The sequence below is a fragment of the Marmota flaviventris genome, chromosome 4 (assembly GCF_047511675.1).
Source record: "Marmota flaviventris isolate mMarFla1 chromosome 4, mMarFla1.hap1, whole genome shotgun sequence".
In the NCBI taxonomy this organism is placed as follows: domain Eukaryota; kingdom Metazoa; phylum Chordata; class Mammalia; order Rodentia; family Sciuridae; genus Marmota; species Marmota flaviventris.
This window is the reverse complement of record NC_092501.1, coordinates 78,981,878-79,108,597: the sequence shown is the minus strand read 5'-3', so window position 1 is coordinate 79,108,597 and position 126,720 is coordinate 78,981,878. Positions and strand designations below refer to the sequence as shown.

At 36.5% G+C, this 126,720-nt stretch overlaps 1 protein-coding gene and 1 pseudogene across 2 annotated transcripts; one reads left to right on the top strand and one right to left on the bottom strand.

Annotated features, from left to right (window-relative positions):
* Positions 1–44,644: 44,644 nt before the first annotated feature.
* Positions 44,645–102,941, top strand: Bms1 (BMS1 ribosome biogenesis factor). 2 transcript variants are annotated; one of them, XM_071611301.1, is made up of 23 exons: positions 44,645–44,756; positions 45,723–45,925; positions 46,832–47,022; positions 48,032–48,111; positions 50,414–50,602; positions 51,175–51,317; positions 51,419–51,540; positions 51,922–52,115; positions 52,808–52,947; positions 55,444–56,201; positions 56,418–56,519; positions 57,406–57,557; positions 61,701–61,782; positions 91,165–91,238; positions 91,810–91,986; positions 93,616–93,804; positions 93,888–94,068; positions 94,245–94,303; positions 95,030–95,152; positions 96,268–96,415; positions 96,789–96,964; positions 100,757–100,918; positions 101,379–102,941. In XM_071611301.1, exons 2-23 carry the CDS (start codon positions 45,750–45,752, stop codon positions 101,601–101,603), a joined length of 3,843 nt encoding a protein of 1,280 aa, XP_071467402.1. In that variant the 5' UTR covers positions 44,645–44,756; positions 45,723–45,749; the 3' UTR covers positions 101,604–102,941. The 2 variants fall into 2 exon arrangements, with proteins under 2 accessions (XP_071467402.1, XP_027803704.3); XM_027947903.3 differs by having other exon boundaries at positions 44,645–44,829.
* LOC114102429 (protein-L-histidine N-pros-methyltransferase pseudogene) lies at positions 74,226–75,136 on the bottom strand (annotated as a pseudogene).
* Positions 102,942–126,720: the final 23,779 nt, after the last annotated feature.

Below are 126,720 nucleotides of genomic sequence, written 5' to 3'. Positions count from 1 at the left end.
AATCAACGGAAGTAGAAGGAATAATACATATAATAAAAGACATGGGAAAAATCTATAGCTAATAATATATTAGCTAACATTATTCCCAGAAACACACACACACACACACACACAAAAAAAAAAAAACAGTTCATTGGTCAAAATATCTTTAAAAAAGAACAACATTGGAAATCTTATACTTTCTGATAATCAAAACAATGTGATATTGCCAAAAAGACAGACAGAACAATAGAATAAAATAGGGAAATAAATCCTCGCACATTTGGGTAAATGATTTTAGATGAAGGTACTGCTATAGTTTGGACATAGTTTAAGTATCTCCCCACCAGAGGCACATGTGTTAAAATATTGGTCCCACTGAGGGACCAATATTGTACTCTTGAAAGGTATTAATGTAGTTCTTATGTAACCCCAAGGTAGTTCTCCTAAGAAGTTGGTTATAAAAAGGAGCAACCTGTTTTGTATTTCCTGGTTTGAGATGTGATTACTTGGTCCTGCACACATACCACTGTTGCCACTTGACACAATGTGACAGAGTCAAGAAGGCCCTAACTTGGACTGAGCCAATGCCATTTCCATGCCTTTCAAACTCCAAAACTCTGAGCTAAATAAGCCTCTTTTCTTTAGTAGACTGTCTCAGGTATCTTATTGTAGTAAGACAGTCTACCGTGCTGACTAACACGGTGCCAAGGCCATTTAATGACCAAGGGCAGCCTTAAAGGATATTTTCATTTCTATATCAACATGCAAAAGAATGAAGCTGCTCTTCCTCCCTATCCCATTTTGAGTTACCCCCCTTATATCAGAGAAGACATTCGGCCTTTGTTTTTTAGGGATTGGCTAACTTCACTTAGCATAATCTGCTCTAATGCCATCCATTTCCCTGCAAATGCCATGATCTTGAGAAGATTACCACTAAATAGGGAAGAGAGGTGGGAGGGAGAGGAAGGGAGAAGGGGAATTGCACGGAAGAAGGAAGGAGACCCTCATCGTTATACAGATTACATGTATGATGATGTGAGGGGAAAAAAAAGAAGTGTGTCACATTAGATTGGGTAGAGAGAAGTGATGGGAGGGGTGGAGAAGGGGAGATAGAAAGGACAGCAGAATAAAATAGACACATAGTATCACTGTATGTATATACGTGACTGTATGACCAATGTGATTCTGCAACCTGTGCACTCAGAATAATGAGAAATTATACTCCATTTGATTCAAATGTATGATATGTCAAGATCATTGTACTGTCATGTGTAACTAATTAAAACAAATAATAAATAAATAAATAAAATAAACCCTAAAAAAAATAAAAGAATGAAGCTGCACATTTACCCTATACTGTATTCTCAAATTAACTTTAAAAAATGGATCAAAGACCTAAATGAAAGAGCTGAAACTTTAAACCTCCTAGAATAAAACTAAGAGAAAAGCTTTATGACATTGGATTTAGGAATGATTTCTTGGTAAGGCAACAAAAGAAAAAAAATAGACAAATTTGATTTCATAAAAATTAAAACTTTGTGCATCAAAAGACACTATCAACAAAGTAAGCAGGCAGCTCCCCAAATGGGAGAAAATACCTGAAAATCACATTTGCAAAAGAAAATACCAAATGTTACAGAGTATGTGGAGAAGTTGAAACACTTGGGCACCATTGATATGGGAACGTAAAATGCTGCTGTTACTATGTGAAATGGTGCATCTGTTATAGTGGTTACTCAAAAAAAATTAAAATAGAATTCCTATATTATCCATTAATTCAACTTCTGGGTATATACCTAAAAGAATTGAAAGCAGGGAAGCCCATGTTCATAGTAGCATTATTCACAAAAGCCAAAAGATGGAAGCAAACCAAGTGTCCATGATGGATGAATGGTTAAAGAAAATATGTTATATACTTACAATAAAATGTCATTCAACCCCAAACTATTAAACATTATGTTACTATATTAGTCAACAATTCTACTTTTAGGAATATACACAAGAGAAATGAAAGCAAATACTCAAATGCTTGTACTCAGATGCTTGTATATCCATGCTTGTACTGAGTGCATTCAAATTCATTATGTGAATGCAAATGTCTGAATGTTGCATGATTTTATTCAATGAAACTTTTCTTTGTCTGAAATAACATTTTCTGGGTCTTTCTTAAATATATATATATATATATATATATATATATATATATATATATATATATATTATATTATATGTGCTATTAGCATTCTTAACATTGTGTAGCTGACTACCCACCATTTATTTTAGAACAACATAAGATACAAATATAAACATCATGTATGTAGAACATGACAATATTTCTATCCCAGAGAATGGTTTCATCATGAACATTGACCCAATTATTCCTTATATACTTCTAATACAAGGAAAAAAAAGATTCAATGAAAAATTTTAGAGATTGAGCAGTTATTAATGAATTGGGAAGCGCACAATGGAAAGAGGTTTTGGTCTCCATTGAAGAAGTATAAGGGACTGGCTTTGTGTTGTGTGTATTCCTGAGGATTGTGGGGGGTTTCTTGTTGTTTGTTTGAGACTGGGTCTTGCTAAATTGCCAAGGCTGGCCATGAATTCAAGACTGGCCCTCCTTCCTCAGCCTACCAAGTAGCTGGCATTACAGGTGTGTGCCACTGTGTGTGGAAGGGACTGGCTCTTACAGAATGAATGCAGAAGTAAAACAAAGAAAAAAATGATTGGTTACAGTTACAAAGTTGCATTATTTCCTCCAGCTCAGTGGAAAGTTCATTGTTATATTAGGCACCATTACACCATTTAATATTAGACTGCTTCTGATTGGTTGAGCTTAAGTTTTGTTTTTCTCTAATACAAACATTTACAAGAAGCAGCCCAAGTTTCCCTTATGTTTGCAACTGAAGCAAGGTTAAGGTTATTTTCAAGGCTTAAATGGCTTTTCTCAGAGAATTTTCAGGCTTGTCTCCATTTAAAAATTTGCTTTAACAAGCAACTCCTTTTCTGGAGTAAGTCCTTGGGAAGCCCTTGAACCCATCTCTGAGTTTTATTTATTTACCCCAGTAGGCATTGCCCGCTGGGGTAGAGTACACTCACCTGTTCCTTTGTAATCCTACCCATCTGCCCTTTTAGGGATAGAACTTCCACAGACCCTCCCCTTGTGTCCCCTATATAAGAATAAAGAATTCCAGTGGCTCGATCTCTTTCCATGGACCCTTAAGTTCGGAGAGCCGTCCCAGATTATGACAAGTTACTTCCGTGTTTTCGGGCTTTCTTTGTTGTTTTCTTAAGTTATTGGAATAGTCAGAATTTGTGAATTCAGCATTAGGTCACCAGCTAGGATAGATGGGGATAGCTGATTTTTATGTTAATGTTATATCTTGTAACTTTCCTGCATTGTTTATTAGTTCTGGTTTGTTGTTGGTCTTTAGATTTTTCTACGTGTAAGACCATGTCATCTTCAAACACAGATAATTTGACATCATCAGTTCCTAATAGCTCATTTTTGTTTAGAATAGAATGATATTCCATTGTCTAGATAAACCAGATTAATTTATCTACTGAAATACTGTTTGGTCGCTTCAAAGTTCTGGGAACTGTAAATTAAGCTTCTATAAATATGTATGTACAGATTTTTGTGTGGGCATTAGTTTTCAACTCCTTTATTTAAATGGCAAGAATTGTGATTGCTGGATCAAATGGTAAAGCATGTTTTATTTTGTAAGATGGTCCAAAACTGTCTTCCTACATGGCTGTACCATTTTGAATTCCCAACACCAATGAGATTTCACTTTGCTCTACATCCTTGACAGCATTTGGTTTTGTTAGTGTTCTTGATTTGCCAGTGATCCATGAAAAGAATTGATTAGCTGGACTTCATTAAAATTAAAAATGTTTGCTTTGTGAAAGAAACTATGAAGAGAATGAAAGACAAACCACAGACTGGGAGAAATATTTACAAAAATTATCTGATAAAACACTCTTATCAAAACTATACAAAGTAAGGAAACTCAATAGTAAGAAAGAAAGCAACCTAACTTTAAAAATGGGCGAAAGAGGGCTGGAGATGTGGCTCAAGCGGTAGCGTGCTCGCCTGGCATGCGTGCGGCCCGGGTTTGATTCACAGCACCACATACAAACAAAGATGTTATGTCCGCCGAAAACTAAAAAAATAAATAAATAAATATTAAAATTTTCTCTTTCTCTCTCTCTCAAAAAAAAAAAAAAATGGGCAAAAGACCTAGATAGACAACTGACCAAAGAATGTACATAGGTGCCAAATATGAATATAAAAGATGATCCACATCAGGGCTGGGGCTATGGCTCAGTAGTAGAGCATTTGCCTAGCATATGTGAGGCACTGGGTTCAATTCTCAGCACCACATATAAATAAATGAATAAAATAAAGGTCCATCAATATCCTAAAAAAAATTTTAAAAAGATGCTCCACATCATATGTCATCAGGAAAATGCAAGTTAAAACAATGAGATACCACTATTAACCTATTAGCAGATAAATATATTGCTGTATTTTACTATAATTTAATTTATACTTTTCTAATGAATAACAATGTTGAATACCTTTCATGTGTTTGTTTCTATTTGAGAAATATCTTTTGTCAAATCCTTTCTTCTTTTTTATTATATTTGTTTATTTTGTAATGCTAAGGATAGAAACCCCAAGGACTCATTCATGCTAGGCAAACAGTCTACTGACTGAGCTACATTCCCAGTCCTTGTTTCCTCCCTTTGTTTTATGATTAAAAATTAATTAATTAATGGATTTATTTATTTTTATAATGATAGGGATCAAACACAGGGCCTTGTACATTCTAGGCAAGCATTGAATCACTGAGTTATATCCCCAATCCCCGTTTTGTTTGGATCTTGGTTTTCATTGACTTGTAGGAATTCCTTTTTTTTTCTTTTTTAGAGAGAGAGCGGGGGGGAGAGAGAGAGAGAGAGATTTTTAATATTTATTTTTTAGTTTTCGGTGGACACAACATCTCCATTTTATTTTTATGTGGTGCTGAGGATCGAACCCAGCGCCCCTTGCATGCCAGGTGAGTGCTACCGCTTGAGCCACATCCCCAGCCCAAGGAATTCTTTATATAATCTGAACTGAATTCTCTATCAAATAAATGTTATGCAAATATATTCCTCCAATTTTGTTTTTAATTTTCACTGTATCGGTTTTGTCTTTTGTTAACTTACTTTTTAAAAAGTATTTATTTTTTAGTTCTAGGTGGACACAATTCCTTTATTTTTATGTAGGGCTGAGGATCAAACCCAGTGCCTCATGCATGCTAGGCGAGCGCTGTACCTATGAGTCACAACCCTAGACCTAACTTACTTTTAATGAAGTCCAGTTATCAAACTTTTCTTTTCAGATCAGTGCCTTTGTGTTTTGTTAGGGAAGTATTTACCAATCCTCAGATCATGAGGATATTCACCTGTTTTTTTCTAGAAGCACTATTGTTTTACTTTCACATTTATGTCTGTGATTCATCTTGAGCACATTTTGATTTGATTATGATTCAAAGAGGGTATAAGGTGTCTTTCTTTCCATTAAGATAACCAATTTCTCTAGTACCATTTATTGTAAAAATCATCCTTTTCCTGTAGTATATTCTCTGCCTTGGTTCAGCCCATATCTAGAAAGGGCAAATGACCCAATAGAAGAAAAAGCCAGAGCCTTCAGTGTGCTCAGTTGAGGTTCCTCCTCTCTGGGATGGAGTTTACTTAATCCTCATTGATTTTATCCATCCACACTGTCTTTGAGTATAAAATTGTTTTAATTTATCTAGTCTCTTTTTCTAGGTTTTGAAGAGAGAGCACTTGTCTACTTCAACTTATTATCTTCTTTTGGGTAGTGGTACCCAGAATTTGAAATTGATACTCCTAAATTAAAATATAATTGTATTGAATCAATTGATAAACTGAAATACAAAATGTAAATAAGAATATTTATGTAGTATTATAAAATGACAATTATTTAGCTACTAAGGGAGAATTAAATATTATTTTGTTGCTTGTGAATAAATCACATATATTTTTGTTTATAGATTTGTAAATGTGAATAATTTATGATCTGCAATTTTAAGATATGGTGTTATTATAATTCAAAATCATTTTATGACATATAATAGTGTTTTCTGTTCAGTTATTAAGTAGTAATGCTAGTTACAAGGGATGAAAAATATTCCTAAAAGCTTCAGTTTAGAAACTGAAGTTTGCTTTTTAAGCTTAAAACCACCACTATCATGCAATGTACAGGTACAGTAACAAGATGCATTCTGTTTATTAATGCCAAAATAAAAATCACATTAAAGAATAGATATGCTAAAGTAGTTGTAAATATATGTTAAGGATACATCTTCCCTAAAATGTAATTCTTCTTATGTGAAAAATTATTCTTAAAACGTAGGAATATTCATGCATATACAGATTATAGGTAAATCCCAAGTTTTTGGTTTTTGTCATTGTGTAGGGAAGAAATACTAGAAATACCTTCAAACATATATTAAAGAAGACAATGGAAAAATGAATATCTTTATTCATTGCCTAAACGTTAGGCTTCGCTATGTTTGTTCTTCATTACTTTTTGCATAAAAATTTTATATACTTCAATATTATATCTCTAGAAATTAAATACATTTTCTGCAGAACCACAATGTGAACTATTTTTGCAGTTAGTAAACATAACAATAATTTCTTATTATCACTAATAAACTGCTCAATTTGTATCTATTTGGTTCCCAAATGTTCTCAGCTGATTTATTTAACTCAGATCCAAGCAAAAACTACCAATTCCGCTTGTTTTGTCAGTAGCGTTTTGTTTAGAAAACCTGGGCATTAGGTATCAGGAACTTTTAAAATAAACCAGAATCTGATCTTTTCCAGGGGAACAGGAGCAAAGGATTGTGGAAAATGTGGTTTTAATTTTGGTATTGGGCCGGGGTGGGGGTGGGGGCACTGAGTCCTTTCGCATGTGCGCACTCCTACCCGCACGTTTGTAAATTCCCATCTGCTTTTTGGCTTGGGAGGTAGGAAGCAGGAGAAGCTTGCCTCACTTCTGGGGAGCGGAGGGTGAGCCAGAGCGGGCTGCGTGGATGGCATCTCTGTCAAGGAAAGGCCAGGATCTGGTGGAACAAGGGGCCCTAGAGACTGCGACGTCAGAGCGGGACCTGGACTAGGCTTCAGTCCCAGAGCCTCCCTTAAGAACCCTAGGAATGACCGTGTTAACAGCGGGAAATTTCATTTACCTTTCTGTACAAAGGTACCTGACCTGACTTAGGGCGTTGTTCTGAACTGTAAATCTAGTATACATGCTCAGTAATACACAGTTCTGGGTTTCTTCCTTCAGATCTCTTTGGTACTCACCACCCTCTTTGACAGTAGGTTTAACTATCTCCGTGTCAAGAAACAGGAAAACAGATTCCAAGAGGTGAATAATCTTACCCAAATCACACAACTCCTCTGATGCGAAATGCCTCAGCACAACAGAGCAAAGGTAAAAAGCTGTCAGAAAGGGTCTTATTTGACAGCCTGAAGTAAGTTTTCACCTTGTTGATGCTCTGCTAATGTTATCACATACAGAAGGCTTCCCACGGTTGGCCAAAGGTCTGGACCATGGTTCAAAAAGATGGGTGAGTGGGGACTGAAAAGTGGGCAAAGGGGAGGCTGCAAGTAAATGGTAAGTCTTTTGGAGGGCCGGCCTGGACATGGTCTGCCTAGACACAGCTAAAGGAATTCTACCTCCAATCTAATAAACATACCCTGCTTTCAACTTGCATTCACTTTTTTTCAGATTTTGAGTAGTCCTCATACATGTCCATTACAGCATGTACTATCTAGAGTTATACTATTATTCATTCTACCCTGACCTTACAGAATCAGAGTAGGGTCATCTGTGACCACTTCATTGCAAAGTTGAGAAAACTTAATTATCAATGTATTAAGTAACCTATCCAGAATCATCTTGTTTGTTGGTGGCAGAGTCAGGGGAGTAGAAAACCCCTTTCCACATTATAACAGGTAAGTCACCTGCCAGGTTCTATTGCAGTTGAGTTAGAAACAGTTTTAAAAATCTTTCCCCAGAACACTCCCATCCTTTTCTACAGAATAATTTTTCTAAGGGTAAGCATATCAGTAGGAAAGTAAGTCAACAAATATCTTTGACTATTTTTCCTACAACATTGATAATGAAAGGTAATAATTTATGTTCTTATGAAATGTTATTTGTTGAATTAAACTGTATTGATTCTGTGTATAAAATGAAATTGACCATTAGGAAGTGAACCCAATAAAAAAAAAGTGCACAGACAAATTCTTCAAGATCCTGTTGAGGTCATATATGTGAATTCTCATTCAACCTACTTCTTGCTGTCCCTCCTTAAGGATCAAAGAAACTTTTGACCATAAGAGGTCATTTAGCCAGCTGGTGGGCAGAGATTTTTAAAACACTACATCTCAAAGGCCTCTGGTAGTAGTCCAGGTCTTTCATGATTTGCTTCTATTTTTTTTTTTCCTCTCCTAGTTTATCGAATCAATCTTTCTTATCCTTTCCCAAGCCAACAGAAAAAGAGCAGATCTCAGGCAAGTTGCTTATTAATTTTCACATTGTTTTTCATTGCATAAAAACAATAAAAGATTAAAATGAAAGAGTAAAGTGAGGGGCTGGGGTCATGGCTCAGTGGTAGAGTGCTTGCCTAGCATGTGTAAGGCACTGGGTTCAATCCTTATAAAAATAAATAAATAAAATAAAGTCATTGTGTCCATCTATAATTTAAAAAATATTAAAAAGAGTAAAGTGATAAAAAAAATCAAGGAATATAGTTAGCAGATCTAAATCAGGATAAAGTCAACATGTTGATCTGTGAATATAATCATAGTTTTATTTTAGTGTATATTTACAATACATATTATATAACTATATTTTGAATAATAATGTTCAAATTTATCTCTGATACTCTGCAAAATAGAAAATGCTGCTTTAACCATAGAATAAACAAAAATAATTCTTCTTGGGACATAAATATTTCCTGGTCTGAACTCCGAAAACTGTCTATTATTGTCTTCATGAAATTAACATAGTTGACAACCTCAGTTAATAGTCTGAATTGAATGCTGCCTATGGTTTTCACTGATTGTTCTTTAGTGGGCACAGAAGACAGAAAGCCAAACAAACTCAGCTGACTCAAGTTGCTGATTTCTTCTGTTTGCTGCATCAGATCATCTTGCTTTTTAGCATAGCTTATCAGGTATTCATTGGCTCATTTTAATGCTTTAATTTGACTGATTAAATATTCTGGATTCCCCATCTCTCTTGGTGCATGGGATCAAACCCAGGGCATCAAGCATGATAGGAAGACTCTGCCACCCAGTCATACCCCCAGCCCTTGGGTTTTAAACTATTTTTTAAATTTATATATGACAGCAGAATGCATTACAATTCTTATTACACATATAGAGCACAATTTTTCATATCTCTGGTTGTATTACAAAGTTTTTTTCACACCAATTAGTGTCTTCATATCTGTACTTTGGATAATAATGATCATCACATACCACCATCATTAATAACCCCATGCCCCCTCCCTTCCCCTCCAACCCCTCTGCCCTATCAGAGTTCCTCTATTCCTCTCATGCTCCCCCTCCTTATCCCACTATGCATCCACCTCTTTATATCAAAGAAAACATTTGGCATTTGGTTTGGGGGGATTGGCTAAATTAACTTAGCATTATCTTCTCTAACTCCATCCATTTACCTGCAAATGCCATGATTTTATTCTCTTTTATTGCTGAGTAATATTCCACATCTTTTTTTATCCATTCATCTATTGAAGGGCATCTAGGTTGGTTCCACAGTTTAGCTATTGTGAATTGTGCTGCTATAAACATTGATGTGGTTATGTCCCTGTAGTATGCTCTTTTTAAGTTCTTTGGGTATAGACCAAGGAGAGGGATAGTTGGGTCAAATGGTGGTTCCATTCCCAATTTTTCAAGAAATCTCCATACTGCTTTCCATATTGGTTGCACCAATTTGCAGTCCCACCAGAAGTGTATGAGTGTACCTTTTTCCCCACATCCTCGCCAACAACTTGTTTGTCTTCATAGTTGCTGCAGTCTGGCTGGGCACAAATCACGAGCCACTGAAGCAGGAACAAACTTTATTTTTTAAACTGCAAGAAAACACTTCACACACACTCCCTGGGAATTCTCCCAATATCCATATGAATGCAGATCTTAACATAATCATATCATCTTAATGGCTTGCTGGCTTCACCTTTCAACCAAAAATGCCATGCATCATATTACTTGGCTGTGGCTCTTAGCATCAATAGCTGCCATAGTGGTTTTAATTTGCATTTCTTTAATTGATAGTGCTGATGAACATTTTTTCATGTATTTGTTGGTTGATTGTACATCATCTTCTGAGAAGTGTCTCTTCAGGTCCTTGGCCCATTTATCGATTGGGTTATTTGTTGTTGTTGTTTTTTTTTTTTTTTTTGGTGTTTAGCTTTTTAAGTTCTTTATATAACCTAGAGATTAGTGCTCTATCTGATATGTGAGGGGTAAAGATTTGCTCCCGAGAAGTAGGCTCTCTATTCACCTCACAGATAATAAATGACTTAGCACTACATCTCAAAGCCCTAGAAAAAGAAGAACAAATCAACACCAAAAGCAGTAGAAGACAGGAAAGAATTAAAATCAGAGCTGAAATCAATGAAATTGAAATAAAAGAAACAATTCAAAAAATTGACAGCACAAAAAGTTGGTTCTTTGAAAAAATAAATAAAATTGACAGACCCTTAGTTATGCTAATGAAGAGGAGAGAGAAACCTCAAATCACTAACATACGTGATGAAAAAGGAAATATCACAACAGACACTACAGAAGTACAGAAGATAATTAGAAATTATTTTGAAAACTTGTGAAGTTTGGCTTCATGATGTCTTGCAGTCAACAGGTTGATTGGCATCTTGGCAGGTTACATCCTTCTCTGAGAGTCTGTTTCTATGTGTCTGTAGTGGGTCACCCCATCTTCAGTGCTTTGTGGAACCTGGGGCAGAGATGAATAGGTTTTCATATGTATTGGGGTGATCTTACCAGAGGGATTGCCACTGGAATTTCCCAGACACCAGATTTTCCTATTCACTGGCTACAATGCTGATTTTGGTTCACACATAGTCCACGAATGCTCTTTTATAAATTTCTTTTCTATATACATTTTCTAAATGTATATAGAAAAGAAAAAAATAGGACAACTAATATTTGCTTAGTACCAACTTCCCCATTACCAAGTCCCTCTGGCTGCATGCCTACAGTGTTATAAGGGGCAGCAGGGTCAATATTCCCATCATCAGCTATTCTGTACCTCAACTTATATTTGATTTGAATTTCACTTACAGTGTAACCACTTTTCCTTTCTTTATTGCTCTTTCATCTTCATAGACCAATTCATCTTTGTTGACCAATTCCCTTTACCCATTAACTATATTTGCAAAAATGTCTTATAGTTTTATTGCTGGGAGATAAAGAGTTACACAATTACATACTTTGCTTTCTGCATGGGAACAAAGTAACAGATGTGTAGTAAGCAGCTACTGGCAGATTTTGAAGAGATGACTTGATTGGTCATTGACCTTGATGCACAGCTATTATTAATGTAGTATAGTTGTTTGTGAACAGAAAAGCTAGAAGCAAAACTTGTTTGTGCAGTTATAAATAATATGCCCTAATAAGCTATTTGTCTAAAGGAATGATTCCAAAATTACCACATAATTTAAATGAAATCTGAGCAGTATTCTTGGTGATTGGTTTTATTTTATTGAAAATAAATTGCTTATCAGAACTATGTAAAGCACAAACCACTTTATATATATATATATATATATATATATATATATATATATATATATACACACACACACACACACACACACACACACACACATATTTATATATAACTATCTGCTGCCACAAACTTGTGGATGCTCAAAGTTTTCCTGGCAAAGCTGAGTCATCAAATACTTTGGAAGCTATTTGTCTAAAGGAATGATTCCAAAATTACCACATAATTTAAATGAAATCTGAGCAGTATTCTTGGTGATTGGTTTTATTTTATTGAAAATAAATTGCTTATCAGAACTATGTAAAGCACAAACCACTTATATATATATATATATATATATATATATATATATATATATACACACACACACACACACACACACACACACACACACATATTTATATATAACTATCTGCTGCCACAAACTTGTGGATGCTCAAAGTTTTCCTGGCAAAGCTGAGTCATCAAATACTTTGGAAGCTATTTGTCTAAAGGAATGATTCCAAAATTACCACATAATTTATTCCCTGAACAGATCAGTTTCATGCATCTTATGTTTTATGTATGAATGTATGTGTATCTGTATTATGTATAAATTAATAAGTTTATTGGGTATTTTTATTATGTTTCTCTTTCTCCCACAAAATATAAATACAAAACAGGGAATATATTAAATATCTCATTATAAACTTTTTTTCTGATAAACTCAACAATGGACATAGCAGAGAATTTTTTCCTAAGTATCTTTTCTATGCCATCCAGTTTTTAAAACTTCTGCTTGATTATATATGTGCTACTACAGAGATCAAGTTTATTTGAGGATGTGACTGTGAATTTTACCTAAGAGGATCTTCAGGAATGAGTCAAACCTCATGCCCCATAGGACAGTTTACCCAAGGTAGAATCATCATGCATTTAATGAATGTGGGTAAACCTGTGGTAAGTCAATCCTCTGGAAGAAGCACCATAGAATTCTCAAGGGCAAGAAGTACCATGATTATGATATATGTGGGAAAACCTTTTTCCTGAATTACAACCTCACAGTACATCAGAGAACACACACATGAGAGAAGCTCTATGAATGTAATGAATGTGAATAATCTTTTTACCATAAGCCAGCCTTCACTGTATAGGTGAGAGACCCTATTAGTGTGCTAAGTATGAGAAAACTTCCTACCATCTCCAACAACAAAGAACACATGTAGATGAGAAGCCTTACAAATGTAGTGAATGTGGAAAATCTTTCCCCCAAAGTCAGCCAAACACTGCATCAGAGATCTCACACAGGAGAAAAACCAATTAAATGTAATGAGTGTGAGAAATTCTTTGCATAGTGTCAAAACTCACTGTATACCAGAGAATGCACTCAGGGGAGAAGCCCTCTAAATGTAAAGAATAAGGTAAAACGTACTATGTGAAAAGACAATCCTCAGTAAACAATCCGCAGTAAAACACAGAGGAAAAATATCCAAATGCAGTGAAAGTAAGAAAGCCTTCTTTGCAAGGAGTCAGTTCTCCTTAAAAATTAGAAAACTCATACAGGAGAGAACCCTTATGCATGTGTTGAATATAGGAAAACCTTTTCTGATAAGTCCATCTTCAGTAGACATCAGAGGGTCACACAGAGGAGAACACCCTTTTGGGAAAGCTTTCTGCTAAAAGTCCCAGCTCAGTCAACATCAGAGACTGACTTCACATAGGGGAGAAATTCTATGAATGCAAAGAAAGTGGAATAATATTTTTTCCAGAAGGTGTCCCTCATTGTGCATTAGAGAACAAACACAGGAGAGAAGACTTATCAATGTAATGAAGGGGGAATTTTTTTGTATGATAGTTCAACCCTTATTAAACATAAGAGAATTTACTCAAGGGAGAAATCCATAAATGTAATGAATGTAGGAAGACCTCAATTACAAACCAAGTCTTGCCACACATAGCACACATGGAACAGAAACCTTCCTGCTGTAACTAAGAGCTTCTGATTTGGCAGAGAATATACTCAGGGAAGAAAACCTGTGGATGTAATAAATGTGGTTAGTCCCTCTATTAGAATTTAACTATGTTTACATCAAAGAACTCAAATGGGGAGAAATTTTATCATTGTGTTTATTTATTGTGTATTTTTTTCTACTGGGCACATATCTAGTCTATATTTCTCAGCCTCTATTAAATACAGACAGAGCCATTTGAATTGAGATCTAGCCAGTAGGATGTGGATGTAAGTGATGTAATTCATTTCTGGGTGTGAAACATGGTAACCCTTTGTACTCTCTGCTCTTTTCTCTGGGGTAGGAATGTGGGTGTTTTCTATTGAGAGGTCGGTGCTCACTGTATGTTGCTGAATTCACCCAAGAATAGAGACTACTATTAACACCCTAAATATCTAGAAGCCTCATCTATAAATAAAACTCATTGTAATTGGAGAAATCCAACTTAATAAATACAGAGATTACAACAAATGTGGAAAAGCCTTTACCAAAAGATGCTATCTCTTGGAACCTCAGGTAAATAAAAGCAGAATAAATCTTAGAAATGTTTTTCCAAAAGTTTTTAGCAAAATATACTTTGTTATATCTCAAAGTTAATATTGAGGGAAACTGAATTTAGAAAATACAGAAAATTTTTTTCTTTAGGAAAAAATGTTTACTTTGTGGTAACAAAATATTAACTATGAAATATTTCCTGTGTATGTAGCCACTATATAACATGTATTGTTATAAAATGTCACACATCTTCCAAATAAATCAGGTATATAGAATTAAAAATAGGTGTGAAGAGTCCTTGAGTCATGGGGGAATTTTTTTATGTGAGCATATTACATAGGTAACTTTCATGTTTAACTTTTTCATTGAATTTGAAAATCAAAGTGCTTAATTAATTATTATGATGATTTTATTGTAAAATCACTGCAGTATTTTTATATTTTAACACAATATATATTTTATGTGAAATAATATTTGACACATTTAAACAATTTACTACACACATTTTCTTCTACCATTTCTCCACATATATTAATGAGTATGGTCATTGTTACCAAGCTGCTTTTTCAATTAAGGAGCCAAACAGTGTTTTATCACCCACATGTAAACACTTGTAAAACAATTTTTATATAAAACAATTATTTGTATAAAATAGCATGGTCAAGATCCCCACTTTTACATTTAGCATGAGCCTGAATTAATTCAAGAAAGCAGCTGGGAACAGTAATACTCATTGTTTCTTTTGCCATAAAATGTACTTAGTAAGAAAACAGCCCCATCTTTCAGTATCCTGAAATGTCTAAATGAACCCAAGAAGGTTTGAATGTGCTAACTTGTACATAACCCAGAAACTATTTGTATATAGCATACTTTATATTGTCCTTGCTTTGATTTCCTAGAACTGGCAACTATGGTATAAAACAGGAATTGGGAAACATTTCCAATAGAAGACCATATAGTAAATATTTTCACCTTCCAGTAAATATTTTCACATGTTTCTGTCATCTTGTTTAAAAAAAAAAAAAAAGAACAATACTCTAAACGCAGAAAAATTGTTCTCAGCTCAAGGACTGTAGAATTGGGAAGTGAACCCAGGGCACAGCATATGATTGGCAAGCATTCAACTATTGAGCCACATACCCATCCCTCAAAGACCAACCACTGAAAACTGAAGTATTAGCTGTCTTTGGCTTGAGGACTTTAGTTTGCTGACCTTTGATATAGAAGTTAAGATCAGACGCCTGTGAACCACCCTTCTTGGGCCCAAATCTCAATGCTCTTCCATATTAACTCTGTGACCTGTGACAAATCCCTTAACATCTTCTCTTCAGTTTCCTCACAACGAAAATTATAACAAGACCCCATGATCATCTTCTAATAAGAAGTGGGCAAGTTAGTAAATGTAAAGTACTTAGACAAATGTATAGAATGTCACAAGTATTAATCCTTCTACAGGAAGCATTATTTCCTTGCAACATATTTTTAGGAGCATTTACCAGCTTTTGGTTTGCTGGTTTTAGTTTGCTCTTCTCCACTTATTCCATGCCAGCAAAACCTTGTTTTTTAATTGTCCACATTTCTTCTGTATGATTCAGTAGCAAATGACTATGGCTTGTATATGAAGTGTCCCTGAAAGATACATGTATCAAAGGCTTGTAGCACTGTTTTGACAGGGGGCTTTTAGAAAATGATTGGATCATGAGGGTTCTAATATTGTTAGTGGATTAATCCATTTTATGAATTAATAATATGGATGGATTATTGGGAGGTGGGGGAAACTGTAGGAGATGAGATCTAGTTGGAGAAAATAAGTCACTGGAGGGTGTTCCCTGGAAGGATATATTTTTGTCCCAGGCTTCTCCTTCCTTCCAGACTGCCATGAAGCCAACGGCTTCCCTCTGCCGCACATCTTCTGCCATGATATTCACCCTTGCCTCATGCCCAAAGCAATGCAGACTTCCCACCATGTTTTGAAACCCTGAACCAGTATTTCCTCCTTTAAAATGTTTTTCTTAGATATTTCACAAACAATGAAAAGCTGACTAACAATAATTGGTCTAACTTAATTTTTTAAAAATTTTCCTGGTCAGTGATTTGGACTAAGTATGTATCCCAGCTCTGACCAGTGAAAAACTGAGGAATATACAGTTATATTAGGAATATACAGTTATATTACCAGTTATATATAACTGGTAACAGACAGTTGATTTTGATGAATATTCTTATATCTGAAAGTAACATCTGATTGTATCTTTTGGTCTTGAGGTAGTATCTGAGAACAGTAGAATACAAAGCTGGAAAAAGTCAGTGATGTCTTTTATTTATTTTTTAAAGAAATTTTAATACCTTTATTTTTTATTTGTTTTTATGTAGTGCTGAGGTTCAAACCCATGGCCTTGCACATACTAGGCAAGCACTCTACTGCTGAGCCACAACCCCAGCCCTAGGGATGTCTTTTAATCAGGTGAATTAGCCAACTCTGAAGCTTCTTTCTTTTCTGGTTCTGGGGATTGAACCCTAGTGTGCTTTACCACTGATTACATCCCCAGCCCTTTTTATTTTATTTTTTTTATTTTGAAACAGGGTCTCACTAAGTTGCCCAGGCTGGCCTCAAACTTGTGATCCTCCTGCCTCAGCCTCCCAAGCCACTGGAATTACATACATGGACCAACATGTCTTGAGGGAGCTTCTCTATATGAGGTTTTTTCTTTTGTTATATCAATTGTGTTAGTAACCTTTTTATTATCATGACAAAAATACCTGAGACAGGCTTACTTATAAAGAGCTTTATTTAGCTCAGAGTTTTGGAGGCTGAAAGTCCCACAACATAGTTCAGGCTCTGTGGAGGAACCACTTGATGGATGGATGAATACATGTGGAAGGAAGCATCACATCTTGAATTAGGAGGCAGAAAGTTCGATAACCTTCCTGGGAGAGTTACTTTAAACCTTTTGAAGGCAGCTCTCCATGCCTGGCAACACCTCTAAGTCCCAAGACCTCCCACTAGACCCCACCTCTAAAAACTCTATCACCTTGGGAGCCCAATACTGCCACCCTGAGGACCAAGCTTCCAACACATGGACCCTTGAGGGACAGACCCTAACTGTAGCATTGATTGAGGTGGAATTTTCTATTTCTCAGATCTGACCATGGTTTAAGCAACTCAGCTATGCCTTCTTAAATTATTAGTTCAGAAATATTAACATTCAACCATCTCAGGAGAAATAAGTTTATATGCGAAGTTGATTCAGGATTTGCTGTATTTCAATCATGCAAATCTCCATATAGCAAACCTGATATTCTTCCATTGTATGAAACAAATGTCTATTTCATCCAGACTTTATTGTATCAGCACAAGATTATCACTTGGAAATTATGATTACTTTATATGTGTCCTACATTTAAAATGTGAAATATTAAGTTAAACTTAATTGTTCATTGATCTATTTCGTTTTTGCAATGTGATAAGGATTGAACTTTGTTTTCCCCAATGAAAAGCCAGTTCTCTCTATGCCATCTAATTAACTCATTCATTTTCCATCCATTTAAAGTACCATCTTTATCAGATGCTAAATTATCATTTGAAGTAATTATTTCAGTTTAGGACTCCATCCCTTTATTCTCTTAGTAGCCAAATGTGCCCTCATAACATAAGGGCTGGCAAATATCCCATAGATTCCACATCATTTCTAGGGAAGGACATTTAATCTAAGATGGACCAATAAGAGCCCTATTTGGGGCTTTTGTAATAGAAAATCATCATGTTCTGAGGGTTCCTGAATGTGGAACTGTCAATAATCCTGTTGAGAAAATGTGTTTGTGTAAAGAAAACAAAGATACCACATGGAAACATTTGAGAGATAGACGAGGTCTCAGTGTTGCATAAGACCAGAATATTGATACCTTTGTTAGATATCCCAAAGGACCTACACCATTGTGTTTATGTGTTTTCATTTTAGTAATCTGTCTGACTTTTGTTTCATTGAATTTTTTGTTTTTGCTCATGCCAAAGGGGATATTACCTGTTATTATGGCTTTATGCTTTTAATAGAAAGCAATCACTTTAAATTTTTTGAAATTCTTCCCTCTGTGTTTTTAAAATTTATTTATTTATTTTAATTAGGTATATATGGCAGCAGAATGCATTTTGATTCATTGTACACAGTTGCAGCACAACTTTACATTTCTATCATTGTACACAATGTAGCATCACACCATATGTGCAATCAAACGTGTACCTAGGGTAATGATGTCCATCTCATTCCACCATTTTCCTGTCCCAATGCACCCTCCCTACCCTCCCTACCCTTTTCCCATTCAAAGTTCTTCCATTTCCCCCATGACTACCCCCTCCTTATTATGGATCAGCATCCACTTATCAGAGAAAATATTCTGCCTTTCGTTTTTGGGGATTGGCTTACTTTGCTTAGCTTATATTCTCCGACTCCATTCATTTACCTGCAAATGCCATAATTTTATTCTCTTTTAAAAGTGAGTAATAGTCCATGTGTATATGTACCACAATTTCTTTACCCATTCCTCTATTGAAGGGCATCTAGTTCACTTCCACAGTTTAGCAATTGTGAATTGTGCTGCTAAAAACATTGAAGTGGCTGCATTACTAGAGATGCTGTTTTTAAGTCTTTAGGGGATACAGGCCTAGGAGTGGGATAGCTGGGTCAAATGGTGGTTCCATTCCAAATTTTCTAAAGAATTGCCATACTGCTTTCCAGATTGGTTGCACCAATTTGCAGTCCCACCAACAATGTATGAGTGTGCCTTTCCCCCCACATCCTTGCCAACATTTATTGTTGTCTGTATTCTTGATAGCTGCCATTCTGACTGGTGTGAGATGAAATCTTAGAGTAGTTTGATTTGCATTTCTCTAATTATTAGAGATGTTGAACATTTTTTCATATGTTTGTTGATTGTGTGTATATCTTCTTCTGAGAAGTGTCTGTTCAGCTCCTTAGCCCATTTATTAATTGGGTTGTTTATTTTTTTGGTGTGAAATTTTTTAGTTCTTTATTTATCCTGCAGATTAGTGCTCTATCTGATGTGTGTGTGGCAAAAATTTGCTCCCAAATGTAGGCACTCTGTCCACCTCATTGATTGTTTCTTTTGCTGATAAGAAGCTTTTTGGTTTGAGTCCATCCCATATATTAATTCTTGATTGTATTTCTTGCACTTTAGGAGTCTTGTTAAGGAAGGTGGGGCCTAATCTGACATGATGAAAGTTTGGGCCTGCTTTTTTTCTTTATTAGGTGCAGGGTCTCTGGACTAATTCCTAGGTCCTTGATCCACTTTGAGTTGAGTTTTGTGCATGGTGAGAGATAGGGGTTTATTTTAATTTTGCTACATATGGATTTCCAGTTCTCCCAGCACCATTTGTTGAAGATGCTATCTTTTCTCCAATGTATATTTTGGCACTTTTGTCTAGTATGAGATAACTGTAATTATATGGGTTTGTCTCTGTGTTTTTTATTCTGTACCATTGGTCTACCAGTCTATTTTGATGCCAATACCATGCCATTTTTGTTACTATAACTTTGTAGTATAGTTTAAGTTCTGGTTTGTGATATCTCCTGCTTCACTCTTCTTGGTAAGGATTGCTTTGGCTATTTTGGGTCTCTCATTTTTCCAAATGAATTTCATAATTTTTTAATATTTCTATAGGGAATGACATTGGTATTTTAATTGGAATTGCGTTCAATCTGTATAGCACTTTGGGTAGTATGGCAATTTTGACAATATTAATTTTTCCTATCAAAGAGCATGGAGGTCTTTCCATCTTCTATGATCTTCTTCAATTTCTTTCTTTAGTGGTGGTTTTCAGAGGTCTTAGACCTCTTTTAGAGGTCTTTCACCTCTTTTGTTAAGTTGGGTCCCAAGGTGGTTTTTTTTTTTTTTTTTTTTTTTTTTTTGAGGCTATTGTGAATGGGGTAGTTTTCCTAATTTCTCTTTTAGAAGATTAATCAATGATGTATAGAAATGCATTTAATTTATGGGTATTGATTTTATATCCTGCTACTTTGTGAATTCATGTATTAGTTCTAGAAGTTTTCTGGTGGAATTTTTTTGATCCTCTAGGAATAGAACCATGTCATTGGCAAATAGTAATAGTTTTGAGTTCTTCTTTCCTATTCATATCCCTTTAATTTCTTTCATCTGTCTAATTGCTCTGGCTAGAGTTTCAAGGATTATGTTAAATAGAAGTGGTGAAAGACAGCATCCCTGTCTTGTTCCAGTTTTTAGAAGGAATGCTTCCAATTTTTCTCCATTTAGAATGATGTTGGCCTTGGGTTTAGCATAGATAGCTTTTATAAGGTTGAGGTATACTCCTACTATCCCTTGTTTTTTTAGGGTTAGAACATGAAAGGGTGCTGTTTTTTGTCAAATACTTTCTCTGCATCAATTGATATAATTATGTGATTCTTATCTTTAAGTCTATTGATGAGATGAATTATATTTATTGGTTCCCAGATGTTGAACCAAACTTGCATCCATGGAATGAACCCCACTTGATTTTGGTACACAATTTTTTAAATATGTTTTTGTATGTGATTTGCCAGAATTTTATTGAGAATTTTTGCATCAATGTTTATCAGGAATATTGGTCTGAAATTTTCTTTCCTTGATGTATCTGTGCCTGGTTTTGATATCAGGATGATACTACTTCATAGAATGAGTTTAGAAGGAGTCCTTCCTTTTCTATTTCATGGAATATTTTGAGGAGTATATGTATTAATTCTTCTTTGTAGGTTTTGTAGAACTCAGCTGTGAATCTGTCTGGTCCCAGGCTTTTCTTGGTTGGTAGGCTTTTGATGGCGTCTTCTATTTCGTTGCTTGAAATTGATCTGTTTAAATTGTGTATGGCCTCTTGACTCAGTTTAGGTTGATCATATGCCTCTAGAAATTTGTTAGTGTCTTTAAGGTTTTCTGTTTTACTGGAGTATAAGTTTTCAAAATAGTTTCTAATTGTCTTCTGTATTTCAATAGTGTCTTTTGTAATATTTCCTTTTTTATCACAAATTTTAGTAATTTAAGTTTTCTTCCTCCTTTTTGTTAGAGTGGCTAAGGGTTTGTGAATTTTATTTATTTTTTCAAAGAAACAGCTTTTTGTTCTGTCATTTTTTGAATTGTTCCTTTAGTTTCAATTTCATTAATTTCTGCCCTGATTTTAATTATTTTCTGTCTTCTACTACTTTTGGTGTTGCTTTGTTCTTCTTTTTCTAGGGCTTTGAGCTGCAATGTCAGATCATTTTTGTTGTTGTTGTTGACTTTTTCTTCTTTTCATGAATGAACTCCATGCAATGAACTTTCCTCTTAACACTGCCTTCATAGTGTCCCAGAGATTTTGATAAATTGTATTGGAGTTCTTATTTACCTCTAAGAATTTTTTAAAAAATTCTTAGAGGTAAATAAGAAGACCCTGATGTCTTCTGTTATCCATGCATCATTCAATAGCATATTGTTTAGTCTCAAGGTGTTGGAATAGCTTCTAATTTTTATTTTATCATTGATTTCTAATTTCATTCCATTATGGTCTGATAGAATGCAGGGTAGTATCCCTGTTTTTTTTTTTTAATTTGCTAGACTTGCTTTGTAGCATAACATATGGTCTATTTTGGAGAAGGATCCATGAGCTGCTGAGAAGAAAGTGTATTCACTAGTTGATGGATGAAATATTCTATATATGTCTGTTAAGTTCAAATTATTGATTATATTATTGAGTTTTATAGTTTCTTTGTTTAGTTTTTATTTGGAAGATCTATCCAGTAGTGAGAGAGGTGTATTAAAGTCACTAAATATTATTGTGTTGTGATCTATTTGGTTCTTGTATTTGAGAAGAGTTTGTTTGACATACATAGATGCTCCATTATTTGGGGCATAGGTATTTATGATTGTTATGTCTTGTTGATGTATGAATCCCTTAAGCAGTATGAAATGTCCTTCTTTATCCCTTTTCACTAGCTTTGGTTTGAAGTCCATTTTATCTGATATGAGGATGGAAACCCCTGCTTGTTTATGTGGTTCATGTGAGTGGTATGTTTTTCTCCATCCTTTCATCTTCATCCAGTCTGTGGATCTTTTCCTGTGAGATGAGTCTCTTGAAGGCAACATATATTGGGTATTTTTTAAATTCAATCTGTCAGTTTATGTCTTTTAATTGATGAGTTTAGGCCATTCACATTCAGGGTTATTATTGAAATATGATTTGTATTCCTGGACATTTTGGTTTATCTTTGGTTTTTAATCTAACTTGGTTTCTCCTTTGATTGGCCTTTCCTTTAGTTCCACCCTTTGTGATTTTCATTGTTGTTTTTCTCCTCCTGAAATATTTTGCCTAGGATGCTCTGTAGTGTAAGCTTTCTCACTGTAAATTCTTTTAACTTTCTCACTGTAAATTCTTTTTAATGTTTTTTTTTTATTATGAGAGGTTTTTATTTTGTCATCAAATCTGAAGCTTAATTTTGTTGGATATAAGATTCTTGATTGGCATCAATTTCTTTCAGAGCTTGGTATATGTTGTTCCAGGATCTACTGGCTTTGAGGGTCTGGGCTGAAAAATCTGCTGAGATATGAATTGGTCTCGCCCTATATGTGTTGTGATTCCTCTCTCTTGTGGCCTTTAAGATTCTATCCTTATTCTGTATGTTAAGCATTTTCATGCTATGCCTTGGTGTAGATCTGTTGTAATTTTGTATATTTGGTATCCTGTAAGCCTCTTATATTTGGTTTTCCAATTCGTTCTTTATGTTTGAGAAATTTTCTGAAATTATCTTATTGAAGAGATTATGTATTCCTTTGGTTTGAATCTCTGTGCCTTCCTCTATCCCAATAACTCTTAGATTTGGTCTTTTGATATTATCCCATAATTCTTGGATGTTCTGTTCATGTTTCTGACCATCTTCACTGTGTAGTCAACTTTATTTTCCATATTGTATATTATGTCTTCATTATCTGACATTCTGTCTTCCAAGTGATCTAATCTGTTGGTGATGCCTTCTATTGAGTTTTTTATTTGGTTTATTCTTTCCTTCATTTTAAGGATTTCTGATCGTTTTGTTGTTGTTGTGTTGTTTTGGTTTCAGTATCTCTAACTCTTTCTTAAGTAATCTTTTGCTACCTGTATTTGCTCTCTTATCTCTTTATTGGTGTGATCAGTGGTTGACTGTATTTGCTCTCTTATCTCTTTGTTGGAATGATCAGTTTTTGCCTGCATTTGCTCATTTAGGTCAATATTTAAATCACAGATCATTTTATTTATGTACATTCTGGACTCCTTCTCTAACATTTCATCAACTGTGCTGTCCATGGATTCTGTTATTATAGTATCCTGGTTTGTTTGAGGCATTTTTTTTCCTTGTGTTTTTTCATGTTGCCTATGTGTCTTTCTTTCTTGCAGTGCAGATCTGAGGTATTACAGTTTCTACCCTATAATCTTATACTATCCGTGCAGTTTATCTGTACTTCACCTTGGTGTTGGGCTTCCAGTCCCTGTTGGTGACCATGATGTATACTCCTTCAACTATAGGTGGTCGGCAAAAACAAAGGTAACTCATGATATCAGTGGGGGTATTCCAAGATGGATGCAATTTCTTTCCAAGATGGGGCTGAAATCATGGGCCTTACACTGGCTTTGGGCTGCCTGTTTCAAGATGCAGCTGCTTCTAGACCCTGTCTGTTGTTGCAAGGTGGAGGCTACTGCGTGGGGAGGGCTATGGTGATGGCTGCAATGTCCCAAGATGGAGGTGGGTTAGGCCTGGGCTCCAATGGGCTCCCTCGCAAGCAATCCTGGGCTGGGCCTGAGCTCCAGCATGAGTCTGCCAGTTGGTGGTGCTGATCAGAGCTACCCTGAGCCTGGGTTCCCATGCAGGTCAGCAGAGATAGTTCTAGGCCAGGCTCTATATGTTGTTGTTTTTTTTTTTTTTTTTTTTTAATTTTTTAGTTGTGGATGGACACAATACCTTTATTTATTTATTTATTTTTATGTGGTGATGAGGATTGAGCCCAGTGCCTCACACATGCTAGGCAAGTGCTCTACTACTGAGCCAGCCCCCTCTATATGTTTTTGTTGTTAAATATATTATTTACATTCTACTTGTTAGTTCCCCAACCCCCTCACATAAAACAAATTGGCATTCTGATTGGATTTGCTTTAAGTATCAGGTATCCCCAAGGTAAAACATTTTCCCTTAGTGACCTGAGTCTTTCCTAGATCAGGACAGGTTTTAGGGATTTGTGGGGGCTAAGGCTTCAACTGTTTTCTCCCTCTTTAGGACTGGCCTTCTGTACTGCCCCACCATCCTATGGAGACAGCTCCTTGGGCCCTAGTCTTGTCTTCTCTCTGCCTAGTGGTTTTAGCATGTGTCTCTGTTTTCAGCAAATAGAAGCCTCAAGCAGTGGCTAAGGTATTTCTAGATTTTCTTTCTACCTGCTTAGAAATGTCTTCAGGCTTCCACAATTGGGCAGGTATGGAAAATTCTATTTAGAGCAGATGTTTCTACTCTGAATGTGGAGACAATTATGAGCATTCTCTTTGGGCTCTAACATTAACTTATTTGACTATCTGAACATCATTCTAACCCCTGCTAGGTATACCCTCTCACCTTAGTAACATATACTAACTAGATTCTCACTCTTGTTAACTAGCCAATAGCTTTTCAGCTGCTATCTAACTGAACCCAAGTATCTAGTACAGATGAATGGATGTAAGGAATCTTACAAGGATGAATAATGAGCTTATATTTCTCCCTCATCCTCTAGGGTTATGGAGTCCCCACCTTTTCCTTTCTGGAACACATTCAAGGGTTTCATAACAGAAAATGAAGAAACACATTCTTTATTAATTAAGCATACTACACCTAGCACCCTATAAACACTTCTATATAAACTTTTTGTTCTTATGTGAACTGCATCATTCTGGGGAGTATGCCAGTAGCTTTCATCATATTCTCAGAATAGTTGTTCTTGTCCACAGCCTAGCTGCACTAGGGAAGTAGGATGGGTTGCCAAGAGATTGAAGAAAATACCCAGAAATGGCATGTGAGACATAGGGTTTATTAAAACTTACTAACAGGGAGAGTCCAGTGACAGCCAGCTGAATGAGTAGCATTCCATACCCTGTCACTATGCAGGGAGTGCTATATAGCTCAAACTATAGAAATGCTAATATGGTCAGTTTGTTTTATTTGTATGACCAGTATTCCAAGGGACAGCTGCTTTTGACATATATGCAGAAAAGAATACTTCTTACAGATAACATTTGCTTCCCAATTCCCATTTACATATGAGAAAGTCAGTGCTCCTTCAGATAATACTTGTCTATATATTCTGATCTCAGCCCCCACTTTCATCATTCCCTTGACTTGTCTAGAATTTTGGAAATGAAAAGGAGCATCTCAGGGACATGGTGTTTTGATGTACCTCCTCCTTTTTCAAGGGTCATGTAATAATCAATAATCCAAGAACAACAGCTCAGAAGAGACTCCAAGGAAATTCTAAGGTGTTCTGAGCTACCCTAAAATACCACTTCACTGCTTCTTCAATTTGCCCTGAGAGTCAGGTTTGAGAGTTAGAATTGAGGATCAGAGCTTCATTTTGGATTACATGATCAAATGTGGACAAGGCAGTTGCTCTATGGTAACTACTCAGTATCCATAAGAAGCTTATGTAGATGGCTTCCAAGGGAGTCCTTTTGACCCTTTCTTGCATGGTGATCTCTCTTGGCACAGGATAATGGAACATTCTCTCCATGGTGCACATAAGGCCCTTCTTTGTGAGCTGAGAGGTAAAGGACAAGATACCAGGTGTCTTTCTGCGTTAGTAAGAAAATTGCATCTTTGGGAAAGATAGCTTTTACACTCAAACTATCGTTGAGATTTTTCCAAAAGAAAGGGGTCACAAAGATTTGTTTTTTCAAATTGTAAAAGGAGAAATGCTAGAAAGAATCTGGCTGTTTATTGTATTACTCTTGTTAAGAGTTTCAAGAGAAAATTTGTCAAATCAGAAGAGATATTCTGACCTGGGTTAATTTTGTGTAGATAAAAAAACCAATATAACCCATGCATGGTGGTGTAGGTCTGTAATCCCAGAGACTCAGAGGGTTGAGACAGTAGATCACAAGTTCAAGGCCAGCCTCAGCAATTTAGTGAGACCCTAAGTAACTTAGTGAGACCCTGTCTCAAAATCAAAAATAAAAAGTAAGGTCCTGGGATGTGACTCAGTGATTAAGTGCCATTGGGTTCAATCCCCACTACCAAAAATAAATAAATAAAATACTAATATAAATATTTCAAGTATTATATGCTTTATGTGATATCTCTAGAGACTTACCAATGCCCCTCTGTGACAATACAGATGGTCTCTCTCTGACTTACAGTGGTTTTACTGTTGTTTTGATTTTCTGTTGGTATGAAAGTTATATGCATTTTGTAGAAACCATACTTCAAGTCTGAATTTGTGTGTGTGTGTGTGTGTATCTGTGTGTGTGTTACTGGTGATTGAACCCAGGACCTCACACATGCTAGACAAGTGCTTTACCATGGAATTACATCTCTACCCCACTCCCCATTTTTAATAGACTCTTTCTTAAAAAAAATACTTTTTAATTGTCAATGGACCTTTATTTATTTATATGCAGTGCTGAGAATTGAACCCAGTGCCTCACACATACTAGGCAAGAACTCTACCACTGAGCCACAACCCCAGCCTATCTCTGGTCCTTTTTATTTTATTTTGAGACAGGGTCTCACTAAGTTTTTCAGACTGGCCTTGAACTTACAATCTTCCTTCCTCAGCCTCCTGAGTAGCTGGCATTACAAGCATGTACTTCAATGCCCAGCTCAAATTTGAATTTTTCTCTTTTCCTGGGCTAACAATATGCCTCAGAGAGGTAGCTAATCCCTCCTACCATGTGAGGATATAGCAAGAAGGTGTCATCTATGAGCCAGAAAGTAAGCCCTTACCAGACATTAAATCTTTCAATGCTTTGATCTTGAATTTCTCAGCATTGATAACTGAGAATTTTCTGTTTATAAACTAGCTGGTTTATGAAATTTTGTTATAGCAGCCAAGTGGTCTAAGACAATGTTGTACTTATACTAATGGTGAAGTAGTACCCATTGACCCAACCTATAAACTCTAGTGAAAGTATCACAAAACTAAAACCAATACATAAGGGAATGGAAGCAAGTTAGGACTAAAGAAGAGTCAACAAATGGAAGAAGCGAACAGCAATGGGTGAGTCTTCTATTTTTATAGCTTTTTTGCCTGTAGAGCTGATCTAGGGGATCCTGAAGCTCAGGTATTAACAGTCTTTCTGGCTAAACCAGAGGAAAAATATTGCGGCTTCCACAACAACTGTAAAGCAATAAAGGAAATCCAAGAAAGGAGATTCACAGGGGAGGAACTCCAAATTCTGCCCATAAAAATCAGCTGATACATCTAAATGACACTTAAATTATACATTCCAACTAGGCCACTTAGGCTGAACAAGGGTTTCAACTGCTGCCCACCATCTAAGAGGCAGAGTTTTGAATTTGAATCTAGATAAGTGAATAAATTATTAAGACAAAAATGGATAAAGTTCAGAGGAACAAAATAGAGCCCAGAGTCTCTACTATATATTCACAATGTCCCAATCACTAAACACATGAAGAAGAATAATACAAACCACTTTCACAAGAAAAGACAATAGAGGCCAATTCTAAGATGGCCAAGATTTTTACAGGTAAATTAAAGTTATTTCTAAAACTCTGCTCAAGGACATAAAAGGAAATTTATTCATAAAGAATGAACAAATGAGAAATCCCAGCATAGAAATATAAATTACAGAAGAAGAACCAAATAGAAATTCTAGAACTGAAAAACATATTATCTGAAATAAGGAATTTCAAGATGGAATACCATGGATCAGATTTACCTTCCTACCTGAAACAGCAACAGAAAGATAAAAAGTGTGAATCAATACATTTCATGACACTGGACATTAGGTGATGGAGGACAGATCCCTGAGATATGAAAACTAAATAAGTTCTAATATTATTGCAATTTTCTGCCTTGAGAGACTTTCCAGACCACAGAAAAGTGAAAGACATTCCAGGTAAAGTCAGACAGATTCCTGAGTTGAGAAAATTAAGCTGAGAGTACAGAGAGATGAAGATGGTGAAAGTTCACAGTGAAGTGTACTGTTGAACTACACAGAACACTAGAGATCTGAAGGCTTCCCTCATTCAGTAAGCAGCAGATAAATTATAGGGGTATACTATAAACTCCAATTAAAATAAGAGTTCCAGATAATAAACTAATATATGAGATATAATGGAATCATAACGATTCCAAAATGAAGCAGAAAAAGAAAAAAACAAGCAATAAATAAGAGAAACAAACCAAAATGATAGAAAATTATTATCATATCAACAATCACATTAAATGTGGATTATCCAAAAACTGCAGCTGCTCAGGAGGCTGTGTGGGAGGATCACTTCAGTCCAGAAATTTGAAAGTAGTCTGAGCAATGACTACCCTTATCTCAAAAATAAATGAGTAAATAAATAAATACATGAAACAAAACCTCTAATTAAAACTCATAGAATATCAAATTGGATATTTAAAAAGTAGGATGCAACTCTATGCTGCCTAAAAAAAATCAACATTAAATATAAGGACACAAATAGGTTAAAAGTAAAAAAGGATTTTATAAAAGATATACCAGCCTGAAGTAACTAAAGTATCAAACAGTAAATTTAAGGGCAAAGATTATTACTAGGAATAAAGAATCATTATGAAATCATTATGGAATCTCATCAAAAGGAAATAAGTCTGAAATAATTATGCATGAAATAACAGAACTTCAGAGTACACTAAGCAACAACTGATAAAATTGCATTATACTCCCAGATTTTAATACCACTTTCCAATTGATAGGACAATTAGTCAATCAGTAAGAAAATAGAAGATTTGAATAATGATATCTATCAAATTGTCTTAATGAACACTCCACCCAATAACAGCCCAATACATATTTTGTTAAAATATTCATGGAACATTTATTGAAACATGTTTTAGTCATGTTTAGTTCATTTATTGAAACATGTTTTAGGCTATGTTTTAGTCAGTTTTTTCACTGCTGTCCCCAAAGGACCTGATGAATAATTTTAGAGGAGGAAAAGTTTATTCTGGGGCTCATGGTTTCAGAGGTCTCAGTCCGTAGATGGTCAACCCATCATGCCTTGGAGCATGAGATGAGGCAGAATATCATAGTGGAAGGGTGTGGTAAAGGAGAGCTGCTGGAAACATGGCACCAGGAAGCAGAGAAAGAGAGAGCTCTGCTCAACAAGGACAAGCTATAAACCCCAAAGGCACGCCCCTCCCCACCAGGAACCCCCCTCCTTGAGTCACACCCTACCTGCCTACAGTTAACACTCAGTTAATATCTATCAGGGGATTAATTCACTGATTGGTTTATGACTCTCATATTCCAATCATTTTGCCTCTAAACTTTCTTGCATTGTCTCATACATGAGCTTTTGGGGACACCTAATATTTAAACCATAACAGGCTATACTCTTTGTCATAAGATTAGCTCAATAAATTTAAAAGAAATGAAGTCATGAAAGGTACATGTTCTGACCACAATGGTATTAATAAAGGATATTGACATATTTGGAAACTAAACAACACACTTTAATAACACATGCGCGTGGTTTGGATATCTTCTCTAAAACTTATGGTGAATTTTAATTGTCAATGTAATGATATGGTGAAATGGGGACTTTAAGAAGTGATGAGGTCATTTTATTAATGTCTTAATAAAGGGACTTTCAAGAGTGCACTCTCTCTATGCTTCTATGTGAAGAAAAATTGTTCCTCCCTTCTGCAGGAAGCAGCATTCAAAGTGCCATCTTGGGGTATAGCCTGGACCTTCATTAGGCACTAATATGCCCATGTCTTGATCTTGAACTTTTCTGTCTCCAGAACTTTGAGAAATATATTTTTGTTCTTTACCCAGTCTGTGGCATTCATTATGGCTGCACAAAATGTAAAGACTGATAGACCCAACCTGATATTTTCTTAAAATTGGGCATCTCGCCACAAAGCCATGAAAAGATAATTTCGGCTTTACTATAAATTACTGCAAATTCTGAACCTGCTTGGAATGCCTGCCCGTGCCTTGAACTCACCCATGCCTGGCTCTATGACCAGATAGCAACCCTCTCTGAAACTTTAGTGATGCCTCACAAATCTTGGCCTTCCCTGGCCAGACAACGACCCTCTCTGAGGCTCTAATGGTCCTCATAAATTCTGATGTTGGGGCCAGAAAAAAAATGTAAACTACCATTAGTGTGATGCTTGTCAGAGTTCTGTTATCTGTAACCCCCCTTTGTGTAACTTTCTGGGCTATAAAGCTGGGTTGCAGGAAAGCTGGGGTGCTGTCTTGTTCCCACCGTTTTGGGAGGGAAAGGCAGCCCGGCCGGTCGAAATAATAAGCTTGCTTTAATTTGATTTTAATTGGAGTCAGTGGTCTTTTCTTGCGTCCTGGTGTAACAAGACAACATATGTAGTAGGCAAAATAAAGACCTTCCAAGGATATTCATGTGCCAGTCCCTGGAATATTTGAGTATGATTGGTTACATGGCAACAGAGAATTAAAATTGCAGATGGAATGCAGGTTGATAATCAGATGACATTACAATAGATTATCCTGGATTATCTGGATGATCCCAATATAATCACAAAATTCTTTGAAAGCAGAAGAGGAAAGCAGAAAAGTCAGTTTTGAGTCTGCGGGAAATGTAACTTTAGAATAATGATTAAAGTAACATAGTACCACTAAATTTTAAGGTATAAAAAGGAGTGAGACAAAGGGATATAGACTGACAAAAAGTCTCAAAGACTAAATATGAGACAGCTTCTTCATCTGGGCATGGTAGTGCATACCTGAAATCCTAACAACTTAGGAGTTTGAGGCAGGAGGATCACAAGTTCAAGGCCAGCCTGAGAAACTTAGAAAGACCCTGTCTCAAAATAAAAAATAAAAAGTGATGGGGATTCAGCTCAGTGATAGACTGCCCCTGAGTTCAATCCCCAATACCAAGAAAAAGAAGGAGAAGGAGAAGAGTTTCTCCAACCTGATAAATAGCACCTATGACCCAGGCACAGTTGGGCATGCCTGTAATCCCAGAGGCTTAGGAGGCTAAATCAGGAGGATCACAAGTCCAAAATTAGCCTCAGCAAATTAATGAGGCCCTAAGCAATTTAGCAAGACCTTGAGTCTAAAAAAAAATATATATAAAAAAGGGTGGGAATTTGGCTCAGTGGTTAAGTGTCCCTGGTTTCAATATCCAGTATAAAAAAAATCAGCTCTTATGAAAGACATATCATATTAATTGAGGCAGACTGAATGCATCCCTCTAAGGTTATTACAAGACAAGGAAGTTCACTCTCACCACTTCCATTTAACATTGTACTGGAGGTTTTAGTTAATTCAATATTACAAAGAAAATAAACTGAAAGTGCTGGGTTTTTTTTTGTTGTTGTTGTTGTGTTCCTTCTGAAATTGGTATTGGCAATGTTATAATATTAAGAAATGAGACTTAAAATGTGATTATCCCATGAGGACTGCTTTCTTGTTGTCTTAGTTTATTTTAGGCTTTAAAATAATAACTGAGACTGGGTAACTTATTTTTTAAGAAAATAAATTTATTTCCCACAGTTCCAAAGGCTGAGAATGCCAACATTAAGGCTCTGGCATCCATTGAGGGATTTCTTCCTGCATCCTTACATGCTGGAAGGCAGAAGGGCAAAGAGCATTAACACTGTGTTCTTACATCACGAAAGAGTGGGACAGTAGCTAGCTAATGCTGGGTGAAGCCACCTTTAAAAGGGCCTCACTCCCATTAACGGTAGAGCTCAGCCTTTATAAAGACCCCATCTCTTAATACTATCACATTGGCAATTCCTAAATTTTGACAATGTATTCAAATAGAAATGAGATTAAGGCCTTTATAAAAGAGGCTTCATACAATGTTGGCTTGCTTGCCCTTTAACCTTCTGCCATGTGAGGACACAGTGTCTTTGTTCTCTGGAGGATTCAGTTAATAAGGCACCATATTGGAAGCAGAGAATAGAACTCACCGGACAACTGAACCTGCTGGCACCTCTTTTCTTGGACTTGCCATCCTCCAAAACTATGAGAAAATAGATTCTATTCTTTAAACTACTTCATCCCAGATATTTTATTGTAGAACCATAGACTAAGACAGAAAGTATTCACATTGAAAAGAAATAAAATTATCTTCATTTATAGATATTCTTCATTCATAGAATCACATGATCATTGTGATTCTGCTGATTTCTAATAAAATTCAGGGGAAAATATGCTATAACTAATCTACATTGTACAAAGTTTCAGGCTATAAGATCAATGTATAAAAATTTAAAAATCAAAAATTTTCACATATTTGTCAACATATTTTCCATTTTTCAAATTATAGCCATCTCTATCATGTGAAGTGATACTGGTTTTCATTTGCTTTTCCATAATGTAGAGCACCTTTTTTATGTAATGCCAATGAATAAGTAAAAACATAATATGAAAATACAGTACCATTAAGTAACAAAGCACAGGAAATGCTTAGAAATGAATCTTATAGAATGTATTTATACTATAAACTATAAAATAGTGGTGAGAAAGGTTCTAGACTTAAGGAAAAGAAAATTATATGTAATCTGTTTGATAGAGTACAAGAATCAATATGTTAAGATGCCAATACTCCCCAATTTATTTCATCAAGTTTTAAAAAAAAATTGTGCACCAAAGAACACTAAAGGGACAAGAAAACCCACAGGGTTAATATCCAAAATGCATAAAGAGCTACAATTCACCCATAAAAAGGCAAACAACCCAACTAAAAATTGAGTGTAGGATTTGAGTAGACATTTCTTTTCTTTTTTTTAGTTGTAGATGGACACAATATCTTTATTTTATTTATTTATTTTTATGTGGTGCTGAGAATCGAACCCAGTGCCTCACACATGCTAGGCAAGTGCTCTACCAGTAAGCTACAGCCCCAACCCCATGAGTAGACATTTCTTCAAGGAAAGTTAATGATGTCATAAAAAGGAACTCAACATCACTAATCTGGGAAATTCCATTCAAAATCATAATGAGACACCACTCTACATATGCATTAGGATGGCTGTTATTTTTAAAAATTCAAAACAAAAAAAAAAACAAGTCTTGGCATAGATATGAAGAAAATTGATCCCTGTACATTGCTGGTAGAAATATAAAATGCATCTTCTGTGTAAAACAGTATGGCAGTTCCTCAAACAACAGCAGCAGCAAAATCTAAACATAAAATTAGCATATGAAATAACAATTGCACTTCTGTGTATATACCCAAAAGAACTAAAAGTGGAGACTCAAGAGATATTTTTACAACAATGTTCATAGCAACATTATTCACATCATCCAAAAGGTAGAAACAACCCATTGCCCACTGAGGGTCAACAAATTATGGTGTATATATACACAATGTAACAACCTTCAACTTTTTAAAAGAGTTAAATTCTGACACATACTACAACATGGACATAATATTTTGAAATCATTATACCCAGTGAAATAAACCAGATACAAAGAGGCAAATATTTTATGGTTCTATTTACATATGGTACCTAGGATACTCAAATTAGTAGAGATAAAAATAGACTAATGGTTACACAAGGGCTGAGTGGAGAAGGGAATGGAGAGTAATTGTTAATGGATTTGGAGTTTCAGTTTGGGAAGATGAGAAAGTTCTGAAGATGGATGAAGGTAATGATTGTACAACAATGTAAATGTACTTGAGGTACTTAAGAGTAGAATAGAATGGTAAATTTTATGTTTTGTATGTTTTGCCACATGTAAAAAGTACAGATGAATAACTATAAATCTTGCTAAAATTTAAAAAATGCTAGAGTATCTGTATTAAGTTTAGACAAAGCTGACTTCAAAGCAAGGAAAAGAATTAGTGACAAAGAGGAGCATTATATAATGACAAAGGAGTCAATTTTCCAAAAAGGCATAACAATCCTTAATCTTTGCTCACAACAGAATGTAAAAATATATGAGGCAGAAACTGAAAGACTGCAAAAGGAAATAAATGAACCCATTATTAAAACTGGGGACTCCAACACTCTTCTATTGTAACTGACCAACCCAGAGACAGAATCAGTGAGGGTATAATGGGATTGAACAGTACCCTCACTCAATTGTATCTAATTAACATTTATACAATATCTCATCTAACCACAACGGGATATACATTCTTTTCAAGCTCACATGGAACATTAACCGAGATAGATTTCATTCCAGCAATAAAATAAACCTTAGCAAATTAAAAGGAATACAAGCCATACAAAGCATATTCTCAGACCAGAATGGAACTAAATTAGTAAATTAGTATGTAGCCAAGGCCATGAATTGGCTATGTTATGGTTAGTGTAGCCAAAGTCAGAAACATTCTGATTCAGTGTATGCACTAAAGGTTATAAACAGTTGCTTGTGATCATGCACCCACTTATGTAATCTGTTGGCAGTATGTCTTCTTTGTCTGGCCTGCATATAAAAAAGGATTATGGAAAAGGCTCAGGGGAATAAATGGAACTGACAGGAGCTAAATGGAAATGGCTGGAGCTTAAGCTGGAGGCAGTTGCCACCTCTGAATAAAGCATGTTTACTATCCTAATTGCCTCTTGCATTATCTTTCATCTGCCAGGATCCCAAATTTGTTTCCCAGACCTGACAACACTATGCAACTCCTAGAAAAAAATGTAGGGTCAACACTCCAACATGTAGGCTCAGGCACTGACTTTCTTAATATAAACCCTGAAAGTTCAGGAAATCATGTCAAGAATTAATAAATAGGATGGCATCAAATTAAAAAGCTGCACAGCAAAGGAAATAAGTGTGAAGAGAAAACCTAAAGAATGGGAGAAAATACTTGCTAGCAACTCTTCTGACAGAGGATTAATATCCAGAATATATAAAGAACTCAAAAAACAACACTAAAAACCCAAATAACTTGATTAATAAAAGGCGAAAGATTTATACGATCTGAAGAGAAACCAGAGTATATAACTTGATTAATAAATGGGAAAGTGAACTAAACAGACACATCTTCAAAAGAAGAAATACAAATAGCCAACAAACACATTAAAAAATGTTCAAAATCATTAGCAATCAGGAAAATGCAAATCAAAACTACATTGAGATTTCATCTCACTCTAATTAGAATGGCAGTCGTCAAGAATACAAATGATAATAAATTCTGGTAAGGATATCAGGGAAAAGGTACATAGTTGGTGGGACTGCAAATTAATAAAACAACTTTGGAAAGCAGTGTGAAGATTCCTCAAAAAACTAAGAATGAAACCACTATATGACCTAGATATTTCACTCCTTGGTATTTATCCAAAAGAACTAAAATCAGCATACTATAGTGATATAGGCATACCAATGTTAAAGCAGCACAATTCACAATAGCCAAGTTATGGAAATAGCCCAGGTGCCCATCAATAGATGAATGGATAAAAAAAAATGTGATATCTATACAAAATGGAGTTTTACTCAGCCATAAAGAAGAATAAAATGCATAAAAATTGAGGAACATCTTTTTAAGTGAAATAAACCAGACTCAAAAATTCAAGGGTCAAATGTTTTCTCTCATATGTGGAAGCTAGAGCAAAATAAGGAAGGAAAAGAGTAGTCCTATGAAAATAGAAGGAAGATCAGTGTAGTAGAGTAAGGATTGGAAAAAGGAGGAACTGCAGAATTAAATAAACCAAATTATGCTATGTTCATATGTGAATATAATAGTGAATTTCACATTATGTATATCTATAAAGCAATGATTAAAAAAACTAGAAATAAATAGAAGGATTAGAGTAGAGGAAAGGGAATGGGGGAGGAAGAAGGGGAGGGAAAAAGGAAGTAGCAGGGACTGAAATGGAGCAGATTATTTTCCATGTATGTATGATTACGTCAAAATGAACCCCAATAGTATGTACAATTATAATGCACTAATAAAAATATTACTTTAAAAGGCTGAATAATATTCCCCTAAATGTATATGCTACATTTTCTTTATTCAGTCACTCACCAATATGCACTTTGTTGGCTGTTTTCTTACAATTGTAAATAATTCTGCAATAAACACATGAGTGTAGATATCTTTTTAAGATCTTGATTTTAATTTCTCTGGATATGTATCCAGAAGTGGGAATAGTGAATCATATGTAGTTATATTTTTAATTTTTTCAAGAAACTCCATATTATTTTTCACAACGACTATACTAATTTATATTCCCACCATCAATGTAGAAATGTTCCCTTTTCTCCACAAACTTGCCAACATCTATTATCTTTAATCTTTTTGATAGTAGTCTTTCTATCAAGTATAAAGTCATATCCCATTTCCCTGATGATTAATTTGCATTTCCCTGATGATTGGTGATGCTGATCATTTTTCATATACGTCTTCTTTATATGTCTTCTTTAAAGAAATGTTTCTTCAAGACCTTTGCCTATGTTTTGCTTCCTGATATTGAATTATAGAAATTTCTTAAAATTTTTGGATTTAGTCACTTATCAGATAGACAGATTACAAATATTTTCTCTCATTCTACATATTTACTTTTTAATTAATTAATTTTAATTAATTCTATTGATGGTTTCCTTCGCTTTGTAGTATGTTGTAGTCCCACCTGTGTGCAATTTTGCTGCCTAGGCTTTTGTTATCCTACCCAGAAAATCACTGCCAAGATCAATGTCAATTTCTCAGTAAATGGAAGGACATGGAGACTATTATGCTTATGGAAAGAAGCCAACCCCCCAAAACCAAAGGTCAAATGGTTTCTCAGATATGTGAGTGCTAACACACGAGGGAGGGAGGGGAAGAATTGAAGTTCAGTGGATTAAACAAAGGGGAATAAGGGAAGGGAGGGAAGATAGGAATAGGTAAGGCAGTGGAATGAATCTGACATAACTTTCTTATGTATGTATATGAATACACCACAGTGATTCTAACTATTGTGTACATCCACAAGACTGGGATCCTACCTAGAATAATATATACTTCATGTCTGTATAAATATGTCAAAATAGACACTACTGTTATGTATAATTAAAAAGAACAAATTAAATAAAAAAATAAATTTTTAAAAAGATCATCAATGTCAAGGCACTTTCCTCCATGTTTTCTTCTGGTAGTTTTTGTTTGTTTGTTTTGGTTTTGTGGACTGATCCCATGTATGTTTTACCATGAGTTATATCTCCAGTCCTTTTTGTTTTGAGACAGGATCTCACTGAATTTGCTAAAGCTGGCCTTGAATGTGTCATCCTCCTGCCACAGCCTCTTGAGTTTCTGGGATTACAGGTATGCACTACCACTTCTGGCCTCTTCTAGTAGTTTTATAGTTTTATGTCTTACATTTAAGTCTTCGAGGGGCTGGGATTGAGGCTCAACAGTAGAGCGCTCACTTAGCACGGGCAGGACCCGGGTTCAATTCTCAGCACCACATAAAAATAAAGGCATTGTGTTGTGTCCATCTACACCTAAAAAATAAATATTAAAGATGAACAAATAAATAAGTCTTCGATCCATTTAGAGTTGATTTTTGTGTACTGCATAATTCAAGGGTCTGACTTCATTCTTTTGCATGTATATATCCAATTTTCACAACACCATTTGTTCAGGAAACTATTATTTCTCCATTGTGTATTCTTGGCATCCTTGTGAAAAACCGGTTGACTGTATATGCATGGTTTTATTTCTGGGCTATATATTCTGTTCCATTGTTCCATATGTCTGTCTTTGCGCTAGTATCATACTGTTTTGTTTGCTATAGTACCATAAAATATGTTGAAATCAGGAAGTATGATGTCTCCAGGTTTGTTCTTTCTCAAGATTACTTTGGTTAGTGTGTCATGATCGAGTGAGATTTATTCCTGAGATGCAAGTTTGGTTTAACATATGCAAATCAATAAGTATATTGCACCACACTAACAGAATGAAGGTTAAAAATCACAGGATCATCTTCATAGATGAAGTAAAGTCATTTGACAAAATTCAACACTGGTTCATGATAAAAGCCATGCACAAACTAGGTATAGGAGAAATATAACTCAACATAATAAAGGTAACATGACAAGTACACTGCTAACATTTTCCTCATATGAAAACTTTTCCTCTAAGATCAAGAATAAGAGTAAATTAAGAAAATAATCCCATTTACAATGGAATAAAAAAAGAATAAAATAGTTAGAAATGAACTTTCCTGAGTTATTGAGAGACTTGTACACTGAAAACTACAGAACATTGATGAAAGAAATTTAAAAAAACACAACCAAGCAGAAAGACATCTTTAACTCCATAGATTATAAGCTTAATATTGGTTAAATGTTCATACTACCTAATGTGACCTACAGATTTAATGCTATTTCTCATCAAAACTCTAGTGACCTATTAAAACAGAGGTTTCTTTTGTCTGTTTGTTTTTTGCTGTTTGGTCTTTTTGTTTGGTTGGTTGGTTGGTTGGGGTTTTGTTTTGTTTTGTCTTTCTTGGTACTGGGTTTTGAATCCAGGGCCTTGCATATGAAGGCAGGTACTCTACCACTAAGTTATACTCTCAGCCCTTAAAACAAATAGAAAAAGAATTGCCAAAATTCACATGGCACTCTATGTGCCTGTGAAAGTTTGGCTAGTGGTACACTGTCCCAGGAACCCTGACCATCACAGTAAACTTGCCTCAAGGTGATTACACCAATCAGATCTGGCTCAGAAATCATCCTAGGAAAGCTGCTGCCCACTCTGTGGCTTCTGTGACAGTTGACATTATGACTATAGGTTCACTGATACCGCTGTTCCCTCTCCTCCCATTCCCCAATGGTTGTTCCTCTAAACCAGAAACCTCAGCCCTGCCTGGAAAACAAGAAATGTGGAGGAAGCTGTTCCTTTTTGGACAGTGTCTCCTCTCCCTACAGGAATTTCCTGAAGATTTCAGAAGATGACTCTGGAAAGGAGTCCATAAAATGGACCATCGTAGGTTTTCACGTGTCCAAAAATGTATGGAATTGAGTAGATTTTGTGTAAGGGTATACAAGTACATTTTTCTGAACATGCATTAAATTCTGCAAGAAATTTGTAAATTTCAATAAGTTAAGAACCACTTTCTCTAAGGATATCCTAAGTAATCTCTGGAACATTTCTGGATGATTTCAGCGAGAATCTCTGAGGACCACTGGTGCAAGTACCAGAGTTTAAAGGCCAAAGAACCTGGAGCCTGATTTTCAAAGGCAGCCGAACAAAACACACCCCAATTCAGAAAGAATAACAGAGAGAAGTAGTTCCTTTTCTTCTGCTTTCCTGGTTCATCTAGGCCCCTAGTTGATTGAATGGTGCTGTTCACATTCAAGGTGAGTATTCACCCTGGTTTCACTGATTTACATACCAATGTTTTCTGGAAACACCCATATAGATACATCCTGAGTGCTTTACTGTTTCTCCAGGAAGCCTCCAATCCAGTCAAGTCAACGAACTCAAAATTAACAATCACACTATCCTTTGTTTTTTAGCACTTTCTTATTTTCTGGCACTACAAGATGTTGCAGGCTTGTCATACATATATTTCCTGAGCCAACCCTAGAGTCAGCCATTTTTCTAAGGAGCCCTGGTTTCCTTTTTTGGAGAATGGTATTAGAAACCAAGATCTAGGAACTGGATGAACTCATTACTCTAAGGTTTTGTGGCGAACAAAGCTAGACCATAATACACCACACCTCAACTTAAGGCATCAGCACGGTGTTTATCCCTGCATTCCAGTCTTGCCTTCTTAATTATTTGTGACTTCTTTCTCCAACAGTGAGAATTCTGGCTGTCATCAAACAATGTCCATTTACTTAACCTCCATATAAAAGTAAAGCAATTTTTCAAATACATGAAGTGCATGTTACATGCACTCTTTTGATGAACATACGTATCAACAAGAGTACAGTGTTTTTGTAAAGTTCCTTTTGTTTTCCAGTTTTTAGCCAAGATATTTTTTGAAGTTACAAAGTTCCTTTTTGCTCTTTCCCTTTTATGGAATTATGCCATACATTTAGAATTTGAGTAGATTATTTGTCATTCTGTATTCCATCCTGATATACTCAGATATCCTGGTTGATTTTTAAATTTTACATATGTTAAACTTCATTCTTCCTGATGTATACTATGTAGGTGTTATGGGGTTAGAGTCATGTATTCACTACTTCAGTACAATACAGAACAGTTACATCTCCTTAAAAATTTCTCTGTGGAACCAGAGAATATATTGGAAATTCTTTTGTGAAATTTTGGCACAACTGGGAGCAAAGAAAATATATAATTATTAGGAAAGGAAACATAGTCAAGAGGAGTTTGGTTTGAAGATAAGAAAGATGCCACATGGTATACGATGATGGGAATAGTCAAGCAAAAATGGCAAAATTGATAATATTTGAAAAACTGGCTGGAGCATTAAGAGATAATGAGATCCAGCATCTCGTTGCAGGATTTCTTCACAGCAGTGGTTCAACTATGGTGAAGAGGTGGGCAGCAGAGGCAGATGAGTGAAATCTGGAGGAAATCTGGAGGCCTCTTTTGATCACTTCCATTTTCTTATCAAAGCAGGAAGCAAGGAAGGTAGAGATGGAAGAATTGAAGACAAGGAGGAAAAAGGATGGGAGATTGAATAGATCATGTAAAAACAGAATTATTAAAATGAGGATGGCAGGCATGGTTCTGTTTCCTACCACTCATGTTTCATTGCATTGTTATAGCACAGAATAGAATTGGATTTATCCAAAAAATAGGAAAGGAAGAAATTAAATTATCACTGTTTGAAGATGTTATGATTTTGTACCAAGAAGATCCAAAAAACTCCAACAAAATACTGCTAGAGCTAATAAACAAATTTAGTAAAGCAGCAGGTTACAAAATAAACATATAAAAATCAATAGCTTTCCTATATATCAAAAGTCAATCTGTTGAGAAAGAAATCAGAAAAACAATTCCATTCACAATACCCTCAAAACAAAATACCAAGGAATAAATCTAACCAAGGAGGTGAAAGCCCTCTACAGTGAAAACTACAGAATACTGGAAAAAGAAATTGAAGATCTCAGAAGATGGAAAGATTTCCCATGTTCATGGATAATTAGAATTAATATTGTTAAAATGGCCATACTACCAAAAGCAATATACAGATTCAGTGCAATCCCTATCAAAATACCAATGATGTTCCTCATAGAACTAGGGAAAAAATTCTAAAATTCATTTGGAAGAATAGAAGACCCAGAAAAGCCAAAGCAATCCTAAGCCAAAAAAGTCAATGCTGGTGGCATTACAATACCTGACTTCAAATTATATTACAGAGCTATAGTAACAAAAACTGCATGGTACTGGCATAAAAATAGACACAGAAGAGTGTTACAGAATAGAAGACATGGAGATATACCCACACATCTACAGTTATCTGATCCTTAACAAAAGTGCTAAAAACATACATTGGAGCAAAGACAGCCTTTTTAACAAATGGTGCTGGGATAAATGGTTATCTATATGGAGAAGAATGAAACTAGATCCTTATCTCTCTCATTGCACAAAAATCAACTCAAAATAGATCAAAGACTGAGGAATGAGAGCAGAAACTTTGCAACTCCTAGAAGCAAACATGGTGTCAACACTCCAGGATATAGGCACAGGAAGATTTTCTCAATAGGACCCCTAACGTTCAGGAAATAACACCAAGAGTTAATAAATGGGATGACATCAAATTTAAAAGCTTCTGCATAGCAAAGGAAACAATTAGGAATGTGAAGACAGGACCTACAGAATGGGAAAAATTCTTTGCTAGCTACTCTTCTAACAGAGAATTATTATCTAAAATATATAAAGAGTTCAAAAAACTTTACACTAAAAAATCAAATAGCCCAATTCATAAATGGAGAAATGAATTAAACAGACACTTCTCGAAAGAAGAAATACAAATGGCCAAAAAATATATGAAAAAAATGTTCCACATCATTAGCAACTAGGGAAATGCAAATAAAAACTACACTGAAATATCATCTCAAACCAGTCAGAATGGTAGTCTTCAAGAGGAGTGATATTGGCCAAATTATCTTGATATATTATGCATGGTGTACGTGTACAAATATATAACAACAAATTCCATCAATATGTACAACTATAAAGCACTAATAAAATATGAAAAAAGAATTCAAATAATAATAAAAAATGGAGAGAATGTGGAGGAAAAGTAACATTTTTACACTGTTGGTAAAAGTGTTAATGTAGTACAACCACTTTGGAAATCAGTATGGAGGTTCTTCAAAAGACTAAGCATGGTACTACCATATGATCCATATAGACTATACCTCAGTATTCATCCTGAAGAATTAAAGTCATCATATGACAGTGATACATGCATACCAATGTTTATAGCAGCACAATTCACAATAGCCAAACTATGTAACCAGCCTAGGTGTCCATTAACAGGTTAAGATAAAGAAAGTGTGAGATATAGTCACAATGGAGTTTTATTTAGTCATAAAGAAAAATAAAATTATGTCATTTTCAGGAAAATGAATGGAACTAGAGACCATTATGTTAAGCAAAATAAGTCAGACTCAGAAGGGAGTTCTTTCATTTGGAAGCTAGAGAACAAAAAGGAAAAAGGTGGGAAATCAAAGAGAGATCAATAGAGGAAAAGGATCAAGGGGAAAGAGACAGGGAGGAAGGGGGGTATGCTGGGGAGAGATTTTGGTTTAATTATATTGTTATATTGTGTGCATGTATGAATATGTAACAAAAAATCCCATCATTATGTTCAATTATAATGTACCAATAAAAATGTTAAAAATAAATAAAAGAATTTTATTTATCCAGGGCTCCCATCTTACCAAGCAGATGATGAAGTAATGGGGAGGTGTGTGAGTTGAGGAAGTATGCAAGAGACCAGTGCCCATGATTGGCCATCAAAAATGATTGGTCATCATCAATCATTCAATTGATGCATCAGCATTGGACTTTAAGCTAGCCTGCTGGAGACAGAGAAGTTATTAAGGCAGGATGAAACAATGAACAGGAAGTAAGAACAGATTGGAGGTGCTGGTAAAGTAATAGAAATTTTGGTTCAGGGCAATAGATGAGGTAGCCTGGAAAGATAGGAGGTAGTGGTGCAGATTAGAATGCCACAGGGGTTGCAGTCCTCATATCTGTCAAGTATGATGGGATGAAGGCGGGGAGTGAGAAGCTAAGGTAAGGCAGAGTACAAGAATATGCTTCCTGGGCCCAAGAAGATGTTAGAAGGATCATCTACCTGTGTACTGAAGTCTCCAAGAAGAAAGAGGGAATAATGTTGGAGGAGTTAAAACATTCCAAGCTCTTCATATATAAGGGGAGTATGTGTCATGTTAGCCTCCCCAGAACAGCACAGAGTGTAAAGTGCAGGGTGAATATCTGTAAATGCTGAGTCTGACAAGCTCACTGTGAAATGAAATGGAGTATGGGGGTCTCTATTATTAGAGTGAGCCTAGTTATGTGGCATAGAATTGAATCCCCAGGTGTACTGGTGCAATCATATTGAAAAGAAACCCTGCAAGACAAGAGGAAGATACATCCTCTGACCAAACTTTCTAAGTTTAGCTGAGACCAGGATTAAAGGGACTCAAAGACATTTCCTCAGGAATGGGTATGGCAAAGCTGTGCACAAAGACAATTGCAGAATGCTGCATTCCTTCAAGGAAAATCCTTTTTTTCCAAAAAGAAGGGCGAAGCAATTCAGGCCGGGGCCGTTTATCCTTGTTCTGAGAGTCTATCGGTCCCGGCAAAAGAGGGCAATAGAGATCCAAAGAACTCGAGGAATCCTTCCCTGGCTCTGCCGTCTCTAAGGACAATGAAGTGGACGCCAAAGGAGTGAAAAGTCCATTCAGTGAGTCGGCGGCTGTGGGACTCAAGGCTTTCGAAGGGTACTGACACGGTGACTAGGTGGACTAAATGTACCCACTTCCGCCTTTCGTATAGCACTGTAGCCCTGGCCTTTGTCTGGGATTCAAGCACGCGCGACATCCTCCACTCCGCACTGACACGGCGGGACTTGCGGTTCAGCAGAGTTTCGCCCGGGCGGGGGATTCGTTGGGCGGGGCGGAGCGCGGCTGGGTGGAAAGAACCGCGCAGACGGCGCTTGCGCTCACACTCAGCCAATCACAAGACTTCCTTCCGGCATTTTCCTCTGAAATTGGTCCCTCTGTAGATATCTTTCTTCTGTTTCTTGTTTTCCACCCGAGAGCCAGCGGGTGGTGCGAATTTCCGTTTCCGGTGGCGTCCATGTGGAGCTGAGGAGTAGCAGTTGTGAACCCGGTAACCGCCGCGGGTTCGGGTCGACGAGTTTGAGGGCTCTGGGTCTCTGGGAGGATACTGAGTCGAGATCGTGGTACGGTTCCCCCGGGCAGTCTTGTGCTCTGAGGTCATTGAGGAATGGCGGAGTGAATTTGGCAAAAATCCCGGACCAGGAGGGAAGGTGGCAGGGAATGGTAGTTTCGTGGCAGGATGGTCCCAGCGGCGACCTAGAGTTTATCCAGCTTTCCAAAAAAAAAAAAAAAAAAAAGAGGGAGGTAGGAGGGAGCCCGTACAAGTAGGATAAAATTTACTTCTCTGGCAGTTAGAAAATATGCTCGTCTAGCACATGCAATTGGACGGCCATTAAAATATTTTAGACGTTTTAGTTTAAGTTAGAAATTAAAATTTTAGTTTAAGTTAGAAAACCATAAAATCAGTTGATGTCTAGGCTTGAGCTGTCCAGTATGTTAGCCACTAGCCGCATATACCTAATTAAATTTGGAATTAAATTTATTAAAATTTAGATTCTTTTTTTTTTCCAGTTTCCCTAAGTATATTTTCCCATACAGTAAAACTTGTGGCTTACTGTATGGGGAAATACAGATAGAGAATCTTTTCTTTCTTTTTTTTTTTTTTTTTTTTTGTGGTGCTGGGGATTGAACCCAGGCACTCTACCAACTGAGCTATATTCCCAACCCATCTTTATACAGGAGTGGACACCTCTGATATTGACAGGACACTTAAGATGAATAAAATTTAACAAACATAAACGGTATCCTTAGCAGAGATAACTGTTGTGATTTATGGCGTAACCGAGAGAAATGAAATAGAGGGTGGTATTAAGTAGTTTCTGCACCTGTTGGTTGAATAAATGCATCATCTTTTCATAAAGAAATAAGTGGAATTAACTGTACAGGCACACCCCTGCCCACCTCCTTGCCTTCATTGTAAAATACTTCCCCCACCTTTCCATCCCATTCTGTATAGTTATTTGTGAGTTGATAAATAGCCACTATGGAGTCGAAGGATCAGAAGAAACACAGAAAGAAACACAGTGGGCCCAAAGCTGAGAAGAAAAAGAAACGGCATCTGCAGGATCTTCAACTTGGAGATGAAGATGATGCCCGGAAGAGAAACCCCAAAGCTTTTGCAGTTCAATCTGCTGTGCGGATGGCTAGATCCTTTCACAGGTATGTTTCTCTGAATTCTAGTGGTTCTTCTATTCTTTCTTAGGTGGTGGGAGACAATATTTGGCTTTCTGAGCTTTGAAAGACACCTGCATGCCATGTCTTACTAAAACATGAGAAGCCTTTCCCATAGAAGCAGCCTTGCCTCCAGCATCTGCCCACTGTGGTTATTTTTGCCCAAGAAAAAAGAATTTACAGAATTTAATTTATAATTTTTTTCCCTAAGTTTTAACAATCTGATGTTATGTGCATTTCCCCCTAAAAAATTTTTACATAATTCTAAAATTGTAACATTAATACTAAAGTAGCTTTATTTAGGGAATCCTTATTGAATGCCCACCAGTGTTTTTAAAACATTATTTAATCAAATCTATCAACAGCCTTAACAGATTAAGAATTATTTTTGTCCTTAATGAATAAGAAAACAGGTTTTACCTCCTCCATCACATAACCAGTAAATACAACAGTCAAATTGATCTCCAAAACCTCTGCTTTTATTTGTTATGACACACTGCCTTAGTGTTTATCTTTTGTTTTCTTTTAAACTATTAAATTTAACTCTTAAAACGATCAGATTTAAGATGTATTTAATTTTCAACTCACTTTACTTTTTTAAAAATTTTTTAGTTGTCTGTCGATGGATCTTTATGTGGTACTGAGAATTGAACTAGTGCCTCACACACTTTATCACCGAGTTACAATCTCAGCCCCTCAACTCACTTTACTTTTGAAGTCATCCTGTTACATCTTTACTGAAAGCAGTTACTTTGCTTGGGGTGAGAAGTTAATAAGTTAACAACAAGTTAATTGTATCCATGTATTTTTTTCTGTTCTCTCTATAAAATCTGTACTTAACAAAGTTCTAACCTTTATTATTTTGAAAGTGAATTAATTTATTTTTACAAATAGGACTCAGGATTTAAAGATCAAAAAGCATCACATTCCAGTGGTTGATCGAACTCCACTAGAGCCCCCACCAATAGTGGTAGTGGTGATGGGACCTCCAAAAGTTGGAAAGAGCACTTTGATACAGTGCCTCATTCGGAATTTTACCAGGCAAAAGTTGACTGAAATCAGAGGCCCTGTAACGATTGTGTCAGGTAGGTTTTGCTGCCACATAGCAGGGGTTGTCACCTGAGTGACATACATATCTTTTTGTTTTCTTGAGTAGAAATTGTTAAAGTAATATTGTCACATTGTATTCTTTCTTTTGTGCTGATTTGATTGTAGCTTCAGAAAAGGATAGGTTCCTAGAGATAATGATATATGTGTACACCTTACCTGATTGCTCTGTTAGGTTTGCCAAGTGTTCCTTGGAAAGGCTTAGCAGGCTTAGGTAGGCTGGTCAGGTAACCATGGGCATTTTTTTTTAACAGGTAGTAAATACCACTGTGCACATGCACACCCACTTTCCCTCTTAAAATTCATTCTTGTGGAAGTGAAAGATATTTTCTTTTTTCCCTTTGATACTTTGGAGTGATAGTGAATTTTCCAAGTGGAAAATAAAATAGCAATGGTAGAATCTGAAGTGTCTTGCAACAATAATATAGTTAGGCCTTTTTTTTTTTAATATTTATTTTTTAGTTGTAGTTGGACACAATACCTTTATTTTATTTATTTATTTTCATGTGGTGTTGAGGATCAAACTCAGGGCTTCGCATTTGCTAGGCAAGCAGTTCTGCTGAGCCACAACAACCCCAGCCCTAGTCAGGCCTTTTAACTGGAAAATAATCATTGTTCCATGGATTTTTCTGTTGCATTAGATTTGAGGATGTTTTAACTGTAGTGATCAAGTTAGAGTAATTGGCTAAACTACAGGATCATAGTTATCATGAACTCTGTCCAGTCACAATTTTATCTATTTGAACATTTTCATTTATCTGGGTAAACTTGGTATTATTTTAAAATTAAAGAGAGAACATGACAAATCAAGGTGGGATGTATTTTATTTTGCCAGTTTTCTCACATAAAAATGAACTTCTAGCATATTCTTATAAATGTACTTGTTATATTAATGGATACAGTTAAAGCATTATAATTAGTTAGTGAACTAATTAATTACCTTTTCAGGATTTTTTAAAAGTAATATGTTCATTTTTTTGCTTATAGGTAAAAAACGCAGACTCACCATTATTGAATGTGGGTGTGACATTAACATGATGATTGATCTGGCCAAAGTAGCCGATCTGGTAAGTTAATAGGGGCAGCCTGGGTTTCTGATGAAGATTTACAAAAAATGTCATAAGCTATTTATCCCATGTTGAAAGGGAGAATATTTTGTGATTATTAAATCAGTAAATGTGATTGAATTAATAATTGTTATTCTAATTATTACTAATAATTGTAATTATTGCTAATTGTTATGATAAAAATGGTATGCACTTGATTAAATGCATTTTAAGATCTAAAAGCAAACCACAGAATGGGGGGAAACTTTTAATGAACATAGCCAATAAAAGCTCATTAGTGTAAATATAAGTGTGTATGTGTGTGTGTACCTTTGTTCTTAGTGTTAGTGTTAGACCTTTGTTCTTAGTGATTATGGTAACATAAGTACATGGATTGCCCTAATGAAGCGGTCATAATTTATTAATGGAAAAACTAGACATTTAATAATAAGAATGTGGAAAACCATCTTCAATTGTATCTGGAAAGTGATAATGTTCACTATTTATGATACTCTGTTGACTGTCTTATAAACTAGCATGATAGGATGACATGACTGTTACTTTCTTTTTTTTCCCCCCAAATTCAGCTCTTTCTGGAGAATTGTTTATTGACAAAGATACAGATTTTGTCCTTTCCCCTAGGAAGACTCCTAAAATAATATTAAATACAAGTAACACAGATTTTTAAAACCAGGCCATTTTAATTTCAGAAAATTAAATAGCATCCCCATTTTGAACATGTAATGCTACCAATAGTAAAAATAAATATTTATTATCAACACAAAGTAGTATAAATTTACTAAACCTTGTGTTTTGAAATGATTGAATTAGTACTTTCCTAATTAAACATGCCTATTAAAAAAGAAGGCTTTTGTGTAAATCTTGTTAAGATTTTTTAAAAGGATCACACATTTGGTAAAATATTCAAAAGTGTACTGTAGGATTCAAACATTCATATTTTCTCTTTCTTGGCTCTGTCCCTGGTATCTTAGTTTACCTCAGAAGAGTATCTTTCCAGATACATTTAAACACATGTGTAACCATTTATAAACAAAAATGGTAGTTTATTATATAAATTACTCTGTGCTTTGCTTCGTCACATAATGTATGTGGATGTGTATAATCAGTAACTTTTATAGCTCAACCTTATTCTTTTTAATGTAGTATTCCTTCTATGGATGTACCATAATTTAACCTGGGACTTATGTTGATTATTCCACTCTGGGTTGTCAGAAAGCTTCCTAAGTCATGTGGAAAAGGCCTACATAATACATGGATTTGTGTATGAACATGCATATGTGGATATTGGGGGTATAATACAGATTTAGTTCACGCAGATGGCAGCTGAGTGACTGTTTGCTACCTTGTCTTCCTGATTTTACAACCAGCTACTTGTCTTTTGGTACACTGTGGGGTCAAATGGGTGTCAGGATATTCTAATATTTGATAGCCATCCTACCCATCTTTGCCTTGTTCCATTGTCATTGGAGAACTCTTCTTGCAGACTCTAGTCTGGTGTGTGCAGTGGCTGTGTGCCTGCTCACAACACTTAGTAACCTGCCTTTGTGTGATTTGTGCACACAAAGATAAGCCTTGTGAATGTTAGGCACATCCCATACCATTGAGCTACACCTCCTTACCTGTTTGTGTTTTTTGATATTTTTAGTTAGCTACAAAAAGATGAGAATAAAATAGAGTCAATTTATCAATTGAAAAAAATGATTTCTGAGTAATTGAATGATACCAGTTAACATGCAAGATAGAACTTTTCTGTTTCATACTTCCTAGCCAAAAAAAAAAAAAGGGTTGATATCCCCCCCCCCCCCCCCCCCATGAGACAATTGAAGCTGTTATCACTTTGCCCACTTTTTGGATGTTAAAGACAAGTGTTTGGCTTCCTTACAAAAAACTTCATTTCTTGAAGTCAGGATTTTTATAAAAGGGCCAAATTTGGCCCAGCTTTTTCTGAGTTCTTTCTCATATATTTGGATTTTTGAGATGTAAATTTACGTCCTGACAGGTATATCCAGTCAGAGGGTGCTTTCACTGTCAGAGTGCTTCCTAAGGGCCACTGAGTTGAGTCTAGTGCAGAAATCACATTTTCCTGCAAAGGGCTAAGGAATACGTATTTCATACAATTGCTATGGCTGCTATTTAACTCTGCAGTTGCAGTGCAAAAGCAACTGTAGATGGTATGTAGATGAATTAACGTGGCTATGTTCCAGTGGCACTTTAGATACATCAACAGGTGATGGACTGAATTTGGCCTGTGGGCTATGTTTTGCTTACCCCTGCTTTGAGAAATTTTATATTCTGTTTTTAGGTTCTCATGCTTATAGATGCCAGCTTTGGGTTTGAAATGGAAACATTTGAGTTTCTGAACATCTGTCAAGTACATGGCTTTCCTAAAATTATGGGAGTTCTTACCCACTTAGACTCCTTCAAGCATAATAAGCAACTGAAGAAGACAAAGAAGCGATTAAAACACAGATTCTGGACAGAAGTCTACCCGGTAGGAAGAGAAATTATTTGAATTAATCCTTTTAAAATATAACGAAGGGACATTAATAAACATCTTTATAGGCTTGGCTTCCTGAGTATCCTTTATGCATCTGTTCTCAGTCCCTGGACTATTTCCCTTCAGAGAATCTTTAATCTGGGCCCCTTATCATATTTCATTTGTCTCTGTTATCTGCCATAACAGGTAGTGTCTGTCTTATTTATGGGGTCATAATTTAAAGCACAGTAGAAGTTTTCCCTAATGAAGGACCAGGAACTGCAACTTTTGTCTTCCTTCTGTGACTCTTCAGTCAGAATCTTTTTTCTGCCTGGGAGTCTCATTGTCCTCTTTTTGCCATGCCCAGATAGATGCCACTACTTGACTGGAGAGCAGTCTCTTCCTACGTATCCCTTATACAACAAGTCCTGAAGAAGCCCAGGCAGGCTCTGCAAGCATGAGGATACTGGATTGCCAGTTTTCTCCCTTCTCAGGATTTTGTCTTATTTAGGGCCTTTATTTTGGCACCATATTGACCAGAATTTAACTGAAATTTAATTTTCATATATATTTTTTTTAATATTTAGGGTGCGAAACTGTTCTATCTTTCTGGAATGGTACATGGAGAATACCAGAACCAAGAGATTCACAATCTGGGCCGTTTTATTACAGTTATGAAGTTTAGGCCTCTCACATGGCAAACTTCTCATCCTTATATCTTGGCAGACAGGTAAAAATAAATGTAAACTTTTTCCCCCAGTCCATGTAAAATTTAAAGCTAAAAAGGTTAGTAAAACAAAACTGTAATAGTGCTTAGTTTTATTTTTCTAGGATGGAAGATTTGACAAACCCTGAAGATATCCGAACAAATATCAAATGTGACCGAAAGGTGTCTCTTTATGGTTATTTACGAGGAGCACACTTGAAAAATAAAAGCCAAGTTCACATGCCAGGTATCCTCTTTCTTGTAGAACTCTTGAGATGACTTCATTTCTCATGAAAATTGAAAAATGTCCAAACAATTCTGAGCTACTTTGCCATAACCTGGGTATGCATCAACTAGCAAATGTGTTAGTGGATGCTGGTGTCATCTAACTAGAAAGGTACAGTTCTACTATTGAATAATGCTCTTTACAGAATCCTAAGCCTTTAGACTATGGGACTTTTTTTTTTTAAATGGTTCTGGGGCTCGAACCTAGGGCCACATGCATGCTGGGGAAGCATTCTACCACTGAGCCACATCCCTAGCCCCAGTCTGTGGGACATTTTTACTTTAAGTTAATACTGGTTGATTTCTAGTCAGCTGAAGTCACTTCCTGGGTTCTGTCTTCTAGGTGTAGGAGATTTTGCTGTGAGTGATGTCAGTTTCCTCCCAGATCCCTGTGCTCTTCCTGAACAGCAGAAGAAGCGCTGTTTAAATGAAAAGGAGAAGCTGGTTTATGCACCTCTTTCTGGAGTTGGGGGTGTGCTGTATGACAAAGATGCTGTCTATGTTGACCTTGGTGGCAGCCATGGTTTTCAAGCATCGGTAAGAGGAGTCTTTACTCTGAACTCTTTCATTCTTTCTGAGCTGCTTTTTTTATGATAGTAATTAATGTATTTTGTTTTTATTTGTTGAAGCTTCTTCTCCTTATCCACACTTGTAATAAAGGTCCAAATGCATATTTTATATATGTAGAAGAACATCAGGCAGTTTCAGTTTACCAAGCAGAAAGGAAGAATCCTGACTTCCTATGGGCCAGTGTGGCACCTCTGTACAAACAAGTGTGTTTTTCCTCTCTTTTTGGTGTTTTTCTCATTCAGAATGATCTGGTTCTGTTTTTTGAGATTTTATTTTTAGTTTCGAAATGGGATTTTTATTGAGTTAAGATAGTGCTTTTCAGCCAGGCATGGTGGCACACACCTGTAATCCCAGCGACTTGGGAGGCTAAGACAGGAGGATTGCAAGTTCTAAGCCAGCCTTAGCAAAAAGCAAGGTACTAAACTCAGTGAGACCCTGTCTCTAAATAAAATACAAATAATAGTACTGGGGATGTGGCTCAGTGGTTGAGTGACCCTGAGTTAAACTTCTGGTGTCCCCCCCATCCCCCCACCCCCGGCAAATAAAGAACAGTGCTTCAGAAGCACTGGGACCTACGGTAACTATTTAGATGATATACTCTATGAACTTAGAAAATTTTAATGAAGGTGGGAATTAATTTCAAGTGTTATCTTTGACAGGAGGAGGCAGGACCCACCAGTGAATTGGTTCAAAGTCTTATCACCGCACATTCCACTATTGATGCCAAGATGGCTTTAAGCAGAGTGACACTTTTTTCTGATTCTAAACCTCTGGGGTCAGAGGAAATAGATAAACAAGGGTAAGCCTACTTTTTCTAGTTTTAATTATAACAATCATATTACCCATCGTTCTGCCATCATAACACAGTTTTTGTTTTGGTGAGATTCAATCCAGGTTATTTTGGTTTGCTTTGTATATGTGTGTGTTTTTCAGGTACAAGACATCACATGGAAGTATTTTCTCAAAATGAAATTCAGGATTTATTTTCAACAGAAAGAATCAGAATACTCATGAAATACCACAAAATCTTTTCTGTAGTTTTCTTTTAGAGACCTGAGTTCACTTAGCTTTCTTTTGGTGACTAAAATTCTAGAGCAGAATCAGGGAGCTTATTCATGTGCTATTCAGAGCCACACATTTTGTCTCTGAATGTTTTGCTTATATTGCATTGTATCTTTGTAAATGAGGTCCCCTAATGTTATGGCTCATTTGAATTATTCTTTAGACCCAGTAAGGAATTTATATACCTTCAAACATAGTGGGTATTTGCTAAACATTGGTTTTGTTGTATTGATTTATGCCTTTAATTAATCTGAAAATGATTGAGATTATCTAGTATATTATTTGTTCTAGTGTGTATAACTATTTAGCATCTATTAATACCTGACAGATTAAAAAGTGTTCACTAAGCCAATTTGGAAAGCAGTATGGAGATTCCTTGGAAAGCTGGGAATGGAACCACCATTTGACCCAGCTATTCCCCTTCTCGGACTATACCCAAAAGACCTAAAAAGAGCATACTACAGGGACACAGCCACATCAATGTTTATAGCAGCACAATTCACAATAGTTAGAATGTGGAACCAACCTAGATGCCCTTCAATAGATGAATGGATTAAAAAAATGTGGCATTTATACACAATGGAATATTACTCAGCACTGAAAAATAACAAGATCATGACATTTGCAGGCAAATGGATGGCATTAGAGCGGATTATGCTAAGTGAAGTTAGCCAATCCCTAAAAAACAAATGCCGAATATCTTCTCTGATATAAGGGGGGTGACTCAAAATGGGATAGGGAGGAAGAGCATGAGAAGACTACCACTAAATAGGGAAGAGAGATGGGAGAGAAAAAGAGGGAGAAGGGGAGTTGCACGGAAGATGGAAGGAGAACCTCATTGTTACACAGAATACATATATGATGTTGTGATGAGAAAAAGAAAAAAAAAGTGTGTCACATTAGATTGGATAGAGAAAGGATGGGAGAGGAGGGGAGGAGTAGGTGGGATAGGAAGGGCAGCAGAATAGAATAGACTATGATTGATGTATGTACATTCCATGTATGTATTATATGTCAAAATACATTCTGCTGTCATGTATGACCAAAAAAATAAATCATATGGTTAAAAAAAAAGTTCACTAAAACATTATTGTTATTATAATCTGTTGTAATTAACTGTTTTCATTTTTGTGTATTATTTTTGGCATCCATGTTTGTATGGGTGCTGTTTTTTAGCATATAGTTATAATACATGTAAATTTTTATTTCTAAATCCCAAATATTTCCTTGTTTATATAGTCTTGGTATAGTCATCGTTTTGTTACTATTGGTGTATTTTGACTTACTTATGGTGTGATTTAAATTGGTGTTTATTCATAGTTTTATATGTAGTACTACATTAAATAGCTTCATATAGTTTTTATTTTATTCTGTGGTTTTAGCATGTTAATGATTCTGTACCAGTTACAGCATAGGTCACTTGAAAATGGCAATTTTCTTAATCTGTCATTCTTTTACATGTATTTGCTGACATTCTTTTAACAAAAAGCTTTTACTTCTTTCTTTATTATTTCACTGTCACTGTTGATTAATGAACTTTTGTTTTTATTTCATGTGCTACTGTTTTATTGCTGTCATTATTCTTTCCAATGCCTATGTTATTAATAGATTAGATCACAGGAGCATTCAGTCTATCTCTGCTGTCCTTTTGGCACATCCCCATTAGTCTTTGAGCATGTCTTGCTTTCTGATACAAAAAGATGAACTAGGCTAATTTTGTTCTCCTTGGACCTGGAGTCAGCTATTTCCTTAAAGAGCATCTATATCTCGCTTAGAAATTTATCAGTCTTTCAAAAGATCTACTAAATATTAACTTCTGTTTGAATGCATTTTCTAAAAATTTAAATAAATAAATACATATATATATGTGTGTGTGTGTGTGAGATAATAATTTAATAAAATTTAGTTTGTACGTATAATTACATATTATATTGTGTGTGTGTATGTATATATATATATGTATGTATGTATATATATATACACATACAGGTTTAAAAAGGTTATCTCTTTTTTCCTTCCGTAAGTTCTTTGTAAGTGTGTTGTTAGAAAACTGTTCATGAGTTTGTTCATTAGCTATTCCAATGTTTATCAAATCATTTTTTCCTATGCTGTGTCATCTTAAACTTTTCCTTAACATTTTATATTTATTTGTATTTTTATTGGCTTTCTTATCATTTCTAGATTAGTCAATTACTGTACAAATTGTTATTTTGTATTTACTTGGTAATTATAGGCTGTGGATGCCAAAAGAAGAAAAGCAAATGGATGTGAAGACTGGTCGAGTGCGTCGCAAAGCTGTTTTTGGAGATAAGGAAGATGAGTCTGGAGATAGTGATGATGAAGATGATGAAATGTCTGAAAGTGACAGGTCAGAAAATGGCTCTAGTGATAGTGAAACAGAAGAGGAGAAAGATGATATTGAAATGACTAAGTATATGACTATTAAGGGTATCAAACGGCAGAAACTTGAGCAGGAGGAAGACAGTGAGGTGGATTTGCCAGCATTTGCTGATAGCGATGATGACCTCGAGAGGAGCTCAGGGGAAGAAGGGGAAGCAGAGGAAGCTGATGAAAGCAGTGAAGAAGACTCTTCTGCAGAAGAAGAGAGGGATGTTTTAGAATCGAAGGCTGTTGGAGAAGGTGGTGAAGCAAGACTATTGCCAGATACTCATTGCAATGACCATTTGACTCTAGAGAAGTCTTCACCAATTAAAAAAGCAGCCCTCACCACTTCTGATTCTGGTCATTGCACAGCTGAAGAGGCATTTCCTTCTGAAGATGTATCTGAAGAAAGCTCCTTACTCAGTTCAGAGGAGGAAGACCCAGAAAATGGAGGGGCTATTAGGGAAAAGCTTGCAAAACCTTTGCAAGTGGGCAGTGGGCAGAAACTGGAGTCTGAGAACATAATTGATGAGACCAGTGATATTGAAGATTTACTTAAAGAGGATGATGATTACAAGGAAGAAAATAACTATTCCATTGAAACTTCAGGTAAATAACTGTTCCATGATAACTTCAGATATGCTTAAATTTAATTGCTTTTTGAGACTTGGTACTTAAAATTGTTGCTGTCAGTAGAATAATAATACTGTTTGGAGATTTTGTTAACTGTTCAGATGTTATGGGTTTTAGAATGAATGAGTTGTGAACTTGAAGCAGCAAGGACAAGTATACAGATGTAACTGGATATTGACATTGACCTTTTAGGTGCCCTAAAGTGGAAGGAAGACCTTTCCAGGAAGGCAGCGGAGGCCTTTCTAAGGCAGCAACAAGCAACTCCAAACCTTCGAAAACTTATTTATGGGACAGGTAAAGAACTGTGATTCAGAGCTACAATGTTTTATTTTCTTAGATTATTTCTGAAGTGAGTATAAGGCAATTGGTCCATAATTCTTGGCTGTCACATTTTATATTTGGCAGATATTTTTAATAATTACCTCATGAAGACCACAAACTGGTCATACAAAATAGATTGATATGTTTGCCATAAAAATTATATTGGGGATACAGTCCATTTTATCATTTTATAAAGTGCTTCATGAGAAGTTTTGTGTAGAATATAATGCCAGGTAAATATTTCTGCCAGTAAATTTTTTTTTCCTTAGACTGAGAATCTTATGTAATGCATTCTGTTCTTCCTTTTGCCCTTCTTCTCTGATTGTGTTTTGTTAAACTTGTATGTTATTTTTGGAAAAAATAATGCAGAAACAAATATAAAATGGTGAGATTTACATTGTGCTTCCCCGTTGCTACATGATTGGACATTGGGCTTGGAGTATTGAATTGGAGAGTTGGTGTTTACTGAGTTTGATTTAGATTTTCTTTAAGGACTTTTAGTGACTAGAAACTCAACATTCCTCCCCAAAACTCTTCCATAATAATTTAAAGCTCGCCTTTAATTTCCTTTCTTTTCCCCAACCCCTAGTATTCTCACTGCTCAATGGTCTATTTGCTCCTGCATTGTAGGAGAGAAGAGTCCTCCAAATATGGAGTGTGGTGGTTTCCTGGGCTTTTCTTCATTTGTGACTGTCCTGCTCTTGGTAGCTGATTGACTCAGGGCCATCACCATACCTACCACAAACAGGGATTCCCAGTTCCCTGATTTCTGAGATGTGTGTCCTAACTGGTTGAAGATTCTGAGTCCTCTAGAGGTGAAGTGTTTGTTCTTACCTTTTCCTCTTGGTGCTGTCTTTAGTAACACAGGATAATGAAGATGAAGATACCCGAGAAGAGCTTGGAGGGTTGTTTCGTGTCAGCCAGCCTGACAGAGGGTGTAAACATAAGGCTGATTCTTTGGACTGTTCCAAATTTCTTGTGGAGGCACCCCATGATTGGGATTTAGAGGAGGTAAGGCTGAGTAATTATATTTAATTTAGGAAGGAATTAGGATTACTTAAGGTATAGCTGGGTGGCAGATCACTTGCCTAGCATCTGTGAGGCCCTGGTTTGATTTCTAACACCACACACACACACACACACACACACACACACACACAACTAGTAAAACAAAACAAATTATAATGAAAGAATCAGGAATTTGTCCTAGAAGAGCATTATCTGATTTTAGTATTGCTTATTTGTTGTTGGCCTCTTACTTTTATGAGTTAAAACAGGTCATTTTAAAAAATATTATAGTGGATATTTTATACATTCTGAGTGATTACATAAGTTCTGAATTTAGTTAACGTTTGTCATAGAGAAAAAATGTTCAACTTACAGTGTGAATAGTAACATTACTCTTTCTTTGAAGCATTGTATACAAATTTTTATACATTTGAAATATTTTGTGTGTTATGAGGATATACTTAGTGTTCTAAGTTTACATTTATGGTTTTTGCTCTGTGAAACTGATGAATGTTCTTCCCCCAGTTCACCTGATAGTATTCTTCTATGCCAATTTATAGGAAACCCAGAGAAGACAGCCTGATTGAGTGCACACAGGGAAGCAGTGCAATCCAGAATCTGTGAAATTCTACATATCAGTTACTTGGTGTCTTCAACAAATAAAATGTAAGGAAGGAGATGGGATGAGGGAGAATTGCAGATTGAGAGATTCAAATGACAGATAAAAACAGCACTAAAAACGAAGTGAAGCTATACTGCAGTGTTTACTGTTGCAAACTTTGAGGATGAAATTATGAAGAAAAGGAAATAATCACAAGTCTGGATGTGGTTTCTTCCACAAAAGGAAGGAGACTATGTATGACAGGGCTGGAATTATACTGGAATTTATTTGGTTCTCAAACTTACCAAGGCTTAATCTCAGATTCCCCCTGGCCCCCACCTTATTCTCTCTTTTTTGGAATGTTTTTTAGATCTTCCCAAGGCTGGCTTCCTATCATTCAGTTTGATTGTTGTTGTTTTTTATTTTTTTAAATCAGTTTTTAGAATGATTCTCCAAAGGTGATTATTTTAAAAATTTAATGTTAAGAAGTCATGGACTTACAAAGAGTTGGTTTGCTTCCATTCTATTGTACTGGTTATCTTTACTGATGATCATACCTTTAATTAAGTAAAAATTTAAACAATTTAGTTTAAATAGTCAACATCGTTACAGTTATAGGCAAAGCATCTAGAAATTTGATAGGATTTAGGTTTGATTTGCTTAAATGTCACCTCATATTACTGTATTATATATCACTGAATGAAATTTTGTTTAACCATTTTTATTGGTAAAACTTAATAGAGATTGAAAAAAGCATGTAAAAATATTGTTTAACAGTGAATTCTTAGAAGGTGAATACTCCTGTGGCCACCACTTGGGTCAAGAAATCAAGTTTTGCTGCTCTCCAGTATGACTACCCCTGTTGTATTCTCCTTCCTTTTGTGGAGGGAACCACATCCAGACTCACAATTTTTCCTTTTCTTTCCAATTTCATTCTCAAAGTTTGCATCACTAAACATAGTTTAGTTTCACTTGGCTTTTAGTGTTGTTTTTATCTGTCATTTAAATCTCAATCTGTAATCCTTCTGCTTTCCATGACTTATTTTCCTTACATTTTATTTGTTGAAGAAGCCATGTGTTGATATACAGAATTTCTCATTCTGGATTTTGTGGATTGTATTTATTGCATCCCTCTGTGCACTTAATCAGGCTCTCCTCCTCTGGGTTTTCGATAAATCATATCATTAAGAACTTTCTGTCATGATTGAAATGCTCTGTGCATGACTGTCCAGTGTGTCTACTTGTGGCTATCCAGCACTTTAAATGTGGCTACTGAGTAGAAGAATGTAGAAGAATTACATTTTTGTGTTCAATCCTTTTTTTTTCTTCTTCTTCTTTTGCAGTGCTGGGGATTGAACCCAGAGCCTCATGCATGCTAGGCAAGTGTTACACTATTGAGCTACATCTCCAGCCTTTTTAATTAAGTAAAAGATTAAATTTAATGAAGACTAAATAAACTAATTAGATGAGTTTAAATAGCTACATGGTTATAGCTACCTTAAAGACAAAATAGTCTATAAATTTGACAGAATTTAAGTTTTTATTTTTTGGTAGCCCCATTTCCTATGTGGTAACATTTTTTTCATTAGAAAGCAAAGTCTGGCTGGCTTTTTCTCCTTGATGTTAGCAGTGTAGTGCCTGGGACCATTAATTACTTAAGGCTGTGATATGGAGATTCAGTTATTTCTCTTTACTAGCTGGAATAATTATATAAAGAAAGACTGACCCTTACCTACTATTGGGTTACCTGTTTTTAAAATGCTTGCTTTTTTTGTTGTTTTGTTGTTGATCAATTTTTAGAGTGATTCTCCAAAGGTAATTTTTTTCTTTTTTTGTGTGTGTGGGAGGGGTTAATGGGAATTGAACTCAGGGGCATTTTACCACTGAGCTCATCTCAACCTTTTTTATTTTTTATTTTGAGGCTAAAGCTGACCTTGAACTTGTGGTCCTCCTTTGTAAGCCTCCTGAGTCATTGGGATTACAGGCATGCACTACTGGGCCTGGCAACTTTTATTTATTTATTTTTTAATATTATTAAGTCATGAATTTAAATATAGTTGATGTGCTTCATTCTTTATTGATGTTCATACTTATACTCTTTGTGACCCATGGAAGACTCTTAATATTGGCTTTATATTTAACATGCTCTTAGTTTTCTTAGTTGGCCTCTTTGCTTTCTGATGGGTCTAGTATTTTGTTCATTTCTGATGCCAGATGTGGAATCAACCATAAGTGGTAATTTATTTTAGTAGAAAATGGTATTTTAACATAACAATCTCATCATAAAAAAGCTTATTACTGTGAGTTGGTCATTGTTTCAAGGTCATCCCAGTGGCTAGAGCTAGAATTCATACAAAGATTTTCAGTTCGTTTTAGGATTGCATCTTATGTCTATATCCATTGTCCACTGGAGAATTATCCCCTGGCTGAGTCTGAAGTTTTTAAAATTTAAAAATGATATCATTATTCATTTGATTTGTCCCTTATTGCACACAAAACAATGTCAGAATAGTATCACATTACTATTAATACGATTATAGAAAAATATTCTTCCTCTCATATATTCACTTCTCTTTCAAAAGTGTATGAGCTATTTACATGCCTACCAGCAGTGTTTGTGAGTTCTGATTTATTCAAATCATCACCAATGCTTGTTATTATCTGTGTTTTTGAGTATAGCCATCTTCGAAGGTGCAAAGAGGTATCTCACTGTTGTATTGATTTCCCAGATAGCTAATTAGGTCAAACATTATTTCAAGTGCATATTGGCCATTTGTGTATATACTTTGAAGAAATAATCTGTTGGTGGGGTTTTTGTTTTGTTTTGTTTTTTTTGATACTAGGGATTGAACCCAGAGGCACTCAACCACTTCAATCACTGAGCCTCATTCCCAGTCTTGACCCCGCAGTGTGCCCTTTTTATTGAAATTTTTTGAAACAAGATTTCTCTAAATTGCTTAGGGCCTTACTAAGTTGTGGAGGCTGGCACTTGTGATTATCCTGTCTCAGTCTCCCAAGCCACTGCAATTCCAGGTGTGCATCACTATGACTGGCTTGTTCATATTTTTGGCCTATTTTTAATATTGGGTTGTTTATTGAAATAATTGTTTATATATTCTGGATACCAGTCATTTATCAGATACATGGTCTGCAAATATTTTCTCCCATTCTATAAGAATTATGTTTTTAGACAAAGTAACTTTGTGGTAACAAATAGCAAGACCAACTTGTAAAATGCTCTCACTGCATTGCCTTAGAAACATTAGTACACTTTGCAAATTAAAACTGTAAATATCAGTTGCTTATGAGGTCAGTAGACTAATAGTACTTACCCTTTCTGCTGTTTACTGTTGTAACCTTTGTGTTTTACCTCTTTGGTTATACTGTCAATGTCAGAAGTAATCTTACAGACCCACTTAGATGAGAATATCCATGAAAGTACTTTTAAGTATTTAAAAGCAAGTTGTTGCCTAGTGTTTCTCAACAGCAGTTGTTTTGTTGAGTGATTAGAACACATCAACTAAGTGCTGTCTTTTCTATATAAGGTAATGAACAGTATTAAAGATTGCTTTGTGACTGGGAAGTGGGAAGAGGATAAAGATGCAGCCAAGATATTAGCAGATGATGGTAAGTAAGGGCTACATTTTTTTTAATGTCTTAAATTATAGTCAAGTTGAAAATAATAGTTGTGAATGCATTGGGGTGCACTCCCAGAAGTTATGGGTGATACACTGGTTTTTCCTTTCATGATGATTTTCTTTTCTCCCCTTGGCTAATCAGTTTGTTAGTTATGGACCCTAAAGAAAAGTGAAGAATTTTCTGTCAATTTTATTAAAAGTAGATTTTTGTGTATGAAATATGTAACATTTATATTTGTCTTTTGATCATTTGGAAAATTTTGAATAAAAAGTACCTGTCAGTACCATGCTACTCTAGAATTCCACTAACCTTAAAAAAACTTTTTAACCTTCTGAGATGTTTCTGTCTAGTCATTTAAGAATTATAGAAGTGTGTGTGTGTGTGTGTGTGTGTGTGTGTAAACTTTAATTATAAATATACATAATAAGTTTTACCATTAAATGTTTTCAAAGATTTCATTTTTATGATATAAATATGATACTATAATCCAAGTCAATTTTGTTGACATTTAGCAATTTTGTACTTTGTTCATACTATAAAGAACTCTTCAATGGATATCTTCAAATTAACTCTTGGTTCATGTTTTGTTTTCGTAAGATAGATTCATAAATGTTAGAATTGATTTGTTTTTATGGATCACAGTTACAAATTGATTTTTAGAAAGTCATTCTTATTTATGTGTCTGAGCAGTACATCTACTGCTTTCATTAAGCGCCGAATAGCATCTATAAAAATTTTTGTTAAATTCGGTTTCTTAAATTACTCTTAAGTAAGCAGTTTTGTATAACTCTTTATATTTTTACTGATTTATAATACCCTTCACTTATTTCAAATTATTTTGTTTATTGTCAGTTAATTTTAAGATTTTGTTTAATGTTACAATAAATTTATTTCAAAATATTATATAGTTAAATCTGTTAGTCTTTTGGGAGGGAAATTATTTTCATTAACTCATTAAGTCCCAAGTTTTGAATTCTGTGACTGTTTCAGTAAAATTGATAGGTTCATTAAAATAGGTTGGAAATCATAATCTACAACTTATGTATACTATAAATGTAATATTGCTATATTATCATATTATGTAACTGTACATATAATATTATATGATTATGTATTATATAAAATAAGGTATATAAGTTTCTATACGTGTTCTACATGGAGACAGTGGGACAAAATGGGTTATTATCAACAGAAAATCTTTTTGTATTACTGCACTAACTGGGACAGTTCAGCAGCTTTCCATTGCTAAAAAAGACTTATGTGACACAAAATGTTAGTGCTTTCAAATTTGCAGTACATTTCAGGAAAAAGATGCAAAATGGCAATATCAGTATAGGCTGCCATCCAGCCTGAGGTCTTCTGAGGCCAGATGCAGTATCATTTGTCCCTCCTTTGAAAGTTGTAGTTGGACACAATTTCTTTGAACACAAAAAGTCATGGTGGGACTTCTATTTGCACTAATCAGAGGTCCTTGCCTTGAAGAAATTTAGCAAAATAGTTCAGGCTAATTAATTCCAGATCTTTGGAAAGAGCCCTCACAGCACAATTACTGAAGTGCTTAAATCTTGTATGACTGACCCTAGAATTGGATTTATAGTTGCATTTTGTACATTTAATTGGAACTCAGATAAGGATCAACTTAAATTTTATTTGCAGATCATGATTCTCTATTACTGTTGAGAATCACGTGGGTTCATGGTGTGTTCTTAAATTCTGTATGTGTATGTCTAAGGCCAGTTATCGGCAGTCTCTTCTTTTTTATTGATCTCTTTATTCTTCTGTTCCTATTTTCTCCATTAAATATCTTTATTATACCTTTGGAAATCTAATAAGGCAATTTGCTTCATTTTATAAATTGCCTTAACATTCACAACCTTTAGTTCAAGTAAATTAATTAAATTAATTCTTATTTAATTTTTATGTTTTTGTCAAATAAAAATAGCAACAGAAAAGTCAAAGTAATGGTATAATAAACACAGGTGCCTGCTACCTAGATTCAGCAATCAATTTATTTTTGCTATGTGTGCTTTTGGTTCTTGTGTACATGATTTTCTAAAACATTTAAAAACACAGCAAATCAAGAACTCTGAGGCACCCTGGGGGATATTCTATAGCTATAATATCTTATCTATGTAGAAAATTAATTATAATAATGACCTATCATGTAATTTAAGCCATGTTCAGGTTTTCCCAGTTAATCCCAAATGTTTTTAAGTCTGCTTCTTTCCCTCTTAGTCTCTGATTAGGTTTGTGCATAACATTTTGCTATTGTCTCCTTAGTCTTTTAATCTATATCAGGTGCTCACAGAATCTGGCTTATAGCTAAATCCAGCTACCACCAAATAGATAACCTGCATACTGAGAATGGATTTTATATTTTGGGGGGCTAAAAAAAATTCCCAAATAATATTTTATGACAGCCATATTATGAAATTCAATCTTCATGATTAAAGTTTTATTGGAACACAATCACATGTATTTGTTAGTAGCAGTTGAATGGTTACAGCAGGGACTATATAGCCATTAAGCCTAAAATATTTACTCTGATTGTTCATAGAAAAAAAAAAAAACTTTGGTAACACCTGAGCTAGAGCAATACCCTAACTGCCCACCTATCCTTTTATAATGACAGTTGACTTGGAAGAGAAGCATTCCATTGTCTTGGGAAATGGCCCTAATTCTAGATCAGTTTTCTTATAGTGCCATTTAACTTGTTCTTTCTTTCTTAAAATGCCTGTGAACTGCATGTTAGAATTCAAGCCTTGATTAGATTCAGGTTAAGCATTTCTGGCAGATGAGCATATATATGTATCTAGAACGTGTTCTTAGAGGTTAATTTTATTTTATTTTATTTTTTTTTTTATTTTTTATTTTTTTTTTAATTTTTTATTGTTGGCTGTTCAAAACATTACATAGTTCTTGATACATCATATTTCACAATTTGATTCAAGTGGGTTATGAGCTCCCATTTTTACCCCATATACAGATTGCAGAATCACGTCAGTTACACATCCATTGATTTACATATTGCCATACTAGTGTCTGTTGTATTCTGCTGTCTTTCCTATCCTCTACTATCCCCCCTCCCCTCCCCTCCCCTCCCCTCCCCTCTTCTCTCTCTGCCCCCTTTACTGACATTCGTTTGTCCCCCTTGTATTATTTTTCCCCTTCCCCTCACTTCCTCTTGTATGTACTTTTGTATACCTCTGAGGGTCTCCTTCCATTTCCATGCATTTTCCCTTCTCTCTCCCTTTCCCTCCCACCTCTCATCCCTGTTTAATGTTAATCTTCTTCTCATGCTCTTCGACCCTACTCTGTTCTTAGCTACTCTCCTTATATCAAAGAAGACATTAGACATTTGTTTTTTAGGGATTGGCTAGCTTCACTTAGCATAATCTGCTCTAATGCCATCCATTTCCCTGTAAATTCTATGATTTTGTCATTTTTTAATGCAGAGTAATACTCCATTGTGTATAAATGCCACATTTTTTTTATCCATTCATCCATTGAAGGGCATCTAGGTTGGTTCCACAGTCTAGCTATTGTGAATTGTGCTGCTATGAACATCGATGTAGCAGTGTCCCTGTAGCATGCTCTTTTTAGGTCTTTAGGGAATAGACCGAGAAGGGGAATAGCTGGGTCAAATGGTGGCTCCATTCCCAGCTTTCCAAGAAATCTCCATACTGCTTTCCAAATTGGCTGCACCAATTTGCAGTCCCACCAGCAATGTACAAGTGTACCCTTTTCCCCACATCCTCGCCAGCACTTGTTGTTGTTTGACTTCATAATGGCTGCCAATCTAACTGGAGTGAGATGGTATCTTAGGGTGGTTTTGATTTGCATTTCTCTGACTGCTAGAGATGGTGAGCATTTATTCATGTACTTGTTGATTGACTGTATGTCCTCCTCTGAGAAGTGTCTGTTCAGGTCCTTGGCCCATTTGTTGATTGGGTTGTTTGTTCTCTTATTGTCTAATTTTTTGAGCTCTTTGTATACTCTGGATATTAGGGCTCTATCTGAGGTGTGAGGAGTAAAGATTTGTTCCCAGGATGTAGGCTCTCTATTTACCTCTCTTATTGTATCTTTTGCTGAGAAAAAACTTTTTAGTTTGAGTAAGTCCCATTTGTTGATTCTAGTTATTAACTTTTGTGCTATGGGTGTCCTATTGAGGAATTTGGAGCCCGACCCCACAGTATGTAGATCGTAGCCAACTTTCTCTTCTATCAGACGGCGCGTCTCTGATTTGATATCAAGCTCCTTGATCCATTTTGAATTAACTTTTGTGCATGGCGAGAGAAAGGGATTCAGTTTCATTTTGTTGCATATGGATTTCCAGTTTTCCCAGCACCATTTGTTGAAGATGCTATCCTTCCTCCATTGCATGCTTTTAGACCCTTTATCAAATATAAGATAGTTGTAGTTTTGTGGATTGGTTTCTGTGTCCTCTATTCTGTACCATTGGTCCACCCGCCTGTTTTGGTACCAGTACCATGCTGTTTTTGTTACTATTGCTCTGTAATATAGTTTGAAGTCTGGTATCGCTATACCGCCTGATTCACACTTCCTGCTTAGCATTGTTTTTGCTATTCTGGGTCTTTTATTTTTCCATATGAATTTCATGATTGCTTTCTCTATTTCTACAAGAAATGCCGTTGGGATTTTGATTGGCATTGCATTAAACCTATAGAGAACTTTTGGTAATATCGCCATTTTGATGATGTTAGTTCTGCCTATCCATGAACAGGGTATATTTTTCCATCTTCTAAGATCTTCTTCTATTTCTCTCTTTAGGGTTCTGTAGTTTTCATTGTATAAGTCTTTCACCTCTTTTGTTAGGTTGATTCCCAAGTATTTTATTTTTTTTGAAGATATTGTGAATGGAGTGGTTGTCCTCATTTCCATTTCAGAGGATTTGTCGCTGATATACAGGAATGCCTTTGATTTATGCGTGTTGATTTTATATCCTGCCACTTTGCTGAATTCATTTATTAGCTCGAATAGTTTCTTTGTAGAGCCTTTTGGGTCTGCTAGGTATAGAATCATGTCATCTGCAAATAGTGATAATTTAAGTTCTTCTTTTCCTATTTTGATGCCTTTAATTTCTTTCGTCTGTCTAATTGCTCTGGCCAGTGTTTCGAGAACTATGTTGAACAGAAGTGGTGAGAGAGGGCATCCCTGTCTTGTTCCAGATTTTAGAGGGAATGCCTTCAATTTTTCTCCATTCAGAATGATGCTAGCCTGAGGCTTAGCATAGATTGCTTTTACAATATTGAGGTATGTTCCTGTTATCCCTAGTTTTTCTAGAGTTTTGAACATAAAGGGATGCTGTACTTTGTCGAATGCTTTTTCCGCATCTATCGAGATGATCATATGGTTCTTATTTTTAAGTCTATTGATGTGGTGAATAACATTTATTGATTTCCTTATATTGAACCAGCCTTGCATCCCAGGGATGAATCCTACTTGATCATGGTGCACAATTTTTTTGATGTGCCTTTGTATCCGAGTGGCCAGAATTTTATTGAGGATTTTTGCATCTAGGTTCATTAGAGATATTGGTCTGTAGTTTTCTTTCTTTGAAGTGTCTTTGTCTGGTTTAGGTATCAGGGTGATGTTGGCCTCGTAGAATGAATTTGGAAGTTCTCCCTCTTTTTCTATTTCCCGAAGTAGCTTGAAAAGTATTGGTATTAGTTCCTCTTTAAAGGTTTTGTAAAACTCTGCTGTATACCCATCCGGTCCTGGGCTTTTCTTAGTTGGTAGTCTTTTGATGGTTTCTTCTATTTCCTCAATTGATATTGGTCTGTTTAGGTTGTCTATATCCTCCTGACTCAATCTGGGCAGATCATATGACTTAAGAAATTTATCTATGCCTTCACTATCTTCTAATTTATTGGAGTATAAGGATTCAAAATAATTTTTGATTATCTTCTGTATTTCTGAAGTGTCTGTTGTGATATTGCCTCTTTCATCCCGTATGTTAGTGATTTGAGTTCTCTCTCTTCTTCTCTTCGCTAGCATGGCTAAGGGTCTGTCGATTTTGTTTATTTTTTCAAAGAACCAACTTTTAGTTTTGTCAATTTTTTCAATTGTTTCTTTTGTTTCGATTTCATTGATTTCAGCTCTGATTTTAATTATTTCTTGCCTTCTACTTCTTTTGCTGTTGTTTTGCTCTTCTTTTTCTAGGATTTTGAGATGAAGTATGAGATCATTTATTTGTTGGTTTTTTCTTTTTTTAAGGAATGAACTCCAAGCAATGAATTTTCCTCTTAGAACTGCTTTCAATGTGTCCCATAGATTCCGATATGTTGTGTCTGTGTTTTCATTAATCTCTAAGAATTTTTTAATTTCCTCCTTGATGTCTTCTATAACCCATTGATCATTCAGTAACCTATTGTTCATTCTCCAAGTGATATATTCTTTTTCCTTCCTTCTTTTATCGTTGATTTTCAGTTCCATTCCATTATGATCAGATAGGATGCATGGTATTATCTCTACTCCTTTGTATTGTCTAAGAGTTGCCCTGTGACATAATATATGATCTATTTTTGAGAAGGATCCATGTGCTGCTGAGAAAAAAGTGTAACTGCTTGATGTTGGGTTGTATATTCTATATATGTCAATTAAGTCTAGGTTATTAATTGTGTTATTGAGTTCTATAGCTTCCTTATTCAACTTTTGTTTGGAAGATCTGTCCAGTGGTGAGAGAGGTGTGTTGAAGTCTCCCATGATTATTGTATGGTGGTCTATTAGACTCTTGAACTTGAGAAGAGTTTGTTTGATGAACATAGCTGCACCATTGTTTGGGGCATATATATTTATGATTGTTATGTCTTGTTGGTGTATGGTTCCCTTGAGCAGTATGTAGTGTCCCTCTTTATCCCTTTTGATTAACTTTGGCTTAAAATCTATTTTATTTGATATGAGTATGGATACTCCTGCTTGTTTCCGAAGTCCATATGAGTGATATGATTTTTCCCAACCTTTCACCTTCAGCCTATGTATGTCTTTTCCTATCAAATGCGTCTCCTGTAGGCAGCATATTGTTGGGTCTTGTTTTGTGATCCATTCTACTAGCCTGTGTCTCTTGATTGGTGAGTTTAAGCCATTAACATTTAGGGTTATTATTGAGATATGGGTTGTTCTGCCAGCCATATTTGTTTATTTCTGTTACTAAACATGGTTTGTTTTCCACTTTGATTATTTTCCCCCCTTTAGTGTCCTACCTCCCACTGTTGGTTTTCATTGTTATTTTCCATTTCCTCTTCCTGTAATGTTTTGCCAAGGATGTTTTGAAGAGATGGTTTTCTAGCTGCAAATTCTTTTAACTTTTGTTTATCGTGGAAGGTTTTAATTTCATCTTCCATCCTGAAGCTTAATTTCGCTGGAAACACAATTCTTGGTTGGAACCCATTTTCTTTCAGTGTTTGAAATATGTTATTCCAGGATCTTCTAGCTTTCAGAGTCTGTGTTGAAAGATCAGCTGTTATCCTGATTGGCTTACCCCTAAATGTGATCTGCTTCCTTTCTCTTGTAGCTTTTAAAATTCTCTCCTTGTTCTGTATGTTGGGCATCTTCATTATAATGTGTCTAGGTGTGGGTCTCTTATGATTTTGCACATTCGGCGTCCTGTAGGCTTCTAGGATTTGGGGTTCTGTCTCATTCTTCAAATCTGGGAAGTTTTCTCGAATTATTTCATTGAATAGATTGCTCATTCCTTTGGTTTGAAACTCTGTTCCTTCCTGTATCCCAATGACTCTTAAATTTGGTCTCTTGATGTTATCCCATATTTCTTGGATGTTCTGCTCATGGTTTCTTAACAGTCTTGCTGATCTGTCTATGTTCTTTTCAAGTTGATATACTTTATCTTCATTGTCTGATGTTCTGTCTTCTAAGTGTTCTACTCTGCTGGTAGTATTCTCAATTGAGTTTTTAAGTTGGCTTATTGCTTCCTGCATTTCTAGGATTTCTGTTTGTTTGTTTTTTATAACCTCTATTTCCCTGTATAGTTGATCTTTTGCTTCTTGGATTTGTTTATGTAATTCATTGTTGAAGTGATCTTTCATTGTCTGATTTTGCTGCCTGATGTCTTCCTTGAGACTCCAGATCATCTGAAGCATGTATATCCTGAATTCTTTATCTGACATTCCATCAGCTGCAGCTATTACCTCTTCTAAAGTTGAGTTGACCTGCAATGCTTGTGGTCCTTTCTTTCCTTGTCTCTTCATACTGTTCGCGTTCCTTTCTTCTTGGTGAAACTGTTGTGCTATTGAATTTTCCCCCTATATATTTATATTGGTCTTGTATAGTTGCAAAGTCTCCCTCGCAGGCACGGGCGGCGGCTCTGCCCCTCCGCCAATTGGGGCAATGTGCCTACCACGCCGGCAGGCCGCTGGGCCTGCTCTGCCGGTCGGTAGCAGGTCCGCCGTCCTTGCAGGCGCGGGCGGCGGCTCTGTCCCTCTGCGGGCCGCTAGGCTTGTTCTGTCGGTGGTCGCAGTTCTGCCTACTTTGCAGGCGCAGGCAGCGGCACTGCCCCTCTGCAGGCCTCTGGGGCTGTACTGCCAGTGGGTCGCAGGTCCGCCTACTTTGCAGGCGTGTGTGGGGGGGGGCGGCTCTACCCTTCCTCAGGCCACTGGGCCTGTTCTGTCTCTCGGTTGCAGGTCTGAACTGTTCTGATGGTGGTCTCAGTTCTGACTACCTTGCAGGTGCGGGGGGGAGGGGGCGGCTCTGCCTCCCAGCAGGCCGCTGCTCCTCTTCTGCCGGTGGGTCGCAGGCCCGCCTACCTTGCAGGAGTGATTGGAAGCTCTGTCCCGCCGCGGGCCACTGGGCCTTTTCTGTCGGTGGTCACCCTTCCCCTACCTGGCAGGCGAGGGGGGTGGGGGGCGGCTCTGCCCCTCAGCAGGCCGCTGGGCCTGCTCTGTGTTTGGTCCCAGTTCCCTCTACTATGCCGGCGCAGGGGGAGGGGGCGGCTCAGCCTCTCAGCAGGCGGCTGCTCCTCTTCTGCCAGTGGGTCGCAGGCCCGCCTACCTTGCAGGAGTGATTGGAAGCTCTGTCCCGCCCTGGGCCACTGGGCCTTTTCTGTCGGTGGTCACCCTTCCCCTACCTGGCAGGCGAGGGGGGTGGGGGGCGGCTCTGCCCCTCAGCAGGCCGCTGGGCCTGCTCTGTCTTTGGTCCCAGTTCCCTCTACTATGCCGGCGCAGGGGGAGGGGGCGGCTCAGCCTCTCAGCAGGCGACTGCTCCTCTTCTGCAGGTGGGTCGCAGGCCCGCCTACCTTGCAGGAGTGATTGGAAGCTCTGTCCCGCCCTGGGCCACTGGGCCTTTTCTGTCGGTGGTCACCCTTCCCCTACCTGGCAGGCGAGGGGGGTGGGGGGCGGCTCTGCCCCTCAGCAGGCCGCTGGGCCTGCTCTGTCTTCGGTCCCAGTTCCCTCTACTATGCCGGCGCAGGGGGAGGGGGCGGCTCAGCCTCTCAGCAGGCGACTGCTCCTCTTCTGCAGGTGGGTCGCAGGCCCGCCTACCTTGCAGGAGTGATTGGAAGCTCTGTCCCGCCCTGGGCCACTGGGCCTTTTCTGTCGGTGGTCACCCTTCCCCTACCTGGCAGGCGAGGGGGGTGGGGGGCGGCTCTGCCCCTCAGCAGGCCGCTGGGCCTGCTCTGTCTTTGGTCCCAGTTCCCTCTACTATGCCGGCGCAGGGGGAGGGGGCGGCTCAACCTCTCAGCAGGCGACTGCTCCTCTTCTGCCGGTGGGTCGCAGGCCCGCCTACCTTGCAGGAGTGATTGGAAGCTCTGTCCCGCCCTGGGCCACTGGGCCTTTTCTGTCGGTGGTCACCCTTCCCCTACCTGGCAGGCGAGGGGGGTGGGGGGCGGCTCTGCCCCTCAGCAGGCCGCTGGGCCTGCTCTGTCTTCGGTCCCAGTTCCCTCTACTATGCCGGCGCAGGGGGAGGGGGCGGCTCAGCCTCTCAGCAGGCGACTGCTCCTCTTCTGCAGGTGGGTCGCAGGCCCGCCTACCTTGCAGGAGTGATTGGAAGCTCTGTCCCGCCGCGGGCCACTGGGCCTTTTCTGTCGGTGGTCACCCTTCCCCTACCTGGCAGGCGAGGGGGGTGGGGGGCGGCTCTGCCCCTCAGCAGGCCGCTGGGCCTGCTCTGTCTTTGGTCCCAGTTCCCTCTACTATGCTGGCGCAGGGGGAGGGGGCGGCTCAGCCTCTCAGCAGGCGGCTGCTCCTCTTCTGCCAGTGGGTCGCAGGCCCGCCTACCTTGCAGGAGTGATTGGAAGCTCTGTCCCGCCCTGGGCCACTGGGCCTTTTCTGTCGGTGGTCACCCTTCCCCTACCTGGCAGGCGAGGGGGGTGGGGGGCGGCTCTGCCCCTCAGCAGGCCGCTGGGCCTGCTCTGTCTTTGGTCCCAGTTCCCTCTACTATCAGAGGTTAATTTTAGATAATTCTGGTTTTTAGTGTCTTCTGTGATCGTTAGTTTATTTTATAGTTGTAATTTTTGTGTTTATTTTTTAACATTTTCATAAGTTATTTGTGATTTTTTTCAATTCTTTTATTTTCTTCATAATTAGAAAATGAAGTCCAACTTTTAGTTGTATTACTTAGTTTGGGGATTAGAAAATTTTTTTTTGTTTTTGTTAAACAGCACACTTTTAAAAAATTGAAATATAACTTAATGTTCAGTTGAGTGAAATTTGACAGTTTTATATATGCCTATACATACCCCCTGAAGCAAGCTAAGAAAATATCTATTGCCTCAGAAAGTTTGCCTGTATATGTTGATAGTTAACAGTCCAACCCTTGCCCCTGGGAATCTCTTATGGATTTATCCCCACAGATTTGTTTTGCCTGATTTTTTTTTTTTGCTTCATACTAATACATCAGACAGTATATATTCTATGTAAATAAACTTTATTGAGATATATGTTTCATAAAAATAGAATATGTTGGTATTAACAATGTAGTTTTGTTAGCTTGAATAAATATACCTACATACCATTATTAAAATTAAGAAACATTTTCATCACCACACAAATCACTTTTATGTCTCTTATAGTCAGTCTCTACTGCCCATACCACCACCAGCCCCAAAGCAACCAGTGATCTCTAGATTAAGATTGTCTTTTTAGAATTACATAACAAAGCATACTGTTATCTGTTGATTCTTGAACCTTAGCATAATGTTTTTGAGATTTACTCATTGTAATTTGTTTTTCTTATTACTAAGTAGAATTCTGTTAACACGGCTATGCCATAATTGCTTAAGCATTTTCTTTTAATAGTCTTTTAGGTTGTTTCCAGTTTGAGGCTATTATTAAGAACATGATTATATTATAATTATACTAATATATAAGATAAATTATGATTTTAAATCTATTTTAATACACATGTGTCAATTTCATTGAAATATTTGAAGAATTGAAAACTTGGTATTCAATAAGTTAAGGCTGCGCTGAACATTTGTATATAGGTCTTTTAGTAAAAGCTAGTTTTATTTCAACTTGATAAATATTTAGGAGTGGAATGCTTGGCCATAAGATAAATGGATGCACAACTTTATAAGAAACTGCATCTGACTCCACTTTTATTGTTTGCTGACAGCTTTTAAGCGCCCCCTCCAATTCTGAACCATGCCTGGATAAGCCCATAAAGAAAGCCCAGTGCTCCCTTTTTGGCACCAGCAAGAAATTCAAACCATTTATATCTGCTGCTCCCCTAAAACTCCACTCTAAAATCACCATTAAAACCCCAAGATATTCTGCTTTCCTCCCAGCTCTTCCAAGCCATGTTTGAACTAATTCAATAAATTTGCCCTGCTTTCCTTAGAAAATCACATCGTGAGTTGTAAATTTCCCTATACTCCTCCTTGCTACAGGTGTGCCGTCATCATTCTCAACATACAAACCAAAATAAAGTTATTGAGCATCTTTTGTGTGCTTTTTAGCCATTTGAATATCTTATTTTGTGAGATGTCCTCTCAAGTCTTTTTTCATCTCCAAAAAAAGTTTATTAATATGATTAAAAACATTTTCATGAATAACAAAGTTTCTAAACATGAAAGAATATCAGTGGCTATACCTTACAATCAATATTTTGAATTGAATGGATAGCTTTATTGCCAGTCTTCATTTTATTAAAAACAATCCATTTATTGGCTCCATGAAGTCATGACTATTTCTTTGTTTGGGAATGAATTCCAACTGCAATTAAGTATAAAAAATATCTTCCATCATAACTGGAGTGTGACCTATATTCAGAGTTGGGTTTTTGTTTTTAAAAACATTCCTTTTACACACTACAAAAAAAAAATAATTAGTATTTTGGCTTTTCAACTTCCTACATGGTATTTAGAATGGCAGTCCCCAAAGGTCCTCCCATCACATAATTGTGAACCCTCTTCTGAAGGGTAGATCCTGGGGTAAACTCTGAAGATTTTGGCCTCCAGAAGTCTATACTGGTTTGAGTACAAAGACAGCATCATTTAAAACATAGTAGTCATTATACATGTCACCTTTGCATAGGTATGGAAGTCTGGTGAAATCTTCAATGACAAAACCAGCTTTTCTGAACACCTCAGGCAGGCTTTCACTTGTTCTTCCCAATTCTGTCCCTTGATTTCCAAACTTTCTGATGGTTTCTCCCGCCTGCCATTGTTTTCCGCATAGGGATGAAAGGGCAGGACCTGGTCAAGGATGACTGTGTCTCAGTTGGCTCTAAGATACTTCATCAGAAAAAAGTTGGGCTGATCACTGCAGTCTGACAAATTCAAGCAGCGATGACAAATTACAGGAACCCTGTATTCTGTCATTCTTTGAGTCTAAGCACTCTGTTTCTTCTTCTGAAGCAGCTGTATCATAGTTTCAGAGAGTTCTGTGGCATAGATTTCTTCAAAATGAGGGCCCATGATTTTTGTGACTTATCCCTCTCCCATACCTAAATCAAGAAGTCTGTGGGTTTTCCAGTCTGGATTAGTTTTAAGCAGTCTCTAAAACTGATCTGATGAGAATACAAACACTGAACCTCTTCCTAGCAACCCATTGATAGATGTTCTAGACATGAACAGGCTGAAAACAGATGAATGATCTATAAGCCAGCCCAGTTTCTCAATGCTGTTGTTTGAGAAGATCTGTGTTCCTTGATAAAGGTAATTCTGAACAGATAACCTTGAGTGATTCACATAATTTCTCCCTATTGCACACATACCACTGATGGTTGTCCTTTCTGCCACCCACAGCCTCCTCCAGCCCCAGCCGCTTGTCATGTTCATGTACTGGGGCTGGTGATCGGGTTTCACAGCATCCATATCCTCCACAGTAGCCACAAGGACGCCAGGCTCAGGGCACAGCCAGCCCACCAACAGTCATATCGGGCATGGCTGCTTGCTGGAATCACCACTGGCTCTGGGGTGAGGAGGAGGAAGTGCATGCACCATTATGCCTGGCAATTTACTTTCTTTCTTTTTTTAAATATTATTAAGTCATGGATTTAAATATAGTTGATGTGCCCCTTTCTTTATTGATGCTCAAACTTATACCCTTTGTAACTCATGGGAGACTCTTCATGTTGGCTTTATGTTTGATATGATCTTAGTTGATTTTTTTTCTTCTTTTTTTTATTTTCCTGTTTTCAATTTTGTTGATGTCTGCTCTTAGCTTCATTAATTCTGTTCTGCTTGTTTTAGATTTATTTTGCTTTTTTAATTTTATTAAATTATTGGTTTGAAACTTTTTATTTTAAAAATTTTAGTTAGTAACACACATTCATTATGTGCTAATGTGTGAAAGGGTTCACTGTGGCATTTCTACACATGCATATGTTGTACTTTGATATGTCTACCCTCCCTTTCCACCTCCCCCTCTGCCTTCCCTTTGATCTCCCTCCCAATGCCTAACAGGACCTTTTCTTTGTTTTTACTTTTTTTAGCTTCCACCTTTGACAAAATTATGCAATACTTTTCTATGTCAGGCTTATTTTGCTTAATGCGATATTTTATAGATTCATTCATTTTTCTGCAAATGACAGGATTTTATTCTTTGTAGCTGAATAATACTCTATTGTGTATGTGTTTTGTGTGTATGTGTATATATATGTCCACATATACACACCATATTTTTCTTTATGCATTTGTCTTCCGACAGGCACCTAGGCTGATTCCATGCGTAGGCTATTGTGAATTGTGCTGCAGTAAACATAGGTATGTAGGTATCTCTTGTATGCTGACATCATTTTCTTCAGATATATATGTAGGGTTGATATAGCATGATCATAGGGTAGTTCTCTTTTTAGTTTTTGGGAAACTATACTGTTTTCCATAGTGGCTGTACTAATTTAAATTCCCACTAACAATATAAAGGCTCTGTTTTCTGTTTTCTCCACATCCTTGCCAGCATTTGTCTTTTGCTTGGCTTTTTTTTTTTTTTTTGTACCAGGGATTGAACCCAGGGCATTAACCACTGATTTATTTCCCAGCCCTTTTTATTTTTTATTTTGAGACAGAGCCTCACTAAGTTGCATAGTGCCTTGCTAAATTGCTGAGTCTGGCTTTGAACTCGTGATCCTTCTGCCTCAGTCTCCCAAGCCACTGGGATTACAGGCATGCACCACTACCCCCTGCTTAATATCTTTCTAACTGGAGTGAATCTACACTAGATGGAATTGCATGTAGTTTTTGTTAGTTTTGGTACCAGGGACTTAACCCAAGGGCACTTTATCACTGAACCAGAGTCTTGCTAAGTTGCTTAGGGCCTCACTGAATTGCTGAGGCTGACTTCAAACTTGTGATCTTCCTCCCTCAACCTCCAGAGCCACTGGGATTACAGGCATTTACCACAGTGCTTGGCTCAGTATAGTTTTGATTTGCATTTTTCCCTGTTGGGCTTTTGGCTTTTGGCTTTTGGGGATTTTTGTTATTGGTTATTTTTACTACATTGGCCATTTGTACTTTCTCTTTTATAAAGTGTCTATTTGGATCATTTGCCAGTTTAATTGGATTGTTTTTTGTTGTTGCTGGTGAGTGTTTTGAGTTCTTTTTTAATATTTTTTATGCCATCTTTTGGTTTTTTATTTTTATTTTTATTTATACATGACAGTAGAATGTATTTTGATAGAATATACATACATAGAGTGTAACTTATTCTATTTAGATTCCCAGTCTTGTGGTTGTACATGATGTGGAGTTATCCACATCGTGTATACAAATACAAGGCTAGGAAAGTTATGACCAATTAATTCTATTGCCTTTCCTTGGTTTCCCTTTGTCTAATCTAATAGACCTCTATTCTTCCCCTCCACACCCTTTTCTTGCTATAGGTTAGCATCCACAAATCAGAACATTTGACCTTTGGTTTTTTGGGATTGGCTTATTTCACTTAGCATGATATTCTCCAGCTGTATCCATTTATTGGCAAAGGCTATAATTTCATTCTTAGTTAAGGCCAAGTGGTATTTCATTGTATATGTATATCATTTTCTTTATCCATACATTCATTGAAGGATACCTAGGTTGTTTCCATATCTTGGCTATCGTGAGTTGAACCGCTATAAACATGGATGTGGCTGCATCACAGTAGTATGCTGATATAGAAATGCAGTTAATTTATTGGTATTGATTTTAAACCCTGCTACTTTGATGAATTCATTTATGAGTCCTAGGAGCTTTTTAGTAGAGTTTTTTTGGTCTTCTAAATATAGAATCATCATGGGCAAATAGAGATAGTTTAAGCTCTTCTTTTCCCATTCATATCCCTTTAATTTCTTTTTTTTGTCTGATTGTTCTGGTTAGGGTTCCACAACTGTGTTGAATAGGAATATTGAAAGAGGGCATCCCTGTCTTGTTCCAATTTTTAGAAGGAATGCTTTCAGTTTTTCTCCATTTAGAATGATGTTCACCTTGGGTTTAGCATAGATAGCTTTTACAATATTGAGGTATGTTCCTACTATCTATAGTTTTTTAGTGTTTTGAGTATAAATGGATGCTGAATTTTGTCAAATGCTTTTTCTGTGTCTGTTGAGATACATGTGATTCTTGTCTTAAAAGTCTAATGATTTGGTGAATTACGTTTATGGATTTCCATATGTTGACCTAACCTTGCATCCCTGGGATAAACCCCACTTAATCATGGTGCACTATTTTTTTTAATACGTTTTTGTATGTCATTTGCCAGTATTTTATTGAAAATTTTTTGCATGAGTGTTCATCAGGGGTATTGTTTTGAGGTTTTCTTTCCTGGATGAGTCTTTGCCTGGTTTTGGTATCAAGGTGATACTAGCTTCATCGAATGAGTTTGGAAGGGTTCCTTCCTTTTCTATTTCATGGAATAATTGGAGGAACATTCGTGTAAGTTCTTCTTTGAAGGTCTTGTAGAACTCAGCTGAGAATCCATCTGGTCCTGGGCTTTTCTTTTTTGTAAGCTTCTGATGGCATCTTTTTTTAGTTGTCAACAAGCCTTTGTTTTATTTATATGTGGTGCTGAGAATTGAACCCAGTGCCTCATACATGCTAGGCAAGTGCTCTGCCACTGAGCCACAATCCATCCCCTTCTGATGGCATCTTCAATTTTATTACTTAAAATTGATCTGTTTAAATTTTCTATGTCCCCTTGATTCAATTTGGATAGTTATATGTCTCTAGAAATTTGTCAATGTCTTCAAGATTTTCTGTTTTATTGGAGTATAGATTTTCAAAGTAACTTCTCATTATCGTCTGTATTTCAGTTGTGTCCATGGTGATATTTCCTTTTTCATCATGAATTTTAGTAATTTGGGTTTTCTCTTTTTCTTTGTTAGTTTGGCTAAGGATTTATCCATTTTTTTCCTTTTCTTAAAGAACCAACTTTTTGTTTAATCAATTTTTGTTTGTTTGTTTCAGTTTCATTAATTTTAGCTCTGATTTTTATTATTTCTTGCCTTCTACTGGTTTTGGTGCTGGTTTGTTCTTTCTCTAGGGCTTTAAGATGTAAAGTTAGGTTATTTCGTGGTTTTTATCTTCTTGTAACGAATGAGCTCAATGCAGTTAACTTTCACCTTAGAACTTCCTTCATAGTGTCCCAGAGATTTTGATGTTCTTTTGCTATTCTTATTGACATTTAAGCATTTTTTTACTTTATCCCTGATTTCTTCAACAATCCTTTGGTCATTCCATAGTGTGTTATTTAATTTAATTATTTTTAATTTCTAATTTCATTCCATTATGATTGGATAGAATGCAAGGTATTACCTCTGATTTTTTTTTTGCATTTGCTAAGCGTTGCTTTGTGATCTAAGATACGGTTTATTTTAGAGAGTGTTCCATGTGCTGTTGAAAAGAAAGTATATTCATTTGATGATGGATGAAATAGTCTCTATATGTCTTTTAAGTCTAAATTATTAATTGTATTTTTTAGTTCTTTATTTAGTTTTTGATTAGAAGATCTGTTGATTGGTGAGAGAGGTTTGTTGAAGTCACCCAGTATTGTGTTATGATCTATTCGATTCTTGAGATTAAGAAGGATTTGTTTTATGTATGTAGATGCTCCATTGTTTGGTGCATAAATGTTTAAGATTGTTATGTCTTGTTGATATATAGTGTTCCCTTAAGTAGTATACAATGGCCTTCTCCCTTCTAATTAACATCAGCTTGAAGTTCACTTCATCTAATATGAGGACAGAAACCCCTGCTTGTTTTGAGATCTATGCTAATGGTACATTTTGTTTTGTTTTGTTTTGGACACAGGACTGACCACTCATACACACCAAGGACAGAGGCAAAAAGCAGACTTATTGTCAGGAACCTGACACAGGCTGTCTCTGCACAGTGAAAACAGCAACACTTCCTTGAGCATTATTTTTCATAAATCAGAACCTAGACTGTGCATTAGGGGCAGGTTTAGCCCTTGTTAATGAAAGTGGAGAGCAAACTTTAAGACCCCAAAAACCACAAAGGAAAAGTGGGGGTCAAGCGGGGCAAGCACACTGTCATTAAGTTCTTAAAACTAGCAGCCTCTGTATCTACTCAGGAAGTAGACTAGAATCTGGAAGCATTTTGGTCAGGGTGCAGGTGGGTGTGGATGTCAGCTTCTGTGTGAATGGACTCTTGCAGGAAGGCGGGGGGCAGGGAGTATAGGGTGAGATGTCTGAGCAGAATGAAGTCAGCTTGACTTAACTTCTAAATCAGCCCATAGTTACATTAACAGGCTAACAATGTAGTTCTTCCCTTTTCTGGATTTTCATTTTAGTTTTTGATTTCTTCATGAAATATTTTGTTGGGAATGTTTTGTAGTACAGGCTTTTTTTGTTATAAGTCCTTACTTTTATCATGAAAGGTTTTTATATCATTGTCAAATCTGAAGCTTAGTTTTGCAGGTATAGTATTCTTGGCTGACATCCATTTTCTTTTAGAGGTTGTTCTAAGCGCTCCTATTTTTAAGGGTCTGGGTTTAGAAATCAGCTGAGATCCAAATTGATTTCCCTCTAAGTGTTACTTGAGTTTTATTCTCTGGCAGCTTTTAGAATTCTGTCCTTATTCTGTATGTTAGGCATCTTCATAATAATGTGCCTTGATGTGAATCTGTTGTAATTTTGCACATTTAGGGTCCTGTAAGCCTCTTGTATTTGATTTTTCCATTTTATATTTTAGATTTGAACAATTTTCTGATATTATTTCATTGAAAAGATTGTGCATTCCTTTGATTTGTGTCTCCTTGCCTTAATCTATCCCAATAAATCTTAAATTTGGGCTTTTCATGTTATCCCATAATTCTTGGAAGTTCTATTCATGGTTTTTTAACATCTCTCCATGGTCCATTCTATTTTCAAGATTATGTATTTTGTCTTCATTGACTGAGGGTCTGTCTCCAAGTGGTCTAGTCTGTTAGTGATGCTTTCTGTTGAATTTTTAATTTGGTTTATTGTTTTCTTCATATCAAGGATTTCTGTTTGGTTTTGAAGTGATCTTTTGCTACCTATATTTGCTTTCTTACATCATTCTTTACTTTGCAGATCAGTTTAACTATGTACATTCTAAACTCCTTCCACTGTGCTGTCGATGGGTTCTGTTATTGGAGTATCTTGGTTTGCTTAGGGCAATTTGTTCCCTTGTTTTTTTTTTTTTTTTAAGAGAGAGAGAACTTTTAATATTTATTTTTCAGTTTTCAGTGGACACAACATCTTTATTTTATTTTATGTGGTGCTGAGGATCGAACCCAGTGCCCCGCGCATGCCAGGCGAGCGTGTTACCGCTTGAGCCACATCCCCAGCCCCTTTCCTTGCTTTTTTATGTTGTTTGTGTGTCTGTACCTCACTGCTTAGGGGGAAACAAATAATTATAACAACCAATGCAAACAATTTACAGCATTAAACTAAATAGTTCCTACTATGACATCTATAGTGTTAATTATCACAATAAACCAAAATTATATGATCAGATATTGCCTATAATAAAAGCAGCAAATTTGCAAAAGGTTTACATTTTCAAATGGTGTGCAGGGAGAGAACAGAACTGATATAGGATGTGATGATTATGAGGGAGGAGGAAAGACAACAGAAGAAAAAGATTAAAGGAAGAGTGAAAGAACACTAGAGATTGGCTGTGAGCAGAAGAAAAGAGAATCAAGGGAAACAGGAGAAAAAATATATGTAAAGCAAAATTTAAAAAAATAATAAAAATAAAAGAATACAAAACAACTAAAATATACTAATCAAACATCCTAGTTCACAAAAAACTAATCCATGTAAAATAAAATAACTGGCTTCAAAGATGCTAGAGACAGGAAGAAAAAAAAAAGAGACTGTATAAATGTCCATATACCATTAAGGTCACAATTAAATAGTGAAAAAGAATTAAAAAGAAAAAAAAAATCTTGATGAAAAGTTAAAGAATTCTTTCTGTTGAAGTTCAGAATATTTTCAGCATCTCTTCTTAGCAGTTTTAGGTAAGGTTTTCTGGAGCATGATGTTCCACCCTCTGGATTGCTGGAGTAAGAGAGGTAATCCCATAGGTAGAATTCCTGGAGACAGGGTTTGGGGGTAAGTGGGCTCTAGGCTCCAGTCTGTCTGGAGACTTTAAATCAGCATACCTCCAGCACTTGCTGATCACGCTGGAGGACCTTACCCCAGGGATCTCTCTTGGGTTCCTCGTGTGTAGAGGACCCAATTCTTAGTTCCCTACATCACCTATAGACTCCACATTTCTTGGTCTCAGGTTCAGTCTCCAAACAATTTCTCCCACCCCACCCTTCCAAGTTCCCAGGCAGATGCATCTCTTCAGCAGGTCCTGCAAGCAGTCTGATTTGAGGGATAGAACTTGGTAGGTTTCTATGACCAGTTGTGACCTGTGTAAACTTCTCTCCACCTTTGATTTTCTTCTGGTCACTTAAACATACTCTTTGTCATGCAGTATGTGTTTACTAGGCCTGTATTTCAGGCCAAACTCAGATTTGCCTGGAATCAGCCCCCATTGCAGCAACTGCAAAATGGTTTCTTCCTTTGTCCTCTGCCCACCACCTAGAGAGATGGCACCTTCTTTCCCCACACATGGATATTATACAGCGCATCTTTCAGATTTGCCAGGCAATGTCCTTGATTTCTAAAAGTTCAGACTTGCCTTGGGCTTCCCCAGAATGTGGGTTCCTTTAATTCTCTTATCCCTCCACTGTACTCACAGCGGGACCTCTCTGGCTACAGCTTCTGGCTTGGCTGTGGTAGCAGCTCTGCCGCTGGGGATTTCTTCCTTATTTTGTTATATCCAAACTTCTGAGTGCCTGATCTGCTCTGAATGTCCAGTTTTAAATTCCAATAAAGTCTCCCAACTTTTTTTGTTCACCTACCTTGCTGAGAAGCTGCCTGTCGGTTTTCTTGGTTTTACTCCATGGAATAGCCAGGAACGTGACCTCCTCTATTCTGCCATCTTGAAAACCTCCGCCAGTCTGTATCTTAAAGAGTTAAGATCATTTATATTCAGAATTATTATCAAAAGAAAAACATGTGCTTGTTCCTATCATTTTGTTGATTTTCTTTCGATTTTTTTGAATTTTTTGTGTATGTTTCTTTTTCTTTTATTAATCTTTGAAGTTTGTTGGTTACTGTATTGATTAATTCTCAGTTCTTTCCTGTTTCTTAATTTGTGTTTCTGTTCTTCCTCTTCTGGGTATAAGGTTTTCTTAAGCATTTTCTGTAATGCTGGTCTAGTGGTTATAAATTTCTCTTTAGTTTATGCCTGTCTTGGAAAATCTTTATTTCTTCTTCCATTCTGAAGGATAATTTTGTTGGGTGTAGTAATCTTGATTGATAATTATTTTCTTTTAGGGCTTGAAATATCTTGTTCTGTACCCTCCTGGCTTTTAGAGTTTCTACTGAGAAGTCTACTCTTAGTCTAATGTTTTTTCATTTAAGTGTAACTTGCCGTTTCTCTCTTGCAGGTTTCAGTATTCTTTGTTTGCTGTGTACTTTTGGCAATTTATTATATGTTATGGAAAAGTTCTTTTCTGGTCATGTTTGTTTATTTTAATTTGAGATTCTAACTACCTCTTAACACCTGGATGGACATCCATGTTTTTGCCAAGATTTGTAAATTTTTTGCTTTTATTTTACTGAATAGGTATATGCCCTCAGCATGTAGCTCTTCTGCCTTCAGCATGTCAGTTATGTATATATTTGATCTTTTTGTGATTTCCCAAAGATCTCATATGTTCTCTTAATTCATTTTTTTAATTGTTGCCTGAATATAATATTACGGTAGAGTTGTCTTCAAGCTGTGATAATCTTTCTTCTGCTTGATCTCATATGGTGTGGAACCTTTCAACTGAGTTTTTTCTTATATGATTTATTGAGATTTTTCTTTCCAAGATTTCTTTTTGGTTCTTAAAAATCTCTCCATTGAATTGCTTATTCATATTCTACATTGTCTTCCTCAGTTCATTTTGTTGTTTATTTGTATTTTCCTGGATTTCATTGAGCTTTAATAAAAATCATTCTTTTGAATTCTTTGTCCAGTATTTCATCTACTCTGATATTGGAATTGGGAGCTTTAGGATTTGATTTTTTTTTTCATATTTGTTGTGTTTCTATGTTGAGATTCGTAAATCTATTAGAGTGGATATCTTTTCTACTTTAATGTAATGACCTAGATAAGAAATTTTCTCCTGATGGTGTGTCTTGGGGCATCAATTTTTTGTGTAATGTTGACTTTATTTTCAGTTGGACACTGTAGTGTAATTTCCCTTTAACTTTCTTGGTTGTGATTTGTGTTTGGACACAGAGCATACCATGCTGAAAATCAGAGAAACACAGTGTCTCTGTAGATGTTGCAAGAGTAAGGGAACTCCTGACGATTCAGGCAAATGTGATATAGGCAACAGATATGTGATGTTTTACCTCTGTGGTTAGTCCCACAATCAGAGTGGTATTTTTGTCAGGAGTTGGGTATTTCTACAGATACGTTTGATAGTAGCTCTGTTACTTAAAAGTGATTCTGACGCTGATTGCTGTAGTCCTGTTAAAGAGCCTAAAGCTCTTATCCTCTGATCATTGGGAGAGGCTAGGGCTGGAATCACAGCTCACCCTCTGTGGGATGCAGTTTCAGTCTTAGCAGCTCTATGTGATCTGACCCGGTACAGCTGCATTGAATATATAGGACCCTCAAAGATGCCAATCTTTGTGTCTTTTCTCTCTGCAGCTATTGTGGGGGTATCTGCTCAGGAGCTATACTTCAGCCTCTAGCTATGCATGCCTGGGAAGGGGTCAACAGCTGGGAGCGTATATTCACTCTTTAGGTAGAAGTGTTCACCAGAATTCAAGTGGAACTGGGTCTAAGTGGCAGTGTTGTTTAGATGTCCAATGTGCACAAGGCCCTGAGCTTAATCTGTAGCACTAAAAGGAAAAAGAGAGAGAGAGAGAGAGAACAACAAAAAGAGTAGAACTAAATAGATAAATAAAATAGATGAGAAAGGATCAAGAGGGGGAAATGATTAAAATAGAAATTAAAAAGAAAATCAAAACTTTTTTTAAAAAACACAATTAAAGAAATTATGTTTCAAAAATACTAATAAAAGATAGAACAGATTTAACACAGTTCAAATCAAAATCCCAGTGGCATTCCTCATAGAAATAGAAAAAGCAGTCATGAAATTCATCTGGAAAAATAAGAGACCCAGAAGAGTGAAGCAGGTGACATCACTATACCAGACCTTAAACTATACTACAGAGCAATAGTAACAAAAGCAGCATGGTATTGGCACCAAAATAGACTGGAAGACCAATGGTACAGAATATAGAACACAGAGACTGACCCACATGATTACAGTTATCTTATATTAGACAAAGGCACCAAAAGTATACATTGGAGAAAAGATAGTCTCTTCAACAAATGGTGCTGGGAAAACTGGAAATTCATATGCAACAAAATGAAATTAAACCACCAAGTTACATGCTTGAGGGGTGTTGTGGGACCAAGTGATCTGCAACCCTCAATCCTGGCACCCTCAGACCTGGCCCCAATATCAAACCACATGTAGCTGCTGTTGCTCCCAGTTACAGAGGACAGGTTGGCTGAAACTAATTCCAGAGGGCATTGCCCTCCACTTTCCTCCTTGTTACATTACAGCCTGTGTTCCCTGTGACATAAAACTATTGTGGGTTTGTGTTAGAGACATTCCCCCAAGCCAAGAGTGTTTTCTGTAGTTGTTCTCTGCCCAGTCAACTACAGGTCACTGTTTATCTGTAGGATGCAGCCTTCTTTGTCATGCTTTGCTGTGGCTCTTTGACATTTACTCCCTTGAAGGGGAGAGTTTTCTTCTCCTCACTGAGGTGCCCAGTGCTAGAGCTGTGGTATAGTGTCTGGATTTCACCCAGTTTTGTTTTCTGTGCTATCTATTTCCAGTGGTCACCCACAGCCACTCAACTCAAGCAGTTACACTCCTGTTGCTTTGTTTCTATACTGTGGAGCAATAGTATAGAAGTGCTTCTGGGTGCCTCTATACCACCATTTCCCCTCATACCACCTTTTCTCATTTCTAATGTAAATATTCAGTGCTTATGAATTTCCCCCTTAGCACTGCTTACTATACCCCATAAATTTAAATGTGATATATTTCTATTTTCATTACATTCTGTGTGGTTTTGTATTTCTTTTGGGACTTCACTAGTTTGATTGCATTATATTATGGTAATATATTTTTATGATTTCAGTTCTTTTAAATTTGTTGAAATATATTTTACTGTCTAGAATTTACTCTGTCTTTATAGATGTTCTGTTGGTACTTTAAAAAATTGTACTATTAGTGGATGTTCTATAGATATCAGTTAAATTCTGTTGGTTGACTATATTGTTCAGATAGTCTGTATCCTTGCTGATTTTCTTCCTAGTTTTAACAAGTGTCATATAGACTAATGTTGAAGTCACCAAATATGACTGTGGATTTTATCTATATCTACTTTCAGCTCTATGAAGTTTTACTTCATGTATTTGAGGTTCTGTTATTTGGCTCTTCTAATCTTTAGACTTGTTATATCTTGGTGAATTGATCCTTTTATCATTACATAGTTTTTATAGTCGCTTTCATTCCACCCATTGGTGAAGGATGGATGGATCCCCACCTCAAATAGCAGAAGATCGCTAAACATATAACACCCAGCATTTTTCAGATAATATGAAAAGCAGTTTTTTGTCATGTATACTTCAAAGCTCAGAGGAGGATGACATTGCACACTGTGCAGGGCCACACAGGGGTTTTGCTCAGGACCAGCTGAATGGGTACCTGAACTGAGGGGGGCAGACTTTATAATATCAAAAGTATAGGATGACCATTGTTCCTCTGGGAGGGTGTCATTGGTTTGTTTGAATAAAATTGTGGATGTGTGGTCAGGTGATGTGAAATATAGGCTGAAGTATAGCTGGCCTGGCTCATAAGAAGTCATGTGGAGAACCTTTCCTACTGGGTACAGGGTCCTTCATGGCTAAATCTTTGGAATCCTGGGAAGCTCATCCAGGGCAACACATGAAAGTTTAAGTCTTAAAATGCAGCAGTAAAGACTCTATAGCTTTGATAATTTTTTTTTGAAAATTTTTCTCTGATAAAATTATTCTGATAATTTACTCTGAAGTCTTCTTCAGAACATATTAATGGAGCCAAAATTAATGTTTTACCAGTGGAACACTTCTATAATCCCAGTTACTTAGGAGGCTGAGGCAAAAGGATTACAAGCTTGAGGCCAGCCTTAGCAACTTAGCAAGGCCCTGTTTCAAAATAAAAAATTAAAAGGGTTGATGTTATGGTTTAGATGTGGAAACAGTACAAAGTTTGGAGGAGAAATGATTGGCTTATCTGGAGAATGGAGTTTCTCTCTCTCCTTCTACCTGCCCCTTGTTGTCTATGGATTGTGACCTCTGAAACCATGAGCCCCCAAATAAACTTTTCCTCCTCTACAGTTGTTCTGGTCGGGTCTTTCAGTCATAGCAACAAAAAAGCTGACTAAAACAGTTGGGGAGGAAACTCAGTGGTAGAGTGCCCTGGGTTCAATCCCCAGTACCACTAAGAAGTAATTTATTTAAAAAAATTAATATCACACTAAATATAATTAATTAATGTTTACATTGCTTTTTCCATCCTTTCATTATCCTTTTACTTTCAACTAATTACGTTACCAGGGGTAGGTCCATCTGCTTTCCACTCAAAAGCAGTACTTGGGAGATGAGAAGTAGGAGGGAAATCAGGTTTATTAAAAGGCCAACACTGAGAAATTGGAAGGGAAAATTATCATCCCCCCAAACAAAGACTGTCTTAGGGAACTCAGGGGCACAAAAGGGCTCCTATAGGGCAGTTAAATGAGGAGCAGGAGGGCAAAAAGCAGGAGCACTATGTGCTGAGCCACACATCCATCCTCCAGTAATCATCTCAGTCACTCAGGGATGTTTTTCTTTCTGTTCTGCCAGAATGTCCCTGTGGTAATAATTGACCTTCAGTTCTGTTTTTGAGTAGTGGGGATTGGACCCTCGGGGTACTTTTACCACTGTGCTACATCTCAGCCCTTTTTATTTTTATTTTTTAGTGGGTACCAAGGATTGAACTTAGAGGCACTCAACTACTGAGCCACATCCCCAGCCCTATTTTGTATTGGTTAAGCACCTTCCTGTTGCTGAGGCTGGCTTTGAACTCAAGATCCTCGAGCCCTGGCCACCGCACCCAGCTCTGCCCTTTTTATTTTTTAATCTTGAGACTGGGTTTTACTAAATTGCCCCAGCTGTCCTCAACTTGAGATCTTCCTGCCTCAGGCTGCCAAATTGCTGGGATTACAGATGTGCCATCGTACCCGCTAGTTTCTGTAATTTTTTTAGGCAAACACATTATTGTCCCTGCAAGTTAAACATTATTTCACTGTTTAATTAAAGAATAAGATTATCAAGACCTTGGCCCACATTTTTGATGCTATCTGAAGACCATCAGATATTCTGGTTTCCATAAATCTAGAGGAAAGTTACTGATTAGTAAATTTTATGACTCATATCTTTCTAGTTTGTTTTTCTAGGAATAGCTAATCTTGCAATTTGAGATATAGAACGGGGGAGGACCAGAAAACAACTTTTACTGGAGAATGCTTTTAACCTATTAGTTTCGTCCTCTGTGGCAAAGCTAGTGAGAGACTTACGTTGGTCAGCTGTGTGACCTATAGTTGAGTGCTTTTAAAAATGTCAGCTAAAAGCAAGGGAAGCCAGAGGGTTTGTTGAGGTTCTTCTATGGTTATGTCATTAAATTTGAAGTGAGTTTCTTGTAGACAGCGTATTGCTGGGCTGTCCATTTTTCTTCTATCAGTCTGTTTTTGGGTGTGTTTATATCATTTATATTTAAGGCACTTATTTATATCTAATTGCTTAAATCTGATGTTTTGTTTCTGTTTGTTTCTTTTCATTTTGATGTATTTATGTTTTTAAGGGCATCTCTCTATAGTTTTTTTGTAGTAGTTGCACTGTATATCACAGCGAGCATTGTAATATTAATAGCCTAATGGTACCAACATTTTAGCACTCTGATTTGTGGAAATCTTTCTTCTATTTGGGTTTCTTTACCTTCTTTATTATTAAATATCATTGCCTCACCGGGCACCATGGTGCATGCCTATAATCCCAGCCACTCGGGAGGCTGAGCCAGGAGGATCAGGAATTCAGAGACAGCCTCAGCAACTTATTGAGGCCCTAAGCAACTCAGTGAGATCCTATATCTAAATAAAATACAAAAAGGAGTGGGGATGTGGCTCAGTGGTTAAGCACCCCTGGGTTCAATCCCTGGTTCCAAAAAAATAAATGAATGAATTTTTAAAATATGCCTCAAGTATTATATAGGGTTAAATTTTTTTGTTTCAGTCATCAAATGCGAGTCTAAAAATTTATGAGGAGGGTAGTCTCTTGTATTTATCTATATTTCTGATCTTTTTATTGTTTTCTCTTTTTTCCCTAGTAGTCCCATATTCTTCCTTTTATAATTTCCTTTCTGCTTAAGTACTTTCCATAGCCATTTTTTACAGGTAAGTCTACTAGCAACAAAGTCCTGTAGTTCTTTGCTCTGAAAATGTCTTCTTTCTCTTTATTTCCAAATAATAGTTTCACTGGATATAGCATTCACAACTGACAATTTCAGAAGAGAAATATGCTGTCATTTGAATTACTGTGCCCTTACACATATTCTGTCATTTCTTTCTGTCTTCTTTCAAGATTTTGCCTTTTTGTTTTCAGAATTTTAACTAGTGTGGATTCCTTTAGGTTCATCTTGAGGTTCATTTGGCTTCCTGAATCTATAAGTTTATCTTTCATCAGATTTGGGGAGCTTCAGTTGTTACAACAAAGCCTCATTTACGCAGATGGTGTAAATGGTGGTTGTATGGTTCCATGGATACTTGTTTATTTATTTTCATGCTGTTTTGTGTCTGTTGTTCAGAGCAGGTGAATTCGTTGCTCAGACCTCAGCAATCCCATTCTCTCTCCTGTCCTCTACTCTTAACCAATGTTTTTTTTTTTTTTCTTTTCTTGTTTTTGTAGATTTCAGTTCTGCCATTATCATTTGATTCTTAGTTTCTTTGCTGATGTTTTCAGTTTTTTGTTTGTTGTAGGATTTGTAGTTGCTTATTGAAGCATATTTAAAATGGCTGCTTTAAGAGGTGAATCAATAATTCCAACATCTGATTCATTTTGAAATTGGTATCTTCAGTTGTCCTTCCACATTAACTTATAATTTACCTTGTTCAAGGAATTACAGGTGATTTTTCTGTTGTCTCCTGTACATTTTGGTTAATAAATTAGAAGATGGGGTCCTATGTGATTTTCACAGGCAATCAAATAGTTTAGGTTTTATATGCAGGCCCTGGTGCTTTGTGACTGTGGTTCCAATAATAACTTAATTTCAGAGCCTTTGTGATGCTATTTTGGCCCACTTGGTTTATCTGGTATCTTTCAGTCTCCCCACCTGTCCTTGCTGGTATTGCTTAAGGTAATGGGAACTGCCTCTGGCTAAACCACCAGTTGTAGTTAGGTAGGGGAAGGTTGTCTTGGCCTATGGGACTGATTTGCTTATTTAAGGGAGGGAAGAGTCTCCTTTGCTGGTCTTGCCTAGCCACATAGTGTTTTAGAGTGAGGAGGGGAGTCTCAGGCCTGGCAGAATTTTCCTTGCTGGTAAACTTCAGCCCTCTAGATATCTTGGTGGAGGAAAGAAGGTTGGTTTAGGTCCTTTAGGGAAGGAGAACACTTCCTCCCTTGTCATTATTGTCAATGGGACTCCCAACTCCCTTGCCAGTGCTTCCAGGTTAACCTGCTGTTGCCAGCAATATCTCATTTGATCTGGGGAAGAGTGAATCTGCCTGGGCCACTTTTCTGTTGCTGGATTGGGGGTTGGGAAACACTGAGCCCTGGGTCACCTTTCTGTTGGGTAGGGTCTACTGAGACACTTACCCACCAAGACCAAGTCATTACTCTAGTCCAGGACTCCCTGACCAGCCTCTTTCTTTTTACCTTTCATAGTTCTTTGATTGTCTCTTGTCTCCTGCATTATGTCTGGAGTTTATGGTGATATGTAGTCCGGAAGAACAGAGAGAAATGTGTTCTCTTCTCCAGACTAGAAATCCTTGGTGGTGGTTTAATAATAACTACATTAAAGGAAGATTTGACATCTATATGTTGAATCTTCCTTTCCAAACCAGGGACATAATTTATTTATCCAGTAGTGTGTACAATACCTTCTTTCTTGGGTTGTGTTTAAGAATGTAAGGCCTGTGTAGTACTGAAAACAATCTCTTGTATGGAAAGGATTGGAAAGGATTGGCTGATTATGTTACTCCTTTGTCCATTGGTCACATTTTAAAGTTATGAACTGGATGGCGCTAGTGTTATACACGAGCACATTTACAGAATAGCTATGGTGGTTCTTTTTCCAGAGGAACTCTATGGTGACTTTGAAGACCTAGAAACAGGGGACGTTCATAAGGGAAAACCAAGCCTGGATACTCAGGTATGTCTTTGACATGGCCACTGTCAACTTAATCTGTGTAACTTATAGAACAGATTCCTTCCTAAAACTGTGGGCATATGGGTGCAGATAAAAGGTTGTTTATTCTCAGTCTTTTGGATGACAACTACTAACCTTTTGTTGTAGTCACTTACCAAATTCTTTATGATTTTTCACTCATGCAAGTTTTAGCCTAAGTGTTCCTCCCTACACCTCTTTTTGCCATCATTCTCCTCTTCTTAAATTTAAGTGTCATTTTCAGAAAACAAATTCCCTGTTATCCTGGAAATTTCTTTACAACAGTGTCTGGAAGTATCTGGATTAAGGATATTTGCTAGTACTTTTATTCATGTTTGGCATTCCCAGCCAGATTAGGTAGTAGCAGTTAATTGTAATACAGACAACTGCCTCCTGTGGCGATGTGTTGTTTAGAGCCAGAGGCTATGTTTTGGTTTTATATTGTTCATGATGATCAAAACTAAGATTTTTGCAACTCAGATTTTTTTTTTTTTTTTTTTGTCTGCTTAATGAAAAGATCTCCATAAACTACATTTTTCTCTTCTGGAAATTTAAGGTTGAAGATGTAGAAGAAGACGTTAAGGAAGAAACTGACCCCAACACAGAGGAAAATGCCAAGAAAAAGCACTTGGATAAAAAGAGAAAATTGAAGGAAATGTTTGATGCAGAATATGATGAAGGAGAAAGCACATATTTTGATGATCTTAAAGGAGAAATGCAGAAACAAGCACAGGTAAGAAAACTCAATTCCTGTCAGCCTCCTTCCAAGGTTGTAGATGTTGTTTGGTCTCTCCTCCTTGTGCTTTTCTTTTGGACTCCTGGGTTGAGATATGGAAGAGTATGTTTATTCATGTAGTCATCTAATTGTTTTCTAAGTTCACCAGAAAAATATCGGAACTTCTTTTGCACCAAGCATGAGGTGCTGAGGAAGAAGAAATGACCAAGACATAGTCTCTGCTTCTGAGGGTATCATGTACAGTGATTTGAGATAGTATGTTCATTTAAATGCAAGCATAGATTTCACATTTCGAATTATTGCTTCCCATTTTAATGAATAGGTGATATGTGGCTTATGCAAACACACATGCTGTCCAGGGGAGGTTTTTGGAAAACCCATGTTCGTTAGTGTTCAGAGGGTATTTTGGGTGAGGTCAGAAACAAAAACAAAGGAAGTATGTGGAACAAAGAAAAGGATATAATGTGACCTTCCTGCCTGTGGGTGTTGAGTAGGCTATTGAAGGGAATGATCTCATGCCAAAGGAGACACATTTAAATGAGGACAAAATTGACCACTGGGTTTAGAATTTGGAGACCTTCAATGACTTTGGTAAGCATTTTCTTAATGTGGTGGGTAATGGTCCAATTTTGGTGGCTTTAAGAGTAGAGGATCTAGATTGCAACTATATGAAATTTTTATGGAGTTTTGATGCCGAAGGAAATGGAAATTAGGACAGCTATTGGTGGAGGAAGTGGAGTTAAAAGATCTTTTTGGAGAAGAGAAATAACAAAGGGGTGATCTATTGGAATAAAGTCCATCAAGAGTGGATGGTATATGGTGTGCAAGTGTTTGGCATTGAGCTGTACCAGAGCTGCCAATGGAACTTGCTACAATAGTGGAATTGTGTATCTGTTGGCTACCCAATATCATGGCTGCTGGGCACTTGTTGATATTGACTATTTGTAACATGGCAGGTATGACTGAAGAGCTGGATTTTAAGTGTCACTTAATTTTATTAGCCACATGTAGCTATGCTACTGAACAGTACAGAGTTACAATAAAAGGCCTCATGTGAAAGTAAACCATGGGAGAGGGTTTAGTATGTGGAAGTTCTAAATTACTTGGTTTTGGAGTGAATTCAGAGATAACCATCAGTTGAGAGTGAGAATAAGGGGAAGAGGTGGTATTGGATGTTTGAAGACGGGGGAAAGTATGAAATAATAATTTATAATGAGAAGAGAAGTTGTGGGTTGAGGAAGCTGCAAGCATTTGCCAACCAGCATCCAGTGATCTTTTCTGAGTTGTTTGTATTTATTGTGCCTTAGGGCAGTGGAGAAGAACATAGTTGTGGCAAATCCTAACCAAAATGCAGGGGTGAAATGTATCATTTTCAATTAGAATAGTAATCTGTCCATGCTTCTTTTATGTAGGAGTTGCTCTCTTTTTCTTTTTTTTCTCTCTCTTTTTTTTTTTTTTTTTTGCTGTAGAGGTTCAAACCCAGGGCCTGTGTGTGCTAGACAAGTGTTCTACTACTGAGCTAATTCCCCAGTCCCTAGGAATTGCTCATTTTAAAATTTAATCTTAAATGTTTATGAAAGATAACTGCATAATGGAGTTTTACTTTTTTCTCCCTCTCATATATAGCTTAACCGAGCAGAATTTGAAGATCAAGACGATGAAGCCAGAGTTCAATATGAGGGTTTTCGACCTGGGATGTATGTTCGAATTGAGATTGAAAATGTCCCCTGTGAATTTGTGCTGAACTTTGACCCCCACTATCCAATGATTCTAGGTGGTTTGGGCAACAGTGAGGGCAATGTGGGATATGTGCAGGTAGGTACCTATGCTTGCGTGCTCAGCAACCAAAGTTCTTTGGATGTACTCTGCATAATTTTATCAAACTCTTCTCCCCTTAGATGCGACTGAAGAAGCATCGTTGGTATAAGAAAATCCTCAAGTCCCGAGATCCAATCATTTTTTCTGTAGGGTGGAGGAGGTTTCAGACCATTCCACTCTATTATATTGAAGACCACAATGGAAGACAAAGGCTTCTAAAATACACCCCACAGCACATGCATTGTGGAGCATCCTTTTGGGGTAAAATGTTGTTAGAATAACTTGTTTGTAAGGATAATTTAAACTTTTATCATTATAGTTTTGTTCTTTTCCTTTTATGAAATCCCAATTCAAAAGATTTTTCTTTTTGGGGTATTTATGTAAAATGGAATCCCAAATTTATGGCTCATTATTTTTGTTGTTGTTATTCTCTTAAGGTCCTATCACTCCACAGGGAACTGGATTCTTGGCAGTACAGTCTGTTAGTGGCACAATGGTAAATATCTTGGATATTTTATAGATTATGTTCGAAAAGTATATCTTGAGTATGGATTTTGTACATGTGAGTTGAAAATAACTCATGTTTAATGTATATTAAATTTCTCTTTGCTTTTGATCTTTCTAATTAATTCTAAGTAGGGTATGGAAGGAGAGGAGAAGGAAATAGAAGAATTACAATGGCACTTGATGACATTTCATGTTTTTATGCTTTGTTTGGATTTAATTTATCTAAAAAGGTATTTAAGCAGTGCTCGTCATGTGCTAAACACTACATTAAGTTCTGAGGATACATCATAACTAGTTAGACTTAAAACTACCCTGTAGAAACGTTTGTTAGCAAACACAGGCTTCATTGGACCAGTCAGCATGTTTTATTGGCTCATGTAACATCAGAGAAAACAGAATAATGAGCAGACGAAATCAACTCTGGAGATCCAAATTTTAATTTCTTAAACATTACAAATGAATTTTCCTTTTCATTATGTTACTAAGAAAGAAATCACCATGAAAATATTTGAGTTGTCATTTGTTTGGCATGCCAGTATTATAGTTTTAGGTTGCTTTTGTTAAAATTCTGTTTTGCATGTTCAGATGTTCTCTTGATCTTTCTTAGCTGATTGTAAGTAAAATAACTTGTAATTTTGTAATTTATTACATCGCAGAGAATTATACTCTTACTGATGAATTATTCCTATATTCAAATTTTGGGGATTTCTTTTAGCCTGATTTCCGGATAGCTGCCACAGGAGTTGTCCTTGATCTAGATAAGTCCATTAAAATTGTGAAGAAATTAAAGCTGACTGGTTTTCCATATAAAATTTTCAAGAACACTTCATTTATTAAGGTCTGTATATCTATATATTCAAATTTATAAATATTAAAGGAAGAATGAAATACAAGTTGAGTATTCCTTATCCGAACTGCTTGGAACCAGAAGTGCTTCAAATTTCAGATTTTTTTTTATTTTGAAATATTTGCCTATATACAATGAGAAATCTTGATGTTGGGATCCATGTCTGAATACAAAATTCATTTATGTTTCATTGTATGCCTTATACACATAGCCTGAAAACAATTTAACAATATTTTTAATATGCCTGCATTTTGTCTACAACTTGTCACATGAGATAAGGTGTGGAATTTTCCATTCATGTCATTTCAGTCCTCAAAAAGTTTCAGATTGGGGGTTTTCGTGTACTTCTGAAATATAGGCTTAATGTTTTTAGAAAAATATTTTAAATCTTTTATAAACTTGATTTTTATTTTATTTATTTTACTTTAATTTTTTTAGTTGTTTATATTGGTCTGTGTTACTTAAGTATGCTTAAAAGTCTTAAGGCTAAGCCCAACAAGTGTTTAGTTTAGGCTATTAATATTTCCATGTGAGAGTATCACAGAATTCATACTGAAAATGTGTAATTTCAACCACTGGATTTTGCTACCTTTCTGGTTTATGGTATGAAAGGAAGTTTATCTAACAGTTCGTAGAAAAATAGACAAAATCATTTACAAGAAACTTGGCAAGGTTTCATAGAAATGGATGTATTGTTCTGCAATATTTGGAGAGGTTAGTTTGAACATCATTTATTGAAACTTTCATTATTGGGGGTGTTTCCATTAGTTAAGATGATCGTAAAATCAGGAAATGGTACCACCAGGATTTGTTTAGCTCTTTTTTTTTTTAAGTGCCTGAACCTATTTAGTGACAGGATGTAAACTACAGTTCAGCCAGCAAGACACCAGCATAAAGTTCTTCTTTTTTACAAAGATGCCAGTGATGAACATGCTAACGAGCCAGCAGTAGAATCTTCATCAGTGTTATTTTGGAGAAAATAGAGTTGTGTTCTTTTTGACATATCAATGAGTTGTTACTGTTTTCTTAACCAATAATGCATTTATGAACAGAGATAAAGTATGTAATTTTATGTGTATGTATTTTTAATTTTCTTTTGCCTGTAGGGAATGTTTAATTCTGCCTTAGAAGTGGCCAAATTTGAAGGTGCTGTGATTCGAACTGTCAGTGGAATAAGGGGACAGATCAAGAAAGCACTCAGGGCTCCAGAAGGAGCTTTCCGGGCTAGCTTTGAGGATAAGTTGCTGATGAGTGGTAAATATATTTGTGGTGTGTTTATTATAACACTGTGTTTCCATTCACTTTTTTTTTTTTAAATCTCTAGCCAGTGTTGATTAGAGGTTGGAGTTTGAGTCTAAAGAAAGTCCAAATCAACTCCAGTTCTGCCCAGTTGAAGCAGCTTATACAGTTGCTGATTCACATTATGTCTAGAGCCTCTTGTTTGTACCCAAAGATTAGTGATATATAAGATTAGTTCACTTGATGAAGTCTCTTTTCAAATGCTGTGCAACTAGGTAGAAAAGTTTGGGGTGAATATTTTGAGATTTTTATTGTTTGTTTGGTTTTGTTTTTTTTCAACATGGTTATGAATTTTCTTTTGAAAATGTTAATTTCCTCTGGTTTCCAGATATCGTCTTCATGCGAACTTGGTATCCTGTCTCTGTCCCAGCCTTCTATAACCCAGTAACATCTTTGTTGAAGCCAGTTGGTGAGAAAGACACCTGGTCAGGAATGCGGACAACAGGTCAACTCAGGCTCGCTCATGGTATCAAACTAAAGCCAAGCAAGGACTCTCTCTACAAGGTACAAGTTGTGCATGTATGCATCATTGAAGATGTTTTGTCTGCTCACCGGACAAGGAGTCACACAGATGCTTTTGTATATAATATCTTAAGTGCTTTCAATTTTTCAGATATGAAGTCTAACATTAAATTTGATCAAATATGTATATTCATAAATGTTTTGAAAAGGAACATGGGAAATGGTACTAGCGGTTTACTCTAGATTGTAAACAATTTAAACTTTTTAAAAAATAAACCTTATTATGTAATTTGAGGTTTATAATAGGATATGTATAGATAGTAAAATGTTACTATACATTTTAGTAACCATAGCCATTCTTGTGTAATAAGAACACACATCTATAACAATAGATTTGTTAAATGTATTTAACAAAAAATCCAAATACATTTTTATAACTATAATTCTTCTGTTATATGTTAGATCTGTAGACTTAATCATCTGACATGTCAGTCATTTTGTATCCTTTGACCTACATCTTTTCATTTCCTTTTATGTTTTTTATGTCTTTAGAAAAATATTTGTTCAGGTCCTTTGCCAATTTTTAAATTGTTATCTGTTTTTCTGTTATTCAGTTGTAAGAGTTCTTTTTTTAGTACTGAGGGTTGAACTCAGGGACACTTGACTGCTGAGCCCCATCCCCAGCCCTATTTTGTGTTTTATTTAGAAACAGGGTCTCACTGAGTTGCTTAGCACCTCATAGTTGCTGAAGCTGGCTTCCTGTCTCAGCCCTTTGTGTTGACCCCTTATAAATACATAGTTTGCAAATATTTTTTTCTTAGTCTATAGGTTGTCTTTTCGTTTGTTGATATTTTTTTTTCCTGTGCAGAAGTTTTTTGAAAAGTTAGGTATAGTCTCACTTGTTTATTTTTGCTCCTGTAACATGGGCTTTTGGTGTGATATTCCAAAAATAATCATTGCCAGCACCAATGTTAAAAAGCTTTTTAGCCTCTGTTCTCTTTTAAAAGAGTTTTAAGGTTTTAGGTCTTATATTTAAGTCTTGTACCATTTTGAGTAGAATATTGTATATGGTGTAAGATCGGGGTTCTATTTTATTCTTTTTCATGGGGAGATCCAGTTTTGTAGCACTGTTTGTTGATGATATTATCCTTTCCCTTTGTGTTGTCTTGATTGTCCTTGGTAAGAATTAGTCGACTGTATAAATTTAAACTTATTTCTGGGCTCTTTTGGTCTTTATTTCTATTCCAATACCATACTGCTTTGATTACCATACCTTTATAATATAATTTAAAATCAGGAAATGTGATGCCTCCAACTTTGTTTTTTCTTTCTCAGTATTTTTTTGAATATTGGTTGTTTTGTTTCTTTTGTGATTCCTAAGAATTGTGGGATTTTTTTAGTATGTTTTGTCTACTTCTGTGAAAATCCATTGGAATTTTGAAAGACATTGCATTAAATCTGTTTATTGTTTTGAGAAGTTGCGATATTTTAACAATAATTCTTCTGACTTATAAAAATGGGATGTCTTTCCCTTTATTTCTGTCTTTTCCAAATATTTTACTTCCTTGGTTAAATTTTTTCTTAAGGCTTTTTTATTTTGTTAATGCCATAAAATGAATTTTTTTTTTTCTTTTTCAGGTCATTATTTGTGTGTAGAAATGATACCAATTTTTACATGTTGATTTTTTTTTTTTTATCCTGCAACTTTATCGAATTCATTTATTCTAATAGGATTTTTTTTGTAAGATCTTTGAGATTTTCTATGAATAGCATTTTTTCATCTGCAAGTAGAAATATTTGGGGTTGGGGCTGTAGCTCAGTGGTAGAGCACTTGCCTTGTACGTGTGAAGCACTGGGTTCGATCCTCAGTAACACATAAAAATAAATAAAGGTATTGTGTCCATAAAAATTTTTTTAAAAAATAAAAATTACTACTTTTCCTATTTGGATGGCTTTTATTTCTTTTTTCTTTTTAAATTTTTTTTTTAGTTTAATGATCTTCATTGGCTTTTTTTTTTTAATTTATTTTTTAGTTTTCGGCGGACACAGCATCTTTGTTTGTATGTGGTGCTGAGGATTGAACCCGGGCCGCACGCATGCCAGGCGAGCGCACTACCACTTGAGCCACATCCCCAGCCCTATTTCTTTTTCTTATGTAATTGTTCTTTCAGGTACTTCCAATACTGTGTTGAGCAGAAATGACTATAAGAGTATAGGCATCCCTGTCTTGTATGGATTTCTCATAAATAGCCCTTATTGTATTGAGGAACTTTCTTTCTATACATTAACTTTTTGAAGTTTTTATTAAGAACAAGTGCTGAACTTTGTGAAATACTTTTTCTGCATCAAAATGATCGTTTGAGCTGGGCGTGGTGGCACATGACTGTAATCTCAGTGGCTTAGGAGGCTGAAGCTGAGGCTGGAGGATCAAGAGTTCCCAGCCAGTCTCAGCAAAAGTGATGTGCTAGGCAACTCAGTGAGACCCTGATTATTTTCTTTACAGCTTAATAACACATTTGAAAAAAAAATTGCTTGTTTTGATCCAAGATATTCAGTTGTTTTGAAATAGAGGGTGATTTAGGGTTTCAGTCTGTCATTCTATCAGAACTAGAAGTCTCACAGACATTACTTTTCTATAAAATAGGAATAAACCTTTGGTTCATCTTGCATGAATTTTTTTTTGGTACCCGGGATTGAACTCAGGCACTTCAACCACTGAGCCACATCTGCAGCCCTATTTTATATTTTAATTAGAGACAGGGTCTCACTGAGTTGCGTAGCACCTCACTTTTGCTGAGGCTGGCTTTGAACTCCTGATCCTCCTGTCTCAGGCTCCCAAGCTGCTAGGATTACAAGTGTGCACCACCATGCCTGGCTATCTTGCATGAATTTTTATTGAAATATACTCAGAATATGATATCCTTATCCAGCCTCTATTGCTCCTGCTTCTTTGAGAAGATTTCTCTGAATTTCTTAATTCTAAAGCAGTTATTATTTCTGAACAGAGAATATTGAATGTTACTGAGTATGATGTCTTTAATAATAAATTTAAATACGTAAAAGAAAGATTTTTCTACATAGTTGAAAGATTTTTCTTCATAGTTTACTTTTGGTAAAGGCCAGTGGCAAAACTTTGAACTTACTGACAGTATTTCTGAGGCAATTTTAATCATTTTTCTTAATTAAAGCATAGAACTTAGACTGCTTTGAAAATTCAGAGTAGAGAATTTTACCTTCATCTGTTTTAAATCTTTTCTGTATTCAGCCAGCCTTCCATCAGAAACAGAATAAAGTTAAACCTCTTGGAATCAGGAATGGGGATACTTTGCTTATTAGTGCAAGAACTATGTCCTTAAATCCAGAGAGTTAAGAAGAAAAGATAGGTAATCTCAGTGCCCCCAAAATATAAAACTCTGGATTTTCCCTTATAAGAAACTTTGGATTGTTTCATCTACTTTTTACTCTACTCATCTGTTTTTTAGTCATTGACTTTAATGGACATTTTATATTTTATTTAATATATTTTTGCACATTGGTATAACAACAGCTATATTTTTGTTGTTTCAAACAGGAAATAAGGAAATGTTGAGATCCCATAGAAGATACCATAGAAGTGGAACAATTGTAAATGTTAACTATTTGGCCTACAGATACGGATGCTCACTGAGGCCATCCATATTTGATGGGTGATCAGATCCTCATTTCTGTGGTCAGCAGACTCTGTTGTCACTGATCTTGTGGGAAAGTCAAAATATTGAGAAGATATTATGCAAAAGTTTAAATATACATAGGTCATAATTTAAATGTGTCACTGTCTTTTGTTTTTCTTTTCAGCCAGTCCTGAGGCAAAAGAAACATTTTAATTCACTGCACATTCCAAAAGCCTTACAAAAGGCCCTGCCATTTAAGAATAAGCCCAAGACCCAAGCAAAGGCAGGCAAGGTGCCAAAGGACAGGATGAGACCAGCAGTTATACGTGAGCCTCATGAGAGAAAGGTACTGTTGACAAGACAACGTATTGCATATTTCATTTAGAAACGAAAGTAGTGTTTTCCATAGCACAGTTAGCATTTCTACTGCAGTCTCAATTTTCATCAGGAAAAGATAAGGGCCAGAGTTACTCAAGGCCTTAGTTGGAGGAAGGACCAGTGTCCATTTTTGCATTCTTTGATTCGTTAATGCTCTGCCTTATGTGTTTGAATTGGGAATAATACATACACTGGTTAACCACTCTGCCTTAGCTAGTTGCACATAGTATCCAGAGGTGGTTTTGTGGTATCTCCAAGCCAATTGTGATTTCCTAGTTCAGGGTGGATTTTCACTCAGTTAACATTCAAGTCATGGATCTAATCTAGTTTTGATACTGTTGGCTCATATGTTGAGGCCCCCTGAAATGTAGGTCTCATGCCATAACGGTAAGACTGATCTGATGCTCACTGGGTTTTGTCTTTGTCAGATCCTTGCACTGCTGGATGCTTTGAGCACAGTGCACAGCCAGAAGATGAAGAAGGCTAAGGAACAGCGGCATCTGCACAATAAAGAGCACGTCAAATTGAAGCAGAAGGAAGAGGAGGAGAAGCTGAAGCGACAGAAGGACCTAAGGAAGAAGCTTTTCCGAATTCAGGGTCAGAAGGAAAGAAGAAATCAGAAGTCTAGTCTGAAGGGGGGTGAGAGCAATTGAAGTGACATTTCAGAATGGATAGATCATCTTTTGGATCTGTACAGGTGGATGGTTTCAAATATTATAGTGCTTGTAAATAACAAGAGACAGGAACCCAAGAGAGAACTCCTAGTTGAATACATCACCCAGACTGTGCCTTTAATAGGAGAAGTGAAGAAGACAGTGCTGGTAGGGCATGTGTACCCTCTTAGCATCCAGTTATATAAAGATTTAAAGCACTGTAACTTATTGGCATGTGAACTGTTTCTTATATCTGTCTCAATTATTTTGTGCTACAGAAAATATTAAAATAATTTTGTGTTAATTTTGATTTAGTAGTTTTCATTAGGTATGAATGCCTGAGAGTTGCTTGTGAATAATAGCTTACTCTATTATCTTCATGATAAGTCTTCCAGGAGGGGGAAAATTTATATTTGAATTCTCAGCTTTAGTGTAAAATTTTAGAGAAGGGTGTGTGATTGTTTTTATTGTTTGTTGTATTTTTTAGTCATTGACTCTAATGGACATTTTATATTTTATTTAATATATTTTTGCACATTGGTGTAACAACAACTATATTGTTTTAGACAAGGTACATATAGGAAATAAGGAAATGGAATGTACTGATGAAGCTTCTTGTACTGTGCTTATGCATTACACTATGTAACTATATTTATAAGTTTTCATATCATCTTTGCAGAAGGGTCATGCTAATCATCTCTTGTATTGATTCAGTTTTAGTTTGTGCTGCTGATATGAATACCATGTTGCCTTTGAAAACATGTGGGCCAAAGAAAATTCACCTGGGGCCAACTGCTGAGTTTTCTGGCAGAATTTAAGTAATCGGCTTAATCTGGTAGGTTCTATGAAAGCCTATAGCTATCAGTGGGAAAGTGCTAGGTCTTTTTTCTTCATGATAAGTGATGGGATCAAAATAAGTCCTAATGTGCCGGGCTCAGTGATGCACTCCTATAATCCCAGCAACTCAGGAGGCCGATGTAGGAGGATTGTGAGTTTAAAGCCAGCCTCAGCAGTGGCAAGGTGCTAAGCAACTCAGTGAGACCCTGTCTGTAAATACAAAATAGAGCTGGAGATGTGGCTCAGTGATAGAGTGCCCCTGAGTTCAATCCCCAGTACAAAAAAAAAGTCCTAACATTATGTATAACTAAAAAGAACCAATAAAATTTTTAAAAAGTGATGGAACTGTGAAAATTCTGCCAAGACTGCGTCAGCCTGGGAAACAACAGTTGGAATAAGCCTGTACCCTTCTGAGGAACTCTAGTTGTATATTTTTCTCTTTTCCTAAGGAGTAGTTGGATATGTCATTGTGCTAATAAAATACTTTAATTTCTGTTGTCATGTGGCATAATTAATCTCTTTTAAAATATGAAACTATAATTCAATTAAAAAAAGCATTCTAAGCCATATCATGTTTTTCAGTTAAGTATTTTTACAAGGTCATCCAGAGAGACAAAAACCTAATTTTAAAAGTGTCTCATAGTGGTAAACTTGTTCAGAGTGTGCATTGCAAGTAATGTACTATATATAATTGTTTAGTCTCTTATATTTTAACCAAACGAGTGATGTTCTTTAGCCATAGAGTAAAAGAATGTTTAAACAGTTGCAGATAATTGTCTTAAGATAGTGTATGTGTGTATAATATCTGCTAATATTAAAAATCTGGGCTTATATTTGGAGAACAAAAGAAATGAAAAGTTCACATATCAAGAATATTTAAAATTTAAGAAACCTCTCAGGCTAGGATTGTGGCTCATTGGTGCAGTGCTTGCCTAGCATGTGTGAGACCCTGGGTTCGAATCTCAGCACTACATATAAATAAATAATATGAAGGTCCATCAACAACTAAAAAACAAAGAAGAAACCTCTCATTTGAAAATTACCATGAATGTTCTTTTTCTTGTAGAATATTTAGAATGTTTATTGGTTTTGATCCCGACAGGCTCAGTCAATAAGATGTGCATAATTTTTATAACTGAAGTTTGCATTCATTTTAGAGGAAGGTAGTGTAGTTAAGTAGGGACTAGCCTGAGAGAGTTTAAAAATTACTTTTCAACATTAATGTCTTAGTCACTTGATACTATTAGAATACTTTTTACAAAAGTGAATTCTATCAGAATGTTGAGTTTCTGTGAGAGCAGACACTGGCTTGTTTACTTTCTCAGCACTTAGAGTCAAGCCTACATAAAATAAGTGCTTAATAAACAAACATCTGCTTGGAATGATAAAGAAAAGATATTTCAGACAACTGAAGTTGCTATGCAAAGTATGCCCTCACCCTCTAAAATATGTTAAGATTTTTAATAGAAACCTTTCTTGCATGGGCTCTCGTCTGATGAAGAGGTCCACAGAACAGGGCAGAGGAGAGTGTGGCTGCAGAGTTGCTAATCAAGACCTCCTCCGGAGACCAAGCAGGAAGCAGGTCTGATTTTATTGTGCAGTTACCATGTATATATATTCAGGCAGTAGCTAAGCAGATTAAAGGCAGTCACCAATACAATTTCTGGGCAACTGTCCTTGCAGCTACCAGTCGAGGACTGGGCCATGGAGCAAGCGCAGGGACTGCAACACATGGCTTCACGCCCAGGGGGTAAGTGATTTGCCGCCTATGTGCCTAGCCACTCAGATGCCCTTAATGTATGCCATGTATGTAGTACTCCATGCACTTTTCCCCACGCTTTCTCAATTGTATTAAGCTTTATAAATTATAAAACATTCTTTTTTGTTATAAGATACTGCATTTGACAAAAATTGGGAATTGAGGTAAGCCACTCATTTTTATACCTATCTTTTTAGTATGCACGTGTGGTTGTAGGTTTTTTTGTTTGTTTTTAAACTAATTTGGCCTAAAGTGCATATAATATTCCATACCAAACTGTTAGATATCTCTGGTTTCCTCTCAGTGTAAATGCTAGATTGTTTCTTTTTAAACACATGAACTTTCTTAATTTGAAACTTCTATAATACTATTTGGTGACATGCCACCATTTTCAGAAACAAATGCTCGCATGAAAAAAAAAACACCAAAAAACTGTCTGTAATTCAACTTTTTGAAGGCTTCCGAGTAAAAATTGATAGATAAAAGTTTTTGAGGTCCTCAAAGTGTAAAGATTTTGTCACATAACCATCACTATAAACTAGATGGAAAAGAGTCACATCACTGAAAAGTATTTCCTCTTGCTGTGTAGTCCTGCCAGCTGATATGTTACTTTGTTGTTTCATAATGTTATGTGAGTAAAAACAGTATGTAGTTCCTTGTAGTTACAAACATAATACCTTCAAGATGTATCCCAGTTGTTTTATCAGTGGTGTGTTCCTTTTGATTGCTGAATAGTATCTAACTATACAGATTACAGTTGTTTATTCATTCACCAATGGACAGACACTGAAGTTCTTTCCAGATTTTGGTGATTATGAATATATGCACTGTAAACATTTTTTGTAGAGGTTTTTGTGTAAATATAATTTTTCATTACCCTGTAACAGTGGTTCATTCACCTTCTGAATATAGCCCTTGTGAGGCTTATTTTTTTTTTAAATGTTTTTCTGTCTTTTCCCCTTTCCCCCTCCCTAATAAGATTAGGGAGACAGGGTTATCTTTTCTTACTCTAGTTAATTGCCCTTGAACCTACTACAGGAAGGAGATGACTGCTGAGGATTTGGGGAGTGAATATCTCCCAAATTAACAAGTGAATCCTAACAAACCATCACAGTGCCTTGGACCCCCCCTACCAGAGCACACCTGGAGTATAACCCTTGAAGTGTTCCTTTAAAACCCCCCTGTCCCTCCTGATGGAGAGAGTCACAGCCTTTAGGACAGGAGTCCCCTGTGTTTCTCCTTTGCTAGCAAAGCAATAAATCTTTTTCCTTTTTCTCAAAACAATGCCCTCATTATTAAACTGGCACTGGGGAAAAGGACCAAGTTTTTAGTTAAAATCCCAGGGTAATACTCGAAGTAGGACTTTTAGAACTGTCTTACCATTTTCCAGAGTAGCCATATCATTTTGCACTCCCATCAGCAAAAAATGAGAGTTCAAGGCTGCCTCTTCCCCAATACTTGGTCTTGCCACCAGTTTTTTTAGCCATTCTAGTGTGTATCTCATTGTGATTTTATTTTGTATTTCTGTGATAACTAATAATGTCAAGCATCTTTTCACATTTCCACTAGTGTCTTCTTTGGTGAAATTTATGTTCAAGCCTTTTTACGCACTTTTAATTTGAATCATTTTCCAACTTGACTAGTGGATATTTTTCCTATAGTGCTGAGGATTGAACCCAGGTCTTTGTGCATGCCAAGCAGTCTTTACCACTGAGCTATAACCCTGTTCCCTTAAGAGTTCTTTATATATATTGGAATATTCACTTTGTAGGATATGTAGTTTGCAAATATTTACTCCCAACATGTAGTTCCCAAGCTAATTTTGTTTTGGTAAACCTTGTTTTTGCTTTAATGGATTATACATTTGGTTCCACTCTATGAACTCGTCTTCTAACCTGAGTCATGAAGATTTTTCTCCTAAAACCTTGCATACACACAAACACAGAGAGAGAGAAATACACATTCACCTATGTATACATGTACAAATGTATGCATACCAAATAAGGAGGAAATACTACTAAGACAGTTACAGTCCTTGATTTTGTAACTGGTCACATTGTCATATGACTTCTTCTTCCAGTTCCCATTCTGTGTTCCCTTTCCTTCAGCAAACTAGAGCTGGTCATGGTTCTTTACCAGTCTGCAGCCTTTTTCCTGGTGGCCCTGGACCATTATAATCCTGCATGATTTTGGTTTACTATTTTTCTAGGTAGAAGTCGTTTCACTGGCTTCCACCTTGGCTTTTCCCCCCATAATAAATAGCCTTCACTCTACAGGGAACCAATGTAGCGGGGTTCTCCCAGTTGCTGTGTGTATCTTTTCCAATTATGCATTGAAATAATCACAAGATAGGTTTACATACTGTGAGACAGATCTTGAGCTAAAACTCATTTTATTGCCTGACTTTCATAAACCTTGATTCTGAGAGAGACAGTGACATTTTGGGTCTTCTGAAATTAGTTTTAGTTCAGGACCAGTATCTAATAGTCCCCCAAAGATCTGATTGTTTCCTTTTCTCTAAAGCACAGTTACCCTGGTAAACAGCCATAGGTTCTTCTGGGGAAGACTGAGACAAAGATTTAACAAAATAGATTTTGGGCAGTGTGCCATGCGTTTCATCAAGGGGACTTTACCTCTGTTATAGCCTGAATGTAGATGTCCCCTCAAAATTCATATGTTAAAACCTAAGTCCCAATATAATGGTATTAAGAGATAGGGACTTTAAGAAGCAATAAATCATGAAGGCAGCATTTAATGAATCGGATTATAAAAGAATAGAGGGAGCTGCCTTTCCCCTTCCCATGTAAGGTGCAGCAAGAGGTGACAGCTATGAAGTAGAGAGTGAGACTTTACCAGACACTAGATTTTCTGGGAACTTAATCGTGGATTTCAATAAGTTACTCAGACTGAAACATTCTGTTACATTAGCAGGAACAAACTGAGGCAACCTGCCGCAGTCTGGCTGGGCACAAAATCACGAGCCACTCAAGCAGGAACAAACTTTATTTCTGAAACTCCCGCCAATGCCACGCACTTTCCCGGGAAGTATGCCAAACCACACATGCAGCGTTCTCCCGGGCCACACTACTCCAACAGACAAATCCCTCCTCCGGAAATCCCTCCTACCGCACTTCCCCAACTAATGGGAACTATCCGGGAGTCCCACTAGAGCTCCAAAGTAGCAGGCCAAGGCAGACAGCAGGGGTCTAATATCCATTTGAATGCAGATCTTAAAATAATCATATCATCTCAATGGCTTGCTGGCATCACCTTTCAACCAAAAATGCCATGCATCATTACTACTTGGCTATGGCTCTCAGCATCTCCCCCCTTCTGTTTAATTAAGCAACAAGTAATGTGGCTTAGGGACCATGCCTGTTAGGTTGTCCAATACAACATATGGTCCTTACCCGTCATCGGATGAGCTAACCTCTAGGCGTCAGCCTCCTGTCTTAGGTTGGTACCACTGCAATTGGATCATACCCGTCACTGACTACTGGTCTAGCATACAGCCATACTTGTGGATAGGCCTATATACCAGTGCGGGGGTGAGGTTCATTGCCTTACCTCTGTTGGCCCCCAAATTTGGCCTTGGTGCCATTGAGGGGGGTGAGGTTCTTTGCCTCACCTCTGTTGGCCCCCAAATTTAGACCATCACTAGTAGAAGGGAGGAGGATACAGAAATGCCACGACACCAAGCCAATTGACGGCTCCTTTGGAAAAATTGCATCACTGGTGACACATCAGTAAAGATACGCCAGCACTACCACAATTCGCTGCATCAACAGATAGCTCACAGTGCATACAAGTGATACATAGTCCAGGCAAGTTCTGCAAGCAGTTCAAAGTGGAGGAATCTATCAATATGTCCATTTCCTCCCAAAATAAATCGACTCCTTGATTGAGCATTACTTGTTATTATTCATTGATGCATCAGTTTATACAGTTTACTGTGATAGCTATCAAAGAAGCTGTAGTTTGGTTTTATCTTTGTCTTCACCGGCACTGGGATGAAGGTAGGAATTCTGACAATGATGGCTAAAAAAAAAAAAAATTGTGTAACATTCCAACAGGCACTAAGAAAACAATTTTCTGAACAATTTACATTATTCTGAACAGAATTATTAAATATAATGAGAAGGAAAGGTGAAAGTAAACAAACAGATCTGTTAACCTCCTTATTCACATATTAAAACAATCTTCAACAGCTGTTTACCCAATTAAAATTAAACCATTTAAATCACTTGAATAATAAAATAATATTTGGATCCATTTTTTCATGAGCGCTCCTCATATATATGTATGGACATACGCACATACAGACATACAACACAAAACACAAGTGTGTACACATAACATATAACACATAAGACAATAGTAAAGGCCTTGTAGCTTACACAGGTGAAATCTCCATTGCAATGTTTAAAAACTCCACTGTCAAAAAATAAAACTGATCAGAAAAACATTAACCTAGGTTTGTATGAGCTCAAAATATAAACTAGAACTTTATGATGTGGGAAAAGGCAATAATAAAATAGATATTGAAAAAAGCATCCTGGTTAATGACTGTCGCAGATGTAAGAATAGCCATGCTGGAGCTCTGGATATCAGCTGTTATGGATTTGAGTCAAATCATCTTCTTTTTGGTCTGTAGAAATCACTTTGGTTAGTCTCTCTGGAATCCAAATTGGTTGCTGTTCTCCCTGTGGAAATACACAAACAGAACCAAGACTCCAGACAATCACTAGGTCAGGACCTTTTCATTGTCCTGTTAGAATATCCTTCCAAAGTACCTTAGGCTTATGTACATTTTTTGGATACATATGTCTTTCCGCAGCACTAAGTCCTGATGAATCCAAATTTAAAAAGTTTAGAGTAAAAAGTGTTATTTTAAGTTTATCTTTGGGGGATATATACCCCTTTCCAATTCCCTCTTTTTGCTTTAATAAGTACATTTTAATAGTTTGATGAGCTCTTTCAACTATGCCTTGTCCCTGTGGATTGTATGGAATTCCTGTTATGTGAGTAATGCCAAATGATGAGCAAAATTGTTTAAAAGAGGTAGAAGTATAACCAGGACCATTATCTGTTTTTAACTGTTTTGGAACGCCCACAGTGGCAAAATTTTGTAAGCAATGAGCTATAATATCTTTAGTTTTTTTCTCCGGCATGAAGGGAGCCCATCAAAAATCCGGAAGAAGTATCAACTGTAACATGCAAATATTTTAATTTTCCAAATTCTGGCAAGTGTGTGACGTCCATCTGCCAAATATGGTTAGGTATCAGTCCTCTAGGATTGACTCCAAGATTAACTTGTGGTAAAAAGGTCACACAATTTTGACATTGTTTTATTATATGTCTGGCTTGTTCCTTAGTTATTTTAAAACACTTTTGTAAAGTATTAGCATTGACATGGAACCTTTTATGAAAATTTATAGCTTCTTCTATTGTGGAGAAAATATGTATGTCATGTGTAGATTTATCTGCTAAATCATTGCCCAAACTAAGGGCTCCAGGCAATCCTGTATGTGCCCTGATATGTCCTATAAAGAATGGATCTTTTCTGTCCCAGATAAGACTTTGTATAGTGGAAAACAAAGAGAAAACAGTAGAGGAAGGGGAAATCCTACCAGCATCTTCAAGGGATACTATAGCATTAACTACATATTGACTATCAGAAAATAAATTAAATACAGAATCTTTAAACATCACAAAAGCTTGTAATACTGCATTAAGCTCTACGTTTGAGCTGATTGTTTGGGTACTAAAAATGTAAAAGTTTGATCAGGGGTAACTACTGCTGCTGTACCATTATTTGACCCATCAGTGAATATATTTGGAGCATTCATTATAGGGGTTTTTCTTGTCATTTTTGGAAAAACTACAGGATGGGAAGGCCAAAAAGACAACAAAGGATTAGATGGTAAGTGATTATCAAATGAAACATTAGATTTACACATGATTATTGCCCAAGTATTTAACTCATTAGCTAACTCATCAATTTGATCCATAGTATATGGAGTATTAATTTTATTGGGAGAAATTCCAACACTCCCTTTGCTGCTTTTATTCCTTTGAGTATTAATTGTCCTACAGTCTCAGGATACCTAGTAAGAATAGTGTTAGGAGAATAAATGTATCCACAATAATGGACCTTCCTGCCAAAATACCCCTGTAGGAATATTTTTTGTTGGTAGTACAATAAATAATAAAGGCATATTTTCCATATATGTTTCAATGATTTTTAATGCCTTTCTTCCTTCAGGCGTTAACATGTGGGGTGAATTTGGATCTGATGGACCTTTTAGGATATCAAATAAAGGTCCCAACCCTCCTGTTGGTATGCCTAGATAAGGCCTTATCTAATTTATGTCTCCCAATAACTTTTGAAAGTTGTTAAGTGATTTGAGTTGATCTACTCGTATTTGAATTTTTGGTGGACGGACCATGGTTGAGGATAATAGAACTCCTAAATAATTAATTGGAAGATTTAATTGTACTTTATCTATTGCTATCTCTAGATTATAATTTTTTAATAAATTTGTAAGTGTGGCATAACATTCTAGCAATGTGTTTTTATCTTTATGTGCCAATAATACATCATCCATATAGTGAAATATTTGTAGTTCAGGATTTTGATTTCTAAGTGGCTGGATTGCTTTGTTAACATAAATTTGACACATAGTTGGACTGTTAGCCATCCCTTGAGGGAGTACTTTCCATTCATATCTCTGATCAGGACCTTCATGATTTAGTGCAGGGATAGTAAATGCAAAATGTGGACTATCCTCAGGATGAATTGGAATTGAAAAAAAAAAAAACCAATCTTTAATATCTATAGCTAAAACATACCAGGTTTTTGGTAAAGCAGACAATTGGGGAATCCCTGATTGAGCAGGTCCCATAATAACCATCTCATTATTAATGGCTCTTAAATCTTGCAATAATCTCCATTTACCAGATTTCTTTTTGATGACAAAAATGGGAGTATTATGGGGAGATATGGAAGGTTGTATATGTCCCTCCACTAATTGTTCTTTGACCAGGTCATGGGCTACTTGTATCTTTTCTTTAGTCAGGGGCCACTGAGGAACCCATATTGGTCTTTCTGATTTCCAAGTAATTTTGATTGTCTCAGTGGCCCCTTCTGAAAACCCAATCCATGTCTATTTATTCCTTGATCTATTTGAATTGGTGCTGCTATACCTTGTTCTTGTTTTGCTAATCTTTTTTCTTTCCTAAAACCTTGTCTAGCCCTAGTAGTGTGCGCATTAGGATTGATGTTATTTGTTAATGTCAAACCTAATTGATCTAGGACATCTCGTCCCCATAAATTTATAGGAAGATGATCCAATACATATGGCTGTATAGTTCCTTCACATCCTTCAGGATCCTTCCAATCTAATACCATTGCACTTCTATGGGGATTAGTTGCCACTCCTAGGCCTCGAAGCGTTTGAGTGGCTTGTTGTAATGGCCAATGTTTTGGCCATTCTTGACGAGATATGATGCTAAGGTCAGCACCTGTATCCAGTAGCCCATTAAATTCATGTCCTTGAATATTTAGTTTTAGCATTGGGCGAGAATCTAAATTTAAAGACAGCATAGCCCAATCTACACCTGTGGAGCCTAATCCCCTGGAGCCTCTTTCTAGAGTATGACTGGAAAATTTATCATGCAGACTGGGTATTATTACTAACTGTGGTATTCTATCTCCTGGTGAAATTACTGATATACCTCTTGGAGAACTAGCTATAATTTTTATTTCACCTTCATAATCGGGAGCAATTACCCCAGGACTTATCATAAGTACTTTTAGTGTAGAAGAACTGCGTCCCAATAATAAGCCTACTGTTCCTTGGGGAAGAGGTCCTTTTACTCCTGTGGGAATGATTTGAACTCCCATCTCTGGAGTTAGTACTGCTCTGGTGGAGGTGCAGATGTCCAACCCTGCGCTTCCTCTGGTTTGTCTGATGAGGGATTTAATGGATAATGTGTCTTGGGCACTACCCTGATGGTGTTGTTGGGTTCCTCCATTGCCCCGTATATTTGTGGTTGTGGGCCCCGGAGCATTGGGCCCCCCAGTCCGTTTGTTTTGCAATGGAGCCTGATGCCTTTCTCCATGATATCGTGAGTAAACACTTGGTCCTTGTCTGTTTTTTGATAACAGAGTACCCTCTTTGTTAGTTTGAGTACGGCATTCATTAGCCTAATGTCTCCCTTTACGGCATCGTGGGCAAATACCCGGTATTCTATTCCTTTGATACCTAGTTTTGTTAAACCCTCCTCTTATGGGGCAACTCCTTTTAAAATGTCCTGTTTGTTCACAATTGTAGCATGTTTTTGGCCTGGCATCTAAAGCCTGTTGTACTGCAACTGCCAAGACTTGCCCTTGTTCATTAATATCTCTACATAATTTAATATATGTATTTAAATCTTCATGTCTCCATGGTCTAATGACCTCTCTGCAGTAATGATTTGCTTGGTCATAAGCCAGTTGTTTTATGAATGGCATTGCTTGTTCTGTATCTCCAAAAATTCTGGCAGCTGTTTGAATAAGCCTATCTACAAATTCATTGTAAGGTTCATTAGCTGTCTGTATTACCTTAGATAATTGACCTTGTAAATTTCCATGTCCTTGTAAAGTCTTCCATGCCCTAACTGCGTCTGCAGCAATTTGTGCATGTATAGCAGGATCATATTCAATTTGTTGCCGTTGACCCTCATAAGGTCCTTTTCCTAACAACATATCTAGATTTCTTTCAGGTAACTGGCTTCTGCATTTCGCCTAGCTGTCTCCATGCAAAATTCCTCATTGACAACCTTCCATAACAAATACTGTCCTCCATTTAGCACAGATTTACACATGTTAGCCCAATCTGCTGGCGTCATGTCCAAGTTGGTAATGGATTCAGCCATGCTTACAATGAAGGGTGCTTGTGGACCATAGGTTGTTATAGCCTCCTTTAATTGCTTCACTGTTATGAAATCTAAAGCACAGTGAATTCGTTGCCCTCCTGCCTGCTCAAGTACAGGGCATGCTAATGTTTGAGGTCCTGCCTCAGGATTCCATCTATCAACTATGGGGGTTGAGGGCCACTCAGCTGTCTCTATAGATGGAGCTGTTGGTTGAATTCCGCCCTCTGGTGATAGAACAGAGTTAGTAGCAGCCACCTCTTGTAGCTTCCCTCCTGATAGCTGTTTGTCCTCTAAGCTTTCTTCCTTTAAATTTTCTTCCTCTATCTGACTAGCCTGAGAGACCTTCTCTTTTGCTTGATCTAACATGTTTTCTACCATAGTCTGGACCTCTAACAATTTACTTAACACTCTTTTGGTTTGTTTTTTACTAATTTCTAATCTACTTTATGCAATAAGATAGCATAAAACAAAACCGAAACAGAATGAAACTAAAACGGAACAAAAAATCGTATCAATTTTCTCTTTCTCAGGGCGGAACAACTTCAAACCTTGAGCCAACCATTTTTCCCAGTTTGCCTGAGAAAGTTCTAGGGATAGGCAGCTTGAAACAAAAACAAAATAAATCCAAACAAGAACACATTGTTTTTTGAAATGGTCACCCATTCTCTCGCCTTCCCTCAGGGGCGAGCAATTTTGCTTACCTCTGAGCTTCAGGCGTCCCCCGCACGGGCCACCAATTGCCGCAGTCTGGCTGGGCACAAAATCACGAGCCACTCAAGCAGGAACAAACTTTATTTCTGAAACTCCTGCCAATGCCACGCACTCTCCCGGGAAATATGCCGAACCACACACCTGGCGTTCTCTTGGGCCACACTACTCCAACAGACAAATCCCTCCTCTGGAAATCCCTCCTGCTGCACTTCCCCAACCAATGGGAACTCTCCAGGAGTCCCACTAGAGCTTCAAAGTAGCAGACCAGGCCCAGGCAGACAGCAGGGTTCTAATATCCATTTGAATGCAGATCTTAACATAATCATATCATCTCAATGGCTTGCTGGCGTTACCTTTCAACCAAAAATGCCATGCATCATTACTACTTGGCTATGGCTCTCAGCAGCAACCTCCCTTTAGTCAAAGGGTACTAGATGTCTAAACGGAGGCTGAAGTTTGGGAATTGAGTACCTGTGACTCTTTGTTTTCATTCAAGTAAGAGTTATGTTTGCTTGACCTAGAGAATTTCTGCTTAGCTCAAGAAAGAATTTAATAAGCTTCCTATTTCATTTCTAAGGACAGGGACACAATGATCAACTAGGCAGTAGGATAAGTCTGCATGAGTCAAACTATTCTGATCACTACTTCACTCATTACAGTAACCTTACCTACCTTGCCTGAATCAGTTAAGTGCTGCCACTTGTTCTCTGACACCACAGGATCCAATTATGGTCATTGTATTTAGGTTTTCCAATTCAGTGACTGCAATTTCCACTATCAGGTCTGACTTAAAGAGAAGAGCAATCACAGAACTCTTCAAGGATGGCAAGGCTCCCCTCACAAATTTATTTCAGTCATGGTGAATCATGTCTTCTAAACCCTCTGTGTGTGGATGAGTAGGTGTACTCTAACATCCACATCGCTCTAAGCCTTTTAATCCCTTCTTTTACATTAAACCATGACAGGTCCAGCATTTTCAACTCTCTCAGGCTACAATATTACATGCAGAATCTCTGCTAAGTGAACATAAATTTGGCTGATCCAACTTTGTTTCTTCCATCATTATCCCACAGTCTTAGTATCTATTCCTATACACATTTCCTGATTGTATAAATTAGTGAGCTCCAGTAATTCTTTTGAATTGTAGTTTATCTCCTTCCTTTAGGGGCCTGCTAGACCCAAAATTATTTATAGGTCTAGAAACAAATAGGAATAGTGAAGGTGGGTCCTGAGGAGACTCAGCATTGTCTTGTATGCAACTACTTCAGGGGCTGAATTATTACAGTTTCCTCTTGCAATATAGGGCCAGTGCTCCCAAATGAGGGTAGGGAGGCCTATTCTACTGGCAAAGGAGACTTATCAGAATTTAGGACTTCATGTCCCCAGCTTCATCAGAGTCTTCCTACACATCCATTTCCATTCCAACTGTCACGACCCCGTCTCCCATTCCTTCCTAACCTTAACAGTAGAAACCCACTTTGTAAGGCTGTGAGTTTAACTTCATTAAATTCACACATTCACAGGATAAGATTTTGAGTTTGATTTTCAGCAATCTTAGTCCTGTGCTACAGGAATTAAGGGTCGGCTGGAGGGAAAACATGGGGGTTTTCAGATTATTTGTATGTCATTCGATATGAGGATTTGAATACCTGAGCTTATCTTTTCCTTTCCCCATTTTGTCCAGTGACAATAGAAGAAATCAGCTGATCACATTATATTCATTAGTTTTAATTTAAAAAATATTTCCAAGTAATAGTATACATGTGTAATCCAGATCCTTGTTTCTTAAAAGTGGTACTTCTATCCAAGTGATATTTTGTGAATTTCTATAACTAGATAAGGCCAGGACTATCAGTGTTCTCTTTGCTACTGGAAATAGTTATTAGTATACCTAATCAGACTAGAGACACAATTCTAGAAACCCCAGAACCTATTCAGAAAACTCATTCTCAAGATTCTGTTCCTTTAGACCCCTTCTTGGATCTACTTTGCTTGGGTCACAGTTCTACCTATCAGAAAAGAAGGTACCTGGGGGCCACAGGGGTTTGGGAAATGAGAAATGGATTAAAGAATAAAAGGAGTTTCTTGCATTCTGGGTTTTGGAAGGGGGCTATTTTATGCTCTCCAGCCAGATCTGAAGGCTTCTTACAAGCTCTGTTTTCACCATGAGCACAGGCTGGGAGATCTCAGGGAAGGGAAATTGGTAAAACTCAGTGACAGCTCTGTGAAAATTTGAATTATGTTTCTTTTAAAATACCTGCAATTATTTGATTTTAAAAGTCCTCAAATAGCTTCTCCATGCTTACTGGCCTATATTTATGGTGGCATTCAACTGAAAGGTAAAACATGCTTAGTCGGTTTCCCCTAAACTTAAATTCTCCTTATTTAGTTTCCTCAAAATGAATTACTATGAATAAGATCCCTTCACCGTGTAAAAATGTTTATTATCTTTAAATAAATATAGATTTATATAAAGTTGCAAAGAAGTTTCTGTGCCCTTTTCCCAGCTTTCCCTAATGCTAATATCTGGCATAACTAATAGGAATATCAAGAAATTGACATTGGTACAACCCACAGAGTTTATTCAGATTTAATGAGTTAGTGCTGTACTCATTTGTGTATATGTGAATAACTCTATATAGTTATGTATAGTTTTGTGTACCTACCACCATAATCATGATACACTTATCATCACAACAAGGTTTCCTCCTATCACTTTATAGCCACATGACCCTCACCCCCACCTTCCTTAACCCCTAAAAAAGACTAATCTGCTTTCCATTGGTGTAATTATGCCATTTCACACGTGTTTTATATATGGAATCATGTAGTATGTATTCTTCTAAGATTGACTTTTTTTTCACACAGCATACTTTCCTTCAGCATCGCTGCTATATCATTAGTTCCTATTAATTTGTGATAGTAGTCCATAATATGGATATACCACTCACCATTCTCCATTAAATGACACCTGAGTAATTTCCAGTTTTTCACAGCTACAAATAAAGCTGCTTTGAACATTACATATAAGATTCTGTGTAAAAGTAAGTTTTCACTTCTCTGTTATAAGTGTCCAAGGTTGTATTTTCTAGGTTATTCTGTAAACTCTATTTTAGTTTTTAAGGAGCTACCAAACCTTTTCCAGAGTGGCTTACCATTTTACATTCTCACAATCAATGTATGAATGCTCCAGTTTCCTCTGCATCCTTGCCAGCATTTTATGTTACCACTTTTTTAAGCCATTCTAATAGATGTGTGATAATATCTCACAGTGGTTTTAAATTGCATTTCCCTAATGGCTAATGATGTTGAACATTTTTTCATGTGCCTATATGCTGTCTGAATAACCTCTTTGGTCAAATATCTGTTCATGTCTTACACATTTTTAAACTGTATTTCTTATTTAATGTCATTCTGAGATTTCTGTTATTCTAGACATAAGTTCTCCATCAGATATGTGATTTGTAGATATTTTCTCCCATCTGTAATTTTTCTTCTCATTATCCTAACAGGATCTTTGGCAGAGATAATAATAATAATAATATCCCAATTTATTGATTTTTCCATTTATGGACTTTAGATGCAAAGTCTAAGGAACTCTGCCTATACCTCCTGGTCTTGAAGATTTTCTCCTGTGTTTTTTTTTTTTTTTTTCCTGAAAGTATATTTTCACATTTAAATCCATAACCCTTAAATTAAATATTATATAAAATGTGAAGCTTAGGTCAAGGTTTGTCACTTTTGCCTGTGATGTCTGAGTTTTTGAGGAGTACTTGTTGAAAATCCTATCTCTTCTCTACTAGGTTGCTGTTGGATTTTTGTGAAAAACTGAGCATATTTCCATGTTTCTTTCTGTGTTCTCTGTTTTTGCATCATTGATCAACATCTCTATCATTTCCCCAGTATGATTACTGTATGGAGTAAGCTTTATTGGCTAGAGTGATTCTTTCCATTTAGTTGTTATTGTTCAAAATTGTTTTGGCTATTCTAGAGCCATTTCCCTTTTACCAAATTTTTTTATAATAATTTAAGTTATTAAATTTTAGAATATACACACACACATGCACTTAATACACAAAAAATCTTGTAATTTAGATAGGAATTATGTTAAATCTACTGGGTGATAACTGAAGGCAAGTAGGGTGTGGTTGGAGGAAGTGGGTCATTTGAGATGTGCCTTTGGGATATATATTTTATATCTGGCAGTGAAGTCTCTCTCTGCTTCCTGGTACCACGTTCCCAGTTACTTTCCTCTGCCTTACTCTTCCACCATGATGTTCTGCCTCACCTTGAGCCCTGGCTGTCAAGGCTGTCTGTGGACTGAGACTTCTAAAACTGTGAGCCCCCCAAATAAACTTTTCCTCCTCTAATTGTTCTTGTCAGGTTTTTGGTCAGCAGTGAAAAAGCTAAAACAGATTTATACCTATTTTTTCTTTTGGAGCACTTGTAAATAGTATTGCTATTTTTTATTTTAGTTTCACTTGTTCATTGTTAGTACATCAAAGTGCAGTTTGTGTGTTTGTGTATTGATCTTGTGTACAGTGGCCTTGATGTTCTGATTAGATCAAGAATGTTTTTATATATTCCTTGGGGTTTTTTTCCCCCCACTAGATGATCAAGCCTTGTGCAAATAGACTGGTTTTTTTTTTTTTATTTTAAATTTGCACATTTAAAATTTTTCCTTGCCAGGCACCAGTAGTGCATGCCTGTAATTCTAGCAACTCAGGAGGTTGAGACAAGAGCATTGCAAGTTTGAGGACAACTTCAGCAATTTAGTGAGGCCCTAAGCAACTTTATTAAGACTCTGTCTCAAAATCAAAAATAAAAAAGGGGCTAAAGATGTGGCTAAGTGGTTAAACACTCCTAGGGTCAATCTCCAGTATAAATAAATTAATATAATATAATTAATATAATATAATATTTCTTTTCCTTACCTTATTGCACTGGCTAGGACTTGTAGTTCTATATTGAATAAAAATGGTAAAAGGCTTTTGCGGGGAAAACATTCAATCATTCATCATTAAGTATGATGTTCGTTATAGATTTTTATATACACTTTTTATGAAATTGAGGAAATTTTCCTCTATTATAAGTGTGCTAAGAGAGTGTATCAAGAATACATTTTGAATTCTGTCAAACTTGTTTATAGATCAATTGATATGATCATATAATTTTCATTTTTAACCTTTTATGTGGTAGATCACATTGATTTTTCAAATATTGAAACAGCCTTGCATAACTTGAATAAAATTCCTCTTGATTGTAATCTATTATTCTTTTTCTACATGGCTGAATTTGATTTGCTAATATTTTCTTGAGGAATTTTTCATCTAATTTATGAGCAATATTGGTCTGTAGTGTTCATTCTTCCCTCTCTCCCTCCCTTCATTATCTTCTGTGTGTCCTGTTTAATATCAGTACAATTCTGGACTTATGAGTCAGGAAGTGTTCCCTCCTATTCTATTTTCTGGAAGAGATTGCATAAAACTAGTATTAATTGTTCTTTAAATATCTGAGGGGTTGGGATTGTGGATCAATGGTAGAATGCTTGCCTAGCATGTGTGAGGCACTGGGTTCAATATAAATAAATGAATAAAATAAAGGCTCATCAACATCTAAAAAAATTTTTTAATGTTTGATAAATTCTCCAGTGAAACTACCTGGGCCCCTATATGTCATGTTCAGAGACTGTTGATTATAAATCCTATTCATATAATGATTATATGATTATTTGGGTTGTATATTTCATCTTTTCTGAGCTCTGGTAATTTGTGATTTTCGGTTAATTGGTCCATTTTTTCCCTAGGTTGTCAAATTTATGAGCATAAAATTATTAATAGTATTCCTTTTTTTCATGGCTACAGTATCTTTTGTAACATTCTCTGTTTTGTTCCTCATATTAGTGATTTGTGTGTTCCCTCTTTTTGTGTTTGTCAATCTTGGTAGAGGTTTATCACTTTTATGAATAAAAGTGGAGTGAGTGCCAGGATACCTGGGCAGGTTGGCTGACAGTACCGGGAAACTTCTTACTCCCTACTGTGAGGGAAAGTCAAATCACAACATCCAGACTGCACCGAGGTTAGAAGGACAGGGAAGTTTCTTGGGGGCCAGAGTAGCCCCATAGAAATGAGTAAAGAGGAACTAGATTTCTGCCCTAAACTCTGCCCAGAGAAGCCACCTGCCTTGAAATCCATCTGGAAGGTATCATCTTGGTTCTAAGGGTCTCTACCAAGGATAGTTAGCCTCCATATCTGTAGGTTTCATATTCCAGAAGTCAATCAACCACAGATAAAAAATATTTTAAAAAATTGCAATTGTATGGAACATGTGCAGACTTTTTTTTCTTGTCATCATTCCCTAAACAATATAACATAACTATTTACATAATATTTATATTGTATTAGGTATTATGTATCATATATCATCTAGAGATGACTTAAAGTATACCAGGAGATATGTATAGATTCAATACAACACCATTTTATAGAAGGAATTTAAAGCATCTTTGGTTTTGGTGTCTACAGGGGTTCCTAGAGCCAGTCTCCTGTGATAATATGATATAATTGTATACCTGACCAGTGAAGATGGCTGACTTTCCCCCAGGGAAAGAGAGTGGCCAATAGGAGATACATGAAAGGAGAGAACACATGGGAGAGGGAAAGATTACAAGCTGAACAATGGAGGCAGCAAATGAACATTTAAGAAAGGAAAAAGCATTTCCATATGCATGAAACATGTCCACAGGAACATAATGCAAATGTGATGCTAGAAGAAGCAGTTATGCAGGAACAATATAAGTAGAGAAATGATGAGATTTGTGGGAAGGCTGAAATAATAACTGCATGAGGTGGGAGGTCAGGCTGGGGAGCACTTCTAAAAGGGACAAGCCAAAGCTAAGAAAAAGAAGTGATTATGTTTATCTAATGGAAGAGCCAGAAAGAGATAAGAGGAAATATCTGAAAAAAATGACTGTACATTTTTTATAATTAAGAAAAGACATATGCTTGCTTGCCACACTTTGGTAGCACACCCTTCTGCAAAATTTGCCTTGCTGAAATGCTGAGTGACTTTTGAGTATGTGCCTGCTTTCTTGTGGCACCCTCATATTTCTAACAATCTTGAGGGCTCATCTGGGATAATTGTGTCATCCAGGGATCATGGAGAACCCTTCCTTAGAGGAATGTATTCCATTGCCTTGTTGTGGTGGCCTCAGAGTTGGGGGTTGTGGGGGGAGGAATCTGCAACCCCTGAAGCTGACAATGAACTTGAAATAAAAAGTTGATTGACAGTGCATGGAAAGGGTCCAAGCAAGCACCACAGTGACCAATTAATCCACTCAAGGGCCAAGGTAGGAGGTTTTTGGGGTTTTTTTTTGCACCTAGTAGGTACTTTATTTATATTTCAGTTTATACTAATTTTTTTTTCACTTAGGATATCTCTTAATTTATAAATTTGGTAGTTCCAAACTTTTGCAAAAAAATAAAAACAATTTCTGTGTACATGTCACCTAAGTTCAATAGCTGTTAACATTCTGCCATTCCTATTCCATCCATACTTCTTCCCACTTATACTAAAACATCTGAATAAATGAAAGCACCTCTTTCACATGGGCACAAACATCACATAAACAGACATATATGTATATCATCTGCCAAATAGGAATCTATTCTTGACAAAGAAGTACTTCCTTGTGGTTGAGACATCCTGGAGATTATGTGAGTGTGACTGAGTTGTGAGTGCAAGAAACTTCCAAAATGGGTGGTTAAGCCTCTATTCAGAAACATCAGACCACACCCAGGACTGTGGGATGGGGAGAAGTGCAAGAAACCTCCAGTGGGGGTCTTGAACCTTTAAATAAAAATTCCTGCTGGCACAGGAAAAGACACTGAAATTCCCCCAGATAGACTTCTGGGCCTTAAGTTAAAATATTGGAAAGATAGTCACAGAACGAAAGGAAAAAACATAAGATTATAAAATACTGTTGTTTTATTTGGACTCAGGAACCTATATTAAAGCCTTCAGTAATTTGGCCAAAGTTCTAGGCAGATAAAATTGGATATGTCCATTATCAATAGAACATGTAAATGATAAAAGGTGGTCAGAAATAGATAGATTATGCTCTTTATTAGAAAGGGGGGCCTATAGTCCTCTTTACTCTTAAAATTACTAAAAATGAGGATAACACTGGTAAGATTCAGAAGGAAGAATCAAATGAATGGGATCCCTTAAACTTGTCTTCCTCCCGGAATGTTTCAGAAGAGGGCTGAGATGAAACAGAGCTGGCTGCAGTGGCTTTTGCCCTTCCTCCAGCTTAGTACCCTTTCCTGCCTAGACTAAGAAAAAATCAGAATGATGCAAATAGGATATCCAAAGTTTCCTCTTTCCCCAGGGAGAGAAGAAATCTGGCTCATTTCCCTCCCCATCTACTCTTTATATTTTATGCCAGGTTCTTTTGGGAGGGGGAGAAATTGGGTTACTTAGCTAGCTCAGAGGTGAAATATTTAAAATGGGAATTAAAGTCTCTGTTAGAAACCAATTAGACCAATTCCTTGGCCCTCAACTTTACACCTGGACCAAGCTTATGTCCATCTTGACCATTTTATTTCCTGGGGAGGAATGGGGAATGACTCGGAGAGCAGTGATGGCAGCTTAGGAATGTGAACATCCTGCCATATCTGAGATTCTACCTGCCTATGTACAATTTTCTAAATCTAGAACCCTGCTGAGGTAATGATCATGAAATACATAGGGACACATGAGATTTTAGAGATTTGTTTGTAAAGGGAGTAAGGGAGACAGTCCCTTGATCCTAAAACATAGGCAAGGCTTTTGATATAAAACAAGGGCCAATAAAGGGCCAATGAAAGTTTTGAATAGATTGAAGGAACCGATGAGAAAATATTATGGATTAGATGTTGATGACTCTCTAGAGCAAGGAATGTTAAAACTATACTTGTGACTAAGGGCTGACCTGATATTACTAAAAAACTACAGAACCTAGAAAATTGGAAGGATACAAGTTTAGAGGAATTATTGAGGGAAGCTCAAAAAATATATATAAAGAGGGATGAAGAGAAACAGAAAAAACACTAAACTATGTTCTCCATCATAGAACAAGTAACCCAAAGAAAAACAGGCCCTAAAAATCAGAGACAAAGGTTCCTCACTCAAGATACCCTAAGAGACAACAGACCAATAAGGGGCTGGGGATATAGCTCAGTTGGTAGAGTGATTGCTTTGCATGTATGTGGTCCTGGGTTCAAAAACCATGAGAGGAAAAAAAATTATTTTGGACTGGGATGTAGCTCAGTGGCAAAGGGTCTGCCTTGCATTCGCAAAGCCCTGGGTTCAAAGAGCCCAGTTCCAAAAGAGACCAAAAGAAAAAAAAATCAAACAAACAAAAAAACAAAAACCTGGACCAAAGGACCACAGAAGGAAAAAGGAGAATGTTAAAGTAATAGTCTAATATTCTTTCTTTAAATTTTTTGTAGTTGTTTTTTATTTATTTTTTAGTTTTAGGTGGACACAATAACTTTATTTTGTTTTTATGTGATTCTCAGAATCGAACCCAGTGTCTCACACATGCTAGGCAAGCGTGCTACCACCTGAGCCACATCCCCAGCCCTTTTTGAGGTTGTTGATAGACCTTTATTTATTTATTAATTTATATGTGGTGCTGGGAATCAAACCTCACTCATGCTAGGCAAGCGCTCTATCACTGAGCCACAACCTCAGCCCTATTCTAATATGCCTATATGCTATCAATGGGGAATAATAATTCTAGGCCTAGGTACAGGGAAAGGAAATGGAAAGATACTATATATACAAATCTTTTCCTTGAAAGCTTTTTCCTCAGTAACTCATGAACTCCCACATTTTTTAAACATCTGGACTGAAACTAATCTGGTCCAAAAGGGCACTGTGCTCTGATATAGGTTCCTTGTTCACCTTTGGGGTAATTATGGCTATATCATATTTTTTCAGAACCTCTATCTTGTTTAAGCTCATGGTTTTTATGGTGAATTAATGTTTTGTCCTCTAAATTAATGTGTTTTGTTCCAATAGTCTTGCTTTGTCTAACTGGAGTTTTAAGCCCTCTATTAGTTTTAATTGCTGTCTTTATTCAGAGGTCAGCTATTCAACGAAAAGCGATAAAATCTTTTTTTGGGCTGGTTTTATGTATATTTGTGCACACTTGTGTATGTTGTGTTTACATATGTGTTTTTGCCTATACATGGTATTCATGGTAACAAATTAGCATATAGATTAATGAGAGCTCATAAATGTAGAAAAAAGGGTCCAAATGCTTTTTTAGTTTATGTGACTTAAACCTTCAGGAAAATTTTCATTTTAAATTGATTAAATAGATAAGACTAAAGTTGTCTTTTAAATTACTAACCCACATGTTTTTCCAGGAGGCTAGCCAATCAAGAAAATATTAGTTTCCATAAAATGTTCAAGGTGCAATGTCCCCATTGCTTTTAAGGATTTTCCTTTGATGGGAATAACTGACTTAAAATGTTAACTAGACTTATCTGATACCTTGGTATATGTAAATAAGTTTTAACATAAATGGAATTAATCTTCATAAATATGTTTGTTAGAAAAGACATCTGATTAATTTTTAAAGTTAAAATACTAAAACAGCAACTGCTACATATAAATTCAACTACCCTGGCTTCTTGAATGCTATGACACTATATTTGGGTCTATTAAATGTGTTTTTATAAGTTGTTGGTAAATGGGAAAACAGTTTAAGACTGCTTTGTTTCTGGGTGTTCATAGCAAGATTACTAAGAGTTAAAATCCTAACAGGTATAATGCTATATGCAAGATGTAGAATGTTCAAGTAAGTTGCAAAAGTTTGTAGAAGGTAAATCTCAAAAAATTCCTATATGAGATTAAGTTGGCTATAATCAGCACAGCTTAAGTTATTCAAGTTTTTTTTCTTCAGCTCAACCTTTAATATGCTAATTCTCTATATTTAGAAACAACAAAGGCTCCTTAAAACATTGATTTGCTTCTATTATGATAATTTCTTCTATCTTTTAGGTTTTATTACCTAGGGAAACTAAGCCTTAAAGGGATTAGGGTTTATATCTGTTTTAAGGTCTTAGATGATTACTTTATAAGTAGTTAAGTAAACAACTGTTATTTTAGGTTATTACAACATAAATGACACCCCAAATATATATGTGTATATATACACTTATAATATGTGTATATGTGTGTGTGTGTGTGTGTATATATATATATACACACACACACACATATATATGTATATATCTGAGAACTGTTCGTCCAACCTTTGTGTGTTAATGTACAAGTTTGTAAAATTATATTTTATGGAGGGTTACAAGCAAGTGTAACCTTGTCTCTAAGTGATGTCTCTTTCTTTTTATTTATTTTTTATTCTAATGTGTTATATATGACAGCAGAATGGATTACAATTCATATTACATATAGGACACAATTTTTTGTATCTCTGGTTGTATACAAAGTATATTTACACCATTCTTGTCTTCATACATGTACTTAGGGTAATTCCACCATCTTTTCTATCCCCATGTCCCCTCCCTTCCCTTCCTACCCCTTTGTCCTATCTAGAGTTCGTCTAATCCTTCCTTGTTCCCCCTTGCAACCCCACCACGAATCAGCCTCCTTATATCAGAGAAAACATCTGACATTTGTTTTTGGGGGGTTGGCTAACTTCACTTAGCATTATAATTATTCTCCAACTCCATTCATTTACCTGAAAATGCCATGATTTTATTCTCTTTTGCTGAGTAATATTCCATTGTGTATAGGTACCACATTTTCTTTATCTATTCATCTACTGAAGGGCATCTAGGTTGGTTCCACAGTTTAACTATTGTGAATTATGCTGCTATAAACATTGATGTGGCCATGTCCCTGTAATATGCTGTTTTTAAGTCCTTTGGATATAGACTGAGGAGGTGGATAGCTGGGTCAAATGATGGTTCCATTCCAGGTTTTCCAAGGATTCTCCCATACTGCTTTCCATACTGGTTGCACCAATTTGCAGTCCCACCAGCAATGTATGAGTGTGCCTTTTTGCCCACATCCTCACCAACACTTTATTGTTGTTTGTCTTCATAATAGCTGCCATTCTGACTGAAGTGAGATGATATCTTAGAGTAGTTTCGATTCTGCATTTCTCTAATTGCTAGAGATGATGAACATTATTTCATATATTTATTGATTGATTGCATATCATCTTCTGAGAAGTGTCTATTGGCCAATTTATTTATTGGGTTATTTGTTTTTTTGTTGTTGTTGTTACGGTTTTTGAGTGCTTAGATTAATCTATCTGATGTGTGAGGGGTAAAGATTTGCTCCCATTCTGTAGGCTCTCTATTCACCTCACAGATTGTTTCTTTTGCTGAGAAGAAGCTTTGTAGTTTGAATCCATCTCATTTATTGATTCTTGGTTTTAATTCTTGCACTATAGGAGTCTTATTAAGGAAGTCAGGGCCTAATCCAACATGATGGAGATTTGGGCCTACTTTTTATTCTATTAGATGCAAAGTCTCTGGTTTAATTCCTAGGTTCTTGATACACTTTGAGTTGAGTTTTGTGCATGGTGAGAGATAGGGGCTTAATTTCATTTTGTTGCATATGGATTTCCAGTTTTCCCAGCACCATTTGTTGAAGAGGCTATCTTTTCTCCAATGTATGTTTTTGGTGCCTTTGTCTAATATAAGATAACTGTAATTATGTGAGTTAGTCTCTGTTTCCTCTATTCTGTACCATTGGTTGATCAGTCTATTTTGGTACCAATACCATGCTGTTTTGTTACTGTTGCTCTGTAGTATAATTTAAAGTCTGATATAGTGATGCCACCTGCTTCACTCTTCTTGCAGAGGATTG

Bases quoted from the DNA above. Each gene is read 5' to 3' on its own strand.
- Bms1 (XM_071611301.1), top strand. From the start codon at position 45,750: ATGGAGTCGAAGGATCAGAAGAAACACAGAAAGAAACACAGTGGGCCC. The intron at 91,239-91,809 runs GTATGTCTTTGA...TGGAAATTTAAG, and splicing joins AACCAAGCCTGGATACTCAG to GTTGAAGATGTAGAAGAAGA. The intron at 94,304-95,029 runs GTAAATATCTTG...GATTTCTTTTAG, and splicing joins AGTCTGTTAGTGGCACAATG to CCTGATTTCCGGATAGCTGC.